Genomic DNA, 144179 nt, shown 5'->3' with positions numbered 1-144179 from the left:
ATATTAGTGTGGTGCTAAAAGCTTGATCCTTATGGTTGTTTTTCTTACTGTATGCCTCTGTGAGCACCAGTCTCTAAAGTAGTTCCTCAAGCACCATAGTCTCTTCTATGTTTTGTTTCATTATCAGTTATTACTTATTGTATATAGTCTAATTATTTTGTTTGTTCCATTTTCTTTTTCAGCATTCTGGTAATGGATGGGTGGATGTTCTGCAAACACAATAATACTGTACGTATTATTTTATTTAGTAGTTTGAGCTTGTGATTTATGTTGTTTTCCCAGACAGTTAACAGTTGCTTGACAGTTCTCCATTTTCAGTTCAGTTCAGTTTATTTTCATATGCACACGTGCACTGAAATGCTTATTTGCATGTATGCTCCAATACAACTACATTAAGGAAACACCAAAAACCTAAACACAGAACAGCAGCAGCAACAACAAGTTAAATAACACAACTTACAAAAACAACATCAGTGTGAGCCGGTGGTAGGAGTAAATTTTAGCAGGACACATTAGTTTGAAGAACAAATCTTTGACAGTAAATGTGATTCAAAGCATGCTTGATTTAAGGCTCAAAGCCTTTTTGTCAAGTGAAACGAAGGCTAAAGATGTCATCTCTGTGTAATCAAATTTTTTGCTTCTTTATTTAGAAGGACTCTACAAACTCTGTACTTCATGAAGTGTTTCCTTAAAGTGAAAAGATGAATTCTAATTAGATCCAGTCTACTGCATCCCTCCATGTGTTGAGTTTGAGATCTTTGTTTTAAATCCAGTCTGTGCTTTACCTCCCTCTAACAGTACCTTTTCCGTTTATCTCCTGCTTTGCCCTTGCTCCCACATCTCCATCAAGCAACGGATTCCAATACTGAAACTTCGGAATATGGAACTTCCTAGTTTTTGATCCTACTGAGCTCTCATTCATTTAATTAGACTGATCATTTACTTAATTAGACCTTTTTATAGACGTACAGTTTCTAAAAAGGTGGGGGTTTCAAATTAAGTAAAGGCTCTTTAATGCACTGTGAAATTTACAACCTTTTAGAAAATGAACAAGATTAAAAAGCTCTAATTATTAGTTATTAGTTCAATTAAGTAACTGAGATCTCAACTGTAACAAAAAGTCAGAAAGACTTGACATCCAAAGGACTGAGAGTGAGAACATTTGCCTTTTAGGAAACCTTACAAAGACATTATGTATCTGCATTAATGCAGGAACAGATGAGATAGGAGCCTGGCTATGTAAACTGCGATTTTTGAAAAAGAACAGAATTATATAAATCACATACCCCATGAATAATTAGCTTCAGGATAGGTTTAACCTGTTAAGTCGCAGCACTACTGATTTTTCATTTCTCATATTTTTATGTTCATAATGTTGTCAACATAAAATCCCTCCAATATAAATATAGAATAGATTTTTGTTAGTGATCGGGATAGAATCATCAGTTGGTTTAGGATAAGAGCACTCAAATGTCCAAATGTGCCTAGTAGGAACTTTGGTTTTACCTTTTATTTTATTTTTTGCATAGATCTTCTCCGGGAGCCCAAGTTTCCCTTATAAACATGCTGGCTAGGTGAATTGGTTTCTGCAAATACAGTAGTACTTGCATACGCACATACTCTGCTAAATTAGCACCCTGTACAAGGTGTACAGGTAGCCCTACTTTCCTTCTCATGCTTCTGGATTAATACCTGTATTGATAGTGAATCATTGGAAGTTCTGCAAATTATGCATTGTTTTATTAAGTAGTTCAGGTGGGTACCTGCATCAGCATGTGTACTGTAGGCTGCAAAGGAACAAGTAATAGGTTTATTCCATGCTGAAAAGAGAAGAAAGAAAACACAAAGTTTCAGCCGTGGAGCCTTCTACATGTGTGTATCTGAAGAAGACACAACTGAAGAAAGCTCCACATCCGAAACGTTGTGTTTTCTTTCTTCTCCTTTCAGCATGGAATAAACCTATTACTTGTTTTATTAAGTAATGTAAATAGCTGTTTGTGTCATGATGTTTTAACAGGCACGTAGCCTGAGAGATCTGCATTTTAGCAGAACATTTCTAGAAAGAGACAGCAAGAAGAAAGAAGTAGAGAACAGCAGAAAGGAGCTGCAGGTTGTTCTCATGTAGCGTACTGTACTTGTTAGTTTTTGCAGCTTAAATGGTAAAAAAATTTTTGATCCCCTTGTGCAAAATCTAAAATAAACTTAAAAAGCAATATTTATTATTGCTTTAAAGTCATCATTAGTATTTATTAGTTTTTGTCATACAGATTTATTGTTGATGTTGGCTTACACTTCAAAAGATGTGTGAAAAGATGCTTGTGAGAAATGTCTTTCATAAGCTGTTGCTTCACTGACTTCTGCTTTCAGTTTCTTGAAACACTGCCTTGTATCATGAGGTTTGGATGCGTTAGATAGCATGCAATGTGTACTGCAGGGTCATGTTTAACATTTATTATCAGAATTTTTTTTCAAAACTCTTGTGCCTCCAAGATTTTAAGGTAAACTATAAAAACATCAGATTTGCTTTTGATCAATACTAGTAATAGTCAGAAGTAAATTAATTAATGATTATCTAGCACACTTAATCACTCTAATGTTTTATACAATTGAGACAGAATATTTCACATATTCAAGGCCTATCAAGGCTAGGGTATAGGGCTATGCTAGGGCTACCACAGTCTCTACTCCCTTTAATTTTTCCCCATTTTGTGTTTATGATAGAGCTCATCAAAAAAGGCTGGAACCACATGGGAAAGTATTAATTAGGCCAGCTGTAGGGCTGTTCTGAGTTAATTGAGCCCAGGTGTTGTCATTCAAGTCATGTGTTCAGTGGATATAAGGGAAAGGCAGATGGTGGCACTTGTGTGTTAAGATCAGGTAGTTGTAAATTGGTTTATATATAAACACTATATATAAGGAAAGAAGAGGGATGTTTTAGATTTTTTCTGAAGAGCAAAAGACAGATAGCATTTTTCCTGTCTCTGAGTTTATTTATGTTTGTGGTAAAGTAAAGCTTTCAAAAGGAGCAGTTTTTTTCTAGAGACAATGAAGTGCTAGGATATCCATCTTGCACTAGCAAAGCACTATCTCTCACTTTGTTAGAGGGTGAACCAGTGTCCCAGAGGCATCACAACATGTTAAATCTAAAAGTATAGCCACCATGTTTTAAGACATAATACAAAACAAGCCTCAATATCCAAATAACTAAATATTTAAGAGAGCATATAAAACTCTGATTGTGTTTCAAAATTTCCTATTTTTATATTGTAGTTATAACGACTCATATTTATGTTATGAGGAAAATGTGGAAGTCTGGCATAGAATACAGGGAAGTAATTTATTGTAACTTCTGCACCTAGAAGCTATGACCATAATTATCCATTAGGTGTCACTGTCGGCCTTTGGCTTAACCTCATCAGGCATTTTGCTGCTCCTTTCTCTTTAGCATGCTGTGAGGGACTTCTGTAATTTTCAGAATGGTATATTACTCAACACTTTATTAGGTTATATAAAGCCCCCATGCAAATAAAACTTAAACCCGAAAATGTTAAATTTATCAAAAAATATGACCACTAACATAGATAAGGGCTGCAAATCCCATGTCAGAATTCTTTATGATCTGTAACATGGAAATTGGCCGTATTGATAGATACTTCTGTTTAAATAACTTGTTTCAGTTCCTCATCATCTTCTCTGTTCAAGAATAAGAGAGCTTACAAATGAGAGGAGGCCAGACAGCCTGTCTAGCTCATTTGGTAGTTAATAGATAAGATAAGATATTTGATCTAAGGATCTCAACCAGCTGTTCCTTGAAGGAAGCCAGGATATTGGTTGCAACAGCATTGCTGGGTAGCTTGTTTCACACTCAAACCCTTTGGGTAAATAAGTGCCTCCAGTTCTCAGTTTTAAATGTGCTTCTACATACTGTACAGTAGCAGTAGTTTACACTTGTGTCCTCTTATTCTTTTGTTTCTGTATTTATTCTGAAGTCCCCTGGGTTGACTTTGTCAAAGTCGTTGAGATGTTTGAATACTTGTACCAGGATGCATTCTTCTCTCCAAGGCTAAAAAGGTTCGGTTCCAGCAGACTGTCAGTGTAGGTGATCTCCACTGTAACATACAGTAGGTTCTTAACAGACATGGAGTGTGTTCTCTTTGAAAGGGAACATCAGCCCCTTGATTGTGTGAGAGAGATTGAAGAAGCTCCCTGGAAAGGTATTTCAAGTGCAGAGAACATCACTACAGACCTGAGTTTTGGACACTACTTCTAATTAATATTGCCGTGACTCATTACAGCCTGACAATAGAGCTGCCAGCTGTCTCCAGGGCACTTTTACTCCCTGGAACATAAATCACTCAATGGACTTCATCAAAACGTATGCTTAAATTGCATAGTTTGATTTTTATGGTGGGCCATAAGAAAGTTACCCTTCTTTAAAGAGCCATAAGAAAGTTAACTGAAAGTATCACTGAGGACAATTTAGATAGTAGATGTGAGGGCTGGAGAGTCTTTAGTCTGCGGGTAACAGTTCTGCTTAGCCTGCACTCCTTCTCACGTTCGGTTCTCAAATCTTTCTTTGCATCAGCAATACCCCACCAAATCACACTTACCACCCCCAGCAGCAGCATTTCACACAGCAGAGCTATTTAAAGCGAAGTCTGCGGCTGCTTGGTGAGCACACTGGTCTTCCTAAGATTCTTAACTGCAAAACGGTCCTCCTACATCTTAGATTATGGTTCCTGATCTTGTTAAAGTCAATGTTTTTGTCACAAACAATATATCAGGCTATTGTGTTTATTGGGAAATGTTGAAAAACATCTTTGGTCATTTTTCTATTTAAATATTATTACATCAGTATGATAAATGTAATGAAATGTAATAGAACAAAAAGTACTATTGTACTGTACAGTATGTCTAAGGGAAACCAATTTCTGTACCCTTATCATCTACTTGGTGGACAGTCAGAGACAATTTCATAGAGCAAATACTGGTTATTGCCCATGCGAGAGAGGTTTTTACAATGGTACTTTTGTAACACAAAGACAAGGGTGATATTAACCCAAATCAGCCAGTAAAGCTGTTTTTCTCCAAAGGCAGGTTGATCACAATAGTTTAGATTTTGCTGGATCAAGCCTGGTCTGAGCCAGTTATGATAGTACTTTCCCAAGCAGGGGCATGTGACTGGTTAAATGCAGTGAATCCTGGGTAGGCCACTCAACAGGACCTGAGATTGGCCAGAGTCTGCTCTCCTTAAAGTCATTGTTCCACTTTGGGGTCACAGGGCAGCCGGAGCCTATCTCAGCAAGCAACAGGCAGAAGGCTCGGTATACCCTGGACAGTCTATCAAGACAGACACAAAAACAATCACACCAGGGCCAATTAACCTACCAGTATATATTTAAACTGGGGGAGGAAACCCAAGCAAGAACATATAAACTCCACACAGCTAGCACTCTAGGTATAGAGCTGACTCCAGGGTGCCAGTGCTGGGAGGTAGCACTGCTAACCACTGCACCACCATGTCCACCTTAGAAAGTAACTGTCAATTCCAATTTAATGTATATATATAATAAATTGCTTTGTATTATTTTTATATTGCCTCATTATATAAATAAGATGAAGGCTAATATAGAAATTGTACAATATTAATTACATTTCTCACATTAAATATCCCTTATTGTGAACAGTTCATTCAGGAGATTCTATGCCTTTGTTTTAGACTGAAAACAGCCACTTCCTGACCTCTATGAATTCTTACCATTTTGATGATTAATACTTTTCCTATTTGGCTTCCAGTGAAAATGAATACCGTACATTTTGCCAAGTGAAGGCTTTTAAGCATTCACTCGACCAAAATATTGAGCTGAATTTCTAATTTCCTTTATCTATTCCTAGTATGTAAAATCAAGTAAGAAATTTCCTGGGGAGGAAGATCGCTTCTACGCCACAGGGCCTGTTTCACATATAGTGTAATTAACACTTATCTGGTGTTGTATGTACAATATCAGTGCTGTGATGCCTTGTCTCTGCTAGCACAACAGTAAACCAATCTCTACACTTCTTTCCATGGGATTATGCACACATTTTACAAAAGCACTAACATGTTGTGGACTAACTCAAGTGCCAACTGATATTTTCGAGACTGACCTAAAGCCAATATTACTCACTAATCTGACTTTCCGCATGAAATCCAGTTTTAAGTTAGCCAAGTATTTCAAGGGGGCATTTTTTACTTCTAAATGACAACAAAATAAAACAATACAAATAAGAGTTAGAAAGTGAGAAGCCAAGATTATTAGGTTCTGAGAACCCATGAAGGATCTGTGCATAATAATAATAATAATAATTGCTTACACTTATATAGCACTTTTCTGGACACTCCACTCAAAGCCCTTTACAGGTAATGGGGACTCCCCTCCACCACCACCAATGTGCAGCATCCACCTGGATGATGCGACGGCAGCCATAGTGCGCCAGAACACTCACCACACATCAGCAATCAGTGGGGAGGAGAGCAGAGTAATGAAGCCAATTCATAGATGGAGATTATTAGGAGGCCATGATTGGTAAGGGCCAATGGGAAATGTGGCCAGGATGCTGGGGTTACACCCCTACTCTTTTCAAGAAACGCCCTGGGATTTTTAATGACCACAGAGTGTCAGGACCTCAGTTTTACATCTCATCCGAAGGACGGCGCCTGTTTAAAGTATAGTGTCCCCGTCACTATACTGGGGCATTAGGACCCACATGGACCTCTCCTTTTTATTTTACAGCATGGAATTAACCTTTACTTTTTCCTTTGCAGCCAATGCACACTAACGCAGCTGCCCCTTGAACATATTTCAAATACACGTCATCACAGTGTCCTAATGGTTGTCTCATTTCTAAAAATCTATGTTTTGGAACTTGAGTGTAGATCCGAGCTAGTTGGCAATGTAACCCTTTCCACCTTTACTGACTGCCCTTGCCATCAAAATGTTTCCAGTGTTTCCAGTTGGCCTAGAAAGCCGAATCCTTCTTCAGCTCACCATGCCAAGATAGACTACTTCCTTTAAAAATATAAGATGACTAGCTCTCTGTCAGGCTTTCTGTGTTGGTGCTCTGGGGTTTGGAGTTCATACCTCCATGAATGTTGATTTGCCAATTTCTTCGTACCATGCACTAACTGCAACTCCATTTCCAGGATCTAGAAGAATTACATACAGTACAAGCTGGCCCAAGTATACGAAATAAAGCAATATAAAGGGTCTAGTATGGCCTCAGGTTTAGACAAAATGTGTAGTTTTTTGCTGCAACTAACAGCCTCAAACTACAAGTACTGCACCAGGAACCAATGGGGAAATTGAGGGTCAACTGGTAGTTTCACTGGAATAATTTACGCAGTGGAGGCAAGATTTTGGGAAAAGAAAAAGCAAATGAAAAGAATGGTGAACGTTAAGTTTAAGAAAGTTAAAGAAAGTTAAAGAAAGAAGAGAAAGTTAACGCTTGATTAAAGGGAAACTTTGCTTAAGTAAGTCAGTGATTCAGTAATACAGTGATTCAACCATCTTCGATCATTGTTATTTCTGCCTTTTTTGCTTGGTCTTGTAACATAGTTACTGTATGTTGTCTGTCAAGTGGCATTCAGATACAGCAGGGCCCTGTCTCACAAGAGGTATTATAAAAACACCACCTTTGAAAAATCATTGTTTTCTTGTGTTTGTATTAGGAAATCACAAAATAAAATAATCTTACAACTGTTATCAAAGCATTAGATGAGACAGACGTGAGGGTAGAAACTACAAAGCTGCAGCCAGGTCCTCCTTCACACCTCACACAGGATGCAGGTTAGTTCACACAGAGCTATTAAGAGATTGCAGCAACTGAGCTCATGAAATCTTGTCTGTTTTCCCTGAAATTATGTGGTTATGGATATTTTTGCATTAACATTTTTGTCATAAGCAGAAAAAAGTCACATTAACAAAGTACAGAGTTATACACTACAAGGTTTATTTTAAATATACAGAATTTGTTTTAGAGCACAATGTATGTATGTTTCTTAAAAAAGATGTCTGTACATTGTATGGTTAAGATCTTTTTACTAGGTTCTTGCAAAAATGTACATGACAGATGGTTGACAGAAAAAAAAAACTGAGCTACTTGCAACTACTTTCAATAAACATTCTCATATTACTGAAAGATAATGAGTTCCTTGTCTTTTGACACTGTCATTCTATATTCTGTACTACTTTAATCTTTTAATCAGAGGGCTTCCTGTGTGGTTCAACCAGTATGACAACTGTTTCAAGTGCAGGTTTTGAGTTCTGTGACAAGACATCTTGCATGGGTGGGTCAAACACAGTGTGGGTCACTTCACTAGCTGACTGGGACCACGATTCTCAGACTCACAGTCAAAGTAGTGGCATGAGGGATAGGGTTGTAATTAGTAAGCCAAGACACCCACAGCTTCTTGCCAAACCATGCCCCTTGTAGCTTATAGAATTTACAGGCTTCTAGTCTCTTATTCAGCTTGGTCAGCTGCCTTGAAATTTGGTTTCTTCTATAAAATCTTTTCCATGCACTTATACTGAAAATATGTTTTCATTACCTGTTCTAGTAACTGCTATTGATGTGTAACTCCACAAATAAGTGAATGGTAGTGAATAGTAGTGAAATAGTAGTAGAGCAAACAAAGTAACTAGAAGAACACACACACCCTCCTGTCTGCTGCCTGTTAAGTCTACATCATAGAACATATACGTAATATTGTTTTGTTTATTTTGTTTTAATTCATTGTAAAGTGCTTAATAAATTTAAATTGAACTCATCAGCTAGAAGAAAATAAGTATAAATGGAACTGGACTTCACTATCTTGCATGTTGCTGTAGACAGAACAGTGCACTATTTTGTTTCTTTCTCTTTTGAGTAGTACTGTACCTTGTAAGTCTTTCCTCTTTTTCCATAATGCAGTGGAGTATCACTATAGATGTAGCCAGATGTAGGTCTTCTAATACTAAGTTTTACAGATTTACACATTTGCAAACTGTTGGTAAAATGACATCCAGCAAAAGCATCCAGCACACTGGCAGTTGCCCAGTTTTGCCCAGCTACAGATTTAAAGAAAAAAACATTAAAGAACTTAATACTAACTAACTCACCTACTTTTGACCATTTTTGTATGCAAAGAAATTGGGTCAGGCAGCCGTTTACAGGATTCTGATATAAGACCAGAACTGAAACAATAATGGGTTTCTTATACTAATTTTATTGATATTGCATATTAATGAACACTTAATTGCACTGATAGCAACCTCATTACCAGCTTAATTTTCTCACTAACCGGTTTGCACTGCCAGAACAATCCTGAACATGGCAAGGAATAACTTCTCTCCAAAATGTCCCGCATTATTTAATTCTGATACATCTACAATCTTCTCAATTCTAATCCGATTTTGGGCTCCTGCTATTTTCTTTTTCCTTCGGTGGGACAATATTATTTCTCTCATATCCATTGCTACCAGCACCATATTTATGTTTTCTGTTTAATTACTGTATACTCTTAACAATATTATCTCACTATGTCCTATTACCTTGATTTTAATGTAAATCATATAAATATAAATATAAGTATAATTATTCTGTAGTTCTTACCTACAATACTGAAAATAATTAATCAAATTAACAAATAGTTAACAAATTCAGTCTTGCAGCCAGACAATGACTATACCCTCAGAGGTGTATCTGTGCTTTGAAATTCTGTGGCTGCATGGAAAATTGTACAACACTCAAAAACAATATACAGCAAAAGGAACAAAACATTCTGCTTTAATTCACCACATGTGGACAAACTACAATAAGCAACATGAGGCTACACGTGTAGCTGTAGAGAGGTTTCCTGTAACCTGTGACAAACTGAAGAACCACATAGGCTTAGATTCCATGACTAAGGTGGTCCCAAGTACTATAAATTGGTGGTCAGCAGAGAGTTGATGCATCTGAAGAGCACCCATAGCACCCATACCAGAAGGTGTCAAAATGACTCGCATCATTCTCATCTGCCTGCTTCTTGCTTCCTCAAGTAAGTTTTCATTTGTTCTTTGCTCATTGCCTAATCTTCTCTTCTGGACCCCTCAGGACAAATATTATTTATTATATATATATATAAAAAATTAAAATCCAAATAATACTAATGTATTTTCTTAGTTTTATTGTTTACATTCAGTTACACTGTTATTAATTAAACAATTGCCATCACCATTATCATTCTTATTGTTATTGTTTTGTTCCTCATTTTCAAATACAAATGTTTCATTTGTGTGTATTTTTGTGTGTATTACAATTAGGAAAATGTATTTTTGTTACCATGGCCTGCTATAACAGATTATTCCACATCTTTTGGTGGGGGTATATGCTGTGGGAGGACTTGGGGATCAAAATTATCCTCTTTGTTTATGAAGATGAAACATAGGTAAAATCCTACTGTGCAGATATACCCTATATCTTAAAGAAATCATCTATGAAAAAGTCTGTGTCTATGATGACACATTATTTTCCTCCTCTAGAACTTTTGCGAAAAAATATACAAATCATCAGAATGTTAAGATGCATAGTTAAAAGTGTAATAATTAAATGAAGGATTATTATGTTGTTTAGAAATGTGTACAATCTCAGTCACCACTTGACAAAAATAACATTGCTGTTATGGAATTAGTTAAAAATGAGAGAGATTTGTGAGAGACTGAAATATATTATTCAGTCACTTTTACAAAAGTGATACTCTCACCTCTTTGAAAAAAAGTATTTCTCCTTTGCACTATTCATTCTTCAGAATCAAGTTGTATGGTTTAACTCTTTCCACAGCCCTGGCTGACTCTGGTCATTCTGACGAAGAAGATATTGCAGATGCTTTTCTGGAGGTAAACAATGTTTAATGAAGAACACATTGGCCAGTACCCTCTGAGCAATTTAAGAAGTTCACAGATTTTGAGTTACCACATGCTTCTGAAAGGTGTTTAGCAAAACTGAAACAAGAGAAGACAGATCAGAGAAAAGAGATCCAGGAAATTAACAGTGCAAATTTCTTCTACAGTATAATGCAGAGGGACAGAAATACAGGGCTGGTGTCAAGGCTGGTTTATATGTGCATTAACACTATGTGTATTGGCTTTTCATTCCATGAGCAATTCTTGAAGGGTATAGAACCAACATTTTTATATGTTTATAGCAATAAACCTGAGGTCAGAACTATTACAGTGTATTTACTGGCATGACATGTATGATTTTACAATAACTTTATGCATTTGCATAACAATCTTACCTTTAATTTTCACCCATCACTGATCGACTTCATACATTTGGATATTCATATTAAACTTTTTCAGTGCCATTGAACCTTGAGCCAGAATCAGAGGGTTCCACTGTAGTTCTATTTGAGCAAGGAAACTACTGAGACCCCCTGCCAAGTTAAGGAAGTTCAAGTAAAATGCTGGGCAGAATTGCTGTACCCTTACATTTATAAATGTGACTTGTTTATACCTCTATGTAGAGTGAGGCAAAAGACAGTCTGGTCTCTCTATATGAAATTCAATATCTGAATTATATTAGGTACTGTACTTTCCACTTTTGTCATATCAATATATACTTACAACCTGACATTTGGCAGAAAGAGCCACAAAATCTCAGAAGAACTACCATTTCCATTCTTCTATTTTTTATAATAAATAACATTTTGGAGAAAAATTTCTGTTCTTCATTTTGAAGAAATAAAGGGATTCACATTCTGGGTGACATTTTTATTGAGGAAGGTCTTCATATATTCCATGACTTGAACAGTCAGCGCAAGCTGCCAGGCTCTTCTTTTACTGACATTTCCACTCTACAATATCATACTTATGGTGTCCTCCGGGAAGTAAAGTTGTTTGGACATCTCATTATTTTAATTGTCCTGTGGCAGTAGCTTAAGGGGGTGTACTGATGGTGTGGAGGAGGGGGATTGTTTGTTTTGCTAAGATAAATTGTTTTGCAAAAGCATTGGTATGGTGGCACACCAGCTAGTCCTTCCTCAGAATTCTCAATTCATTTGAGTTTTCTTGGCTGCTCCAGTTTCCTTTCAACCAATGCTGGCCACAGTATTGTTTCTAAATTATTCCTGTGTATGAGTCCCACCTTGGGCCTTTGTCGGCCAGGTGATTTTTTTCTTCCCACAGCCCTTCACGTGACGTGGCTATACACAATACATGGACGGTTCACAAAAAAGAGATGTTGTATTCTGTAGATGAGTTGTAAATCCGGATAATAAGAATCTGAATCTCTCTCATACAGGAGCATGGAGACTCCCAGCAGGGACTGAAATTTCGCTGTAAAGCCTGCCAGGCCATTATGAAGATAGTGAAAAAAAGTCTCCCAGATGATGCTACCAAGGTAAAGCAAGGCAAGATTCTGATGTTATGAATATGGCTATAGAGCAAGTGATGGATGGGTAATTCCAGTTGAAAGGTGTTCAAAATAATGTTCAAAAATACAATCTAAAATGAAGTGATGACATTCTCTGAAAGCCAGCTAACCAAGATTTATTTTACATGCTGTGATTAAAGCAGATTTGATAATGAGTGTAAACATGTATATGAATAATCAGTCTAAATAATTCCTTCCATCTGTATAGCATTTTGTATCCTAAAGGTTCTCAATGTATAATGTGTATAGTTTATACAAAGTTTATGTATATAGAGTGAACCCTATTCACCCACTGCTGAAGTGCAGCATCCATCTGAGTGAGGCATGGTAACGATTGTATATCAGCATACACACTGCACAGCAGATCGAGGAGTACTCAACAAATGTAATTTAACCTTATCCATAGGCCCATCTGACTAGAAGTGTCATTTCACTTCTAACTCTAGGCTTTTCATTACTGAAAACAACATTTTGTAATCCTTTCTCAAAATATCACAAATGCAAGTGATCTATATTTTCCTCTTAACACAACCATATTTTCTTTTACAACAGAGAAACTATTTTGTAATAAACAAAGAAATCAATAGCATAATTTCGACCTCAGACAGAAACTGCACAACAGGTATTATAAATAGTATGACCAGCAAAGTCAAAAAACACCACTACGAACCATACTGTATATCACAACAAAAAGGACAACCTAATCTTTTTAGCAGTGTTTCATATCCAGATACAAAAGCATAAAACAAATCATTTTTGAAGGTATATCTAGCGTTTCAATTTAGAGAAGGTCCGAAGAAAAAATTCACCAAACTACATGAAATCTATTATCTTTGAAAAAGTTACTTATATAGAGTAAAACTTTCCAGAGTAAATCCACATGGAAAATACAGTAAACAAAAGGAAATGGCTGCTAAAGGACCCCATATGTTTTCAGACCGACCAGGCTACTGAAAAAGCTGATGTTATAGGAAGTAACAGCTGTCATTCATCAAATTCTGACCATTTAGAGACATCTTAAGAAGGGTTTTAGCAAAGAGAGAGTTCTTAGCTGTCCTTGCATTGCCTGTCTTTTCTATATAATTGTTATTCTATCAAGAAATTGAAGATCACATAGCCTCTTGTCAATCTGTCATAAATACACATCAGAAGCGTTTAAAATATGCTAAAAAACACATTGTTTTTCTCTATAAACTTTATATGTGGGCTCTCTAGTACAACCAGAAGTCAAAACAATAGAAGATAAGATCACTTTATTGGCCATATACAATTCCTTGTATTGGGAATTTGTCCTTTCAAATGCCCCGACTTGCTCTCCATGAGAGACAGAGACAGGGAGAGAAGCTTGGGGACAGAGCGCAGGGTCAGCCAATTATACATCACCCCTGGAACAGATGTGGTTAAGGGCCTTGCTCAGGAGCCCAACAGAGTAGGATTCCTCTGCCAGCTGCAGCATATGAACCAGTAACCTAACAGCCACAGGCGCAGATCCTTAGACACAGAGCCAGCGCACTGTGGTGGAAAACCCAATGAAAAAATGATATATTATTTATTTCACATCTCTAGGAAGGACAAAATCATTCCATGACCAGCCTTCATAAAAATCCATGCCAATTTTTTTATGTTTGTTGAATAACTCAAATTTGTATCCAAGTTAAAAGGCACATTAGAGAAGACCTGGAAATTTTCATCCTAGGTGTTCCACAACTTTAGATATTGCCTTTTGAAGAAGGACAATAATGTGTGTTTATTATTTTTTCCTGTTTTGTTTTTTATATTTATTTCTAGTATGTGTACTGAGTAAGACATGTTCAAAATATGAAGGTTCAGAAAGGATCTCAAGGGTGTTCTCTTTAATTCAAGACCCTAACCAAGTCTGTACTGTTTATGCTTTCCAGGATAATTCAAAATATTAAAGAGTATATCCATTCCAGGAGGCCATTGACCTTAACTTCCATTTTAGGGTCAGGGGTGGATAGCTGTGGACATTTAGGAGGCAACCTTGTCCAAACCTGTATAGAACTAGCTAGGATGCTATTCTTATGACTCATTCCATAGGAATTTTACTGATTAAGAAGTTAGTGCATTGCTTAAATGTCTCATCCCAAAAGACAGTACCTCCTACAATACAGAGTCACCTTTAACTTTATATTACACTGGTTTGGAAATTCTAGTTAAGATCCACAACTGGTCTTTGCACTACACAAAGTTGAAAGCCACTGACTACAAAGAGATCATCTGCATTCACTACATTAAGCTAAAATATATTTGCCTCCTCAGCTTTCTTCACTGATTGACAAATATTATTAAATACATAAGAAAATGATCAGTAGAATACTAGTGTGAGAGCACAAATTTCAAAGAAGTGTGTCCTGGAAATCCAGCCATCATGTTCTATACTGTATGGACTCTTATTCTGTATATTCCACATGGCCTGCCCCTGTCTGTGTAATCATTAAACTGTGGTTACTGTCTTTGAGGTTTTATTTAGCACAAATATGCCCTATTCATTAGTCTTCAATTTAGTGTACTTAATGTGTTACACTTTACACATGTTACAGTGCCTCTGAGAAAGCATCAATTATAAATTTGTTATACTGCTTGCATTAGCTATCATGACATTAACTCTTCTGCAGAGTGTTGCTGATTTCTTGATTCTTATTCTGCAGGATGATATTATTCAAAGTCTCCATGATGTGTGTGCAAAAATGGGTCCATTAAAATCAGTCTGCAAGGGTATTGTCAAAAAATATCTTGAAAAACTGGTGCATGAACTTATGACTGATGATGGACCAAAGAGTGCTTGTGTTCACATTAAGCTTTGCAGGTAAGAGTTACTTTCAAAATGTTAGCTTTGAAGCAGCACAGTTGATATCCCAACAAACAGAAAGGAGCTTAAGCAACATCTTTTTAAACTACTATTGGAAGAATGACATTGAAAGAGACATTTCCCTGTTTTTCATGGATATGAACAATATGATTAGTCAATTGCGGTTTCACCTTTAACTCCTCTGCTCCTGGTTTGTATTTGTTTTAATATTACTTTTGCCTTTTATAGTGCAGCACCATTTCCCTGGAAGGAAATGTGAGCAGAAATGGACGAGTCAATCCACCAGCTTTGCACAAGACCACATTTGATGCCATTCTTGATGAGGCTGTGGCTAGTTCTTCTCTCAATAGTCCTCTGACCTGTACTCTGAAATTTGGTCCCCATGATAAAGTTACTTTCGAAACTACTCAATAAAGAATTAAAAAATCACTATTGTGCCTACTGTGTCATTTGCATTTACAGTAACTCTCGTGATCTGCTCATAAAAAATTGTAATTCCTTTAAATAAAAATAGAAAGGCAGTCTGTATCTATATCTGGATACAGCAAGTGTAACAGAAACAACAAAAAATAGGACAGAACAAAGATGCCATATAATGTAGTTTACTCATTGTCACCCTTGGATAGAGGCTTTATCTAAAGCCTTGATGCATTTGTAAATGACACAAAAATAGGAGCAACAGAATTAAAGTAGCAAAAGCAATACAACAAGAAATGAGTGTAAAGAATATTCGTGATAAATAAAAGATGAGTGACATCTTGAGGTTGCTTGGTAGGTAGGTACGAACTGTAAGTATTCATCCAGACAAGGTAAAAAATCAGTAAAATTAGGCAACAATATGTTAGGATATATAGTGAAAATCCATCTGTTCATCCATTTTCTAACCGCTTCTTTCAATTCAGGCTCACAGGGAAGCCAGACATGTTATAATGCACAGAGGTCTGGAGATTGTGATGGCCAAATGTATATCTACAGCATATATACATTTTCTCAACACTTTACCAAATACAGGGTCATGGAGGAGCAACAGGCACACCTAGGAATGGACACCAGTAGATCTCAGAGCACACACAGACACGGACACACTCACACCAGGGCCAGTTTCCCAGAAGCCAGTTACCCTACCAGTATGTCTTTGCACTGTAGGAGGAAACTGGAGCTCCCAGAGAAAAAAAATATTCTTCAGATGAGATGTTAAATCGAGATCCTGACTACTTCATCATTAAAGACATTAAAGACATTAATTAAACCTCGTCATCCTCTTCTAAGTGTTGTTATCCTACATGTTTTGGCCACCAAAGCTATAGAATTAATGTAATCTTACAGAATTCTAAGAAATAATCCTGGTTATTTCAGTTGGTGAAACAATTTCTCACTTCTCTTCTTAATTTCTTCAGTGGAGCTGCTGGTCCATAATGGCTGCTGAATATCAGCCACATGGGGGCTGCACTACAAAAGTGAATGTAGTGGGAACCCTTCCATTTGTAGAAAACACTGTAATCCTTCAGGTTAAAAAATGCTCTGTAAATTTAAAGAAAACATGTTCATCTCTCTCTTACTCAATTTGTTTGTTCTCTTAATGATAAGTTTGATTCTTTTCTGAACATGTCTGTTGTATCAGATCACGTTGTGCTTTTGTGGTTATTTCTTTTTCTAGCAAAGCTTTGTCGCAGAGTTCAGCACTTTGAAAATCAGATCACAGGATACAAGATTCATGAGACAACATCTCTAATTACATTTCACCATTTCGCCCTTCTTTGTTTTAATTTTTACCAAATATTGTTTAGAGAAAATTAATATTTGAACAAAACAGATTGGAGATTTCCAATGAGTAAAGTGTTGGCACTGCTGTTACAGTTATCGAACTCATAAGCGAATGGTTCTCTCTATCTGTGTAAGAAATTAACTAATAGGATGGAATTATAGAGCACAGGCATTCAAAAAGACAGTTATTCTCTTTTCTCAGTGTTAAAGGCAGTGACTTTGCCCTCAAATGTGCATCTGAGCTGTAACATTGTTTGACGTTAGTGATAATTGATTAATATTCCATTAATAAATATCAATTGTATTTACACAGCACTCTTCATCCTAGGGAATGTTAAAGTGCTTTCCATGTAGAAAGGTATAATTTCACAAATGAACACATCTGATAAAACAGAGTTCCTCTTTAAACCATTCCTGAGAATGAGGAACATGAACATCAATTTGTTGCCCATTCTGAAGACTTGGGCAACAGTAGTGCCCATGATATATGTTGCCTTTGAGTGGTTTTCCTATTGACCAAATCTACTATAATTTCACTCTCGTAGGCTTGATTAGGGTGGGCCCAAGCAGTATAAATTGATGGTCAGCAGAGACCTGAAGCATCTGAAGATTATCTGATATCAGAAAATATGAAAATGTCTCCGATTATTCTCATCTGCCTGCTTCTTGTTTTTTTCAGGTGAGGTTTCACGTGTCACTAATTCTCGGTTTTCACTCTTCTTATAAGACAAGATATTTTGTATCACAATGTACATACTGTACATATACAGTCATGACCAATTGCTCCCTAGTTATGCTGTGATCATTTTTATGTAATGTTTAACACAATAAATACTATTTTTATTTAACATGATTATTTTAAATGGCATGTTATTAATAAACAATGATCATCAGTGTTTTATTGTTGTTTATTGTGAAATCTACTTTTTTGTTTTAAATTTTCCTACCCAATGTGTAACAAGTCTCATTACAGAATTCTTCTTTATTGCATTTACCAGGGGCTACTGCTGTAGAGTTATAAAAGGGGACTTTACTGGGAGTATCTTTTCCACTGCAGTCTGGGAAACCATATGGAAGGAATTGAGATTCTAAGCATCTCAATTCATTGTTTAGTTTATACACTTGAACAATGTAGGTCTGCTTTGAGATAAACTGAGATCCCCCTGTTACACCAAATGTCTAGCGGTCTGTTTATTAAATTTTATTAAATGGAAATATAACAAAATTTGGAATTACAATTATCAGAATAGCATTAATCTATTCAACATTAATCATTGGTATCTCTTGTTTTTTCTACAGTTCTACAGTTCAGTCCCATGATAAGGACTTTGCGGAAGGCTATATGAAGGTAAGCAATGTTTGAGGACAAGCTCATATGCAATTAAGAAAGGTCACAAAATTCAAGTGAGTTATGGGTATCTGAACGAGTCACACAACTAACAGCCTGATCTCTGGACTCTTTTACAAAAGAGTGGATGAATGCTTTGATTTGGTTAGCAACTAAATAACCAAGTGAACCAGATGGGCTGAATAGTCTCCTCTCATCATGACTTGATGCATTTAAAAGTCCATAATATTCCAAATGCTTTTAGAAAGCTGAAATTGAGATGATACAGAGAAAGAGTAACAGGGGAGACAGTGCAGAATTGCCCTTCAAAGCATGTTGAATATGTCTAGAGCCTTGGTTGGTTATTAAGATGCGGTAGTATTCTAATCAGAATTTCTTTTTAAGATACTGAAATGACCTGTTCGAAGTTAAAACTTTGTACGTGAGTTCAAAATCAATCCTGGAGGCAACAATCTCAATCTCTGGTACAGGAACAGAATGAGTCCCAGCAGGAATTGTTAAAGTGTACAATTTGCAAGAAAATTGTGAAGATGGTGAGGAAAAAGCTCTAATCTAATGATGGCAAGGTAAACAATGTAGTGTTTCTGATCTACTGTAACTCACTGATAGAGCACGAGGTGCCAGTATGGTATGACATCAATTAGCAGTTTTTTTAAACAGTGTTCTACTCTCAATTAAAAAACACAGTGATAAAAAGCAACCAGTCTGTTGTCTTCATCTTACCAAAGACTAAAAATAATAACCCATAGACTTATTTTACTTGCTTTTGATGATGCAGTTTTGACCATACCTGATGGTCATGATGGGTTTTTGGAACAAACCTGTGTATTTATAATAATTCAAAAGATGCAGGCATGCTAAGAGTCACTGCTCTAAAAACACAGCTGAAGGTCGCTTACTGTAAGTAGACCTAAACACATTTAGAATAGTTAACAAGTGAGAGAGAATACAGTATATCAAAGCAGTGTTTCCTTTACAGTACAGTACAGTACTGCAGTACTGGGCACAAATACGCTCATTACACTAGGAGCTCACAAGATATAGATCTGTATCTGTAAATGTTAAATTTATCATACAGCTTGCTCAGGTTGTCACGAAATTAAGCTTATTGAAGCTTATTATTTAATAATAATAATGGTTTTTATGCTTTATTCTGCAGGAAGCTATTACTAAATGTGTCAAGGAAGCATGTGGAAAACTTTCTGTGTTTGCAGGTCCCTGCAGGGGTATTGTCAACAAAAATCTTAACAAACTTATTGATGAACTTCAAACTGAGGATGGAGCAGCTAAAGCTTGTACTAAAATAAAACTTTGCAATTAAGAGTTACTTTTAAGACTTTTATTTCTAAGTCCAGCACATGTGATATGTAAAGAAATAGCAATGGAGAAACAAATATTTTAAACATCCGTCAAGGATATGCACAATATAATTAGTAAACTGTGATTTCCCCATTAGGTTCTGTGGTCCTGGTGTGTTCATGTTGATTTTTTTTTTTTCAGAGCTCCACCATTCCCATGGAAGAAAATCTGAGCAGAAATTGATCAGTTGATCAACTGGCCTTGTGTTTTACTTGACTTGTGACCCAGTACTCCTCTCATTGGTCCTCTCTTTGATCTTCTAAAGTTTTGTCTGTAAATGATAAAGTGATAAAGTAACATTCAAAGCATTTAAAAATCACTAATGTGCCGTTTTGGTCATTTTGTTTTCACACTCTTGATGTGCTAAAGTAAACTCTTTATTGTAGTCTATGACTGTGACTTGGTAGATTATCATGTTTTCTGAAGAGAAGCAACAGCAAAAAGAAGAAAGGAAAACAATTACATACCATTAATTGTTTTTGACCTATTGTGACCTTTGGATATAAGCATCCGCCAAACAAAATTGTAAGTGACATAAATATTTGAGCAGTATCAAGTATTTTAGACGCACCAGAAGACCAAAAATATTTAGTCAGAATCAAGCACAGGGTATACTCCTGATAAATGACATTTGATAAATCAAGATTAAATAAAAGTGATCACCATAGCTTCAAAATGGGTGACTTTGATCTTGAGCTTTTTCTGAAAACAGTGTATTGTAACGCACCGGAAGGTTCAGCAAGGGGATTGGACCCTATGCGGTGCTTAGCTGTCACTCTCTGTCCTGTCCCTAGTTTTCTGTGCTTTGCTGTCCTTCTGGTGTCTCTCTCTATGGGGCTATTATTTCTGGGTCACTCATTCCCCTTCGCTCAGCATTGATGTTCGGATGTCCTGAGACCCGCCTAGCAGCAGGTCACCCCATGTCTGCTGCCTGAGGGCTTTGGTTTCTATTAGACTCCTGAACTGCTGAGCCCGGGCTAATCCCCCGTTCTGCCGCTACGCATATGGGTCTTTTTCCGCTCTCTTGCCATTCCGAGGCTTGTCACTTCCAACATCCTTGACATTAGCTAAAGATTTTAAGCAAGGAAATTATATAGAGAGCGGATGCCAGGTGTACTTAGCCAAGTCGCGTTTTAAAAAAGATGGGTCAGGAGGATGCGTAGGTCTAGAAGCCAGATTTTCACAATACAATAGTTCTCTCAGACGAGGGGGTTTAAAAGGGAGGTGAGCTCTATAGGAACTAACTTAATACTGAGCGAGGAGGTGCAGGTGAGAAGCCCTTAAGTAGTGGGTGGTCAGAAGGTGTGGTGTAGGACTAGGGACGTGGTTGGATAATTAGGATGTGCGTCAGCGTCTGTGGGAAGAAGCAGGGGCTTGTGTCTGATTAGTGGAGGCTGTGACATGTATGGGTTTATATAAGTTCATCAATGTCTTCAGACAATGCGGGAAGCAGTAAAATAAGGCAACATACATTAGGATATACAGTATAATGAAAAATATAAAATTTAAATAACAAATTATGCAATGTAAGGATATGAGCTCTGAATTTTGTGGATACAAAAAGGATATTCCTGCTCTTTAATCTGTTTAAGGAAGGGCAACCAGCTTAATACCTGATCTTAAAGAAGTGTCACACACAGACAAATTAAAGGAATTCAATCTCTTGAAGAGAGCTCATCAGAGATGATTTCAGGACCAAGAATTAGACAAGCCAAAATAGAATTTCATTCTTTAAAGTCATATATACTGTACAGTATCTCAGGAAGGAAACAAATAGTACATAGAACAAAACACAATTACACAACTTTACCACTACATACAGGAAGGAGCAATTTAAGCTCATTAAAAGCTTAATAAACAAAAGGAAATAAGGAAACATTTATTTAAATCATAACATGTATTTCACAAAGAAACTGCAGCATTAACTTGTCAGAGCTTAGATGTCTGAATGTGTAGGTATGTGAGACCTAGAAGAAAAATTAGGTTGCTGGTCTATAGTTGTGCTGGTGCCCCAGTAGGTGTTGCAGTAGGTGATTTTCCAAACCACTGCCCCAGTGACAGGGCACAACAGGGGACATAAAAAAGAAGTTAATAGCAGAATAGGCAAGGCGGTGGCAGTATTCCAGCGAATGCACTCGATACGTCCATCAACAGCATTAACACTAAAATCCGCCTGTATAAAGCCATAGTCCTACTTACTGTGATTTACCCCAGTGAAACATGGAAAAGCACAACTCGAATAGCACAGAAGCTAAATGTTTTCCGCCAGCGGTGCCCTTAAAAAATACTTAATGTCATCTACAGCGACTATATTGCAAATGAAAAAACTCTTACAAAGAGCCAACTTACAGAGGCTGCAAGATACAGTGACAGAATGCAGACGCCGGCTGGCAGGCCATATTCTGCGCCTACCACACCACCGGCATTCAAAGATTGCAATGAGATGGATTCCACTGGGTGGGAAAAGAAAAAGAGGAAGGCCAACGAAGACCTGGCGGAGCACGTTCTGAGAAGATCTACAACATGCCAGCATCACGTGGGAAGGGGTAGAAAATGCAGCAGCCACTCGTACACGCTGGCAACAAATCACTGCCCACTGTGGCTAGGAGAACCTAAGCTAAGCTACGTCTGACTGACAGGTGGGAAAGCCATGGCAGGCTGCTGTGGTAGACCTAGCCTACTCCACAGTGCTGCCATGAGGACAGGCATGCTAGAGATGTTATTCTGAGGTTTTGGCTATATGGTCATTAAAGATTTAATGACACTATTTTGGTGAAGAAAATTCTCACTTCACATTTCAGTGGTAGATGAAGTGGATGTCAGTCTGTACTGCATGTTAAGAGATTTTGGATAAAAAGTACAATGCAAGCACTTATTCATATTCAAGTTTGTCATTCCAGCCAAACACAAGTATACAGAGGAGCGAGTTGTTCTCCAGGTCTACGGTGTGAATACAGACAAGGCACTGACAAGACAATGCTATAGACACTGTAGACATAGACATTTCTGACAGGGTACAGAGTACATAAAGCGAAAGTGAAAAATAAGAATGTCGTCCAGATATACCAAAACAAAGTTTTCAATAATGTCCCTAAAAATGTCGTTCATGAAAGACTGGAAGACCGCCGGGGCATTAACGAGGTCAAAGGGCATGACTCGGTATTCATAATGCAGATGCGTGGTCATAAAGGCCGTCTTCCACTCATCCCCTTCGTGTATCCTGATTAGATTGTAAGCCCCCCATAGGTCTAGTTTCGAGAAGATGGAGGCTACCCGTAAGGACTCCAGAGCCGCTGGGATTTAAGGCAGGGGGTAGCGATGTTTTACCATAATGGAGTTCAGCCCTCTGTAGTCAATACATGGCCGCAAGGAGCCATCCTTCTTCCCAATGAAAAAAATAAACAGCACAGGCTGGGGATGAGGAGGGGCGAATCCAGGGCCTCCTTAATAAAGTCTCGCTGGGCTTGATTCTCTGTCTGAGTTAGAGGGTAGATGCGTCCCTTGGGTAGGAGGGTTCCCGGCAGCAATTCTATTGCGCAGTCGCAGGTTCAGTGAGAGGGAAGCGAAAGAGCCTTCATGAAGTCTCGGCCGGGAATAGAGAACCGAAAGAGGCTTGAGAAAAAACAACGCTACTGATCTTAGCGGTTGGCTGCTGAAGGGCTCGAGGTGGGTATGGGTGTCTTGAAGGACAAGCAGCGAGCAGGTGGTCTGAGGCAGAGCAGTACAGACATCATCCCACCCGACGGCGCCTTTCCTTTTCCTGCAAGGAAAGAGGGGCATGTGGCAGAGCAGGCACCGAAGGGAGAGAGCCTTCGGGACGCACAGGTCTGCTTCCTGGGTGTCTCTCTGCTCTCTGAAGCTTAATGCTGGTGTCCAATTCTACCAGCAGAACGATTGAGACCTCAAGAGACTGGGTGTGAATTGGCGTGAGCACCAGATGGTCCTTCAACTCCTCCGAGAGACCCTTACAGAAGAGACAGACCAGAGCCTCGGGGTTTCAGGCAGACTCCATGGCGAGGGTTTGGAATTCCACCACGTAATCTTGCAGTGGTCTGTCGCCCTGGTGAAGCGCCGACAGCCAAAGGTGAGTCAGTTCCGGGTTGTTTTGAGAGAAGCGCGCCTGGAGCCGGTCCGCAAAAAGACGAAAATCGGAAAACTGAGAGTCTCCCCTAGCCAGCAAGACCGCTGCCCAATCCAATGCCTTGCCTGTGAGCAAGGAGAATGCAAATCCAGTCTGCTTCCAAGGAGCATGAAAACGCTCTGGATGCAACTGGAATGCCAGGTGGCATTAAGTAATAAAGCCTTTGCAGCCCGTTGAATTACCGTCATATTTCTCGGTAATATTCTCAGTAAGGTTGGGGGAGTGGTTGGCGGGGCAGAGGCTTGAGCAAAAGACGTTGCAGGAGTCAGTGTGGGGTCCGGGAGATGGGGGGAGACTAAAGCCAGGCGACGTGGTTAGTGATATGCGGAACTGACGACTAAAGCTGGGAGAGGGCTTGGGAATGGTGATGGAGGAGGAAGCGAAAAGCTTGAGCGTCCGCAGGATCCATCTTGAGGTTCAGTATTCTGTAAGGAATCCCCAATGAAAGGTATGCAGATCCTATGCAGACGCAGGAGTGGGTAGATATCGAAACAGGCGTATAACCCGAAACATCAGGCGAGATTGTGGTCGAAAGGCGAAAGGTAGTTCGAAATTCAGGAGATACAGAGACAGGCGTACAATCCAAAGCAGTAGGCGAGGTTCAAGGTCGAGGGGCAAAAGGGAGAAGTATTGCAAGTTAGGTACAAACAAAGGCGAGGTAGAGCTCTCTAGGAGAAGACTCAATACCGAGCAGCGAGAAGTGGGTTTGGATGGTTTAAATAGCACTGCCTCCTGCACGGTAGGGCGTGTCGTGATGGGTTAACACGTGTGGCGGCGCTTGTTATTATCAACCCGCTGCTGGCACTGGTTAGCTCTTTTGTGGGTTGATCTGGGCTGGCTGGTAGTCATGACAAAAATCAACTGTGCTTGTAATTCTTTGAATAAAAATTTAGAATCTTATAAAGTAATTAAGCACTCAAAAACAAAAAGCATTATTTCTGCTGTGAAAGTCTAAGAAACCTGAATATCACTCTGAGATCACAGGTGGGAGTGTCAGTATTAAGTGCATCAACTAAACATATTGTCTTCAGCTGGCAGCTATAATGGCTATAGCACCAATAGTCTTGGAGTTTATCACAAGGTGGGTAACACATAATTTTGTGTTCTCTGTAAACAAAGTTCACTTTCGAAGAGTGTATCTGAAGGTGTGAAAATGTCACCAGTCATTCTCGCCTGCCTGTTTCTCATTTTCTCAGGTGAGGTTTTTGCATTTGTGCAAACTTTCAAACATCACTCCTCATCTCTTCTCATACTGCAAATTGCACTTTAATGCTAACTTCAAAAGTATGTTAAGCCTAAACATCATAACATGGTTTACTAATGCTACACTTAGAAGAAAAACAAGAGAAAAACTGTTATTTAAGATTATTTGACTGTATTATCTTCACTGACTGTTTTAGCATATTTAGTCTTGTGGAATATAATTGTCTGTATGTTATATACTGCAGTATATTGCTGAATTAAGGTTGAAAAGTGTTGATTGTTTCAAGATTTAATGTTATCTAGTGCTGTTTGGAAAGTTTAGTGGGAGAACTTGGTTGGAAAAGACTCTTAATGATATCATATCAATATCAAAATGTTGTTGAAAAAATAAGAGTTTGCTTCTTTAATATTTATAGTACACACAATGTGTTAATTATAGTAAGATATAAATACTACTATAATAGGGTATAGGATGAAAAACATCCAAAGCTTCTGTTTTGCTTTAAACTGTTCATTACCCAACTATGTTGTTATTCTCTGCCTGCAGCTCTGACTGACTCTGGGCATTCTCATGAGGAGGACTTTGCAGAAGATTATATCAAGGTAAACAATATTCTATTAAGAGCTCTGGTCCCCCTCCAGCAATTAATAATAATTAATAATTTATAATTGCTTACACTTATAGAGCACTTTTCTGGACACTCCACTCAATGTGCTTTACAGGTAATGGGAACTCCCCTCCACCACTACCACCAATGTGCAGCATCCACCTGGATGATGCGACGGCAGCCATAGTGCGCCAGAACGCTCACCACACATCAGCTATCAGTGGGGAGGAGAGCAGAGTAATGAAGCCAATTCATAGATGGGGATTATAAGGAGGCTATGATTGGTAAGGGCTAATGGGAGATTTGGCCAGGACGGCAGGGTTACACCCCTACTCTTTTCGAGAAACACCCTGGGATTTTTAATGACCACAGAGAGTCAGGACCTCGGTTTTACGTCTCATCCGAAGGACGGTGCATGTTTACAGTATAGTGTCCCCCATCACTATACTGGGGCATTAGGACCCACATGGACCGCAGGGTGAGCGCCCCCTGCTGGCCCCACTAACACCTCTTACAGCAGCAACTTTAGTTTTTCCCAGGAGGCCTCACATCTAGGTACTGTCCAGGCTCACACTTGCTTAGCTTCAGTGAGTTGCAGAGTGATATGGCTGCTGTTAACATGCAGAATGACCAAGTGTTTCAGAAGGCATAAAAATCTAGGGCAGTTTCTAAGGAATGTATAGAACAAGAGAAGATGGATGACTGAAAAGAGGGACAGAGAATGTAAAATCACTACCTGGAAGCAGTCAGAGAATTAAAGCAGCTGGAAAACATATAGGTGGCAGATCTGGTGCTCATTGATGTTATTTTTACTTTGACCTTTAATATCAGCTCAGACCCAGTCTGCAAATTTCCTGATTAATCCTTTAATCTTTCTTTTCTTATGGCTGACATTTTTAAATGTTTTTAAATGTTCAAATGTTAAAATTTATTTTAAGCAAGCACTGTAGTATAATGGATAATGGATAAGTCTCTGGTCACAAAAATGGGTGGCTGTGGTTTCCAATCCATGCAACAGACCGTCTGGGGTATGATACCCCCATTGATATTGCCGGGGGATAACCATGTGATCAACCAGCATCCCAGCCAGGAAGGGAGTCATGTGCTTTCTTTCCCATGGAAACCAGGATGCTCTGGCCATCTCACTCTCTCTCTAATGCCCACAATAAAGAGAGCATCAATGTGTCAAGATTATAGTCCCTCCCCCTTAAGGGCGCTCCGGCTCATTCACTTCTGACCTGATTTTGTGCACCTGCCCCTTGTTCTAGCCTCCTGCCAGCCCCCCTTAAAAGCCAGACGCTGATGTTAATCCTGGCTCTGCTCTCCGTACCAGGCGAGTCCAGGACCTGGAAGCACCTGGTCCCATGAAGGTTTTATTTTCTGTTCCTTTTCCCCACAGATTCCGATCCGGTTCCTGTTTTTAATCATCTGTCTAGGATGGACCACCCGGCTTTGGACTTTTGCCTTCTTTTGGATTCTCCTTTGGACTTCTTCCTGGATTGTTTGTCTTAGCCACACCTCCCTCGAACACCAGTGCACTAAGGACACACCCCCCGTTTTCATCCCCGTATCCTGCATGACTTTTTTCCCCCATTTTCTACACTTTTCCCTGGATCGTGTCGTCCGCATAGAGTCCGGAAAGAACGCTTTCGTTACACACTGTGTATGGGCACCATCTTTTACAGGCCAGACTTACAGTACTTTAGACTTTCTCTTTGAAAGACAAAAAACCTACCAGGTACTTAAGAGTTGAAGAGGTTGACCAAACTTAAGAAAAAGATTTGTATTTTTATAAACTTAAAACTATTTTTGTCTCTCATTACTTTACAGAAAAAAATGGTTTATACAGTACATTACAGATTGCAATGTTTAGGAAACGGAACATACATCTATAGATAAAAATATAGTATAGATGTTTATGTGTATCTACTCTAGACCAACAAAAGCAGTATCTAAATGGCATTATAAATAATCAGCCTTTCTACTACCTGGGCTAATTTTGGCATTTTATTTACTGTAACTCTGCTTGGTAGGGTGGGATTCAGTACTGGTGTCAGAAGCTCATTCATTCATGCATTGTATTCTAGTATCCAGCATGAAGTTAAGATCTGTCATCAAATAAACATATAATATACTCCATCAATAAACACGTGCAGTTGATGTTTTCAGAAAAATATTGAAGTTCTGGAGAAAATAAAAATATTCTACAATTGTCATGAATTGCACACAAGCATGTAAGCACTCCCACATTCCCACAAGCTCTTCACTCCCTAAATGTCCACGCACCAATCTACTCAGCACTATTTTAACCCTCACTAGTCTTCCCTTCCTTCCTCACGATTGAGGTCTCCTCCCTGAACTGCGTATTTGTACGTTTCCTACTCTGCTTTACTTGTTGTTAGGCCACCGGAATTCTGACTCAACGCCTCCCTTCGACTACGTCTTCGCCTCCAGATTTGGTACTTACGAACTCTCGACTCCTTCCCCGATTTTGGACCCCTGCTCTTGTACGTCTTCGCCTACCGCCTCAACTCCTAACCTTCGCCATAAGAAGTGCCTCACATAGGATCCCTATCTACCGAAGTCCGGCTATACCTGACAGAATCGTGAGCCGAAAGATGGATCCCGCGGGCACTATTAACCCCTTGGTACTGCTGACCCAGCACTCCCAGGCACTGGATCAGCTGAATTCTACCATCCAACAACTCATGAACCTGGTCTCCGAATCTTCTCCCCAGCCTCTCGTTTCCCACCCTCTGCCTAACCCCATGCTGCCACCAGTTTCAGCTGCCTCCTCTAGTCCCCTGCCTCCCCCCACCCCGGACCGATTCGACGACAACCCGAATATGTGCCAAGCTTACCTGACGCAGTGCTGGATGGCATACAACCTCCGTCCAGACTGTTTTCCGACGGATCGTGAATGCATTGCTTTTATGGTTGCCTACCTCTCTGGCTGGGCACTGGAATAGGCTGCGGGCCTTCTAGCCAAGAATGCTCCAGAAGCTTCAGACCTTGCTCGATTCCAGGCTTCGCTGACCGCCACCTTCGGACAGGTCCAGTCTCCTTCTTTTGCCGCCTCTCGTCTTTCGGCTTTATCGCAAGGTGCACGGACTCTCCAGGAATATGATGGACTTTCGGGTTCTGGCCTCCCAGATTGCGTGGAACCAGGAATCCCTCATCCACTAGTTTTGTAGGGGGGCTCTCTGAGGAACTAAAGGATCACCTAACCAACCTCCCCTTCCAACCTGGAGAGCTTCGTTTCCTTGGTCACGGAAATTGATGTCCACCTACAGCAACGTAGGACCGAACGCCTCCTGCTCCGCTCTGCCTCCAGCCAAACTGCTCCCGTTTCCTCTCTGGCCACTCCATCCACTCCCTCCCCCTCTAGTCTCTCTCCAGAGGAACGGAGCCACTGACTCTGAGGGGCGCTGCCTCTATTGTGGGGCTTCCGATCACCTCAGAGCCTCCTGTTCAGTGCGACCCCCTCACTCCACCCATCTCCCTGCTAAGGTCAGTGTCCTCTCACTCAACCCTTCTGCCTCCGGGCTGTCCCTCCCTGCTACTCTCCTGGGGTGGGTCTCAGGAATCTCTTCTGGCTTTCATTGACTCAGGTGCAGCAAGCAACTTTTTAGATTCCGGATTCGCCAACTCTCTGAAGATTCCCTTGCTGCCTGTCTCCCCTCCCATCCGCATCCAGTCCATCGATGGCTCCTCTCTCTCTCCAAGATTGGTTGAATGGCAGACGATCCCTCTCTCCCTGTGTATTGGAGCCACCCACCTGAAAGTTATTCAGTTCCTTCTACTTCACTCTCCGTCACTCCCACTTATTCTCGGTTTCCCTTGGTTACAGCTACACAATCCCCACATTTCCTGGTCTGAGAAGGAACTCAGGGCTGGGGACCCCGCTGCCTAACTCATTGCTGTCCGCTCCCCACGAAACCTCCCGTTGCTCTGATGTCTCGTCACCGCCTCAGTTATTCCCCCCCACTTACGCCGACCTCCACATTGCTTTTAGTAAGCGTAGGGCTCTCTCTCTTCCCCCTCATCAGCCCTATGATTGTGCTATTGATTTAGTCCTTGGAGCTTTACCACCTAGAGGGCGTGTTTATCCCCTCTTGTTGCAGGAATCCAAGGCTTTAGAAACTTACATCCAGGAAACCCTTCAGTCTGGCTTCATCTGTCCGTCCGTTCTCCTCTCCTGCCTGTGCTAGTTTTTTGATTACCAAGAAGGATGGATCGTTATGACCGTGTGTTGATTACCGTGGTCTTAACGACTGCACCGTTAAGAATCGCTACCCTCTGCCGCTCATTCCTGCGGCGCTGGAGTCCCTTTGGGGGTGCAAAGATTTTTTCCCCAAGCTCAACCTTCGTGGCACATACAATCTTATCCCTATCCGCGAGGGGTATGAATGGAAGACTGCTTTTATCACCACTCACAGCCATTACGAATACCAGGTCATGCCCTATGGTTTTGCCAACGCTCCGGCCGTCTTTCGGAACTATATGAATGACATTTCAGGGATATCATTCATCAGGATGCTCTCGTCTACTTGGACGATATTTTAAGTTTATTCCAGTACCCCTCAGGAACATGTCATTCATGTCAGGGGGGTCCTAACCCATTTCATTAAAAACGGTCTTTATGCCAAGCTGGAAAAATGCACTTCCCACATCTTGACCATTCCATTCCTGGGTTATGTCACTTCCCCTCTTGGTATTGTGATAGACCCCTCCATGACAGCTGCCATAAGGGATTGGCCAACTCCCCGGAACTTGAAGCAGGTCCAATGTTTTCTTGGGGTTTCCACAATTTTTACTGCCATTTCATTCGGGACTTCAGCTCGGTCGCTGTTCCAATCTCCGCCCTCACGTGTAAGGTTCCTACTCTGGGAAAATGGAGTGACGAGGCTGATTGTGCCTTTCTGCACCTGAAACCGCAGCCCCTCACCACGGCTCCTCTCCTTCATCATCCAGACCCCTCGCTGCCCTTTGTCCTAGAAGGAGTTGGGGCTGTTCTTTCCCAGTGCCATGGGGATCGCAGTACTTTTCATCCCTGTGCCTTCTTCTCCAGGCGTCTTTCCCTGGCAGAGGTCAACTATGATGTGGGAGATAGAGAGCTTCGTGCCATCAAGCTTGCCCTGGAATAATGGATACATTAGCTGGAGGGAACCCAACATTCGTTCACCATCCTCACGGACCACAAGAGCCTGTCATATATCCAGTGTGCTCGGCCCCTAAATTCATGCCAGGCCAGATGTTCTCTAGTTTTTGCCCGTTTTAATTTCCCCCCCCCCATCACCTACACCCCTGGTTCAAAGGATGTCAAGGCTGACGCCCTCTCCCGTCTCTATGACCCTCTGGAGCTCGAACTCCCCCCCCCAAACCCATCATCCCCTCTCACCGGATCATCGTTACCGTCCGCTCTAACATTGAGCTCCTCGTCCAAGATGCACTCAAGGACCACCCCATACCTCCCATGTGCCCTTCGGACAAACTCTCTGTGACGGATCAGGTCTGCTCCGACGTCCTCCTATGGGGACATGACTCTTGCTTTGCGGGTCATCCTGCCATCAGACGAACTCTGGAACTAATTTCGGGGAACTTCTGGTGGCCCTCCCTCAGGGCGGACGTCTCAGATTACGTTAGAGCTTGCCCCACCTGCGCCCGAATCTAAACACCCTGTCACCAAAAGGCTGGTCCTCTTCAACCCTTCCCGGTACCTGGACAGCCGTGGTCTCCTATTTCTGTGGGATTCCTCACAGACCTTCCCAGGAGCCAGGGCAACACCGTTATCGTGGTCATCAAATCGACAGGTTCTTGAAAGCGGCTCATTTTGTTCCCTGCCCCTCCTTGCCTTCCGCCCAGGAAATGGCTAATCGGTTTGTACAGCAGGTCTTTCGGCACCACAGGATTCCAGAGGACATCGTTTCCGACAGAGATCCGCAACTTGTGTCCCATTTCTTGAAGGCCTTCTCCCAAGCTCCGGGGACTAACGTCTCCCTCACCCTGGGCTACCACCCGGAAGCTAATGGCCAGACTGAAAGGCTGAACCAGCACCTACTCACTTACCTGCGGGCTTATGTCACAGCCACCCAGGACAACTGGACCTCGTTACTCCCATGGGCCAAATATGCTCACAACTCCCTAAACTCCTCCGCCACTGGCACGTCTCCCTTCCTCTGCTCCCTGGGTTACCAGCCTTCACTCCTCCGGAAGCCTGTTTCTGACTCTGACCTCTGTTCGGCTATATATCTCTTCCCTAAAGAAGCTCTGGAAGATGGCTCGGCTCGCCCTTTTGAAAGCCTCTCACCACTATAAGACCTTCGTTGATCGGCACCGAAGGTCTTTTCCCAGATGGCAATTTGTCTGGCTCTCCACTCGGAACATTCCTCTTCGCCAACCCTCTCATAAGCTGGGTCCTAGATTTATTGGTCCCTTCCGGGTCATTTCCGGTCACTTACCGCCTGGCTCTCCCCCCCACCCTTCGGATCCACCCTACCTTTTACATCTCCCTTCTCAAGCCCTACCACAGGTCACCCCTCTCAAGGCTGCAATCTCACCCGCCCCCACCCCATCACTGGCTCCTCTACCTTTACAGTCAGGTCTGGGGCCAAGTTGAAGGCCGGGCATAGGTAACATGAAACATGAAAACACAGCCTTCCAAGATGAAGGCCCAACTCCGTGAGCGGTTCTGTCTGATCCTGGGAGAAATGCAGTCACACGGCAGCCTGGGATATGTTTTGTTTTTATAAAATGGAACACTGGGGGATTGGGACAATGAGACGAGGACACGAGACATAAGGGTTGGGTTGGACGGAACATGAATAGGACAGAGGCACAAGACGCAGGACAACTGCTGACTGGGCCGGAGAAAGGATAGCAGGCAGACACACTGCCGAGGAGGTGGCCACAGTAGCAGTGGAGGGGGGAACCCGGGGCTAAATTGAACACTGTGTACTAGGACACAAGACACAAGACAACTGCTGGGTGGGCCGGAGGTAGGATGCCAGACAGACCCGGGGCTGGGGAGATGGCCACAGCAGCAGCTGAGACAGAAGGAATGAGCTCGGGGCTAGATTGAACGCCGGGTATGGGGACACAAGACGATTGCTGACTGGGCCGGAGGTAGGACGCTGGACAGACCCAGGGACGAGGAAGTGGCCGCAGTAGCGGCAGAAACGGGAACCCGGGGCTGAATTGAATGCCAGGGATTTGCAAATGTGGCAGTGAGTATGCATTTGTTGAGAGCAGCCCATTTTGTTTTAACAGGAGAAGTATCTGGTTGTTCGGATGCTAGGCGTCTCAAATGGATGGGTTGGGAATGGCGGATCCTGGTCTTGGGAAAGGCGTGGCCATTTATGCAGGGCCTGCAAGGGACGGCAGAGATGAGGTGAGGCAGCGCCAGAGTTTAGAGAGGAGGCTGGGTATAGGGTGGGGTGCGGGCCCCGATCAGCACTCTCCCAGTGTTCACCCTGGGGAAGGATGCAGTGGTGGCTGTCGTGAGTGACAAGGAGGGCTCCCTGGAGAAGCTGTGCAAGATGGAGGCCAAGGGCGACAGCCAGGTGGGAGACAGTGAGCTGGAACACCTCCCTGCATTCATATACTGCAGACAACTGATCCGATGAGAATGGCTACCCAAGGGGTGCTTGGACTTGGACGCCGTTGACAGCAGGTTTGCAGGATCAGACTTCCATTGAAGGCGAGACGCAGATGAATCTGTAGCGGGACGAGATGACAAGACTAGGGGTAGAGGCATAGGCAGCTTAGCTTCTTTTCCGTTTCTGTTCTTGCATGTTCATGTTTTGTTATTTCTTCTTTCGTTTTTGCAAAAGCAGTCATTTTTTAAATGGCTGCGAACTCTCTCGTTGAGGAACCCGTGTAAGACTGGGTTAATGAGGCTGTTTAGTGTCCCGGAAGTGATGAGAAACCGACTGACTGGGGAACGGCTGCGCGGGTGACGTCAGCGGAGGGCGCCGGAAAATTTGGAAGCGTTTCTTTTAACTGGACTGTCGCAAGCCTTCAGATCGCGGCTTCAGGTCTGTAATTTTGGGAGAAACCGGAGAAAAAAAAAGGAGCGGATATGCGCGACTGCGGTGGTAACGTTTACGTATGAGGCAGGGACTGCTTGGAGAATTTGCCGCGGAGGAAGGAGAGCTGGATTCGTGGTGAGGCGGGCGATAATTGCAGAATGTGGACTTCAGCGAGGAGTTGAATCTTGAGAGGGCTGTCCGGAGATGAGCGCTGCTGGTAGGAAGGCAGGGGATGGAATGAGAAGCAGGAGGAACGGGCTGGTCGAAGAGTGCAGGGGAATCCTCTGTGCTGCCGAAGGTACTTCCTCGGAGCAGAAAAGTTACAGGTCCGAAGGTGATCGAAACGCGAAAGAAAAGGCACGGGCTTGTGCAACGCGAAAAGACGTACCCGAGTATGCAAAAGTCACACGCAAGGGAGAGAGATATCGCATTTGGTATTTATAGTGTTCGGTGGAGGAAGGACGAAGGGAGTGATTGCTAATCACTGACGGCTGGGAATGATTGAGCGTGGTTGTTGTCATCCCTCCCGAACTTAAGTTAAATAAACTCCATTGCAATACATTGATGCATTTGACATCTGAAATGCTCATGCATGACAAGTGCGTGCACTTCAGAATCAAATATGAAATTGTTCATGTGCTCTGCCACCCTTCTTCGCTGCATATCTTAAACAACGCTGTCCAGGGTGTGTGTAATAAATTGAATTTTGCTTTTAAATTCGTTTGCAAGAAACTTGTCAAAAAATATCAGGATAAACTTGTGGATGAACTTATGACTGATGATGGCCCTTTGGCAGCCTGTCAACGCCTTAAGCTTTGCAGGTGAACAAGGCAAAACATGTCCATGTCCAACAGCCACAGATAATTGTTACATTGTTAATACAATCTATTGCATAACATTGTGTCAGACCTTTTCCCGTAGTTGTTTTAAATGGTTTCTTGAATAAAAAGCTAGTAAAAAGGCTTGTTTCTGAGTTGTATGAGTATTGAATATCCTGTGTTATTTAATTTTACACTGCTGTACCTTGCCTGCAGGAGTCCAATGTGAGGAGAGGTAGCTCAGTTGGGCTCACTGAACCTGCTCAAGCAATGTCTTTCAGGAGATTCTTGGATCCTGGAAGTTCTCTTACTCATTTGCAATATCTGAGACATGCTGAAAAATCTAATGTCTTTGAAAAGGTTCTAGTGGTAATGTGTAACAGTCACAAATATGAAATAAAGGATTTGCAAACTAATGTTTTTGAAGATATTTTTGGTACACATATTTGCACTTTGCCTGTTGTAACAAATTGCCTTGGTTTGGTTTGTCAACAAAAACCCCCCCAATATATAATAAGATAATTACATTAGCTATGCTTTATTTGCATATGTATATAGATACAGGACATTAGAACTTACTAGGTGTAGATGCATGCAATAATTACCTGGATATGCACCTGTATCTAACTCCTCCTTAAAATGCCACATACTTCAATTATCTCACTACTACACAAGTCCAGTTGGTTTCCAGAGACTTACAGATTAGTTCTCTAATCTAATTAGTTCTCTAGTTCTTTCAAATGATGATTTGAAATTTTCTGTACCAATTACCCTGTATGTGTCAATTAAATGAAAATTTCAGCAATGAAAAGTGATATTTCAGCTTTTTTTAATAGATTTTTTCATCCATCATGTCTAAATGCACTTTGCTCACAATAAGCAGAAACACACTGCAAACCACATTAGTTGTGAAATTCTGTTGATAGACTGTTGTGAAAGGCTGATATGTTTGTGAGTACTAGTTTTGAGTGGTTTTCACATCTTACTGGAAATAATGACAGGCCCAGATTGGAATTAAGCAGAAATGTAGTTTACAGCAATGCTGCTTGTTATGGGGATAGAATGTCATTATCTATATTGAAACCTCTGTCACCCATCAATGAGAGCAACACAGTTTGAAGCTGCATGAAATGATGATTCAATTGCTTTACTATCACAACTGTAAGTCTTGTCTTTTTTGAGTTGAAAGTCAGCTTTTTAGTTTGAATGGTGCCCCCCCAGTGGTACAATCTAATTCATTGAAATGCAGTCCTATTTTTCTGCTGATACAAATTTTCAGAAATAAACTTTATCATAAACTAAATGGATTCTGATTTGGATTAAAATGGATTCTGTTAAATATGAAACATCAGAAGCATGACGGATTCCCCTCCCCCGCCAAAATAAATCAAAGAACAGAAGAAAATACAAAAGCAAAACAGTTACCTGGATGCTCAAAAGACTGCTGTGGTTAAATTACTCTGTAATTCACACCTAGCAACCCATTGAAACTAGGTGTGAGCCTGACCTAGGTGGGGAGACATAGAAAAACTAAGGTTTCTGCTGGAAGAGGTGTAAGTGAGGTCATTACAGAGTACTCACCTTACAGTCTTGTGGGTCCTAATTCCCCAGTGTAGTACACGGTGACACTATACTGTAAAAAGGTGCTGTCCTTTGGATAAGTTGTAAGACTGAGTTCCTAATTCTCCATGATCATTAAAAATTTCTTGAAAAGAGTTGGGGTGTTAAGCCCAGTGTCCTGGCTAAATTTCCCCTGGCCTTTACCAATCATGGTGTAGAAATCAGGCTCTGACCAGGCTTGAGAGAATTTTGAACAGACACCTTCTGTTGTATGCAACACCTAAAAAACAGTTGAAAGGCATCAAGAATAGCCATTGCACAATTAGTAGAATGCAGAGTCTTAAACCCCCATTCATGGTAATAACATGGCTGGACTCAACTATAAATCCCTCTGTAATACTGTTGCAACTCTGGGTACTGTGGAAAATAAACCTATGGTGTGTCTACCTCAGTGTTCTCCGGAAGTGGACATTTAACTCACAATTGAACTCATCTCAAACCTTCACTGGAGTGCGCTGCGACTCCTTGCATCCCTACAATGGCCTTATAATCCCCACCTACCAATTAGCTACCTCACTGTTTTCCTCCCCACTGATAGCTGATGTGTGGTGAGCATACTGGTCTAGCTGTCACATCATCCAGATGGGTGCTGCACATTGGTGGTGGTGGAGGGGAGTCCCTATTACCTGTAAAGTGCTTTGAATGCGTGTCCAGAAGTGTAAGGAATTATTCTTCTTTGTTTTGCTCAAGGTGAGAATGCAGGTGCAGTCACACCCTTAACCAAGTGGAAGGAAGTGCCCCGATTGCTTACTGTTCTTTGGAATGTAGGTCCTGGAAGGCAGGTTTTCATAACTACACAGTTAAACCAGTTGCTTCTCCCAGCTCATCAGGTGCAGTTGTTTCAAAGAGACTAACCCTTCAGGACTGGACACGATCGGATACCTCTAAATTACTAAGAGGCTACATTTCATGCATGTTCAGCAAGGAACTCTACTGACACAGCCCTTTAAAAAAATAAACCTAAATGCTAACTGCTGTCTGAAAAAAAACAAAGGACAATCTTTAATTTGGGGACAACACAGATTAAAACAAGGACACATTGCTGTTTTATGATGGCAGCTGAATTTTAACCTTACACAGTGGAGGTTTAGCTACTCTCAGCAACTGTGGTAGGTCATTAAGTGGATCTGAGCACAAGTCAGCAAAGTGCTGTAAAAATCAGTTCCATCTTGAGTTTCTGTGCATCTAGGCTGAATTTCTGCATTGGTACATTTTTACACTGAGAAGTATGAATGCATGAATAAACTGCAAAGTAAGGTAATGAAGAACGATAGCCAGGAACTTTCAAAACTGAGCTCAATCCTGTTATATGATCATGTTGGCTTCTGGTTTTCCACCACATCACGTAGAAAGAATACTAATCATATCAGACGACCTACCCGCTCCTTCTATTGGACAAATTTAAGTCTGCCTCTGCCAGCTGTGATGAAAGACTTCATATTCAGTACATGATTAATACAAAAAATAAAGCATTTCCTGATACGTTTACAATGGCCTACAAAATGTTCTGCAACCACAGGCTATTTTCAGTTTTCTGACACATCCAATTGTGAGCTCTTTGTAGGTCGGTTTACCACTTTAGAGCATGCATGCTGTCTGCAATCTTCTACTCTGACCTCTCCGACCACCTTCAAGATCTACTGGTGTGATGGGAGCAGCACAGCCATTTTTATTTCAAGCCAAAACCATTTAAGACTGAAACACTACAGTGGTTACTGTGGTTTTGTAATAAACCACATTGTGAAAACAATGACGCACACAGCCAATGCCTATCTTTGATGGTTATAGAGGATGACTTGATCTTCTCCTTGAGCTTCTAAAATAGTTTTGCCCTTTTATCCAGAATGCGTAGCCAGCCTTCCGGCAACTACATGTGGAAACACTCTGCATCAAAATTATTAGCAGAAATCGCATCACTGTTTCCTGCACTTTAAAATGCATGGCCAAATATTTCCCCTGCAAAACAAGCATGAAGTATATTTGCTTTAAAGAAAAGGACCTGTTGAGAAGTTGTTGGAAATTCACAAAATGACAAAAGGCAAATGTTATTTTAATACAGAATTTTTTACAAGCAAATGATTTTTCATCTATAAAATGGCTCCACACCAACACAGACCCATAGGTGAGACGTGCATACAGAAACGGCCTGAGAACAGTTTGATGGCTGTGGTTTCAGGGAGGCACATTGACACTGAGGCTGTGACAAAGTGCTTTTGTCTGTGCAATTTGTCTAGACAGATGAAGATTAAACACATACTGCCCCAGCAGTATACAGCTATCAAAAAGAAAGTCAGCTGGTAAAACTGAAACTCTTCTTCTTGGGTGTGGTCAAGGCCCAGGCAGTGTCATTGGCTCTCCCAGGGGTGCGGCAGCTCTGATGAAACACTTGCTGAGCCGGGACACCAGGCTACGTTCGGCCCCTTCGCCCCATCTGCGCACCAGTTCCTCCCGGTCCAGCTTGTTGAGGCGCTGGGAGCACAGACGCAGCTCCCAGACACAAGTGGACAAGTTGTCGATGCTCGTGCTGTCCCACGGGCCGGACACGAGACAGCCTGGGAGAGTGAGAAAGGCGCAGAGTAAGAGTTGGGAGATGAAAACACACAGAGAGAGAAGGATACACAGCTGGTACCAAGAGACACAGGGCACAAGGTCAGTACTAAGAGAGAGACCAAGCACGAGCCAAGAGACCAGCATAGTGCCTGCTGACTTTTCTTTTACGTTTTATTATCCTCTGGGAATTTTTGTTTTACCACAGAGCCTAGGACTATAGTATAGCAAAACTAAACATCACCTAACACAGAGTTTAGGATAACAGTGTTTCTTGAGGTAAGAGGGTTATTTTACATTGTTTGAGAATGAGATTGCAAAGGAGATTAAAGATCTCCTAAATTTATTACCGTTAAAACTAGGGGCACGGAGGCATCTTCCAGATTAGTGTAATTTCTCAGGGGAGAGGGTGAGCCTCACACTACAGAATGATCTCAGCCTTCTTTACAACACTATTTTTACAACCCTATTTTGTATTCAGCTTAGTCAACCTATACAGGAAGGACTTTTGGAGACCTAGCGCAGACTAGAAATCAGGCATCAATCTGCATAAAACAACTGAAACTATTCCAAAACAGTGTAAAAAATTAAATCTACTTCAATTAATTAAAAACAGGCATTCACATAGCCACTGAGGCATGTGGAGGCTATAAATCATCTTCATAATATTGGCAGAACTTAGTCAGTCCTACTCTGTTGAAGTCTAATTGCAGAGTATTCATGGAGACCACCTCCAGATATTTCCTATGCTTCTGAGAGGTATACACAGGAATTCCCCCCAACAACAGCAGCAGACAAGCGAGAGGCATTCTGCTGATCAAATAGATAACGATGAAGTAACATACAGTATAGCAACTTCTGGTTGCACTTGAAAGGAAAGCTATCTGAGCAGGGCACCTCTGGAAACTCTACAGTCCTACACAGCACCCTCCTTCTGCAAGACTGCAGCTATGTTTAAGAGACCACTAAATCTAACTGAGGAACCAGAGCTCCTCTACACTCTCTCTATGAGAAAAATGACTTTTTATAGGTGAGGGGTTGCAAATGCTGTCTATAAACATTTTATAAACTAAATGCTATACAAAGTATTGAATAAACAACATATAATAACCGTGTTTATAAGCAGTGTCTACTGTAAATCAATTGCATGTTAGTAACAAAACCCTAATCTTGACAACAGCCTGAAAAATGCGGTGTTGGACTTCTTTGCACGATGGCTTTTGCTACAGCTGTAATACTTTAGCGTTCTTAACACTTTGACATTTATGTTATTTAATCCTGCAACTTCAAAAGTGTGAAGAAATAAGAAAATAAGAGACCACAAAGTAGCTACTAACACAGGCAACTTATGTCACTGTGACCCTCGGCACTGTACTCAATGTGAGGCATCATCCTTTACAATGTGAAACAGAGAGCTGAATGGGAGTTAAAACAGCAAGATTCCTGTTGTGGGTCCATGTGAAAAACAAACTGCAACCCTTTCTAGGAAAAAAGAGAACAGAAGCAGTAACAGACAAAGAAAAGGGACAATAATATTGGTTAAAGGGTGTAATAATCCCTATACAGGTCTAGAGACACAATGAATTGTAGCTGTGCTTATGATCAAATGCTCTCTGCTTGTGAAATGCCTGTGTTTGAGCATTAATGTTCCATTACAAGATAACATCCGGTCCTGTTGATAAAGCAAACGAGTTTGAAAGAGGACTCAGGAGAAAACAGAAACAGCAACCCCGGCACTGCTGAAGAGCTGCCAAAAAGATCCAAACTATCAAACAGAATTAGACCAAGACCCTGGTCTGCCAAATAAAAAAAGCGAAAAACTATGAGAAAAAAAATGATATAGTTGCCGGGAGGACACAAAGAGAGATGAACTAAAACCAAAGAACACAGAACAGAAAGTGGAAGAATGCCACAGTGGCAGTAAGAGAGCACTAAACAGAAAAAAAGAATCACGTCAGTTTGGATGAGCAGTACCTGCCAAGTTGAGGAAGTGCAAAGGGCGCTGGGATTCGCGGAGGGCAGACAGCAGCGTCTCCAGTCCGGCTGCCGTAACTCCAGGATTTCCTGAGAGGTCCAGAGATACCAGGGTGGGACACACAGTAAGACACCTGGAGAGAAGCAGGCAGACAGTGAGACACTTGCATTGATCAAAGACAGATCTTTCAAATAGCATCCACTGACAAGGATGTTGTTAGTTCATGGAGGTTTGCACTTTCAATTGCAGTTAGGATGTGATATAAAAAATATCCTTCCACCTTTTTATAATTCAGAGTTAAGCGACATTCTTTTTACAATGCCCTTTCACCTTGATCTGGTTTCATGTAAAACTGGAAATCCCAACTGAAATAGAAATATCTTAATAGTCATCATTGAATCCCAACTGAAATAGAAATATCTTAATAGTCATCATTGAACATTGAGGAGCACTTTACTGCTTAAAAATGTTTTGTATCAACATTACAGAACAGTATTCTGAATATCTGTTACATTTTCTCACATGAAAAAAACTCTTTAATACAGTGTCACTCTGCCAATGCCACTAAAACAAAGGCATTATATAATGACTGTGTTCTCCTAAGCATCACTGTAATGCCATACTGTCAATCTCAAAACTCGTCTGTAAGTCTTCTTAGTGCAGCTTCCTGCACACATGTCACGCACGTGTGGAAAGTACTTGTATTGATGTAATGACTTGTGTCCAATGTAGTATCTGTTTTTGCAAACTTAAAAGTCTGTGTGGAAACAACACATGACAAGACAGGCCTGAATAAATAAATCACCTGGCAGCAATAAATTTCAGTTTAACCTTTGATTCAAAACACTACCTTCTTCACTTGGTTACAAAGGTTTTCCCATCAGTAATTAGCAAAGAGGCAGACCAGCACACATACAGACGGAAAGACACACAGTAAGATGTTTTTACAGACGGACAGTCAAAAGTCCTGCTTGCACAGAAAAAGAAACTGGGATACTATCAGACACGGACAGGCTGAAGATCAGACATCGGGACAAAGAAAGATATGCAATAACTCACAACTGGCAACCCACTGAAGGTAAGAAAGATATGCAACTCACAACTGGCAACCCACTGAAGCTAAGCAGGTGTGAGCCTGGTCAGTACCTGGATGGGAGACCTCCTGGGAAAAACTAAGGTTGCTGCTGGAAGAGGTGTAAGTGGGGCCAGCAGGGGACACTCGCCCTGTGGGTCCTAATGCTCCAGTATAGTGCTCCAGTATGCTGGTCCTAATGCTCCAGTATAGTGACGGGGACACTATACTGTAAACAGGCGCCATCCTTCGGATGAGATGTAAAACTGAGATCCTGACTCTCTGTGGTCATTAAAAATCCCAGGGCATTTCTCAAAAAGAGTAGGGGTGTAACCCCGGCGTCCTGGACAAATTTTCCGTTGGCCCTTACCAATCATGGCCTCCTAATAATCCTCCTCTATGAATTGGCTTCATTACTCTGCTCTCCTCCCCACTGATAGCTGGTGTGTGGTGAGTGTTCTGGCGCACTGTGGCTGCTGTTGCATCATCCAGGTGGATGCTGCACATTGGTGGTGGTGGAGGGGATCCCCATTACCTGTAAAGCGCTTTGAGTGGAGTGTCCAGAAAAGCGCTATATAAGTGTAAGCAATTATTATTAATTATTAATAATGCGTAACGCAAGGGGTGGGTCCCAGTCTACGCAATGTGGAGAACACACCTGGCCAGGGCAGCGAGGTCAGAGTCCTTGAGTCCATTCCCAGCCAAGCTGAGGTGCATCAAAGAGCAGCCCTCCTGCAAAATATATTAAATGATGAGTCTCATGTCCACAGTCAGGCAGCTGTCTCTATCGTCTCTTCCGCTGCATTCTGCCGCCCCCTGCAGGATTTAATCACCGGAGGGCTTTTATAAATTCATATGGCAAGAAAGGAAGGGGAATCTTGTTATTTGTACTATTTGTTAGAGTAATCCACAACAAATCCATTCTCATTTTCAACAGTAACATTACTGTAACTGCATAAATGAAATAAGATTACAAATACAAGCTCATTGCATAAACATCTTCTCAGCCAACCATTTTAATGCTTTCTACCAAATCTAATCTTAATAAAAAGCATTTCCTACAGCTTCAATTAAGGAACGTCCCTCCTACTGGCACCACTGCTGCTGTTAGAACACATCTTCCCATAGCAATGCTAGCAGACGACACCTCTCACCAGGGGTGGCATTGTGTTACATATTAGCCCTGGTGTGACACAGGCCCATGTGTACCTGAGACAAGTGGGCTGCCAGGTGCTCTGTACCGGGAGAGTCTGCAGGCCCTCTGCGGATTGCAGACAGGTCAAGGTGTGTGAGCGAATGGAGAGGTAGTGTCTTCAGAACCAGCTCCATTCCTATGGAGCCCAGGGAATTGTGGGAGAGACACACAGACTTCAGATGTCCTGTGCCTACGGAGAGAGCATGTGTGTCTTTCAATAAGTCACGATGGCTCAGTTGCATCACAGCAAACACAAATGTCAGAGGGCGAGACTCACTGTAGATGATTTCCACTTGCTCTTTTTTCCCTCTCAAAGAGACTAAAGTACCCAGAGCTTTATCTATATTTAGATCATCTGAAAATCCTGGGTTGGACACCAATGACCCACAGGATATGGACAGATCAAAGACAGAATGACACACTAACACATACACACTAAGAAAGAAGAAAGCAAGAAAAAAGCAAGGCCAAGCAACTTATTATTAAAATCCGTAACTACAAAGCCACAAAGTGCTAAATCTAGGAATTTCGTGTCCCAATCCTGGGTAGCATGAGGGCACCATCTTTCTAAGTGATATGAACGATGAATGTTTACACTGCCTGTTAAGCAGGGTTGCCCAGTAGTGTTCATCGAGACTTGCAGTTTTTGGTTAAATGCAGCTATGTACTCCTTAAATGAACTCTTACTGGAATACATGGCTTGCTACATTAATTCTTTTTGTTTCTTGCTGCCCTGAAGTCACATGTTTCATTTTCAGAACAATTCTTCAAATAATTAATACCTTATATATTTTCACTGGAATGTTTTCCAAGAATTGAAATGCCAGTGTTTTATGAATGTGAATGTCATAATTTACCTGACAGAGAGCTGGCCAGCAGGAGGCGGTGTTGCTGCAGAAAGCGGGTACTCAGCCCACAGCCTTGTAGTTTGAGAGTGGCCAGCAGGGGGCAGGCTGACAGCAGACAAGACAAGGCCTGAGAGACCCCATCTCCTAGAGGGTTGACACTGAGGTCCAGCTCCTCCAGACACTGTGGGGACAAGATATGGTAAAACTCTATCCACAGAAAGAAGCAGCTACAATCCAATACATAGAGACAGCACATAGTAAATATAAACACAGATTACAAATGACAGAAGGCTTTTTGACCCTGCTGGTTATCTGCAGTTTATCCAGAGTGATTTCCAGGTGTTGTCTAAAAGCCCCAGAGAACCATCATTAACTCCAGACATCCGGAGTGATCCAAACACAGAGGGACACACTTACAAAATACCCATCAAGAAAGAGCAAAATAAGAGCAGGGGCAGGCAAACTTGACACTTCCCTTTTAGAATATCAACAATTTCTTTCAATTGTTGAACTTTTCTTCAAAGCAATTAAAGATTAAGAAGTGAAAAAACATCAGGTCAAACTGGAGACTTTCAGTGGAAGTGAATGAAAGTACAGGATGGTTCCTGATAGACATTGGGGTTGGGGAACAGAAAGTCAAGACTTACAGCAGATTGCCCTTCATGGAGATATTTCTTCCTAAGAACAATGTAAATATTGTTTATTTAGGATTAGGGACCATAAGAGTATGAACACTGCCCTTTCAATATAAAGGGAGAAGCTTTTCCCATAAGAATCAGTGGAACAGAATGGGGTTCCATGTATATTACTGCACACTAATCATTTTTAAACCATTTTCTCTCTAACATACCACTCTCTTATCGTGACATACAAATCATTTTAATGTAAAAAAATTTGAAGCAACATTTTAACAAACTTCTCTTAACCATTTGTTTATATGATCTTTGAGAAGTGAATGAGTTGTGCTTGATTGTCAATGCTGTTCTGATTTTCTTATGTTCAGCACCTGCACTATCACCTGTAGTATGCTTCAAACTAACAGAACTCATCCTTTGACTGATGGAAAGATGAACCATGATAAAAACTGACGTCAGTTATGTTCACCATCAGCTAAACAAAATGCAAGAAGCTGAGCAAACGTCATTAATTCAAAACAGCGACAAAAAATTAAGCAGTGAATGTGTGATCTAGGCGCTAAAAGCAACTTAAGTACCGGGAATGCAGGTTGGCTCCGCCCATCCAGTGTAGCAGAGGCCTTCTTAAGCCCCTCCCCTGTAATGTGATTGGCAGAAAGATCTAAAATGTGAAGACTGGGCAAGGTGGTTGCCGTGGCGACAAGCTCAGCCATGAGGTCATCATGGAGGCGGTTGCCCGAGAGACGGAGCTCCTTGAGGCACGACTGCAGTTTCAAGCAGCGCAACAAGGGAGTAAGAGCGAGAGGAGAAAGACTGAGCCCGGACACTGAGAGAGTGGGGCTGCCATCCTGGACTTCACAGAGCCGACACACCCGCTTGTTCTCATCTGCAAAGAGATGCAGATTGTAACACACAGAATGAGGGACAGACACATTCAGCAAGTATATACTGTGTCCCTGCACACGATGTGCATTTAATCATCCATATCACTCAACACTGATGTCTGACCCTGTCCATGACTACACCTGACCAACTGCACACGCCTTCTTTGAGGCGAGACACAGATTTTCCGTGTTACTGATATTCCCTGTGTTACAAACTAAACACTGCATCTATTTTACTAATAGCACCGGGATGCACCTGTAATCAAAAAACATACATGTACAGTAGATGCATTCAGTTATGAGGCAAGTCTGGATTTCTTCCACCTGATGGACTGATTCGGGATTGAATGCACATTCATGCACATAAATAATATATAAGGGAAAATACTGCAGAGCAAAGAGCAGAATATTTTGAAGCTAGGAAAGTTTCAATTTTTAATTTTTTTGTAACTTTTTATAACTGTATTCTTTTTAGCCTTTTTAATCAATGTTTTTGAAGAATCACGCTACAAACATTCATCACTTTTGCTATGAGATGATTACGAATGTGTTTAGGAAATGAGAAATAGAAATATTGGAGACAACAAAGTAGGCTTCTTTTTATCTTCTCTCTTTACAGTCCATTGTGTCTGTTAAGGATATTGCCATTCCTTAAATTTAACCATCTCTCAGAATAACATTCAATTTCAGCTTTTGGTTTAATGCCACCTTTCTCCTGTGCACAGTTGGACTTTTTAAAATATCCTCCTTCCACCCACAATCCATTCCAATTAAAATCCATGAATTTAGAATGTGAAGACAGCCCCAAACGCATTTCATTTCATGTTTCTGATCTTCGGGTATACTCTCTGGTTTTTCTGGGTACACCGCCAGTATGAATGAAACCTGCCCCCATCACGCCACTCACCTACAGCCAGACTCTGGCAGGCTTTCCTGTAGCGCTCCTGAAGGGGAGGCAGGTCCCAGGACGTCACCTCTGCCAGCACCTGACGTGAGGAAAAGAGATGGAGACACTTACTGGAAGCTCTCCATGCAAGCACCTTTACGCCAACTAGCTACATTACTTAACTAAATCTTAACTGACATTACAGCTGAAGATCATTCATATTATGAAGAGATCAGAACCATGTGCCTCTCTCTGAAACAGCACAGTTTTGGCATTGTAGTTTTGCAACTCTGAATCTCTGCATGCTACATCCCCATTAAGGGACATAACAGATTCACCTTCTCTCACAATATCACGATCTTCCTCTCCACCTACAGTAAAAGCCTTTCATGCACATAAACAATCCCCGTCCCTCTCTCCTCTGATCGCTTCTCACCTCTTCGTTGCTGTGCAGTACAGTCAGCAGCAGGTCCTGGGGGGCAAGTAGGGCTCCCTCCTTCTGCAGAGAGAGCCGAGGCTGCAGGCCACAGGCCTGATAATACCGCTGGGCTGCCTGCTCACACAGCCAGGACACTGTGCAGGACTCCGCCTCGCTGAAACACACAGGCACCGCATACAAACTAAAACACAGCAGCTCACACACTCACGGCCTGCTCTGCAACCAACAAGCCAGAACCAGAGGAAACTACTTGGGTTGCAGCAATACGGAACCAACTATCCAGCCATGTTGTTAAAGGAGGTACCCTAGCTTCTCTTATGATGGTTCAGGTAACTGCTAAGCACTATATGAGCTCAATGGCCTCCTCTTGTTTGTAAGCTTTCCTATGTTCCTGTGAACAAATAAATTAATGTCTGAACAAGTGACACTAAATGAAAAAAGATTATAACTTAAATAACTCAAACAACCTTGAAATGTGACACAAGCAGTGCACAAAGAATTAAAAAAATATGTGCATAGTAGGATTGAACCTCCTAGTGAAGGAAAACAAATAAATCATCCAACTTCTTCTTTAAAAGATTTAAAGGTGAGGCATGAGGCATAAAAAAATGACCAGTTCAATTAAAATTTGAATATCATATCACCTAATTCTGTGTGGCTAAAGAGAAAAGACTAAACTCACTTTTAAAGACTTGTTAGGTATAATTTAAGCCTAACAGAAAATGGACAGATGTTAAGTTTGACTTGTGACCAAGATCAAATTTTTAAACCCCTGGGTGAATTATGAAATCATGGGCACAGCCATACAATGTTCTCACCAAAGGTATGGTGGCAAGACAGTTGAGGCACTGACCTGTGAGGAATAGGTATGAGGAAGACATTGTCCTGAACTCTGACCCTCACTCTGATTGGTAAAGGAAGAGGAGCAGCTACAGGCTGTAGAAGACTTCCAGACTGAGAAAGAAAAAGTGAGAGGCATTCAAAAATCTGAGACATACAGTGCGACAGCTGAGCAAATAACATTTTTTGTTAAAAAGCCCCAGTTTGTCAAAGAGGAAATGGCAGTTCTTTTTAACACCAGTAACACTGGCCGGGCGCTTCTCCACCCTGAGACTTCCCTGTGTGGCAACTGAGATGGGCACCATCTCAGTTGTCTGAGGTATCTCTGGAAGACGACCAACAGGATACGTTTACAGTAACACTGTTCTTGTGTCTGTTCCCTTGTCAACACACTCACCTGCGTGTTGGGGGACTGTGTGGTCAGACTGGGCTGGCTGGGCCAAGTGGGAGGTTCGTGCACGGGGCTCTGGGGTCGGCTGGTGTCCCGCCTGCCCAGCACCACCATGCCCGACAGCTGAGTCATCTTCACCTGCCGCACGCGAGAGCCGCCACGCCTCAGAGAGAGACCCCTGCTGGCCCCGCTGGGAACTGCAGAGAGAAAGAGATGAGATATTTTATATGGTGCAAGTCTCCCTTTTTTTCTTCAACAGCCTCCTCACTGCTATGAACTGGTCATAAAGTTTGTTTCTTCATGTTGAAGAAACTCCTAATTTCTAAATGTCCTTTTACTGATTTACTTTTACAACAGATGTAAAAGGGATCAATTTTGTTATCACAATATTAACTGTGTGAAGAGTACCTGTTATTTTGAAAATACAAACATTTAAGGCCATTAACTATTATCAAGTCAAAGTAAATATAAATATTACTCAGGTACTTTAATGACAGGAGGGTACATACTGTATGCTATGAGCACCAACAATATAACCAAAGGTTCTTAAAGTGTATATTTGCTTTATAACAATTTCATTATTAGTATAGCTTAGTTTGTATCAGGACACAAGGTACACTATACATGGCCATCCAACATGAAGTATTTTAGATGCTAATATATTACATTTACCATTTGTCTAAGCATATCCAGGGAAAATAGTAGAGTGAAATAGTCAAATGCATATGACTTTTTTTAACTAACTCTGGTGCAACTTAAGAGCTGTGCACTGTGCATGTTCAATAAACTAAACAAAGATTATAGCCTTTTACAAATAAAGTGACCTTCCTTTAACAGTGCACCACAGTCTCTACATATATCTACCTTTGGGGACCACTTCTGGTGCTGCAGAAGAGTTGTTCTGCGCCCTAGTCTCTGAGCGGGCACTTGGAGTTTCCCTTCTCATTTCTTGTCCAGAACCAACTCGTCTCCTCTTCCTAGGTTGAGCCGCACCAATATCATCTTCCAGCCAATCATCATCCACGTACTCCTCTTCCCGCACAAGCGCAGACCTGCCATTGGCTGACACCGCTACACTGGTCCTAAGTTCCTGTTCTGATAGGCCCTGACTTAATAGACGGGACTTGGCACTGCCCAGGCCCCTCATGGCTCTCTGGTACTCTTGCCTCCCACTGAAAGCAGGAGCTTCTGCCTCCCTCCCTGTTGCTGGCAGGACCTCTTCAGTGGGCACGGGGGAGGCTGGGAGGCGGAGGCGGGGGCAGACAGGGCGGAGGGGGCTCACGGAGGAGTCCGAGTCGATCTCGCTGCGTGAGGGGCTGCTCTGCGGTGAGACACGCTAGATGAGAGGATCGACAGGATGACAAGTTCAATGTGCTGCAGAAGCCAGTTCTCTCAACCAGCTTGCATTGTGCTTGTTGCTGCACAGCAAAACACATTTTAGATAGATATGACTTTATTGATCACAAAGGGAAATTGAGGTGTTACAGCAGCCCAGCCCAAGACAAGCAAAAACAGAAATCAGAACAGACTAAAAATTAAAATAAGTACAGCAATACAAAATAAAATAGAGTTAGGTGTGTGCAAAATATGCTAATAGTCAAATGTAAAACAATAAAATATGTGCAAAATGTGCATAGGTATATACAGATTGAAAGTACAACAGTATAAATTATACTGTTAATTATAATAATAATTATACTATTACACAGTATATTAATCCAGTGTCCAAAAAGTACAATAGTGCAACATGCTGTCCATAGATGAGCAGATGAAGGGCTAACAGTCCCAAAGCAGAGCCAGCCTTCTTGATGAGTTTATTGAGTCTGTTTACATCTCTTGCCATGATGCTGCTGCCTCATTTTGAAAAAGCTCAGTAATAAATACAGGAGGAGGGAAATCTCATAAGTGTATTTGAAATGTACTTATTTTTGTGAAATAACACTCTAGAAAATGCAACATTTTCAAATGGAAAATTACAAAATTACTAACCAATTTACCTATTTCACTTTGTTATGCTCCAGTTACCTGTTTTTCATTTTCCTGCATAAACTCCATTCACACATTTGGGTTTATTGGAGCAAGCTGGGAAATATGCCTTGTTTAATGATACAACATTCTTTAAATGTGAAGAAAGGCATGGGGCTCTTATTTCTTAGCTCCAGTGAATGACAAGGTCATTCAACACTATAAGGTAGTACACTTGAAAGATTGATAAAAAGTAAATGCCCTGTGGTTGTTAAATGCCTCATTTTTCTCATGGTATCCAGCTCGCCATGCTCATTTTAGGTAGAGGAGGCACCAGTATTTGTTGAAAGAGGAGTTTCTTAAAGATGCAATGACAGTGTGGCTCAGACCAAGGCTACCTACCTGAGACGGTACAGTGTCGCTTTCCCACTCATCCTCTCCGCCTCTCGGCCACACACTGCTGCTGGAATATCGCCTGCTACCCCTGTGGTGGGCTGCTCCCAGGTCACTGAAGTCACCTGCTCTGCCAGGGCTGCGCCCGCTGTCCCTTGTGGGCTGAGCAGTCTGAGAACAGCGCCCCCCGGAGGACACCAGCGGCTCCGAGTTCTCTGCGTCAAACAGCTCAGAGTCCTGCAGCACTGCAGCTTTGGGGACCAACACTGGAAGGGGAAAACGAGAAGGGTAGGGTGGGGTTGAAAAAATGATAAGGCCTGGAAACTCAAGTAAACTATTTCAATTAAATAAAATCCCTCAGCCCCAATATATATGAATATGAATCATTCACACCTCCCCTAGCAGACGCGCTCTTCAACAATCTCTCCATGTCGACACAGTCCTGCCGTGTCTCCTGGTCCAGGTGTTTGCTGTACATCTTTAGCCAGTGCCGCAGGCCGTCCTGGGGGGTCTCGCCCTGCAGGGGGGCGCAAGTAAAAAGCCCTGAATTAGACCGATGGGTTCACTCAACACACACGAAGGTGCCCTGCCATTCCCAATCAGAAACCAGACCTCCCAAAAAAAACATTTCATCCCTTTTAACTTTTCAGGAAATGAGCTCAAGCAAGTCAAAGAAAGCTGTGTTTGGAAGAGAAAACTAAGAAATAGTTTCTTGTCTGAGGACTCTGGCTGCTCATCAGGCAAATGAAAAGAGCACTACAAGACAACGTCCTCTAACAGGTCGTCAAAATGTGGTCCTATAGATGAGTTCTCTATACTCTCTATATATCTATGACTGATATATAAGGAGGCCTGATACTGATACTGGGTTATCAGTAAAGCCTCTAATATTGATACTCTACACATGATAACCATTATAAAGCTGAAAGAAAAGAATAACTGCAACCAGCACTGACAAGACACTCACTGGCCTCCAGACTGCTTATAATCTACATAATGTATATATCAATTCTTTGCCTTTACAATTCTGCCAGTTTTGCAGATTTTGCTCTTTCATGGTATTATGGGTCAATAACACTTACATCAGGCAAAAGCAAAGCACTAAAGCAAACATTATTGAACATAATTAGCTCAGTGACATTACATTCCCTCCCCTCACTCTCATCAGGTGGGGCCAGTGCTAACCCTGGTGCATTGTTCTCCAAGACATCTCAACCAGCTTCTTGGTTGTCTTTTTTAGGTTTCTGATTTCTTCTTAAAAAAGCATGCTTAAGAACTTGTGCTCTCAGAGGTATGCCTGCATTCAGCACAAATGGTGAAGGACAGAACGTCACTGAAGTGTAAACTAGGTTCATCAAGCAGAACCAGACTGTGAGCAAAACGCCAAGAACAGTTTTTTTTTTTATTGGAAAATGAAAAACACACAATCTTGTTTGTTTTTTTTGCCAGTGAAAATCTAGCTTCTTGGAGGACAAAAAAAACAGTATAGATTTTTTTCTTTTTCCAAATAAGAGAGAATTGAGTTTATTGTCATATGCACAAATGCAATGAAATGCTTATTTGCATGTATGCTCCTATACAAAGACATCTTGGAAACACCAAAAACACAGAACAGCAACATCAACAAGTTAAATAACATACATCTTAGAGAAAAAAAACACCAGTGTGAGCCAGTGGTAGGTGTAGAGTTAAGTAATCTGACAGCTTGAGGGAAGAAGCTGTCTCCGAGTCTAGACATACATGACTTTATGCTCCTATAACGCTTACCAGAGGGAAGGGGGAAAAAGGTGAGGAACCAGGATGACTGGTGTCCTTAATGATACTTCCAGCCTTCCTGAGGAAGCGAGTTGTAAAAAGTTCCACAAAAGAGGGGAGCTGTATTCAAATGATGGACTGGGCTGACCTGACCACCCTCTGAAATGCCTTCCGGTCAGACAATGAGCTGCTGCCAAACCACTGTAATTACACCCGTGAGCACACTCTCAATAGCGCACCTGTAAAATGTGGTAAGGACAGTTGAAGGCAGTCCAAATTTTTTCAATTGTCCGAGGAAGTAAAAGGGCTGTTGTGCCTTCTTTGTAACTTCGGTTACATGCTGGGACCACGTTAAGTTGCTAGCGATGAAGGTACCCAGGAAGCTGCTAACCAGCTCAACAGCCACCCCATTGATGTGAATAGGGATGTGGTCCCCCCCCTGCTTGCTAAAATCAATGACCAGCTCTTTGGTTTTACTGACACTGAGGGAGAGGTTATTGTCAAGGCACCACTCCACCAGGTTCCTGACCTCATCCCTTTAGGCTGTCTCATCAGTGATTCGGACAATGATGGTAGTGTCATCAGCGTATTTGAAGATGGAATTGGAGCTGTGTCTGGCCACACAATCGTGGGTAGACAAGGAGTACAGCAGGGGGCTAAGCACACAGCCCTGGAGGGCACCTGTATTGATGGTCAGCGTGGAAGAAAGTTTTCCATCTAGCCTTACAATCTGTGGTCTGCCAGTCAGGAAATCCATAATCCAACTGCGCAGAGAGGTGTTTATGCCCAGGTCATTCAGCTTCCTGACCAGTCTGGAAGGAACTACCATGAGTAAATCATTGAAAATTCATTTGACATTGGGCAAAGTGTATATTTCTGAAAGTGATCAAGATAGCATGCAGGCCTCCTCCTGCTTATAACCACTCGTGCCTTCTTACTTTCCAGGAAAACTACATGCTCTGATGGGTTGAAGTGCTTGTTCTAGTTAAAAACAATATACGTTTTCACTACCTTAGCATTCCTGGCATTCACTGACGCCCCCTTCTCCACCAGCAGCCTGGCCACGAGAAAGTGCCCACAGCCGAGCGCATCGTGCAGTGGAGTGATGCCCTCGCACATCGGACCACCGGGGTCATTCACATTGGCACCCCTCTCCAGGAGGAGGCGCACAATCTCTGAGAGAAAGCAACAGAGAGAAGCCCACCCCAATCATCATCATCACATAGAGGAAACATGCATGAACACTGCTGATCATGCAAAGTTTATATCTGTTATTGTTCTTCCTAAAAATGAGACGTGGGGAGACGACGATCTGGCACGAGCTTAGTGAGGTAAAGTGCTTTGAGATGAATATAGCCCACAGTGGGTGATGAAAGAAACAGGTGATAAAACGACAGGTCAACAGATGGAGACAGGCTCACCTAGATGTCCATGGTTACAGGCCTCATGAAGGGGAGTCCACCCACAATAATCCCTGGGGTTCACAGGGTGACCCTGAAACACACAGCATGACCAATCCACACATGCTAACAGACGCAGTGGCTCTCTAGGTGCATTAGTCCTAGTCTCCCTCTATGTTGTCTTGGTCCATATTCAGTTGTAGTCTCCCTGGATCGTGGGTTCTTGGTCAGTTTTCAGTCTCGGCCCGTGTTCTATTGGTTACCAGTGATTCTTTCCAATTTCAAGTTCTGCCCAAGTTAGTCCCAGTGAGTTAGTTAGTCTGCCTTTGGCTGTGCGGTGCATCTCTGTGGTACTGACCCAGCCAGTCTCTGGTACAGTGGTTGTGTGCTCTTCTGTTCTGGCGTGACCTTACCTGCTCCACCAGATACTGGACCTGCTTCAGGTTGCCATCGATACAGGCCCGGTGCAGTGGGGTTTCACCCTTCTCATTGCGGCGGTTCCACTGCAGGCAGAAGTGTACATCAGCTCATTCCAGCAACCCGCACTTGCATAGCCTTACATTATGGCACCTGTAACCCGCTCTTCACAGCACACAATGATGTATCCCAGCTAGAGCTGGGCGATAATTCGATAACGATAATTATCGTGATATAATTTTCCTCTATATAATTTTAACAAAAGTTCTATAAATGTTCGACATATATGTTTATGCTTTGTGCATGATATACGCATGTGCACAAAATACTGCGCGAGTGCGCATGCGTGTTGCAGACCGGGCAGCTAACAGATTTGTTTAATGTTTCTGCTGTTTGGCAAGTGTTTGTTGTGTTCTTAAAATAAAAAGTTGTTTCATTTACCAATTAACTGTCTGGTTTCTTCAACTTTCACTCAGGAGAAAAAAATCTGCCTTTAAACTTGAAAGAAATAATGATTTGACATTTATAGTGATAATTATTGATATCGACTGATATGAAATTTTTTATCATGATAATGTTTTTGGCCATATCGCCCAGCCCTAATCCCAGCTGATCACAAAGTCGTACTTTATAGTTCCCTCTGGCATAAAAGATGTTTCCACATTCTTACTGTGATACCACATGACAAACACCCAACCCCCCTGTAAAAATGGCCACAGAGAGTAATATGGATGGACATCCACTACGACACACACCTCAGAAGTCACACAAATACATCAATATGAAAATATTTCAGTCCAGGCTGCCATTGTGCAGGCAGGATTTGTGCAAAAGAAGGCTGGATAAGCCAGATATTCATTTCTTATTTGTCATGTGTTACTTGGACACTGATGTGACTGACGGTGATAATCTGTTTGGCAGCCATCTGTATGTCTCAAAGAGACATGTCCTGAAGAAACAAGGAGGCTCTGGAACATGCATCTCTGCCACAAAACCAGATGCCATAAAATCAAACCTCAAGCCTAATTCTGTGCTCCAGACCAGCCCACCCCAGTGCCAGCCAGTACTGACCCGACTAGTCTTTCTCCTGCCAGTGACCATCTTGTCATATCCCTCAAGATCCTCGTCGTCTGCAGGACAGTGAAAGAGAAAGAGATCTGTGAACATGCACACTGACTTGGCACTATTCTTCAACAGACTGGAGGAACAAACATGATCTTCCCTCGACACAAGAGATTGAAGATTCTCCTGCTTACCAACTTTAAGATCATCCATTTTCAGGGTTCATCCAATTCGGGTTTGCAGGGGAGCCTGAGCCTATCCTGGCACGCAATGGGCACAAGGCTGGATACACCCTGGACAGGAAGCCAGTCCATAGCAGGGCACACACTTGCACGCTCACACGAGGGCCAATCTACCCAGAAACCAGAATTGTACCCAGGACCCCCACACTGCAAAGCAGCAATGCTAACCACTGCACCACTGTGCTGCCCCACTTTAAGAGTTTCTGTTTCGAAATTCAGATTTCAGTTTCATCCTGGTCTGAGAGATCCAGGCTACTGACACTGGCCTACTATTCTTTCCTGTTCTTTTAGATCTTGCTAAAATCTCAGTCTTGTTACTCCCCACCTGCTTCAGTGTCCCAGTGCTTTTACGGAAAATAATAAGTCTGAGTTTGTATTATAATAAGGCATTTCCCTTTATATAAAATGACAGCTTTTAATGTTTTGTTTTCCCTTTTACAATGATGATACCTAAACGGTCTTTCCAGTCTAAGCAAGTGTGGAAGTACTTGCTCTAAGAGGGCCTTACTGAAATTTATTTCTAGATGTTTTTAAAGATTACTTTTTATAAAAAGTAGTTGAACATACATGCCGATAAAACAAGCATTTTACAAATTAGCTATAAAACATGGACTTAACAATTCTCTCCCCTTAAGGATAGGGAATCCTTTACTTTTTAGGCTACATGCGCATTTTCCTTCTGTGCTAATTATACTGTAATATGCCCGCATGCTGCACGAACACTCACCTGAGTCAGACAGCTCCAGGTCGCTTTCCTCCAGGGGTTCGCTGTTCTCCTCCCCCTCCAGCTCTTCCTCGCTCTCGCCATCGCTCCACTCCCCTGCGCCACGCAGCTCCTGCAGCCGAGAGGCTGTGCCGTCTGCGCGGGAGGAGCCTGCCCGCTGCTGGGCACACAGCAGCTGCTTCAGCACTCGATACTGCCAAGAGGGACAGGAGGGGTGCCCGTGAGCGGCAGCGAAAAGGTTTCTTTGCACGTGCATTTCTGTGCCCTCACCTCGCTGCAGGGGTAAAATGACAGAAGGCGAAGAAGAGAGACCTGTAGTCGGGGCAGCTCGGCTCTCTGCGCACACTGCAGGGCGGCGCTGTAGCAGGGCTCCAGCTCCTCCAGCCCGTGGGCGCTCTCCTCCAGAGACGCAGCGATGTTCAACCAGGTCTCGCATTCCTGCAAAACACACGCCGGGGTGTCAGAAACCCCCCTGAAATAAACCTGCAGCATGGGCGAGCACGCACTTAGTCAACGGCCCTACCTCCCGGGGATTGCCCTCTCTGAGTGCCAGCTCCTGTCTGTAATGCTGTATTGCCTTGTCGTGCTTCCGGAGGTCAGTGTAAGTTGCAGCCAGAGACACGTGGATCACAGCCAACTCCCTAGCAGGCTTCCCCAGAGATATTGCGCTGGAGAGCTGCCAGACAGAAACACACTGTTTGTATACTGCGTTGAAATCGATATGTGGTACCCACATTACCCATTTAACTGCAAACCCGAATTTGACACTCCAGGATGCTGAGTGTGCTAGGGTGGCCACATGCCCAGTAATGTATTAAGCCAGAAAGAACCTTCAGTCCTGGGAAGTGGGGTTATTCTTGTGCATTGAACACCTAGAGCAATCCAGGAGTGTCCAAACCTGCTCCTGGAGGGCCAGTGTGGACACATCACCCCTCCAAGACCAGGAACACATAACCTCTGTCCTAGACTGTATTACTGCACTAATTGTAGTAAGATCATTCTTTGCATTTATGCAGTAATTTTCATCCAAAAGGTTCCAAAAACCACATTACATATAGGAAGGCACCCTCTTCATCACTGAGGTACAGCACCCATCGCGATGACACGCAGCAGTCATTCCGTACCAACAGCTCCTCTACACAACAGATCCGGTAGAGAAGTGAACTTTGACTGAATTAAGGGTAAGTAAGGGTAAGTTTGTATACAAGCCAAATCATGCAGGAAATATAGAGGACTTTAAAAAGGGGTTAATACCCCTCCTCTGAGAAATGGTGGCATGGGATCTCTAATGACCTCAGTTTAATGTCTCATATGAAGGACGGCACCTCCTGCGGCACAGTTTCTTATGTCACCATCCATCCATTATCTAATCACTTTACCCAATACAGGGCTGTGGGGGAGCAAGAGCCTACCCTGGCAAGCAACGGGCGCAGGGCAGGGTACATCCTGGACGGGACACTGGTCAATCACGGGGCAGACACGAGGGCCAATTTTACAAAAGCCAATGAACCTACCAGTACATCTTCGAACTGTGGCAGAAAATCAAAACACTCTTGAGGAAACACACATGATATTGGGGAGAACATTCATCTGTACGGAGGTCCTGGGTATTGAACCTGGGGCCCTAGCACTCTAACCACTGCACCACCATGCCACCCTGTCACCGTACAGGATTGGAAAATTCTGGTCCAGAGGAAAAAGGGACACCTACCGGTCCAGCAACACCACATACAGAAGCAACCTGTGCCAGTGAGCATGTATTTCACCATGCAGAACATTTATAATGCATACATTATATACCCAAGAGATGCCCTGGAGGAGGAGATTTAATCATTTAATCATTTGCCACAAACATATCATTGAACAAGTGTATTTTCTGGAAGCCCTCTGACATTTTGTTCTATTTTAATTTTTATAATACAATAATAAAGGCAAGATATGCATATAGAAGCACAGTGACTATGAACATTCATGTTGCAAAAACATGCAACTGCAGTTTATAAATGAAAGTTCCATGTAATGGTATATAAAACACCAATTACAGGAACCTGGCCATATTAAACACTATTCAAAATAATTGCATTTCTTTATGTTTTCTCATAACATGCACATTTGCGATACAAATAGAATTCTACAACACATTCTGTGACGAGGGACCAGAAAGATTTTGCACAAGCCGCTCAGTTTAACATGTCTTGGCCACGTCTAAGCTCACCTGTGTGCTGTAGGCCTCCAGGGCCTTGCTGTAGCAGCCCACTTTACAGCACAGGTCTCCCAGCTGCTCAGCCAGCCCCACAGCCTCCTGCGGCCGACCCTCCGACACCTCCGACAGGCCCTCCTCCAGCGCGCAGCCGCGGATCGCTGGAGAGACACAGAGCACAGCACTGCACACACCTGCACTGCTCGAGACAGGACTCAGAGACCCGGTAGTTTCTGGGTAACAGCACTGAGAAAGACTGCAGTCTTTAATATCGATAGGCTGACATGATAACATTAATTTCTGCTCAGAAAAATGACTAAAACTCATTTTTTTGCACTGGTTTTCAACAGTTTTAAGTTTATTTTATTCTCCCGAGAATTTACTGATGCTTGATATAAGAAAAAACAGAAATGAGTAGCCCTGAAGATTAAGAAACCTAGTCCACGATTTGCCAAGGGAAGGGAAAAGAAAAACTGAAACAATACTAGCACTAATGACTGTCCTACAACAGGTACAACAGGTACAGTTAGTCCACTTCCAGAGAACATAGCTACCAACAATGAAGTACAAATCCCTGCAAGACTTCAAGGAATTACTGGATGAAAAACTTCAATAATGCCCCCCTTCTGTTTGTAACATTTGTTATGCTCTTATGAATCTGCCCTAGCTCAGGTAGCCATAAACGACTAAGACAAACATCAGTTCCACTACTATACAGCACCTGCTGTAAACCAAACATTTACAGTGGTTTAAATCAGACAGAACATACTGCAGCTGAGCAGTTGCTTACCACGTAATCACTGCTATTGCAACTCAATTATCACAGTACGTCTTTGTGCCATTATATTAACCTATGCCCTCCTGGTGCAATAGACTCAGTTTCTCCCCTACAACCTCCCTACTTGAAAGTGTGAAAAGCCCTTTCCTCACCATGTTTGAGATTCTTTTTCACAGTCTCCTTCTCAGCTGCCTGCTGGGAGCCCAGTTTGAAGGCCTTTTTCAGGGATCGTCGAGCAGCAACAAAGTCTCCCAGCGACAGCAGCACCTGTACAGACATAGAGATGCACAGTGACACTAGTCCACTTTGAAGCAGTACAGCTTTACTTGTCTAACAACACAGTGCTGCAGTGTGCAGAGCACGTTATAACACAGAGAAGCAGGGTTACCTGTCCTATGCTGTGATAACACTCGCCCTCACAGTATTTGTCCTTCAGCTTGCGAGCACACTCCTTGGCCTGCTCCAGGCAACGCACAGCACGGGAATGCTGCCCATTGCGGAAATGGATGCTGCCCAGGTTGAAGTTGGCACGGTATAGATCCTCCAGTAGCTGATTCTTCCTGCAAAGCAAAAAACCGAGTGAGTGGAAAAGAGACAATGGCAGAATCCCTGATACTATGGGAGAATCAGAGAGATTACAAGAAGTGAGCCTGCTCTAGACCACGCTTGAGAAAACGAAAAGTGTACACAGGAGCTTGGCCGTTTATACTGGCATAAGAAGGACAGCAAAGTATTGTCTTCTGTAGCTTATGAACATTTTGTCTGATTGCTTATAAAATTGCACAAGTGTTTTTATTTGTACCACATGCTCCCTTCTTGCTGAAATGTATTTTGCTGGTCTGCTCTATCCCTGAGAGTAACTCAACACCGGTAGTGCTAAATACATCTTATGCACTCTAGAGTATGTGCTAGTATGCATTCTAGCACAACGTGAGCAGGTGTGTTTTACAAGGCACAAGCCCCTCCTTACTAATGTTCACCCTTAAACAGATAAATCATGTTCTTTTATTATTGATGTGGGTTTCAAAAATGAAACGAAGAGTGCACGATCACTTTAAAGTTAGAGTTGTTTAAGAGTTACAGCATTCTTTTTTTTGTTTAAAAAATAACATATAAGTGTGACGGCTGTGTTGTGCACTAAATGGCAAACATGTGACTCAAGGGTCAGATGGCCTGAGACATACACCCCCAGGATACAGCAGTTGTGCTCTGGCAATGGCTGAACTGCAGAAAGCAGTCAAGGAGATACTGGGAGAGCAGAACATAAAAACAGGAAAGTTTAAAAAAAGAGATTAGCCCTTCTAGACACAGTTTGGTAGCTCACTGATCCAAGGATTGCATCCAGCTGTTTCATGATGGAATCTACAGTATCGGCTACTAAAGCTTGGCTGGGTCACAGCAGCTTGTTCCATACTCCCACAAACCTTTGGGTAAAGAAGTGCCTACTGTTCTCGGTTGCAAATGCACTTCCACATAGTTTCGAATTTTGTCCTCTGGTTCGTGTTTTGCAATTCATTCAGAAGAACGTGGCCCGATACATATTAGTTTAACACAAGAACGCTGAGGGGAGGACAAAGGGACACTTCACAGTGGGGTCTGAGACGGCAAGAGGCTCACTCTGCGATGAAGACGCTCCGGCGGATAAAGTCATTACAGCGCTGGGGGTCCCTCAGCCCATCGTAGACGAAGCCTAAGTTCAGGTACAGCCGAGCTCGCATCTCACTGAGCTCTCGAGGAGGCACTGCACCTGGGACAGCACAGGACATGCCAAGCACATTAGTCTACATCCGCATTTTACACTTCACACACTCAGCAAACTTTTCTCTAGCAAAAGCCTTTATTTGGATGTCTACCACTCAAATAAGTTCGTAAACCGACGTACAGTTTTGTTTCTCATTAGTTCTGAAAACGTGATGAGACAAAACTCTGTTCCCCATAATCAGACAAGACGTTGGAGGCAATCCAAAATAAGCTTAGAGATCTGCCAAACCTAATCTACTTTTTGCCAAAAGCTCTATATCACTGAACTTGCACTTTATTGCCATATGTAACCGGTACATGTACAGTACTGGTACAATGGAATTCTTACTGACAGAAAGTCTCTTGATTGTTAAAAAAAAGTGTAAAACACAAAGTGCTGACAGTGCATCAAGACAATATACAAACAAACAGTAGACAATGTACAAGTAAACAGCTCGAATGTAAACAATGCAGACATGTAAATGATGTGATGTGCAATAAATAAAATTACAATGAGGTAGACAGTATAGGTGTGGTCCGAGGGCATGGCAAAATATGTTCACCAATCGCACTGCTTGTGGGTAGAAGCTATTGAGGACCACTCACCCTCCAGCCGCTCATCCACGATCGCCAAGCTCTTCTTAAAGGCTTCCTCTGCCTGCAGTAAGCTATCCTGCAATTGGTCAGACTCATAGCGGTACAGGAAGGTCCGCCCTATGGTGGCCAGGGCCCTCTGCTCCTCTGCTGCATCGTTGACTGAGCAAGCCAGAGACAGGTGGCGCCTCTGGTGCTGAGGGAGAGGTAGAGGGATATGAATAACGGGGAATAAGAGCAAGAGAGATTCAGACCAGTGACAAAGAGTGAAAGTGGAAGTTGGGAGTTATTACTCTATAGAGCAAGAGACTGAGATGCTCATTTGTGGTCCTACTTTGCATCTTACCTTAAGCACCACCAAACAAGGCTATGTTCTTCATTATGATTTAGGTTCTTTTAAAAATCCAGATTAACTAAATAAAAGTGCATCGATTTCAGATTAATTTCACAAGAATTAAATTCATCAAGATTTGATTTTGCTTGAAGAACTGCAGAATTGCATTAAGATAATGCACCACAACACTACTTTACTAACACGAGAAATAAATTCAGGCCATATCGTAGGGTGTTATACACCTGGATCTTTTAATTGCCGGATCTTTAAACCTATGGACAGTGTCACAAGGCTGAATAGCCTATTGGATTGTGAGAATATTCTCCAGGCTGTATGCTTAGTACACCAGCCTCTGTATTTTCAGTTTTCCCCAACTAGGCCATATCTTACCTTCAGTGCTGCCTCTATGTTGCCCAGCTCTGCAAAGCACTCTCCAATCTTTCTGTTAGCAACAGCACAGCCAATCACATCATGTAGAACCTCTGACAGCACCAGCTCCTGCCGGTGCTCCTCAATGGCAGCCTGGAAATCTCCTAAGAAGAGAGTGACATTAATTTTACTGTCGCAGTCACTTCACCGATCCACTCGCTGACCATACATTTTGAAAATGGCAGTATACAGTAGGTGGGGCCGACACTTCAATGGGGAACTAGTGGATTTCCTACTCAATAAGCACTATATCAGTGCACACACTCACCATTCTTAGCTAGCAACTCTCCTAGCTGGTTGCACAGATTGGCCTCTTCTCTCAGATTGTTGGCGCTCTGTGCTTTAGTCTTTGCTTTCTGCAGCTCTGAGGATAAAAAAATGTACAGGTTTATTGTCAGTATCTTTGTATTACATTTGGAAAGCTAACAATTTCTATACACGCCTACTAATAGCCAACAGATCAGTGGAGAGTCACAAGATGTGCAGCAACAGGGATCAAAGACGTACAATCAGAAGAGTTTGAAGGTGAAAGTAGCAAAGGCAACGGGTTACAGGAAAGCTAGGGAGAACATGCGCGTTACCAGGCTAGACGTGAACGAGAAGGAGAGTCAAAGGCACGGGCAGCTTAAACCGAAGGTACAATCATTTGTATCTTTCCCAGCCCTTTGGCAGCTTTTAAAATCACCAAGCAAAACTCTGCCTTATCACATACTTGGATTGCATTGTCTTCAAAGGACAGATCGATTACATAAACCCTGCGAGTCCCAATTCAAACCCGCCGCCTAACTCACGCTTTATCTCCCGAGAGAAGCTCATCTCGCTCAGGCAACCCGATGTCCAGGCGCTCCGATCTCCAACAGCTAAAGGCCTACTTGGTTATCTCCCTTGGTTCCTGTGTATCTCCGTTTAATATATTCAGTGTGTCAGTCCTCACAGATGACAACACAGGTCATCTTTAAAGAATTAAAAACAATTCTTCACCCGACTGTATCTGTTGTCCATTTTCTCTTCACAATAAACCGCGCACCCCACCAATTCCGCCTCCTCCTGTCTCCCATTGGCTACTCAAAACTGCTTAGCCTATAGCTACTTCGCAATTCTTTCAAAGGTGTGACGTTCTTTCCGGAAGGCATTTCTTTATTTTGATTAGATGAGAGGAATATCAATCATATTTAACTACGTCATCTATTAAAAACACATGCAGAGTGTAGTTGTACTGTAGTACAAGCATCGACAATAAACATGGAGTAGAATTACAGTCTTACAAATACCTGTTTATATTTTGAAGGGAGATATTATGGACTGTTTTGATAACTACATATTTGCATTTTTCTAACTAAAAGTCCCGGGTCCCGACATTGGTTATTGTATAATGAAATTTATTATTATTGTAAGGGTTGAGTTTAATGCATTCATAAATTCATGTAGAAACTATGTATTAATGTTCAAATGGTAGGTTTATTAATACACAGTTTAAATAAGTGTAGGAATTGTCTGTCAAAAACTCTAGTTTGTCTTTTTAAAAATTATACAATCAGGCATGAGAAGACTTGTAGCACGAACAAGCCCCTTTAGAAATCAAACTTTTAAGTAGTTAGGGACATTGCATTTTAGAGGTAATTACTTCACACCGTAGCAATAAGAACGTTATATACAATAGATTGCTGTTCCCGAATGTTTTTTTGTATTTGACAACAAGTTGTGCATTTAAAAAAATAATAGTGGTTTGAGCTACTTGTAAATGTAATACAGCAATGCTATATGTTTAGTGACATTTTCACCAGCGGGGTAAAACAAAACAGAAATCGAGAAAATGTAAACTATAAGAGATTCAGTAGTTTTATTTCGACGGAATTTCGGCGTAAAGGTACGGTAAGATGAGAAAGTTGAAACATTTTAAGCATATATACATATATTGTAATGCTCTCGGGTTCACGTGGGTATGCGCCCCCCCGCCGTTGGGGACTCAAACCCGGGCCTATGGCGTCACTCAACAGGGACCCAACCAGTAGAGCTAAAGGGAAATCTGCGGGCCCTGCGACTCACAGGGAAGGGCGGTGACGTCACCGCGCCAGTAAGCCGGCTCACACAACCTCTAATGTCGTCCGTATGCGTTACAATATACAGTTGTATATGTATACATGTAAAACGATTTCTTTTTTTTAGTAGAACAATTGCTGATATTCACGTATTAACAGATATCCAGTAACAACAAGATTGACCTTATATAGAAATATCCCGGTTGTGGTGTTCTTTAATTCCTTCATAGCCATTTATACTACAATTTGGAAGTAAACAGTAGCTTTATGCGACACAATATATAAATAGGAACATTCCCAACCTGGTCTAAATTGTAATTTATTTCACCGCTGCTCCAGTTATTCCTGTTTTTACTTCTTGGTTTTATTTCAAAATAAATGCTAGAAAGAATTATTTTTAAGACCTCCCGATTTAGGAATTGTCCTTGTGTAACAATGTCACAGACCCGAGCCAGTTGCACAGCCGGACTCCCGGTGCCATTTTTATCTTCTAGACAGTTACTGCACACAGGAAAATCCATATTAATTACGTTCTGAACATCAGGGTTTGTTGATTGTGCTGTAGAGTTTAATTACAGTGCAGAGTACAGAGGTACACAGTAAAAACTACAGGGTATTCACTTATGCAACTGCAGTGCACTGCTCAAAGTTAAAATTCAGAATACCAAAACGCGGTGTAGTTGTTACCACGGTGACGCCTGGTAATGACGTCCTATTTCTCCTCTATTTGTTTCAGACTTTCTCCAGTCACCTTTACAGGCGCTGCTCTTTATTCACCCGCAAGAAGTCGTAAAGAGAAGAATAAGTACGTAAGAGGCCTCTGTCTTTTTAAATATCCCTGTCACCTGACTACACAACGCCACATTAACAACCAATCCTGGATGGCACACAGGACTGGTAAGTGAAGCCACCGATAAGTACTGGCAAATATTGACAGCCTTTCCCCAACAACGATTATGATTGGTTCCACTTGTGACCCTTGTAGAGTAATCCTAAAACAGATTGGGAGACGTTCAGGAGTCTTTTTGAGAGGAGGAGACGAATAGAAGAAAAACAAAGATGGCTGCCCAGTCCAGGAGTCGATGTCAAGCTGAGTCGCGATAGAGACGGAAAGTCGGAGCGGATCTGGTCCAGAGGAGCTCAGCGCTGGTTGGGTAGGAAGAAAGCGGAGGATCGATGTACTGAGCCCGGGGTGCCGGTGATCTGCAGGCTGGGTGGTGACACCGAGCAGTAAAGACAATTCAACGTGGGTTGTTTTGTTTTCCAGCTGAAGCAAAATAGATCTATATTTTGAGTGTTGGGAAAATGTAAAATTACTTTCATAATAGACATCAGCATCAATATAATTCAACGGTTTCTCATTAGATGCAGACGTCATTTCTTGGGCATTACAAAATTGCACCGCTATTATTACATCTAGTATTACGAAATATAGTGTAACCACTTTTCATTGCACAGCTGTACATTCAGTTTGGGGCGCACTGCGCGTCTGAACTCGGGCTGACAGGCAGGCAGACAGACAAAGAGACAACCCGCTGCATCCCCGATGTCTTCTCTAGAGGAGAGGGGAGATGTGGGGGTCGCGGCTGTCGCTACTCCGGGCTCCTCTTCCTCGGCCGGGCTTGGGGTTGGGGCGGTGGGAGCCGGCCTCGAAGCGGGGCCAGGGGGCGCCGGGCTAGTCGGAGGACAGGACGAGGCTGGGTTGCGGAGAGAGGGACCGGGGCCTGAGGCCGACCCGGACGCGCCGCCCAAGAAGCGGGTGAGACTGCAGGAAGGCGAGGCAGGGAAATTGGAGGAGAGACTGTACTCTGTCCTGTGCTGTACCGTGTGCCTAGACCTGCCCAAAGCGTCCGTCTACCAGGTAAAACAAAATATTACATTACCGAGTGTCTGTTGTGTTTTGGTAAAATGACTGACAAAGAGAAATGAGTAAGAATTGTGAATCGAATGTAGAACCGAAATTGCAAGTGTGCTGCAGCTTTGTCATGTAAGTGCATTGTGAGTTCATAACATGAAATACTGTATTGAATCGGCTGTCTGCAGTGTGTGCCTGTTCGGGCTTGCCAAAATGTCGTGCCGACTTAAAAAAAAATACAATAAACTGAAGCCTTTCGTAATATTGAGTGTGTGCTGGTGTGTAACACAATGCGTCCCTACGCCGCCTGGCTGTGTGTAGACATCACTTTCCATCAGGGCCCGTCCACCATGTCACCTTTCTCCAGGTAAGCGATGATTCCACCAACGCCATTACACAATGACACGTCATAAAATCCTCGAGTCTCTCCCTTCTGCTTCAGATAACTGTAAGAGATGCTGCATTCCTGCAGGGCGAAGCTGCAGATCATCTCTTTACAGCCTGTGATATTTTAGTGCAAAGGTTTCCATCAGAGCAGCTGGAAAATTGAAACCAAGCAAAAAAAAAAACAGTACCAGCGAGAATAAAGTTCTAATTTAAGCAAAGACTAGTTTAAGGAAAGGCAAGTCTATGGCGTGAGGCAGGGGTGTCCAGCTCTAGTACAGGAGGGCTTTCAAGGTTCTGTTTTTTTAACTGAAATGATGCATCTTAATTTGCATTCTTAATTGTTGCTATCTTAATTTCTCAACACTGTTGTGATTTTTAACTGCTGAAGGAAAAGATCAGAAAAAACTGAAGGATTCATGGTTTTCAGGATCAGGTCTGGGGACCAGCAGTATAAATATTAAGAAGCGTGAATTTTTGTTCTAATTTGGTGGTGATCATCATAAAATGGAAGATAGATGTATATACTGAAGTACAGGTAGCCTGTAACAATGCTTAGCACTGTGACTTAATGTAGTCTTTCTAGCCTCTTTAATTTGTATTTTCATTTTTTACGTGAGAGCTGTGGCAGAGTCTTCTTTTAAATCACAAGGTTACTTCTCAAGATGTACATATCTTTCTCCAAAGCTTACACTTTGTTTCAGAGATAGCACTCAGCTGAATCGTGAAAAAATAGCTCATTGTTAAAAATCTGATCGTCTTATCCTCAGGAAGTACTGATCAGTGTTTGATTAAAACTAAAGTGATTACTTAGGATAGTAGGCAGTAGTTTAGTTTTACACTGGTGCAAAAAGCTCTTGTGTCTAATATACTACCTAATATGATCTTGTTTAACATAGCACTATTATGTGAAAGTTTTAGTGAAATTTCAAGTTCATCTAGTGTTGCACTTGAGCTTAAACCAGTTTATTTTTCTTAGGCCATACACTTAAGCCTAGACCAATGTATTTTGTTTACCAAATGACAATTCCGTTAGCTTTCAGTGCAGCTAATGCCAGTGGGTTAACCGATTTGTTACTCGTGTTTCCTTTTTATAACTGAATTTAGAATTATTACCAAAAGGTCTCCATTGTATTGTGCAGGCTGGGACACAGGCTTCAGAGAGCTGTGTAAGAAAATATAAGTTTTACAGGGTAGTTAATGAACATGACCTTCTAATCTATTTGAATGTGTGGGTGTTAAAGAGAAAATGCATTGTTAATGTCTGTATGTTCCAAGAATTCAAGCAGCTCTGAACAGTGTGAGTTCTGACAAAGTCATGTTTCTGAAGTACAGACTGTGCTCTACCTATACATGGACAGTACACATAGTTTTGTGATGGTAGAGACTGTAAATGAGGGAGAACATTCCCTGGTTTTGTTGGTAACACATTACTGGAAACTGGATTAATCAGTCTAATCAAGCTTTTTCATGGTGAGCACCACCTTAGCAGTTCTGGAAAACAGATCATGTTGCACATGGTGTATTAAAATGAAGTAAATGCACTTGAGGTTTAAGTAAATCAAGTTTCAAGCACTACCATACTTGATCTAATGAACCTTGAATTCTTTGACATTTAAAAAATGTGTGGGAGTGTTTCAGTGATTTCTGGCTGTGCCAAAGCTCAGTGTACATCTAATTCTTGCTACCATTTAGGTGAAATAAGTTAGGTTGCATTTGGATTTTTGTACAAAATAGCTATCAGAATTCAACAAAAGAGACCAAGAACTGTGTTTACTTGGGTAATTAACTGTCTGGCTGCACTCAAGGCGACCAAGAGGCAAAGTTGCAATACAATAGTAATTTATTAGAGTGTTATAGAATGAAATTCATGAGCACTCAGCACAGAGAGCTGCATTTCACATAAAAAATTAACAGTGTAGTTTTTGCAAGGAAATCCTCACATCTGCAATGTTAGTGCAGTAATGTGAGTCACCTGAGTCAGAAAGTTATTGGCTGGAGCCTTAGGCAGGAATATGAAAGGTCACAGCTATAATGATGGAATCAATTCAATGAAAACCGATTTAAAGCAGCAGAGACACTCTGATCTTTTGGCTACATGTGGTTGCTGACCTTAATACCCCCCAGGTTTTTTGATTGCTGTCCTGTTTCCAGTATGCTGCAGGTACTGGAGATTCACTGATGGATTCACCAAATGTTGTTGCATTGTATCCCCTCTCCAAAACACTGAACTCTGATTTACATTGCCTTAGCAATCTTTCATCACAAGTACCCGGTACTTCTTATCCTGCTGAATAAAAATTTCTGGGGACACCCAAAGAAGACACGTTTTATGCAAACTCATAAAGAAATGTATTGGTGTGCTGTTGGTGGTTTTAGGTATTAGTTGCTCTGCAATCCTGGTCATTGGGGATCTTTGCTGTAACTTGTTGCTGCAAATGAAGGTGATACAGTATAACATAAGTAACTACACTGATTTAGGTGTTAATGAAAATCCTCCCAAAGAAGAGTGATGGACAGAGGAATTTCCAGCGCTGCTCCTGTGCATCACTGTGCACAGAAGGAAGGACAAATTTGCACCCAATGACGGGATGGCTGTGTGATCAGTGTTTCCCAGTAACACTCCGGATTTTTTTTATCCATCTGGTAGCAACAGAAAAAACAAACCAATTTTTTCAGGTTTCTCTATTTTGCAATGCATTTAAAATACCTGCATTTTCTAGGACCTCTGTTGGCTGTGGGACGAATTCATTGTGCGCTGCCAGTTGAAAAAAGAGAGAAGGGGCAGCAGAACCTGAAGAGAGGCTGATGGACAGCAGCAGTCAGCTGACTGAGAGAGACCCTTCCCCCATAGTAATGAACCTCGTCATGAGATTTTACACATTCCTCAACTGGTGTTTACTACAGATGACTGCCAGCCCCCAGTCTTTGCTGAATGCCCCACTTATAACTGGGAAGAAAAAAAATTGCCACAGGAGCGTGTGCTTGTTTGGAGTCGGCAAGCAGTGGTTTTATTTCCTGCTGACATACAGATTTTACAAAAGCTGCTTTGAAGAGTCTTTTCTGCCAGTGTGGTTCCAGTTCTTGAAACGTGTTGAGAATGCAAGCATAAGCAAGGTGTTACTTCATCCAGAAAGCCTGGTCATTTTCTAGGTTGGTTTCCACAGCTTTCTCTACCACAAAACAGATTAAAAATACAGATTTGTTTTTTAAGTTTTTGAAAGCATTTTACCACCTTTGATCCTATTCTATCTTTTTTTTACCTAACATGGAAAATGTCTTCTGTTGCTGTAACTTTCTGTCTTCAGGATATTCAGCAAGGCGAGTTGCTGTGTCCTTCCTGTGCCCACTGGCTGGTTTATTTGAGTGAAAAATGAGGTTTCGGAGTTTGCCATTGCACAGCTTTGGTTCTGTGAATCCTTACGAATGCCTTCTACAGTTCATCTAAGCTTGTCACGTTCACTGGCAAAGGACTCATACTAGGCAGAAAGCAGTGGTTTCAGACAATACGGTACACTTATGCGATCTGCATGATTAAAATGTGACAAACTCGGTGAGATACAATTTTTTTATGGTTAGAAGTTTATGAAACTGCCATTTTGTTTCTGAATTTGTTAACACCGTTTCCTTGTCTCACTACCTCGACAGGAAGGGGAGGTTACCCTGACTGCAGGTGTTTGTATGCGTCCCACCCCCCCACCCCCCCCCCCCCAGCCCCCCTGATGGCTTGTTGTTAACCCTTTGTGCGTGCCCTGTTAACCCCACAGTGTACGAATGGGCACCTGATGTGTGCCGGCTGCTTCATCCACCTGCTGGCGGATGCACGGCTGAAGGAGGAGCAGGCCACCTGCCCCAACTGCCGCTGCGAGATCAGTAAGAGCCTGTGCTGCCGCAACCTGGCAGTAGAGAAGGCAGTGAGCGAGCTGCCCTGCGAGTGCGGCTTCTGCCTCAAGCAGTTCCCCCGCAGTGTGCTCGAGAGGCACCAGAAGGAGGAGTGCCAGGACAGGTATGGACTGATCATCAGATGCTCCTGTGTCTGGTGTGTTTCATCTTTGCTGCACGCTCTCCTATTCTAGTAATCAATGAACTTCCAAGGATTAGAACTGTTCCCCCAGCTCTACTGGACTGACACCATGGCATGCAGATGCTGGGTAGAAGCCTGACATTTCTGTCTCCATCTTTCTTTAACTTCATTTATGCAGTAGTGTACAGATAGGTTAGTTTTATTCTTGTGCTTACAGCTTCTCTGTTCTCCTGCAGGGCTGTATTGTTATTTGCTTTTTGTTGCACTAGGAAGTATGTGATGTAATTGATAAAAAAATGGCATAATGCACCAAGATAGTGACTTGGGCCAGGATTGAACTGTCCAGGTTCAGTCCTGGACTGGGATAGAGACAGCCACTTCATAGCTGGAGACTGGATGAACAAACATCTATCCTCTTTCTCATCAGCTGCTGTTTCTTCTTCTTTCTTTGCAGAGTGACCCAGTGCAAGTACAAGCGGATTGGCTGTCCCTGGCAGGGTCCCTTCCATGAGCTGACAGTACACGAGGCAGAGTGCTGCCATCCCACCAAAACGGGGAATGAGCTGATGGGTATCCTGGATGAGATGGACCAGTCCCACCGTAAAGAGATGCAGCTCTACAACAGCATCTTCAGTCTGCTGTGCTTCGAGAAGATCGGCTTCACAGGTCTTTCTCTGCCCTTTAGTGTGTCCCTTTGTTGAGTATGCAAACTATTAAAGAACTTTGACAGTAACACAGCTGTACAAAGGACTTCTTAGGCATAAAATCTGAAAAACCCTGTTCCCACCACTACTGTATTTTTCACTAGCTTTGCATATGGATCAGGCCTTATCAGCTGTAAGGGTGATGACACATGGTGCTAGAGGCAGTTTTGCACATGAATTCTGTACCTGTGACTTTGAACACATGATGAAAAGCTGTGACAATGTCAGCAGAATGCACACTAGAAACAAGATCCTTGAGATGTGACTTGGTATGAATTTATTAGAGTAGGTTTTTTTTACAGAAGCATTATCCACATAGTATTTCCCAGTCTTTTTCTGTTGAAGCAAACTGGGAAGGAGCTGTAAAAATCATGGATAGGCAGTTCCTGCTTTTCATTTCCAACAAAACTGATATAAGGCACTAACAGAGTTGCAGTTGTCACTGAGAGTGTTTGAAAAGATGCTTCATGGAGTTTTACAGATCATTGAATTTTGAGCAACTTGGTGAGCAAGATTGACTCAAATGGGTTCCCCTCGTTTGTAACCATTCGTCTATTGCTATGTAAATGTCTTTACCTTGGCTTCTCAGAGGCTGTTAAGCCTTTCTCCGCTGTCGTCAACAAGAAGCCCAACCTTAACAAGGTAGGAAAATGAATTTGTCCTGACTTCTGCCAGGCAGTGTGCAGCTGTATTGTTTTTCGCTTTGGTCTGTTTTCTTCTGTACTGTAGCAATGTCATAGCAGAGAACTTGCCTTGTTTGCGCCTGTAGCCTAAGCTCTGTTCTTTCTGCCTCTTGCTCTCTAGAAGTACAGTTCCGACCATATCGGACAGATGACTTCATCACCCGGCTGTACTACGAGACCCCACGCTTCACAGTCTTGAACCAGACCTGGGTGCTGAAGGCGCGCGTGAACGACTCCGAGCGCAACCCCAACCTGTCCTGCAAGCGCACGCTGTCCTTCCAGCTGATCCTGAAGAGCAAGGTGAACTCTGCGCTTGAGTGTTCCTACCTGCTGCTCAAGGGGCCCTATGATGATGTCAAGATCAAGCCGGTCATCTACCACTACGTCTTCAGCAACGACACCAATGAGACTGACTACATGCCCCTGCCCATCATTGACTCGGTGGAGTGCAACAAACTGCTGGCAGCCAAGAACATTAACCTGAGGCTCTTTATTTTCCAGATACAGAAATAACACAGGAGGAGAATGGTGAGCCCTGAGAGGCACTTCTGAACCAGGCTGTTGTGAGCCTCTTCATTTCCACCTAAAGAGATAAAGACAAGTCAGGCACACAGCTTCAGAAAGCACCACTGAACCACAGTTACCTCTTAATAGGAAGCAAACAGCTGTTGCAACAGAAAACCAAGTCACTAGGGCTCATGGTGGCAGGGGGGACGAAGGGGGGATTGGAATAGCCAAGGTTTCATCACCATAGATCTTTCAGTCAGCACCATGTTTCAAACACATTCTCTGACACTTTACGAATTCCCTGGTTTTGCATGATAAAATATGAGATATGCGATTATACTGCATTGACTTGACAGCAGTTCCAGCAAGTTATCATTTATATAATTTCACTTTCTTGTCTTTATCCCCTTGAGCAAAGTATTATAGCTATAAAAGTGAAATTTTCTTCCTTTCCTGAGGCCTCTTTAGCATTTTTATTTGACCAGCACCTTTTGAACTTTACAACTGTTTTCTGAGTGTACCTGGTCAGTATTATAGATCACTTTAGCTTGTACAGCTAAAAAATTGCCATAGGCAGCTTTTGCAATTCAGGAACAACACTTCTTCCAGTAAAATCCCACCAGCTGTGACTTTTACTGCTGAGCAGAACAGTGAGGAATATTAGATTTTAATTTTGCTTTCCTCATCAGATTTTTGTCGGTCTTTCAGTCGATAAATGTTATGGATGGAATATGCTAGTTTCTATATAAAAAAGTTGAAGCACTAAGCCCTAGCCTATTATTTCTCTGTAATTTGACATTGGAGCGTCACAATACTGTCTGCACTTAACCGGTGAAATTAATTTAAGAGTCTGGAATGAACAAAATTGTCACAGCAGGTGGGATTTCTGAGGAGGATATTGCAGTGGTCTGTACATCATACAAAATACCTGCAGAAAGGCTTGCATTGATTACAAACTCTTCAGATTTCTAAATTAGTTTCTTGTATGTGAAACATGAGTAGGATTCCTGAAACCATGTGCTTTGCATGAAGTTTCATACAGGGAAATCCTGTTATCCTGGTTGAGCATTTTGACAATCTCTGAGAATGAGGTCTTGGGTGACAGCAGAGAGTAGTATATCATTTACATACAGGGATAAAGACAGGGTGAGGTTTTATTACAAATCCTAGAGAAGGTTTTATTTTAGTCCATATCTAGATTTTTTTTACCCAGCTTTCTTTGCCTTTCTTAGAGCAGGCACAGTTTGATGAGGGGCTGCTTATGATAACTATCACTTCACGTGTCAGTAAGCATTTCTGTAAATCACATGGTGTCGGTCATGGGCTGGAAAGGCTGTGCATGGGGATGGAGTTAAATTATAATATTCGAGAAAAACTGAAATCCAGTCTGTGCCAATTTTTTTTTTCCTTTATATCTTTGCATAATGCACCACCATGGTATGTGGATAATAGGAAACAAAGCTTTCTCTTCTCTATTTTAAATTAAATCTACAATCTTTAATTTTCTCTGATAAAATGTGCAAAAATATATTTTTCATGATTCCAGGATTAGGACTATAGACTTTTTATCCAATTCCAATATGTGTTATCTTCATTTGTGGTAGATTTAACCCTAGTCAGGATTGAAATTAGAAGGTCCTAAGACCTGTTCGAAATGAGGCTTTTATTATATTACATTAAAGGAGTATCATTAGCAGAATGTAGAATTGCCTTTGCATTTTTGTATAGTCCTTTCTGAAAGGTCTAATGCTTGGGAAATGGTCAGAATCTACCAAGACTGAAAGTCAAATTTTTTACTTGATTTTGAGGTTTTACTTTTAAATTATTCTAATTATTTTGGGCATTCTATAGACATTTCTGCATCTTTTTTATATCATATATACAATATAGTAGAAACTGTTCATCTGTGTTGCTAGATATTTCAAAGTGAACATGACATTTATGTTATGATATGAAGAACAACTCAATGAATGACTAAACTATACATAAATACGCAGGTTGAATAAATGGAGGATAGCAACAGATCAGTTTTAGTTGCATAGGTGGCATCAAAAATACTGTAGATCATTCACTATACTGCTGTATTTTGATCGAATACAGTGCAATACTCATGCTCCTGTATCTCTCAAATGTGTAATTCTGCTCAGCTTCCTCATTCAGGGGTTCTTCCATAGGTGGCACTGTTTAGTTCCTAAAGCTTTTTTCTGGTTGGTTTTAGTTTGGTAATTTAGCTCCATGCCACATGGAATTGAAAGTATGTAGATTCAGATGGTTCAGGGGCAGCTCTTTTGAGTATTGTAGAACTGTGACATACGGCTCTATATGGGAAGAATATCTCCATATATATCCAGATGTCAGTGATGGATGCAGAACTGTATGATACTTTGCTTGTGTGTTTATTTGTTTAGCAAGGTCCCAGTTTTTTTCTTTTTTTTAAAACCGAACTGGTGGAATTGCTACTATTATTTAGGTATTGGCACTAGAATAAAAAAAATGAATTCCTTGTGGACTGGGTTTTAAGGAACATTTCGTAATCGGGACAAATACTTAAATTCGCACAAAATGAGTTTTATAGTTTTAAATCTGAGAAGAAGTGGCTAGATCTTTGCATGCATATACATATATTTTTGCAAATTGCATTCAAGATCTATATTTTGAACCATATAAGTTATTAAAACATCTTTTTTTGCTATACTGTACCGTACCATTTAAATTTAAGATGATTTTGGCTAAAGGTTTTAACTTGTTTTTAAATTGTGGTCAGTGCTTAGGTGAATTCTGAAGGATGGCCTCTTACCATTCATTTCAGAAAGGAGTTATTGATGTTGAAACAAATTGCAACATACTGTGAATGGAGAGCTTGTTCACAGTTTTTATTTCTTAAGTTAGTGTTCCTGTTAAAACCATTTTATGTGAACAGCCATTTATTGTAATCTTCAAATTGCCTTTCATGTGGAAGTTATTATTGGGCTGGATTAAAAAACATTACCTCTTTATCCATGTGGCCGCTCTCTGAGCAGCTACTTGTCCAGTTCTGCATTGCAGATGCATTTTTTTTTCCAATGTTACTGAAATCCCTGCCGCTAAGTAGTACGTTTTGTGGGTAATTGTGCAGCACGGTAGTTGGAAATTATACTGAACAAAGCTTTCTGTATTCGCCATGCTTTGCTCCACAGTGCTTGCTCTCTGCCACAGAGATGTGCTCATTTGAGTTGGTGATAGGATAGAGTGGGTAGTTTGTGTGTTCAACATTTTAAGGAGCTGAATGACACTTTAATAGGCAGTGCAGTGTTATCATGGGTATTATTCTTATCAACCTATACACTGCGGTTCCTTCCTGCTTTGTGGTGATATAGCTTTAGTATGCCTTTGCCAGCTTCAGTTGATCTTTTACACTATTGCTGGAAATGTGCCTTTTCGGAAAGTACGGTAATGGGCAGTTTTAAGTTAATTTGTATAATACAACTTAGAAGGACTGTGTCTGTGCAGTGATTTGCTTTCTGTTATACTCATCTGCTACACTGTATCTTCTCACTATCTCTTAGGGTCTGCTACAGCTCCCTCTAAGAGCACATGACCTTTGCTGGAAATCCATCATGCTTTTGTGATGGGTTTCCATGCAGACCAAGGGTGTCTTAAGCTCCATTTTCTCTAGCTCACTTTAAAGTACACCTCAGCTGTTTTAGTAACTGTTTTTTTTTTCTGATGCTGTGGTGTACCTGCTTGTATCCCAGACAAGTCTCAGGCAGTACAGTCACATGTTGGACCTGATGAGTCCCAGACAGGCCCAAGCAGAAGTATCCTGGTGTGCTGTGTAGAGGCAGCATCTCTGTTTTGGATTACATTGTAATGGTGGCAATAAGCAAAGCGAGATGTGAAGAGGGAAAAAAATCTGATATTTCTTTCTGGCAACAAGGAGAATAAATCATTTCTTAACTTATGGACACAAAATTGCCATACAAGGGAATTACTATACCCAGTTAGAAATCGAGTTCTAATCAAAAGAATTGAGGTATTCCCTCATCAGAATCAAGGGGTCAAAAATAAAAAAAACATGCCAAATAAGTAATATGATTGTTGAAGCACAATTTATCTGCCCCCTGCTATGTTATCTTTCCCTGTGCTCTCTCAATTGTAATAAAGCTGGCAAAAGTGTTCTCTCCAGGTTAAGGGAATTGTACTCCAGTCCAACCCAAAGCAACATTTTAGTAAAAGACAAAGCCAAAAATATAATCCTGAGGGCACCAGACTACAGTTATGTAGAACGCGGAACAGAATATCTAAGTAGGATGGGTCAAAAATTGATCTTTAACAGTAGAACAAACTGACATTGCAATGCATGAGAGAGGTTTTTCTTTTTGCTTTTTTGTTGTGGTTTTTTTTTTGTGTATAAGGGTTTCATGGTCGTTAACACCACTGCCTTCTAGCTCTAGGGTCCCGAGTTCAGTTCTGGCCTTTTAACACTTGTCTGTATGGAGTTTGCATGTTTTTCTTATATTCGCATGGGTGTTCACCAGATGTTGCAGTTTTCATTCACCAAATCCAGTGTTCCAGCACTCTTAATTTTTCCCCTGGGGGTTTATCCCCATCATAGATAGCAACACGCACATAGATACTTGAATAACTAATTATCTAATAGATTGAGTAAATAACAGTGCAGAAAAAACAGTTTTGAAGACAAACTAGAATAATGGAAAACCATGTAATGTATTTGCTTTACATTGGTATGAATGTGCTTATACACTTAACTGTTATTTTAAATTGTGGAGCGATGCAGAATCTGCATCGGCTCCATCTCTCGCAAAAATTCCCTAAAAACCCATTTCCCTTGATCGCATGTGCTATGAGTAGCATATTCTCGTTGATGAATTTCACCAGGACCTTGGTAGACTGTTTTGTTGACTAGTAGTGTAGGACCAGAAACTCACTAAAGCTTTAAAATAACCTGGTACCATGCTGGTAAAACATTGTCATCCGTGACTGTTCAGAAACTGAAGGCTTAGCTGGTTTTGCATTCTTACAGCTTATTTCACTGTGCTCGAGGGGATGATTTTCCTCCTAATAACTTCACGTTGGTGATATTTGAATTGTAGGGAATCTTGTTTGCTTAGTTTACAAATGCATATTTCATATTGCCAATCTGTTGACCAGACATCCACAATTGTGCCAGCGTGCACTTCTCATTCCAGCTGATGTAGAAAATTTCCATTCAGCAGTAGCATTAGTCAGGCAGCTTTATTTTTCCAATAAAAATCAACTGGACGGTGATTTCCTATAGTCAAACATAACTGGATATATCCTTATTAAGTCTATTTTCTCCAGCGAAAACAGATAGTCATAAAAATGAAAAACCCCAATCAACGACCCATGTTTATAACGCAGTGCCTATCTCCTCTAAAATCACTACAGGGTATGAGACTGCACCATGTGTATCAAAAGTGACAAATCTAGTGATTTTCATGATCTAAATGCGATCAGGCTGTGTTTTTGTTACTTTTTGATTGGTTGCATTTCTGCTGTGATGCCCTGATGCTTCATTTTTCTTCCCAGTGCTGTCAGTGCAGTTGAACATTAAATCCCACTTTTTTATCCCTCGTGAAAATTGGAAATGGACTCCTGTGGATTAAAATCTGAAAGCAGGCAGAATCGGCACACAAGTAAAAATGCATAGGGATGCAGACTAGCAGGGCTCTTGATTCTGGTACACTGTAACCATCCCTGACAGGTAGTATGTTTCAGGTATTGCTAATGTATCTGCTCTGGCAACACTGCCATTCATCAGTCATGCCAATAAAGCTATTGACACGTTTGTGAGTAGCTACAGAGTTTATTAATGTAAGAGGGTTCTTTAGGAGCCATCAGCACTGAACCAGATGTGAGGGACCATAAATGGTTTTCCAGTTATTTCTTCATGCTCCTGCTGGGTGGAAGAAACATATGCTGAGTTTTGCAAAACGTTGTGGATCTCAGACTATATTATGATTTAAGAAATGTTGTGGACGAAATACATTTTAAATTTGAAAGTCCACTTTGACTTTTTAAAAAAGTTTTAAGGAATGAATCTCTCTACTAAATGATTTTGTGAAATTATGCAATTAATGAATCGAGAACATTCTCCACACTCTACTCATGTCCTATGCTCCTTTGATAAATACAAGAGGCCCCTCTAATTCTGGGGTGGAGGAGGTTTCAGCTAGGGGTTCATGGAGTACTGGGGGGTTCTTACAGGCTGTCCGGTTTGCCCCCAAAAACAAACTTGTTGGTTATGAATACCGTCACACAGCAGATATACTATGACTGACTAGCAGATCTGTTGACCTGTGGTTGGGCTTTTAATAGTTAATGAAGAGTATATTAAATAATGACTTTAGTTAGATTTTATGACTAACTTGAGGGTCTCGTTGAGAGAGAGCTTTTGAAAAGGGGGGTGTTTGCCTGAAGAGGTTGAAAGGCCCTTGGTCTAGAGCCTGACGTGTTAGAATTCAGAAACCATGCAGCTTTATTATCAGTATAACCAGTTGATTTAATTGGATTTCCTTCTTCTGAAGGAGAGTTATAGAAGGGTACTCTATCCTAGATTTCCTGGTGTGTAGCTGTAGGTTGGGTTCTTCCAAGAACCTAAAGCAGGGTGCTTGATCATCCCTGAGCACATACTCACAGGGTAATTTGGTTGTTCAGCAGATGCACTGTAGATAATATGCAGAACCTGCTCTGGAGATCACGTGTCCCCTCCTCTCCCCTTAGCTGAATGAGTGTTCATAACAAAAACGACTACAGATACATAGTGTATCTCCTGTAGTATTAGGAACAGGCTGTGTGAACATCAGCTGAAGACTGACTCTAGTAGTGAGACTTGATTTTGAAGGCCAGATCTAAACTCTGTTAACGTCTCATTAACAATGTGAATCAATATATTTGCCCTATGAACTTGGGTATTGCATTATAATAGTTGTAAGTTAATCGTGAACAGTTATATTAGTCCAAAGACTGTTGTTAGAGCTGAGGTGTATGCTGGGGATTTGAAGTCTTTTTGATTCTGGGGTATGCATTTCTCCTGGCAGCCGTTCTGATGCTGGGCTGCATTGTAAATCTGAGCCTTAATTTCTCCAGCCGTAGTATGGTAGCTCTGCAGTGAAGGAGCCCTGGTGTGGCTGATCCTCTTAATGTAGCATGTCTCATATGAACTGACCTGTGTCAGTTTTGCCTCACAGGGGAACAAATAGTTCAGGCTTCTGAAGTCTGTTTATTTATAGTATCTGTAGGTTTCAACATACATGACTAATAAAACTCATTTATTTACTGTTCTTATTTTTCATTTCAATGTGCTTGCTTTTTATTTTTAACACAAGTTGATTTGGTTGTGTTTTAATGATGTTTAAGAATGTAATGTAGTGTATTTTCTCTTTTTACCTGCACTGTTACCATAGGGTATTATTTAACTGTTTCCTAGTAAAGTTTTAAGTTTGCCTTGCAATTATGTGGAAAAAAAACAAAAGAAAAACTTGGCTCTCGTGCTTCATTTCAACACAACACAAAAAGTTTATTAACAAGACATAAGTCAATGTGCCTTCTGGTTGATTTCTTTGCAGCTGTCAGATTCTCATATAAAAAAAATAAAACACCATTGTTTCATATCATTGTTGTGAAAAACCAAACAGCTGTAAAAATGCTGAAGTAATGCGATGGCTTTTTAAAATATGAATTGCATTGCAGTGTAAGACCAGTAGAATTCCTACTCTGTTCCAGGGAAGACTGCGAATGGGAGAACTTGATGTCATTTTATGTTGTTTGACTGATTACAGCAGGACATCTGTCTTTGTTCCTATCTGTGTCTAGTTCCTGAGGTGGAGAGGAAGACAGATAAACAACAGTAACTCTCACTGTTAGAATATGAGAACAGTTACTAATGAGAGGAGAACATTTGACCCCTCTGACTATTTTGGTAGTTAGTGGCTTATTGAACAAAAGATGTCACCCTGCCATTTCTTGAAGGGAGCCATGATCTCGGCTTCGACAACATGACTGGGTAACTTGTTCCATATTCCTAAAATATCTGGGTAAAGAAGTACCTCCTACTCCTGGCTTTAAATGTACTTTCACATTATTTCCTCTTGTTTCTCTGGTCAGTGCTGTGTTGGTGTTGCTGTCAGAGTCCATCTATATCTGGACTCTTGTTTGATAGAAAAATAGAATACTATCTCCTTCAGGGAGTGTTTACAGTGTGGAAACCCTGCTCTCATGTTGAGAGCTGCTGTTTTTGTCTTATGACGGCACACTGCTGAATACAGTGGTAAAATATCTTAAGAGACGATAATGAATTAGAGTGGGTGTAAGGAAATGATAAATGTATCAAACCACTATTTCACACAGGTGCTCAAGGAAGGAGAAGTATAATGTTTTAAGCTGAAGACAAGCAGAAGAATTTCAGGTACAAAGAGTGATCAAATAAATCACCAGGGCCTGATGCCTGATCCTGATTTTCCACTTGTGGGCTTATAAAAAGTGCTATTTTAAGTGTTCTTTTTCAATAATTCATTAGAGTATTTCATACACAAATTATTTTCTCACAGAAATAGCCATGTAGTAGTGCCCCAGTCTTTATATTTAAATATTAATTAGGATTACCAGAAGATTTTCTGAGCCTTAACTGTGTTCTAGGAAATTCGAAAGGTGTAGAAAAGGCAGATCATGTTTTAGGCATTTTCAGCCTGGAACCAGGAAAATGACCTAAGAATGGTAAGTGAGTAATGTGTACATGATCATATAAGGGCAGAACCTCCAACTGAAGTTGCATAATTCGGGGAATATTTAATGTAGTACTACAGGAATAATTTTGGCTCAGCTTTTCCTGTTCATCAGCCATCTTAATGTCTACAGTTACCTTGTTAATTTGAATAAGATGGAAAATAGGAGACACTTAAAACAATAGGTCAAATAAATCCAAAGACAGTATGCAGATCTGAAAAACTTTCACTATTAGTTTTAGATAATACTGTAAACCTTATCATGAGTATCTTTCTGATAATGGGCAGAAGGAAAAAGTGCCATACACATTTAACAGGAAAAGGCATTGGAAATATCACATGGGTGATACTGATATTTTGAATTTAAAAATTATTTGCTTTTTTATACTGAAGAGAAAAGTGTGGATGTGTTTTGAAAACAGTTTATGCCAAAGAAAGTAGTTAAAATTCTGCAATGCACTAGTAAGTAGAGTGTGCAGTTTGGAAGAAAGCAGATGGTCTAATTCCTGGTATTGCAGGAAGCAAGAACTTGACCTTGTTCTGAGAAGATAAAATTGCAAGGGAGTTTGATTTATGCATTTCAATTCCTCAAGTCAAACTGAGTCTTGTTCATCATATCAAGATTAACAATGACACATGGAAAGAACTGGAAATGAAATATTGTTTTGGACTGTGTACTGTATATGGTCGTTGTTATGTCTTACACAAGGAATCTTGAATTCTGGAGCAGGCTCACAAGTTTTGTTGTTCAAATTGACTTTTTTAGGATGCTGGAAAAAAGTTGAGATTCTGCGATTGATTAATCAAATGAAAATGATGGATAAAATATCTTCCTTTTTTTTAAACCTTTTATATATTATTCTGTAACATAAGAGTGACAGTCCAAACACAGGAGGATAATTTGCCCGTGTTTCAGAATTCTGAACAGGCAAGAAGTACAATGTAAACTTTGAATGACTAACAGATTGGTAGCTTTTAAACTAGCAAAATATGTATCAATATGTCCTCTCTGCTAATATACTAATACTAATATGTGTTGGAAATGTCACACAAGTGGCTCCAAACCAGAAAAGTCAGCTTATGAAAAAAGTAATATTGACTTGCTAACGTCTTCATCAAGTTGTGCTTTATGCAGTTTCACCAGTGCCCCAAATCTAGAAAAGTATTTTCTTCCACTGGTATTTTAATGTCCTAAAATGTTCATAGGAAAAAGGTTGAAAGTAATGATTTTTAGAAGCTCGAGTGCAAAACAGTCATTACCTTTTGAGGTTTGAACACGTGGTCCCTTGTTTCCAAACTAGGGGCTCCTAATCCTGTTCCCAGAGGCCCACACACCTGCTGCTGGGTTACATTCCAGCCCAGCTCTCAGTTACACAGCTGAGCCCTTCATCACAGGATTCACTTGGATTGTTTTTGACTGCTTTTGGCTCCTGAACACTTTGGAGGTCACCTTTCGTCTGTTGCATTTCTTAAGTAAAAAAAATCAATAAAATATTGAAATTATTGGAACTTTTGTATTTCCAATAAATACAAATATCCAATAAAGCAGCCTGTTACATCAATGTATTAAACTCAGTTGAAATGGCATTTGGCAGGTGTGTGGGCCTCCAGGACTGGGAACCTTTGCTCTAAAGCACAGTTCTGGCGACACTCCCACTTTCTTTGACTGCCTTTCAAGAGCACTGGTTTATATACCTCTGGAAAACCATGCTATGCTAATGTAGCTGTGTCACAAAACTGGTGACAGTCAGCAAGGACCTTTACCTCAGTAACATATAAGGGAAATGAATAATGTTGTGAACTGCAGTAGCCAGCTTGCTGGTGGTCACATATTAAAGCAAAATGTAGACTATATTTCAGACCCATTATATATTTCTTCAAGTGTCTGATTTGGTGGAATCTGGTACTCGGGTTGATTTTCCTCTTATCCAATGGGAGTAGAAAATGAAGTTATAAATGCTGGGCAAGATGATAGCATTTTTATTTTCTGTTTCTGTTATGAATTCTTCCAAATAAGTTTGATTTCTAGGTAAGTGATTTTCATGTTGATATCTAGATGAGCACCACCCACAAAAGGAAGGGCCAACAAGCAGGATGTCACTGCGGAGTGAGTCATAGTTAAGTATGCCACAGCATGACAACACTGTTCCTCCACTTTGGTCTTCATGATCCCCAACATTTCGATTACGTGACTGATTTTCTAATACGGCATGTAAAGATGTTCGGTACCTCATTGCACAAGAGCCAATTGATTTAGGGGTCAGGGCTTTGGACACCCAAGAGCTTCTGCCTGTGTTCCTTGTTGATGTTTTAGCTACCATTTTCTGTGGACTTCTTTTTTTAAATTCCAATGCACACGTCTCTAGTTTGTTTGGGGCTGTGAGTAGTTACCTCTTGTCCCTAGTACTCTGTCAGACACCAAGAAAAAAAATCACTATTTGCCATACAGATCTGAGTTTACATAAATCGGTGGGCATTAAAAGTTTTTGCATTGGACTCTGTTCATAAGAAATCTTCATATTGATGTTCATAAACCATAAAACAGAACATTGAATTCATCTCTTCTAAATGTGTAGTCTAAGCTACATGTTTTTGAGAGTTTTTGGGTTGAAATACTGTATCTGAGATGCTAAGTAGTTAATGTGCTGTTAAAAACAATACACACACCTAATTTGCAACCAGTAATCATTTATCAGCGGAGATTCCTAACAACTCCTTTACCAAATTCCCAACACTCTCCTCTGCCTTACCTGACTGCTGTCATGTGTTGATTAACACGGTGTGAGCACTACAGCGCCTTCCAGGATGACATTGCATCTTCTGCTGATCTGCTGAATCATGGAGATATTGGGTAAATTCTAGGAATCTGTACAGAAAATGTTGAAAGACTGGTCAGCTAAAGTACCATTGGCCATGGTAGTGCTCAGCCAATTGTGTGCCATTATTTGGGGACTCCTGGTCACAGTCAGCTACTGACATTGTAGAAGTTTAAACTGGTAAGGTGCAGTGTACAGTACAGACCTTAAGGCACTGTCTCAGAAAGTTGATTAATAGGCAGTTATTCTTTCTGGAAACTGAATGAATGTCTGTTAGGGCTAGGATATTTAATCTGCACCTGCTCACTAATATCACCTTTATTGAGTTTGAGAAGGGCGAAGAAACTTTGTTACTGTAACAGATTACACACTGCACCACAGTAAAGCATTTATTTGAATCAATTTAAAACATTTCCTTGTGGTTGGACACAGAATATTTGTCTTGAAAAATATTCAGCAGGACTGGAACCCTGGGCTTAATTCCTGGATTTGTATGTACTTCCTGTGTCGTGTGGGTTTCCTTCCACAGTACAAAGACATATTGGTAGGTCCATTGGCTTCTAGGGAAACTGACACTGATCTGAGTGTGCCCTTTGATGGACTCGTGTCCTATCTAGGATGCATCCTGCTTTGTGCCCCTTGCTTGCAAGAATAGGCTCCGGTTCTACTGCTACACTGTATTGAATAAAATGGATGAATGGATCGAATGTTTCCTCAAAAGAGATCCTGTGGTAAAGGACGCCTGCACAATGACCAAAGACTGCCAGGACACCCCATGACGTTCAGACCGAAGATCACAGCACTGACTTGAGGTCTGTTTGTTGATTAGCACAGCTCTGCTTTGTTCTGGACTTCAGGTATTCTCTTGCTTGGCCAATACCTTGCAAAGCTCTATGTAAAGATGAGGTAATCACTGAACATGCATAGCAAGTCAAGAAGGAGCTCCCCTAAAGTAAATTGTTATCTTTTTAAAACCCTCTCTCATCCACTGACTTCATGGAAAGAGCTGGAGAAAAAGATTCAGTGGAGTGTGAAAAGAAACTGACATTGTCACTGTCACAGGAAAATTAAATGTCATTTTCATGTAAAGGGTAACAGACTAATATCTTGAAAAATATTTATGATGAATTTATAGTATGATAGGCCATTGTATTGTAACTAAGCCCCGTGCAAATGTGAGAAACTGCTTTTCCATCAATAAAATCATTATATGTGATGTATTAATATATTAATAATAATCATTATATTACCTGTATTAAAATCTGGGTATCTGTATGTGAGAAATCAGGGTTTTATTTCACATTTACAATCATATTTACATTGAAGGTTATTCTCATTTAACACATTGTATACCTCACAATAAAGACAACATACACATGTACATATATAGTTAGACCTATATATATATAGTTAGATATATAGTTTCTGTGATAATTTATCCATTCAAATGACTGTGGTGTATTGTGAATATTTTCAGGACTACAGACAGCCTGGTGCATGAGATGAATGTGCACTAACTCTCCCACAAAGGGGAGAGCAAGACCTTTGTGCACAGAACTAAAACTACCTTAATTTTGTATTCTTTTAGGATCTTTGTTGAAGTAACCTTACAGTCCTGGTTTGTTAGACATGAATGTTTGCTGTTTTCTAACTAGGGTTTTTAAAGTAAATACCCTACAAACAGGAAATATTTTAAGGAAATACCCACATATATAGTCACACACTTATATTCTTTGTAAGACTTACATCCTCCAAAAATGTAGATACCATAATTCTGTGTATCGAGCACCATTACAAAGTGTAGTACATTAATCAATTGTTATAAGTCGTCTTCAGAATTTCTACAGTATGTTCTTAAAGCTGTGCGATAAAGAATAGATTGTGACACATTGTAAGTTTGCTACAAAGACCATATGATCTATGTTTGTTGTTCTTTGTCTTACGTTGCTAGAGGTGTCACTAATGACTGAATCATTGGAAACACCCTCTCCCATTAACAGGGTGTTACGGGTGGAAAACACTTAATGTGTGTGTTGTGACGCAGCAGTGGAGTGGCAGGTCTGTGAGGTCAGCAGCGTGCCCAGAGGCACTAATTGTTGACTGAAATGAAAACGTAAACACACAGTGAGAGAAAAACAGGAAGTAACAGAAAACTGGAGTTGTAACAGAGAGTTGTTTAATGACAAAGAATGATAGTGACACTCTTCTCTAACCCCCCAGCTAGTCCAGTGTGGAGCCTCAGGGTAGTCAGGTAATTCAGCTCACAACACTGCCTGGCCAGCTGATCAATCAGTCAGATTCCTGACCAATCAGTCCTTCAAAAGATCGGCCCATCAAAATCTAGGTTGTTGTCGTCTCATGATATAGAGTTGGGGGTGCTTCAAAGCAGCTGACTAAATGTTTTGTTCATCTTGAATTATGGAATTGCAGACAATCCAAAAGTTCCTGCCCTTGTGCAGAATCCAGGAGACAATGGAAGCATTTAGAGCAGTACATTCCATTGTTGTCCTGGTTTCAATGGCTTGGCAGGAACTGTCTTGTTTTATTCACTGTGATCCTGTCTCAAGACATCATTCTGGGACGCCTATGAAGACGTAAGTTTTGCATGAGTCGACACCTGATGTGTCTGTCCAAGGGAGATAAGGGGGCTGAGACAGGGCTGGAGGCTTCTCAAAATGCCAAACAGCATGTGTCAATAAAGACATAATTACTTCCTCAGTGGAGAATATAATACACTGTAAGGGCAAGACAGCGTCTTACACAAGGAAGAGCTACACGCAGGTTATACATGCTTTGGGTGAGTCTAAGAAATGTGTTAAGAAATGTGTTTTTTGTAAATCTTCCACAACTAAATAGTACCGAGTTCCATATTATTGTCTCTTAGCTCATTAATGTTTTTATTATGAAGCTGCGGTTTTAGAATTTTTGTGTTTTATTTTCCTTCTCCTTATTTTTGTCTGCCTGAGTTGCAATGCTCATATTTCTAAAAGTGATGTCCCAATTCTTTAAAAGTAAACATTTAGAGGTGAAACAAAGCATCTGGTTTTTTAAATTTACTTATGTCTTTCCACCCACAGTTTATTGTTGGAGCCGTGATTGTCATAATGGCCATTTCAAAGGGTATAGCAAGGGTGAGTGATTAAATTATCTTTCTTACTATGTCCTTCAGGGCTGTGTTTATGTATTAGGAGGAATGTTAAATGTTTTTTTTTCTCTCTCTCAATAACTTCTTTCTTCTGCCATTGTGTGTACAGAGCTTTATCTTGCAGGGAATTATGAATAAACGGGGAGAGAATATTTTAAAAACAAGTGAAATTGCTGTCAGAAAGAAAAGGGGAGCAATATATTCTGGAAATACACTGCAAAATACATCTTAAACTAGTCATCATTCTTCATGTGCTAGTTTTTATTGAGGATTTTAATGCGTAGTGTTTGATGTTTGGCATGATTGAATACTACTTTTGTCTTGGACATCTTTTTTTCATTAAGGTTCAGAAAGTTGTAAATTGCAAAAACATTTTACTCTACCATGTCTTATTTTTCTTCAGTAAAACAAGCACGTGATCTTACAAAACACAATTAAAGTATCTCACAGCACTGGGATCCTGGGTTAAATTTGTGGGGTGCCATTTGTGAGGAGTGTGTATGTTCTCCCCATTTTCACCTGGTGCTGGAGTGCGTGCATGATTTGTGTCTGTGTGTGTCCTGCAATGGGCTGGTGTCTCATCCAGGCTGTACCCTGCCTTGTGCCTGTTGCTTGCCAGGACAGGCTCCAGCTCCTTTGCGAACCTGAGCTGGATAGAGTGGTGAGTGGTGAGAAAATGGATGGAAGTTATGGAGAAAAACTGTATTAGTATATTTAGAAACTTTAGAGGTTAATTGTTTTTTGGGAAAATTGACCCCGGTATGAGTGTGTGTGTTTTTCTACAACTTACTATTTGTGTTTTCTTCAGAACTTTTCTAAGTTTTCATAACTACAGGATTAGTGTAGACTCATTAGATAGGTTTCAAAATCTCTACTCTGTTTGAATAGTGAATGGAACTTGAGCTCTTAAAATACTGAGCTCTTTTCATAACTTTTTATATCATACATACAGTAGATAGCTCTTGTCACATACAGTAAGCAGCCACAAGGCTTTCTTCACCACAAGGCGGTTTTCACTACAGAGACTAATTATTGATTTTGCATTTTCCATTCTTTGTAAAAATCTATAAAATCATGTTTATTTATAGTACTGTATTTAGGAATGAGACTGAATTAATTTTTGCCATGGCATGAGAATATTTTATGGTTAAAATCAGCAGTATAAATTTAAACTAGTGGAAAATACAGTATGTTACACTTTTCCAAACTCCAACTTAACGTTTCTCAACTCTGTTTGATAAGTACTGTATGTAACAGAGCACATGTGTATATGTATACATGTAGATATGTACAATAAACCTAAAAGAAAACCCGTGTCTTAGAGATGTGGCAGTGACATTTTGTAGTTTTTTTGCTTTGTAGATTTCAGTAAAAAATTAACCTATACTTTGTTCCTTTGTAGAAAACATTAACAGTAGGATATTTTCTGTTTTTTGCTCCTTTACACTTTCACCATTTTAGAAAATAGGGACCTCAAAGGAAGTAAGTGCTTGTGTTGTTGTATTACAGAGGAAGAAGGACAAAGTGAAAGGTGGAGCACAGACCCAAAACGAAGACCGTGAGCGTTCACCAAAACACAGGATGAAGAAGGTGCGACAGTGTTCGTCTTCCCCATTTTACACTTACTGTAACACTGATCCGTAGACTCGCCAGTATCAGAATTGAGAAGTGTTTTAGCAGCATGTTCCCTGAGTCCTGCATGAGACTGAAACTCTACTGATCAGGTTTTCTGGTTATTTGACCACCTGCAATGTAATACAACAAGCATTTTGCACAAACATTTTTCAATTTCTTTTGAAGTATGTTTATGGTAGAGACAGCCACATGAAGATTAGAATTTATCATCCGTGTTGCAGGCTGGATCAAAATCCCAAACTGACCGAATTGGTGTAGGGGGAGAGATTTGCATTAATTTGATTAATTTGATAGTATTGTAGATTTGAATGAGAAGTACTGTCGTCAGTATTTTCAAAAATATTCTAACCTGCTGGAGGTCATAGAACATATGGTTTGCAAGAGTCTTTTTTTTAATTTATTGTGTTTTAGCCTCCTAAATCAAGAGAATCTCAGAAAGAGTGTTGGGTATCAGGCTTTTAAAATTATGTTGCAGCATAATAATTAGTAACCTTTAATTGTGAATGAAGCTTTTTTATACAGGAGGACTCTGAAATGCACATCCATTAGTGCAGCTGTTTAGTTTTTCTCTGTCTCCAAGTGTCTCAAAGGTTGTCAGTGCTTTTACAGAGGTGAGCAAACGTGTTGGACAACATTCCACCCTGAAGTACTCTTTGCCATGTGACTGTGTTGCTGTGTGTCCTCCTGGATCAAAACATTCCAACACTGTATGTTGGGAAAACCCCACAGAAACATCTTAACACAGGCGTAGCTGATTTCTTCGGAAATTAAGAAAAGAAAGATTTCCTTTCTTTGGTTGTGTCCAACATTTCCTTTACACCTTTTAGTTTTAGTCTTAACAGTTACAAATTGACGAAAATAAATTGTTTGTCCTTCATGCATGAATTGTTCTTTTCTTTGTCCTCTTCTCAGCCAGTCAGTGATAAACATCGCACCAATCCTCCCTTTATGTTAAACCTAAAAATACCTTTCTGAAAACCGTCACACTTTATAAGTATGAATCAGATTTCAGGTGACTCACAAGGCTGTCTGCATGCAGAGCCAGTATGGTCAGTTTTTTTTTATTGTGAAACACTGGTGTAATTTCTGTATACTGTAAACTTTACGAGCAGCTGTCTGAGGGGCTGTTGGGATTGGAGTACTGCAGAAATAAGAGGGTGTTTACACACATTTTTTTTGAAGCGTTAACAGAAAAATAAGACCTTCATGAAAAAAGCTGCTTGATATTTTCAGAAATGAACACCACCATCACCCAGATACCATTTCTACAGTATGTAACAGACAATAGTGTATTTTAAAAAAACAGTGCACACCTGGCTGCTGAGATACATAATGAGCTCAGTGTCTGAGTTCTTACAAAGAAAGCTATTGGACTACTGAGTGCTGTGTATAGCATCAAGCCCACAAGGTGAAAGATACTTTCTATCTCAATGTAAGCAGCTGTAACCAAGCACTGTGACTGTCAAGGTGATTTTCTGGCCAGGTTACTGTCTGTATTAGAGATCTTCTTAGAATTTGCTAAGAGTCAGAAAGTCAAAAAAAAAACTTAACACTTCTAATGGTTCTAAAACAATTGTCTTTCTGTTGCTTTATTAGTGCAGTGAACCAGAGGACACAAGTGGAAACTACATGAAACTATATTTAAAACCTAGAATAGGAGGAGCTTCTGTACACAAAGGGCAGTGAGAGGAGGGAACAAGATACAGCCATAAGCTTTAGTTTAAGTAGTTAAAGCCAATACCCTGGCTTCCACCAAGAAAAAGCTGGGTAAGATCCTTCGATCAATTAGTTACTATCTACTTAACAAGCTGAACTGCTTCTTCTCATTTGTAACCAATTTTACAGTATGTTCAATGGCATTTATTTATAAACTAAGAACCCTTTGCCATAACATCAATGTGCTCTTTTATAAATGGATGTACAGCTTTAGTGGGGCTGGTGACCTGCCCCGCAACAAATCCATCCCTGAATTCTCTTGCTTTTTCCAGAAGCTGTGGTTTTTGAGTCTCCTGACCGGAACAATCCCAGCCCTCACAGTGTTTTAATGTACTGGTCTCTCTGGTTTTCTTGTCTTGCAGAAGAAAGAGGAAGGAAGTGAAAATGACATGGGCATCATGACTGTGCTTCTGTCGGCCGGCTTGGTAGATATAGATCCCACGCTATCCTCCATGACCCTGGGGATCCTCAGGAAGTACCGTGACCTGCGGTCAGGTTCCACATGAGTTCATCGGCCTTGTTTCTCAGAGCCCTGCCACAGTACAATGAGCGTTCTTAACATTTAGGAATAACACAACCGGCCATAACAAACCACCAAACACTAAATGGATCAGGCACAAACACGTCTCCTAGCTTGATCTTGGCATCACGCAGGTCTTGATGCAGATACTTATGAAAAAGACTTGGTGTTAATTATATGGCTGCGAAAGTGCACAGGGATTTGACAATTCCACTTTTTTTAAATGAGTGCTTTGTCTGTGCTGTGGAAAGGTTCTGATGGAAAGGCTGGATTCCTTACATCATTGAACCCAGCTGTCTTCAGATACAACAGTATTTTAGCTACACATTGATGCTAATTGTTAGCATTTCAATTTGAGCTATTTGTGTTGTACCAGCTTTAAATGCTTAGACCTTTTTTGTTATTTTAAAATTATTTTATTGATTATATGCGCATTTGTTTTTAACAGGTATTATTTTTGTATCTTTATTTTCTTTATCTACTAAAGTATGGTTTTTCATTAATTCAGATCAGTTTCATATGCCATTTCGCCAGGGGAATTAGCATTATGCATTTCCTTACATTTTTAGTTGTTTTTTGCTATTATAGTGTTATTGTTTACTATTTGGTGTGTGAAACAGTGAGACTGTGAAAGAAAAAACAAATCTGTGTAGTGAATCTGGCCAGAGATCATGGTATTTCAGTCACATATGACTGAAAAAAAAAATAAAAACAAACTCTTAAGCTTGATTATTCTTAAGGGATCAAAGTGAAACAATTGATTGTGATGAGGTGTGAAGTATGTATTTGTGTACATGCTTGTGTAGGTGGGGTAGCACAAATGTGCACTTAAGAAAGTTAATGTTAAGACCATTTTTCCTAACGCTTTTCAAAATTTAGTGTGTAAACCAAGTCTCCACCAGGGGGAGCCTCCGCCTACACTCAAGCCAGCGTGTTCCACCACAGCAATAATCCAGACTAAATTTAGAATGCAGGAAAAGTCACCTTAGCAAAGTTTCATTTTAAACATATTCACAGGACTCTCCTGGATGTGCCTTGCATACTACCATGTTGAGCTGATGGTGGTGCCATGTAACAAAACAATGCTGTCACAGTCAGAAAAGGACATCTTTAACATGTTTCTAGTACCCTGTCATCAATGTATAATTGTAAATAAAAGAAAATGGTTCTGGCTGCTGCAATCATTAGTTACATCATTAATAAAGACAAGGGATTTACTTCTACATGTGATGGACTCGCATCCTGTCCAGGTATCCTGGCTTGTGCCCATTCCTTCCCAGGACAGGCTCCAGTATCCCAGTAACCCTGTATTGAATAAAGTGGTTAAATGGATGTACAGACTAGAGATGGTCGTGTATGTCTGGGCCATGACATTACCTCCACCATGCTTCAGAATTGCCTGAGAAGGTCAAAGGACACTACGATTGGTGTATAGATCCAAGTAGGAATAAGCACTGAGGCATGTTCTGAGGGATCAAAGTAAAATTATTCACTGCCTCTAGCTTGAAAACTATGATTTAATTGATTGAAGCACTGGAACTTTTCAAAATGCAGCTGGAGCTGCCGAGTGAGGACTGGAGGTTGGGACACAGTTTCCGGCTTGGATCTCAACAGGTGACTCCCTCTGCCAGGTCTAGGGTGCATCTCCCTAATTCACCCTGACGATGCTTGCTGGCCTGGTCTCTGGAGAAGACCCCCGATGAGTGCATGCCCCATTCAGCCCCATTACAATAGACATGCCTTGAGGTTGGCATATATTCCAGCAGCCATATCACCCTGCAACTCACAACTGGCCACGCACACTGAAGCTCAGCAGGTGTGAGCCTGGTCAGTACCTGGATGGGAGACCTCCTGTGAAAAACTATGGTTGCTGCTGGAAGAGGCATTAGAGGGACCAGTAGGGGGTGCTCTCCCTGTGGTCTGTGTGGGTCCTAATGCCCCAGTATAGTGACTGTGACACTATGTTGTAAAAAGGTGCTGTCCTTTGGATAGGACATAAAACCAAGGTGCTGACTTTCTGTGGTCATTAAAAATCCCAGGGTGTTTTTTGAAAAGAGTACGGGTGTTACTCTGGTGTCTTGGCCAAATTTCCCATTGACCTTTACCAATCATGGGCTCCTAAAAATTGCCCATCTGTGAACTGGCTTCATCACTCTGTTCTCCTCCCCACAGATAGCTGGTGTGTGGTGAGTGTACTGGTGCACTATGGCTGCCGTCGCAACATCCAGGTGGTGCTGCACACTGGTGGTGCTAGAGGGGAGTCCCCATGACCTCTAAAGCTCATTGAGTGACACTGGATTGTGCTCGTTAAACAAATACAGGTTTATTAATATTATTTTAAAAAAGTTTAAAGCGTCGATGAATAAGAGTCTTGTGAAGAGACCTTCACAAGACAAAATTGAGTTTTCACTTAGAATTGCTTATTAGTGAAGCATTGCTATACAAAAAAATGCATCAGTCCACTACACAGTGCATTAGGTTCATAGACAAAATCCTGATATATAAGGCAAAAAATAATAACACCAACTATTGCCTACACACCTTAAATTACGACACAGTTTCATTGCACTGGATAATCCCACACTGCTGAACTCTGTGTGCTCAAACTGCAGACAGTATTCTTTTAGTTTTTCACCAAATATCATTGTAACAACAGTTTTGTCTAAATAAAAGAACACAAAAACCTTCACACACTGAGGCACTAAACTACCAGTTTTGAAGGGCTGAGATTACCATCACTAATACACAGTGGCACACCAGAGTTAGTCCTCCACTCTACATCAACAATACATTCAAATGTAAAAGTAACATTTAATTAAATTTAACATAATATTTTATATTATGAAAGCAAAAGCCTATGTTTCTACATACATCTGACACACAACATTTTTAGGTAAAAGACAAACGCAATATATCACTGCACAATTTTATTTCTGGTGAGATGACAAAAATACATTTCAATTATAAAAGGAACAAAACAATACAATCGTTTTGATAGTGATGTACTGTATGAAAGCCTGAATTAGCGCCACAGAGAAAAAAAAAACATTGTATTTAAACATGATAATATTGAGTTTAAATATAATATTATCTTGCTTAACTGCAATAAATTATTCTTCCTCTGGCGCTAATATGTTTCTGTAGTACTGACCATATGTGGTTTTATTTACTTATAGTCTATGCATGATGTGTTTAATAAGGTCATAAAACAATTCTAATGAATACCCAATGAAAAAAGCACCAATATTCTATTTTGTGTGTTTGTGGGGTTTTTTTATATTTAGGTTTTATGCAAGTGTAACTGTAAACATGATATAGGCTACCTCCTGACTGGTAATGCAGAATGCCTGTAATGCTGCTGCATTTTGAGTTACTCTTTGCTTCAGGGACAGTAATTTGGTACAATAAATCTCCATAATTTCAAAGTAAAAGTTTTTTACAGAAATATATTCATGTTTATAAATGAATAGCTAATTCTCCTAACAATGGTTATCACTGCTCAGAATTTTTGTATGAAGGGCAGTTTCTATATCATCCCCATCCCTGCTACTGTATGTAGCCTGAAACATCTCTACTAATTTATACTGTCAAGAAGTCCAGTCTAATGGATTGGGTCTCATTAGATGACAAATCAGTAGCTGTGGCTTGTACTTCTGTCAAACCAAACTTCACATCTACTCTAACTCTGCGATTTCTCCCCAGTTTCACTTTTGGCATTGGAACTGAAAATGAACCAATGTTCTGGATCCCATCCTCATCTACATATGTGGCATCCAGCCTTTCTGTGCTGTAAAAGCAAAAAAACATGAATTCCTGGTCGTCATCTATTGGCCCAAAGATATATTCTGATACTTCATTGCAGGCTACAGACTGACCTTTCTCCACCAGTTTTTTAAAGAGGTCTATACAGTACACATAGTCTCCAGTTTTATTTACTCTACACTTGTCTTGCCTGTGAAATAAGGGGTTAAATTCTGCACAACAAGCAATGGCATAAGTCAGACCACTGACTCGTGATGCTATTATTTTTGGGTCATTTCCAAAGAGAATCGCTCCCTTTACAATGGCCATCTGGGAGTCAATGGGACAGAGAACTCTGCATGAGCTGCTAAACTCCTGATGGATTTTGTCTCGCAGGAACTTACTTGAAGCATAGCCTCCTACCAATAGTATGTAATCAATGTTGATTTCTGGGGTTGAGAAGATAGCCTTAATTTGTTCAACAATTTTATTAAGACTGTCATCAAAAAAGGTCTGAAGTTTCCTATGCCCAATTTTGATAGTTCCATCTGACCAACATGCATCTTCTGCATGTTTAAAAAATAACTCTATTTCTTGCCTTTCTTCTGCAGATCTTGTTAAGTTGTAAGGACGTGCAATGTATATGTCTTGCTCTTCTGAGACACATTTTTGAGCACAGAAATCATACATAATCTTTTGTAATTCTCCAGGGAATTCTTTCTCATACTTGCTCCACAGATCAGATTGAAATATATCTCTGAGGAAAGATTTGAATTTCTTGTCTACAGACACTCCTCCCATATCTCCTCCTGAAACTTTATGAAGCTCTTGCAGATATCCACCCTCCAAGACCTTATGTACTGTGATGTCAATGGTCCCCCCTGCAGAAATAACACATAAGCAGAGGTAAAGGTGAATGTACATACAAAAGCAAATAAAAATAATATTTATGTTTTTGCCATACACGCAGAGAGCAGTAGATTAACAAAGAGCATGCACATAAATGTCGTTCAGAATTTATTTAGTAGTAAATCTAGGTAAGGTATGTAGCTACCACTTTCTGCTACTTGAAAAGTCTTAAAGTGTTTATCACAGGCATTTCTGATAGATATTACACAAATCAACAGATAAACTGTTAAGTTAACCTGTGCCTTGTAATGCTGATTAATATATTGTTACCTATCCCAATTGTTCTGTACTTTCTGTACAGATTTTCACTGAAACCAATCAAATACTTATAAAATAAACAGTATATTTGATCTTTACTAATATATTTATAAAACAAATATGTATCACTAAGTGTGAACATGTAAAGTTTAGGCCTCCAGTGAAAATGTGAAAAATGAAAAAAGCAATGTGATTAAATTATTTCTCAATTCACTGGCTCATGTATGCTTTTTTAAATGCACAAAATAATTCAGTGGGAATGTATCAGAAGGGTTTATTAATTAACTTTAATTCACACCAAATGATTGTTCAACATCAATATTAAAACCTCCATGTTTCAGCCTGCAGTTCATTGACAATCTTTACCTGACAGTCATCATTGTTAATTTTAAATAGACTAAATATTCTTATTTAAAGGTTGATATTTTTAATGAATCTTTAAGATTATTTACATTTTAATGTCACCTTTCACAAAATTATTACATAATATTCTTATTTTATTATTGTTATTAATAATAATAGCAATAATAATAATACTTTTATTTTAGATAGTGCCTTAAAAAGTAGCTTTTCAATGCACTTTACTCTAAAAAGATGAAAAGTTAACAAAGACACTGTAGGAGATAAGAAAATTAGTAGAGTTAAAGACAAGGGTTTACAATGAAGTACAAGATGCAAGGAGAGAGCACTGACAACAATTACATAGTTCTGAGTGTGGAATTGAATGCTCTCAGGGAAGGTGACTCTCTTGGGATAGAACTCTAGAGCTTAGGGGCGCAGCAAGAGAAGATCCAGTCACCCAAAGATTATAAGTAACAGGAGACAGATGAACGAAGGTTGCAAGTTAGATAGGTATTGAGGTGCCAACGCACACAGAGCCTTATAAGTGAGCATGAGGAAGTTTTGAAGTCAACACAAAACCTGATAGGAAGCTAATCCAAGGACTCTAGGACAGGATTAATGTGATTACTTGAACAGGACCTGTTCAGTGTGGATTTAGATACCCCAGCGAGGTGAGAATTGCAGTATTTTTCCTATTCTTGTACAGAATTCAAATACAACGAATATTACAAAGAAATGTCTGTATTTTATAGATGAAAATTTACTGACCTCCACAGTCCACAACGATGTACTGTGTTCAGAACACTGTTCCAGTTTTTCTTGACTTCCTTCCTCTGCCAAGAATCCATTACCAGGCAGCTGTTTACACCACACTGACGCTGCTTCAGGCTCCAGGGCAATGATTAGATTCTCAGAATTTAACTCTAACACCAGCTCTGCCTTAAAGAGAAGCATTAATAAAAATTGTTTTTATTTAAATAAAGGAAAGCAGCACACGTTCACACTGCAGATACAGTATATAGCTACATGGACAAAGCATATGCTGACACATTTAGATTTTTTTATTTTTAAATAAGAAAGCAACATAATAAAGTTGTAAAATGTTACAAGTGTTACTTACTGTAAGTGTAAGTAGTCTGTACTTGAAGTTTGTACAGTTTTTAAATCTGACATTGTTGAAAACATTTCTTGTGCAACCAACAAATTTAAAGGTTCAAAACAATTGCTTAATACATTAAGAATAGTCTTAAAAAAGGTGCAATATTATTTTTAACCAAAGGAATCAGGATCCACAGAAGGTAATCAAACAATAAAAGGCGAGTAACAAAAATCAGAAGAGAGATTACAAAAAACTAAAAAGGTGAAGAAAGGAACATTGTTCAAAGGCTCAGCGGTCAGTCAATCCATGTCAATCTTGTGCACACAAACACAGGGACAATTTTACAGACACCAATTTATCTAACAAGTATATCTTTTGGAGGTGTTCATCAGATCAAGTACAGAGGCTTCTTATCATTTGTTTAGATGTATTCCAGAACAGTTTTTCAAAAAGCAAAAACATGTACAACCTGGAACATGGAAAACCTACCAGAAATACTCATAATTTGAAGTAACTGACTAACACCACTCAGATTCCAAGTGTAAGGGACAGGAGAGATATGAAAATGCCTGAAGAGACCCGACTGTGAAGGAAGAGCACTCTGGAACAGCAGAGAGATAGTGATGTGGGAACTGGTGGATAATTGAATAAGTAAAAACTGGCAGGCAGTGCTTAGCTAGCCCCAGCCAGACAGTATGGAGATCAGGGAGTTTGGCCCTGGAACCAGTGGACCAGGTGCTCAATGATCTAATCGAAGCATGTGCTTAGCTCCAGGGCACAATGGAAGGCGGAGAGGTCCAGCAAGAAGGCTGAGTAGGATACTGGTCTGCCGGAACGATCTACAGGAAGGCCAATGCCAGTCTGTATGGAAAACATGCTTTTTGGGGGGTCTCCTCCCAAAACCAGGCTTAAGACTGAGCCAGGAGGGTCAACTGTCTAAGTCAGATCACATCAGAGGAGGAAAGTTAATGTGGCAGTAAGGCCAGCAGATGATTAACGAAGCAATAGAGGCGCTTCTGTATTAAATAGAGAGAGAACTAATTGAGTAATTGGAGTCCTGATTAGAAAGAAGGAGGACAGGCCAAAAAAAAGGAGATACAGTCATGGCTGTGAGCTGTGGAAAACCATGAGCCCTTGTGAGAATGCTCCTGGTTTCCAAGGGCAGCTGTGGTGAGTGACACCACAGGATGGTTGTTGTAATACCTACTAGAAACAGTTCAAAACTTGTGTAATAATATTGCAAGAAGGAGTGAAGCTGTTCTGAAGGCATATATTCATATATTGCTTGGTATATAGAATATATTCATACTGTATATTGTATCATTTTCTCCACCCCTTGTATTTTCTATAAGATTTAATTTAATTAAGGTAACATTCTGACAAGTTAAGTCACACTACACTATCAATGCTTTTTTCAGTTATGGCTGCATAAATACACAGAACATGGAGTTCATTTTTCAGGGACACAACAACTCTTTTGACCTACCTTGGTAGCAGCCAGTCTCATGAACTGTTTGGCTGCAGAGTTCCAGATGGCAGGCACTGTCAAGACCCAGGTGACATCGGAGGCAATGAACTCTCTTCCACTTGTATGCATTTTGATAGTTCTTAACACATGATCTTTCAAATATCGCAGGCTCTCTGAGAACACTTTCAGTGCAGACAAAGGCTCGCCGTTCTTTGCTGGGATCATTAGGTTACTGCTAATTGTCTGAAAAGTACAGAAATTGTACAGTTATAGTTATCATGTAAAAAGCAATATCTTCTTGAGCCTTGTTTTCAATAACAGGGAAATATATATTATTGAAGAAGTTAAATTCCACAAGTACTTTTACACCAATAAATATATTACAACAACAATACAAGTTATGGATTTGATATTGCCAAAAGCTAAAGTGTACAGCTGCTGTAGGCAGATGATCAAGTTACCTCTCATTTTACCAAAATTTAAGATAAAAGATAAAAGCTGTTCTTAAAGTACCAAATTAGGTAATAAGACAAAACTTGAGTCCCCATTTTGGAACTGTGTGAAGCAATCTATTGATGAAATAAAATTAAGAATGCACAAACTGATAATAGTGTATGACGTTTACTGTGGAGTGTCAACGGATGCAGACAATTAAGTTTTAGACAATTTATTGAGCTCACACACAACAACGCATGTTGAAACTGCCTGTTTTAACAACAACAACAACTACCTGTTGAAACAGGTGTTGAATTAAGAGGTTTCCTGCCTTTTATAAATTTCTTTAATCTTGTATAATACCTAACGTAACAACATGTTGGTTTACAAAGGAACAGATCATTGGTTACTATACAAGCAGATATCTTAACTTAATGCAAGTTCCTGGTTCCAGTTCATGGTTTTTAATTTTGCTTATGCTAAGCAGCGCTTGCAATCTTGTATTTCCCTTAACAGTTAACCTGGAGAACAGTCAGTTGCTAGTTTAAAAACATTTTGTAATTTGTCATAGTTTAAAACATTTTTGTCATTTGGAAATATTTTTGTTTCACAACTGTAAAAAATCTGAAAACATTTTACAATCTATAGGTATTTGCAACATTTTAATTGATTTTTCAAGACACTTTCATCTGTTTGAAACATATAGTTCAGGTGGGTACCTGAACCGAAGTCCACTTCGGTTTATTACAAACCCACGGATTCACACCGCTATCTCTTGTATAGCTCATTTTACCCCAAACACACTAAAAACTCTCTCCCTTTTTCACAGTTCCTTCGGCTACGACGATTATGCAGCGACAACATCGACTTCGAGAACCAAGCCCTCAAAATGTACTCCTTTTTCATCAACAGAGGATACCCCAGCAGTGTTATTGACAGGGCCCTTGCCCGAGCCAAAAACACCCCTTGGACCATCAACCCAATCAGGAACTCTCGCCGTAACAACCGCATTCCTTTGGTGCTTCCCTACCACCCTAACACACATCCTATCCCAAGGACTATTAACGAAAACTTTTCCATCCTACAGGATGATCCCTCCATCGGGGCCTTCTTTTCTGACCGCCCCATCATCTCATATCGCCGAGCACCTAATCTGCGCAACCTTCTTGTGCACAGCTCCCTTGACCGCCCTCAGCAACCATCCACACCAGGCACTTTCCCTTGCAACAGAGCTCGCTGTTTCACCTGCAAGTATACATCCAACACCACACTCATACAAGGCCCCTCAGGACAATTCCGCATCACCCAGAGGGCATCCTGTACCTCCAGCAACCTTATTTACTGTATCTCTAGCAGTAAATGCCCAGCCATCTACATTGGAGAAACAGGAAGGAGACTCAGAGACCGCTTCAGAGAACATGTCAGGGCTGTGAAGATTAAAGATCTCTCCAAGCCCATTGTTTCACATTTCACCTCTGACGGTCACGACCACTCTAATCTCTCCGTCTGTGTTCTCAAAGACGGTTTTCCAAACTCATACATCAGAAAGACCACCGAAAACAAACTTATCCTGCAGCTAGTATCACACATTCCCCCTTCTCTTAACGACAGACTACTCTTCTTTTAAATTTTCTCCATTCATTGGAAGTTTCATTTCACACCTCTCTACACCTATTCTGACTTCACACCTCTTGATTGGCCTCTCTTTCTGTCCCCTGCTCCCACCTCTCACTCCTCCTCCCTCCCAGCCTTTGTTCTCCCACTACATTACCTTTGCCTACTGCCTTGTCTCTCTCACACCTGAAGAAGGCTCCACGGCCGAAACGTTGTGTTTTCTCTTTTCTTTTTTTCAGCATGGAATAAACCTATTACTTGTTCCTGTTTGAAACATATGTTTGGTTCATCACATTTACTTGAAAATTGATACAGGAGAAGTGTATAATTGAAGAAAATCATCAGCTGATAACCATCCACTTGATTTATTTAAATTTATATCAAAAGGTTTCAAGCTGGTAGTTTATTATTGAAATCTGATAAAAAATACTGTATGATAAAAGTGATTTCACTTAATTATTTTATCTCCTACCATCTTGACTTTGTGGGGTAGGCTATCCCTTCTAGTGTCTACTGTATGTGTCTAAACAGAACTTGGTTTTGTGTTTTTGAGTTCAAATATTTTCATTGATGTTTTACAAGGAGAGCAAAACATCAAGATAAACAACTGAACAAAGATTCTAAGTTATAAATCCCCTAAGTTACTGACCCTAAATCCCTATCTCCCACATCCTAAACCATAGGGCCTAAGAAATATGTTGAATAGTAACAAAAGTGCAGTTAATCAATTTATAAAAATAAAAGTAAAACAAAAATGAAGCACTAAGAAAGATAAAAATCAAAGAAAAGTCACAAATTAAAAATTAAATAAAGTATAAGAAATAGAGGTAACAAAACTGAATTAACTGATGCTCAGTTATTTATGACTGTACTTTTATGACAGTACTTACTTGCCAAAGACAGTAAAATTTCTCAGTGAGTTGTCGAGTCTCCTTTAGCTTTAGGTTTAGACATTGTGTTAAATACTCTAAATACTGTCATTGAAATTCTTAGTCTTCTAAGACAGTAAGTTGACAGGTGACATAATATCACAAACTGTCATGAATTCCACTAGTTGTATTTAAATTCATCTTACCATTGCTTAGAATGTTTTTTAATCAAAAACTCCAAGCCCTAGTTGTGCCACAGAGTGCCTTTATATGTATCGAACATCAAATTAAGAAACTTACACTGTGCTTTGCAAAACTATTCAGATCCTTCCAATGGTGGTCACATTTGATAAAATTTCAAAATGATATGCATTTTGAAACTCAAAATTTTATTCAAATACGGAATGCTCAAATTGAGGACTACTAAGGGCAAAATGAGGTACAGTATATGTTAGCAAAACCTAAAGATAAGAAACTGAAATATATTAATTACAAAAGTATGTAGAGCCATGAATTCAATATTTGTTGGAAGGATCTCTAGCTGCAGCTATGGTCATGTGGTCTTGGGTAAGTCTCTACCATCAGCTTGATGGAATTTTAGGCCTGTGTTGGAATCTGCATTTTTCTTGGCAGATTTGCTCAGGTTCTCTCAAGTTGCTTGGGGCTCACTTACGGACAGCAATTTTCAAGTCTCTCTAGAGAGTCTCAATAGGATTCAAGTCAGGACTTTGACTGGGCCACATAAGGACATCCATTTGCTTAAGCCAGTGGTTCTCAAACTGTGGTACGCGTACCGGCAGTGGTACGTGGAGTGCTGCCAAGTGGTACGCCAAATGACCCTGGAACTGTGTCGTGTGCGCTGAAAAATCGGGACGGGTTTTCATATTTTGTATTTTAATATGTGTCGAATACGCAGCCTACGTACTACGATACAGTGCGCGCTAATACTTCAGTGGACACAAGAGATACTCTGTAATTCTATACCACTCTATAGGAATGCGTGCTACGGACGCAAGTGACCAATTGTATTTAAAAAAAGCTACTGTATCTCCAGCAAATAGGGAGAAAGGAGAATGTGCGTGTTTTTGGAACAATGCCAACGTTCTAAACACAGGAATGCATAGAAATACGTGCTATGAACGCAGGTAATCTTGTGAGCACACGAAAGCGTGATAACAGAAAAATATTTAAGAACTGTTCTAATTTGAGAAAAATACACCGAGCGTCACTGTGTTTCGCTCCCATGCGCATGAAATAAAAACTTTAAATAAATACGGAAATAAAAACGGAAACGCGGAAAAATGCAAACTTGCGTATTGCTAAAGCAGGTAAGCTACACTATTTTTGAAGAACCTTATTTACCTTGGCAAAAGAGCTGAGACGTATTATGTGTAGAGAAAAAGCTGCTAAACAGCTCGACCTGCTGCCCCCCTCCCCCTGAAAGACACAGTCATTCATAGAATTATTGAAATGAAGGATTATATCAAAAGTACACTGATAGAGCGCGTTAAGATGAGCAGATGTTTTTCACTGCAATTAGATGAGTCTGTAGTCGATTTGGCCAATTTGCTCGTTTACGTTAGATACGAGTTTGAGGGCATGTCCCATGAAGACTTTCTGTTCTGTAAACCGCTACCAACAGGAACTACAGGAGAGCACATATTTCAGCTTCTGAATGAATTTATCGAAGAGAATGGCCTCGACTGGATAAAATGGGTCTGGGTTTGTACAGACAGACAGGTGTACAGACAGGTGCTAGAGCAATGACAAGCCGACATAACGGTGTAGTTGCACGAATTAGAGAGGTTGCTCCAGAAATTAATGTACGCATTACAACATCCACCGCGAGACCTTTGCCGTCAAGAAAATGCCTGACGATTTAATATCTGTTAGACTCTGTTGTGAATTGTATCAAGGCTCGAAAAATTAATTCACATCTGCTTTGCTCAACTAAACAGGCTCACCCCTCTCACTGAAATGGTGCTTTTTTATTAGTTGTTGTTAATGTTTTTTTTTTCTGTAAAACACTTTGAGAAGCCACCTTTAAAGGCGCTATATCAAATAAAGCTTATTATTATAATATTTATTATATGTATGTGTGAGTGTGTGTGCACGCGCACTCATGTTGGTCATTGAGAATTTCTGGGGTTCCTATGAGATCATGACTTGTAGGTGGTACTTGGATGCTTTGGTTGGATTAGGGGTGGTACTTGGTCCAAAAAGTTTGAGAACCACTGGCTTAAGCCACTCCATTGTAGCTTAGGCCTTATGCTTGGGATCACTGTCCTTCTGAAAGGTGAATTTTCTTCCTAGATTTATGTCTTTAGCAGAGCAGAGCTGGTTTTCCTCATATTTTGCCAGTACTTTTGTCAATTTTCCTCTCAATCTTGACCAATGTCACCCATTTTTCTCTGTATATCTTTCAGTTGTTGTTAGCACCTTCCAGTTCTTGATTAAATATACTGTGTGCTCACAGTGATATTCAAAGACATATTTTTCACAGATATCTTTATACCCTTCTGCCGATCTTTGCTTTTTAATTATTTCATTCCTTTTAAAGATACTTAGTCTTTATTAATGAGTCACAGCTTGAAATTCACAACCTGAATAAGGAACTTAATTGACACAGGTGCTTTTTTTATCTGAAATCATGAGATACTTTATTATTGCACACTAACAGAGGTGACTCATCATGTGGCTTATTATGGTATATTTGTTACCCTATATTAATTTTGGTTTGCTACAGTTGGTTTTCCCCTATGTTTAGCCAGTACTTTGCTCCATCCAGAGCTAATGTGTAGTCTTTAATGTGCAGAGAAAGCTATGTATATAACAAATATAAATTGCTACTTCAAAATGTCACAATTGCAACTTTTAAAATGTGGAAACTATTTAGACTAAGGGTCTGCATACATTTACAAGGTATTGTAACTACAACACAACTACAAAGACAATTAAAATTAAAATTAATGGCATTTCTTCTAGTGGTACACTGGCATTTAGTTGAACAGATTTGCCATACTTAAATTATTTATGATGATAAAGGTGTATGTAAAAGAGGCTGTACTCTGATAGTCATAACCTAGTAGTATATGACCACTGCTGGAAACAATACAGGCTGTATGTCTGCAATATATGCTTTTGCCCACTCCAGGGGCAGCATCTCTCATCCAGGACCCAAGATCTCTCTGCACGTTGCCTTTGCCTTTATTCCACAGAAAAAGCAGCCCCTATCCCTGCTTAAGCCTTGTCCTGAACATTGGTCCCTTTCTCCAACTGTCCTCATTCCTGCCATTTACCTGGTTTTTCTTTGGGGCAGCCCTCATTCTCCAGTATTTCAGAGCTCTTTCCTTCATTTTGCACTCTCTTTTCTGGACTGCTTTGGTCACTTTTTCTTTTCCTTTCTTAGCCACCTTCCAGCACCCCAGCAGAGCCTACCCTTTCCTTCCTAGGGAGAGGGGCAGTAGGAATCTGCTCTGAAGCCAAGTGAGCAACACCCCATTAGCCTGAGCACCCAGAGGATTCCTGTGTTCTTGGGCTTTAAACATCCCCAGCAGCTGTGCTGACTTGGGGCTCCAGAGGATGAGAAGGGAATAGAGGACACGTCACTTTGTCACCCACTTTTTGCAGATGTCTCCCCCTGTTTGGTCCAAAGGGCGTCTGAGAATCTGGTGCCAACCGCCCCCGGGCGCTTCCATCAGAGTAAGGAACTTGGGAAACTGAGTTGAAAGTGCACACCTGGACTGGTCTTGGATGAGACCCCCTTTCAAGGGCATTGTCCCTTGAATCATCAGCTCCTTGGCCCTCCGACTGTACCACCAAGTAGGGTTTCCTGTCTCACAAGAATTCAGTGACACCACTCTTCTTAGTGAAGACTTGGGTCAAAGCACAGCTGTGATCTCTGTTGGCTCTTTTCTGTCCAGTACATCAGTCTGCTAGTCTGCTAGTCTGCCATTCTGCATCTCTGGCTAGTCAACAGGGCTGTCTCCTAGAGGCATGCGGCCCCCTTCTCCTGGGAGCTTGGCATTAGGAAACCTCTCTGAAGCCTAGAGAACGACACCCCAAAAGCCAAGCTCCCAGATTCCGGTTGAAAGGATGAGGTGGGCACTTTGAACAAAGGCTGGCACTCAACAATGCCTGCTTTTTTTTCACCAAGGATGTAGAGAGCTTGCCTCTCCTATTCTCTTTCTTTGCTGACCATATGGGGCTCTATGCTCTATGCTCCACTGGCCAGTATTTCTTTCTTTATTTTTTCCCTTTAATTTTTCTCTGTGTCACTCTGCCAGTCCGCCTCCCTGCACTCCAGATTTTTTGAGAGGGGTAGCCACCAGACCCGTGTGGTCCCTCTTTTTCTGGGATGTTGGCAGTAGGCATCCACTCCAAAGCCAACAGAGTGACACCCCAAGACATGAGGCTCCCTCATTTCAATTGATGGGCACCTAAATTATTGTCACAAATTTAATAGTTTACTGGTCCCGATATATGTGCATTGTGCTAGACTGCCGGGCAGAAAACTCTTGAGAGAATAGTGAAGCAACACATCACAAAGAGGACACAAGCCCTCATCGACCCCCTGCAGTTTGCATACAGGGAAAGGAGAGGAGTAGGCAATGCAATACACACATTGTTAAATCGGGTCTATCAACATCTTGACCAACCAGGGTCCTTTGTAAGGATTTTATTTGTTGACTTCTCCTCCGCTTTCAATACAATACAACCACTGTTGCTTGCGCAGAAACTCTCAAAGTACTTCAATCTGAATGGTAACTTGATGTGGGTGCTAGACTTCCTAACTAACAGGTCTCTACAGGCCAAATTGGGGAAGTGCTTACCTGACATTCGCTACACATCAATTGGAAACCACAGGGCTGTGTCTTGTCCCCTCTAATGTACATTTTATACACTAATGGTTGCATAAGCAAACACACAGATAGACATCTCATTAGGTTTGCTGATGACACAGCCCTGGTCACACAGATAGACATCTCATTAGGTTTGCTGATGACACAGCCCTGGTCAGTTTATTAAAGGACACAGAATACCATCATGGGCCCATTCTAAATGATTTTACTAACTGGTGCAATGCGTCCTCTCTAAAGTTAAATGTTTCAAAAACAAAGGAACTGGTTATTGATTTCAGGAAAAATACAACACCCCATCAACCCACTATAATTGATGGTCAGCCTGTTGAAATTGTCAATGACTACAAGTACTTGGGACTGGTCATTGACAAAAACCTAAAATGGGACAAATGTTGTGACACTATCTATAAAAAAAGGCCAACAGAGACTCTTCTTTCTTAGGAAACTCAGCTACTTTAAGGTAGATAAAACTATTCTTACACTTTTCCACAAATCATTCATTGAAAGTGTCTTAACATACGGCTTCACTTACTGGTTTGGCAACATAAGTACCGGTAATTATAATAGGCTGGGTAAATTAGTGAATATAAGTGGCAAAGTAATCAGGAATAATCAAATCAACTTAAGTATCCTTTACAAACAGAGGGTGACTAAGAAAGCCAAAAGCATCAGGGAGTGTGTGTCTCACCCCTTCCATTGAGAATTCACACTTCTCCCATCTGGGAGATGCCTCTGTGCCCCCAGGTGTAAAACCAACAGACTCAGGAAATCTTTCATTTCCACTGCAATTACACTCTTAAACAATGCAAACTACTAACTAACTACCTTGTCTCTTGTCTCTTTGTTTCTTATCTCCTATAACACTACTGTATTCTCTTCCCTTTAGGTGATGTATATTTGTCATTGTGTTGTGTTTGACTGTGCCGTAAAATAAATTTCCCACAGGGGACAATAAAGCTTGAATTGAATTGAATTCAAAAGTTGAAATAAAAATATCATCAGACTATTTAGAAGCCTAAAACAATGAAAATAAATACTGTTTCCCTCTTACCATTTCTATCTTAATTGCTTCTTTTCTGTTTTATGGTTTGTATTTATTTAGCTTTTAGTGACTTATTTAATTATTTATATTGCCTTTTTTATCTTACTGGATTATGTATTTTTTTGTAGAAAGATTTTTCAATATGTTCTCTACATGTTGCGATGGTCAGTGTATTGTGAATTTTCTTTAATAATATTTTAATACTTCTCAAGCCAATTAAGCAACTAACATCTGAGCAAACACTACATTCACTATATACTGCACATGTTAACCAATGCTTTATCAGAATGTGTTCTCTGCACAACGTACTGTATGCAATCATCATCTTTTATCTGCACCATTACAATTTATATGTTTGGTAGTTAAAATCTCTCTGTATAACAATATGTAGGTATTCTGTATCTGTAAATAAGCACTGAATAATTAAACACACATGTGTTGTAGAAACCTTACCTTGTTGTATAATTCCATTTTAAAATTTTCGAAGAAGTATGCCTTTTTAGCATCTCGTTTGCTCATTCGGTGGTATGTCAAGATAGCATCATACCCAAACTTCTGGAAATCTCCTTCTTGATTAAACAGAATGCAAGTGGGTGTTTTGGGAGTTCTCAGACCATGCTCCATTCCCCAAAACACACTCCTGATCTGCTCTGTACATGACTTCAAACAAAAACAGTAGCCACTGTATGCGGTGCCGAAATCGATAGCTACCATAAGAAAAGTGTCTGACATCTTCGTTGTTAAAGAAAAAAAAAGCTTCTTGTTTCTTCTCAACAAGATTTGTACCTTCTGACTACGTAAACAACAGCAATAATAAACAGTAATAATGTATTAACATATAAATATAAAGAAATTGTTACTCTGGGTACTAGTGATGGTTTGATATCAGCTGTATGTGGTACTAAAGCAAATATTCTTAAACCCTAGCCTTTCACAATAATGCATCAAAATCCCCTTTAAGTTGTTTTTCCCCTCAATGGTTTTATTTTCACTTCTGTATTACTGGAAACTCAGTTGTTTTGCAAACGGAATTTAAAATGTAAAAATAAAACTAAGTAGCGTATTTTAGATACCGTAATTAATATTCGATGATATGATTGTTATAAATAAAATACAAACAAGAGCCTGTTCAAAAGGTTTGTGGAATATTTTAGAAAACAGTTACAATGCATAATAGTTCAATTTTTTTTATCAATTTAACGTTTGTGTAATTTAGTAAATAAACCAAAGCTTCCCAATCCCAGTCGTGGTTCTGGGAACCCACAACACTGCAAGTTATCAGTCAAGATCTTTAAATTAATTATTAACTAAACCAACAAGTTGCTTGGCTGTAAGTTTGTTTCTTTTTTTCTTCTTTTGGAGATTTTAAACTACCTATGAAAGACAATACTTAAAAGGCAACCTCTTACAATTGTTTAAAAACAATTTAAAGCAGTTGAAATTATGCTTATTTTGATATAATTGGGTGTTCACGGGGGATAAAAACCAGTGGTTTCCCTGGAGCAGGATTGGAAACTCCAGAACTAACCAGCGTCTTGTACTGATGTACTACATATGACTGGAAAGTTACAGCAAGTGAACAGCAGGGCGGGACAGTGGTTGAGCGCCTTATATTAACGCACACCCACTACCTAGCCTACAGTTGTGCCGTAGAAATACAATAAAAGTTATATTACAAACACACAGAGCCATGGCTAATCCTTGTAACTATTTATCAGACATTATGTGGCTTAAGCATGAATTGGAGGTATTGAAGCAAGAGGTGAAGTAAGTAGATTTTGTAAGAAAGATCTCGCTTTTTCCCCAAGTATTCTTCTTTCCTAATACGTCTTATTTTTTTGCACAGGTTTTACAGACAGAATCATTGCGAAATTTGTAAAACGACCCACAATGGACTTCAAATCATAAAACAGGATGTGGAGAGGTACAGTAGCTCGGCAAAATAATTATCCAGTGTGCACTCTTTCTTTTATGTACAGTATCATCATTTTTTTGTTAAGGTGTTTAGGACTTAAACAAATGAAAACCTGTTTCTTTTATGGGGTCTTCTTTCACTCCCTTGGTCTTTGTCTTGGTTAGGGTTACCATACATCTGTATTTTCCTGGACATGTCCTCTTTTTTGGCATTTAAATCTCAGTGCTGGAGGAAATTTTTTCAGCATCTTAAAACTTGCAGGATTTTTCCCATATTCTTTTCCCCCAAAAGGTTTTTGATGTGAAATGGTTCTTGGGATTAAGAGAGTGTTGAAAATTCAAAGAAAAATTGTGTGTTGATTAATTTTAGTCATAGTCTTGTGTTGCTCTCTGTCCTGTTCCATTTTCCTTTTGAACAGGTACTCTTTTTCCAAAGCGTCCACTCCTGGCTCAGGCAAGGCGCTAATTTCTGTGTCTTGTCTGATCCCTTAGTGTCCATACTAGCGTTTCTTCAAGAGATCTTTATTTGATTTTTTTTATCTTGCTATCCCTAAACACATGACCAAAATGATAGTGAAAAATTCGCAGCAGAAATACCTGTGTTTTTGAAGTGGTAGAGAAGAATGGGAAGCTGAATGCTTAAACTCGGTACTTGCAGTATGTATCTGTGGCAAATAAGATGTATTGTTTTATATATATGATATAAAAACAAGTTATTTACAGGTATATATTGTATGCTATCAATACCACACAATTTAATACATACTGGTACAAATACACATTTCTCCCTCTCAACAAAGTGTCTCCTTTATTGAATGTTCAAAGATGTTAACCCTAAAGGGGTACCAGATACATCCATGGCAGTACAATAACAGAGTTTCAGTAGATAATTTGCTGAGTTGATTATAGTGTGATTGCTCAAACCTGTGAGTGAGTACGAATCTGAAATGTATACAGTAATATGTTAAATATTTGTTGCAACAGAGCAGGTCTCACACTTACATAAGTATGATATTTTGATGTTTTAGAGTAGAGCACACCAAACAAATGATCTCTAACTAAAAAAAACAGAAACATAATGTCACCCTTTATATGTGATGTTCAGCCATTTAGATAACTAAGGAATCTGAATCTCCCATCATGTTTTTGGTTTATTAGTTCATTATCCAGCACTAATAATCCTTGCTTATTATATCTGTATCCTTTCTTTGCCTCACATCCATGATTGATATATCCAGATTTTTTGTTACAAGGAATTGAGAAATTTCTCTACATTTCCAAATTCATTTTTGGATTTCACCAATAATGTCTCTGGAGATGTTAATGAAAGTAGAACAGAATCCATACTCAGTGAAGTGGGAGATGTCATAGATTATGAAAAGTGGTTTATTACACATTATTGACAGTTTTGATTTTGAATTACACACAATGGAGAGTAGTGACACTCTCTTTGTATTGTTACTCTTTGGAGTTGTTACACCACTCAACAAAATAATCCAACAATGCAGGCCCATGATCAGAGGTCAAATGACCTAAAGAGGTCAATGCCACTGTTCTAAAATAAATTAATGTCTTGTACAATTTGTGTTTTGCAATTGGTATACAGTAATTTTTGTCTGTTTCCAAATGTTGGGTACTTTCTGCTGATTCAGAGATATTGAAGAGATAATGAAATATACTGCAATACTGAGCTACTCAGCACATGACCTCAGTATCTGCCCAATGATGTTATGAGGTCCGAAAACATTTGTTTTCTTGAAAATGTTGGAAACACAACGTGTATTGATTTCTCCATTAAAGTCATTCTTCTCAGACCTATGATAAAAACCATTTAGTTCATTAGCCAGCAATTTATTTAGACCATCAATATTCATTGTGTTTTTGGAGAGATTACTTTTGTCCTTCAGTCCCACCATGGTTTTCATTCTGCTTCAAGCAGTTCACAAATTATTAGAACTAAGTTATCCTTAGATTTTTTCTTTATACTTTAATTTGGCCTTTCTAATTTCTGCTGTAAGTTCAGATCTGATTTCTCTCTTAACAGATTCATTACCCTGTTTGAAGTAATGTAAGTGCAGCACAGTAGGCTTCAGCAATTTGTTTACCCAAGGTTTATTATTTGAATAAACTTAGGGATAGGGATCACTGTTTCTTCACAGACAGATACTGTACATAACTAGACAAACTCACAGATGTGGTCTGTAAATTGCTGAACCATTCCTGGCTCTCTGACAATGCATGGATGTTTGTGGTTGAACTCTGGCTGGCCAGGCATGACAAAGAAGGCAGCTGTGAGGATGTTGTGTGTTGTTTGGCAGCTGTGAAGCGTGAGTTGTTACTTTTAAGGATAAGTGAAAATAACAGTGCCAAGTGATAGTGTATCATTATCACAAGATTGGATGTCTGGGCTTTGACTGGACCACTCCAGGACATTAACCTTTTAGGTTTAAAGCCACTCCACTGTGGCTTTTGCTGTATGTTTCGGGTCATTGTCCTGTTGAAAGACGAATCGTCCCAGTGCTCTTGCGGATTACAGCATGTTTTCCTCCAGGATTTTTCTGTACTTAGCTCCATCCATTTTTCCTTCTATCTTTATGAGTTTTCCAGTCCCTGCTGCAGAGAAGCATCCCCAAAGCATGATGCTGCCACCACCATACTTCACTGTAGAGGTGTGTGATGTGCTGTGTTAGGTTTGTGCCAAACAAAGTTCAATTTTGGACACATCAGACCAAAAAATCTTCCTCCAAAGATCCTCTCACATGCCTTTGGGCAAACTACAGCCGAGATGAGATATGAGTTTTTTTCATATCACAGAGGCTTTCTTCTTGCCACCCTTCCGTACAAGCCAGATTTATAAAGTCTCATGTACAGTTTCTCCCATCTCTGTCGTGAAGGACTGTAACTCCTTTAGAGTTGCTGTAGGCCTCTTGGTGGCCTAGCTTACTATGGCTCATCTTTCCCAGACACTCAGTTATGGAGGACAGACAGTTCTGGGCAGATTCACAGTTGTTCCATATTTTCTAACCTTTGTAATGATGGACTTCACTGTGCATCAAGGTATATTCAATAAGGATATAAATTTCTTATATCCTTGCCCTGACTGGTATTTTTCAAGAACCTTGTCTCAGATCTACTTGGAATGTTCCTTGGTCTTTATGGCGTAGTGTTTCCCTGGAAATGCACAAAGTGGGGAAGCTCCCAGACACAGGTGTATTTATTCTGAAATCATGTGACACACCTCAACTGCACACAGGTGGACTCCAGTCACGTAATTATGTGACTTGGAGAAGATAGTTGGTTACTTCAGAGGTATGTCAAAGCACAAAGGGTGTGTCAAAGCACAAAGGGTTGAATACTTATTCATTCAATTATTTTCTGTTTTTTTATTTTTAATTAATTTAGTAAAATGTCTGAATTTTTTTTACTTTGACATTATAGATTACTTTGTGTTGATGAGTGGCAAAAATTCTCAGTTAAATACATCATGGTTGTAACACAATAAAATGTGAAAAAGTCCAAGGGGGGTGTAGACTTTCTATAGGCACTGTAAGTCAATGCCAAACTATGAAGCACACTATACATTCAAATACGTAGGCTTGTTTGGGTGTTGTTACTAATTTGATTGAACATAGATATTTTTAATCGTTTAATTATTTTAATTTACAAATTTAAAGATCATCAGGTTATTTCTACTGTTATATTTTCATCTAATAATAAGAAATGTGAAAGTCATAAAAAGATCTTTCTGGAGATGAAACTTAATTTTTATTACAATATGAAACAAATCAGAAATCAGAAAGAATCTGAAGAGCAGATACAAAGGTAAGGATCACTTTTGTATTGGCCTTCAGCATTTACCTTTAATTACTATTCCTGTTTTATTTTTAATGAATGGTTTTATAGTACATGAGATATTTCAGATTAATATTTAATCATTTTGTAAGCTCATCATCAGTGACATGTTAGGTAAATTACTGAAAATGCCTGACTGCCTTGTCTTTAATGCACCTGCAAAAAAATCCACACCAGAGAGAGTCTCTACAATCAATCCATTTTATGCATTCTGGAGCAGTTCCTCTCTATTCGCAATGACCCTCAAGCATCTGGAGTTCCAGTAATGTGGTTCTCCTACACCTACAATGCTAAAGTACCACTATTCTTACATTTTAAATCAGATTTGAAGGATCAATTTGATGCAAATGAAAAATGATGGAATAGACACTTAAGAGAGACCTGCCATTGTTATTTTAGAAGTTAGTTGGTAATAAATGTAAAATAGATAGCTGCTAAATAGATGGCAGGACCGCAGGATGTCAGTACCACACAATCTTTATAATATTTGATGTTGGAGTGTATGTCTTGTAATTAAAATTTTAGAGATTCTTCTATAACAATAAAATTGGGCCATTGAACATTGTAACAAAAAGTGCTGCTCGTATTCAATGATCACAATCAGACACAGAAGTGGCTGGAAAGTAATGAAGATATTCTGTTACGGTGGGGCAAGCCTGGAGAACCACATGGGTAAATTTATGGGTCACCTTTTAATCATAATTTCTTAAACAACTTGAACAAGTTTGTTTTGACCACTGAAGCAGATGAGTGGTTCAATCAAGTAATTTAGCAAAGAAATAAGTGCAAATCCTGTATTTCTTGATGACCACAGTTTGTTTTTCTTGATTTAATAATTTGATGTAAAATTCATGTGTTCTAAGTGATAGTTTTGTAAGGGGGCCCAGAATTTTTCTGCACTGATTGTCTAACTGTATTTAGGTCCCTTTCTAAAGTCACTTGTTAAACAATAAGCCCACAGTGGTACATAAACGTCTCAACCAGTTATTTAATTAATATAATGTTTTGTACATTCATGTAGATTAATGACAAGTGTGCTTTATTCATCAGCATCAAACAATAAAGCAGTATATTATTCAGAGAAATGTCTATTTCCATTTCCCAAACTAATATATATATGGAATCTTTTTCTTCAGTAGAATGCAAAGTGTCCTAACATGCTTCATTTAGCCTTTTTCCTAGTTTACTGCTTGGACAATGTTTCAGATGTGTAAAAACGTTTTCATGGTTGCATAGTTGTTCCTTTAGAACATCAGTGACTTGCAATGGCAGTGAGAGGTGTGAAACAACAGAGCGGGAGAGAGCTAAACACAAGATAGAATATGAAGATTTCAAAAAGAAGTATTGTTAAATTGCTTTATTTAATCCACAGTAATTTCAAGGAATACATGTATGGAGCATAAAGAGGATGACGCATTATTGGATTAACCTAAGGATTCTAAATTCACAGATTTGTTTCAACAGATCTATAAAAATGATAAAAAATAAGGTAGTTAAAACCAGTTGGAAAAGTAACAATGTACATATGCAGCCACCCAGAATGCACATCAAAACCTGTGTCCTTGTTAAGCAAACTGTGGTATACCACAGCATGATACAGCTTGCCAAATTTAGCTTCCTTTACCTGCCCAAAGAAGATCAATAGGTGGCATTTGTGGTGAGTTATAATAATAATTAATAATTGCTTACACTTATATAGCGCTTTTCTGGACACTCCACTCAAAGCGCTTTACAGGTTATTGGGACTCCCCTCCACCACCACCAGTGTGCAGCCTCCACCTGGTTTAGATGTTAGATAAACTGTAGCTGAATTTAATCTGTTGAACTATTTTTTTAAGTCCACTTAATTTGGAATAATGTAAATAAAGAGACGTTTCTGTAACTGAAAATTAAAAATAAGGTACACAACAATATTCCACCTTCTTCATAAACATTTTCTGTATCAAATTCTTTAACTCAATCACTTGCTGTAGTTATTTTGGAAAAGTTTTGATGTGATAGTTTAAACTTAATTTCCCATGAACAATTGCAGGATAAAATTAATAACAATAAACATATACTTGAACAAATTTATGTTAGTAATATAAGCACTTATAAACTTAGAAAATGTTTTAGATTTATAATGTGCTGTTTTTTAGTGTGTGTCTCAGTAATTCCATGTAAGTTTTCATTCAGCGTTTTTTATTCATATTAATTTAATTCAAAACACTTCTGGTTCATTTGGTTTTAGTTCCTCTGCAAGTAATTGTAACATTAGTAATTTTAATTGGTGTCTATATATAATATAGAGTGGTGTGGTGGCTCTGTGGCTAAGAATCTGCGCCTGTGGCTGGAAGGTTGCTGGTTTGTATCCCACGGCTGGCAGAGGAATCCTACTCCGTTGGGCCCCTAAGCAAGGCTCTTAACCCCAACTGCTCCAGGGGTGCCATATAAATGGCTGACCCTGCGCTCTGACCCCAAGCTTCTCTCCCTGTCTGTGTGTCTCATAGAGAGCAAGTTGGGGTATGTGAAAAGACAATTTCCTAATACAAGAAATTGTATATGGCCAATAAAATAATCTTATCTTAATACTTATACATTATGTAAGGTTTCTTTGAATTGTAATTGAAAATTGATGTTTTTATTAATTTTATATATCACAGTATATGAAATGTTAAATAAATATCAATAATAAAAGTAGCAATAACACTTGAAGTAGCAATACACACTGCATAGTGTAAAGATACTGTAGAAAATGTGACACCCTAGGGCATCACCACACTACCAATTCTATAATCCAAGCAAACTGCTGAAAGCCTCTTTAATGTATCAAAGAGTAGCAATATTCCTACAATAACTTTAGATGGGTGTGTGTCACATTTGTTTCATACATCAAAATTGTAGGAAAAATCACTATGATTAAATTGAATAATAGTCTCTTGCAGTAGTTGTTTTGGCTGTGAAAAGTTTCTTGAATACATCTGTAGACAACCAGTTGCTTTGTAAACTGATCACAGACCTTCAATACCTGTGTTCAGGAAGAATTTGGATGATACTGAAAAAAAAACCTCAGACAGTTGAGAACATCACCTGTCTGTGAGAAAGAGAGAAAAAGCAGTCAAAAAGAGAAATTCTAAAATCTTTGGCTATATTTAATTTCCCTGTCTGGACAGAATTGGATAGCAAGACTAAATATTGATCAAGTTCACCTTGACAGGTGAACTCCATCCTGCTATTCAAACAGTCACAATCTACTACATGAAATAAAGACAAACTCCACATTTGTCCATTACTGTGTTTGCTGTGCAAATCTTCTGTATGTGTAGCTACACCAACTAAGGACTCTTCCATTTGATTCCATTTGAACCTAGAGCCAGGTATGCAACCTAAATAATGAAAATGATATTCCTACAAGAAGGTATTACGCTACCACAAACACTACAATTCAGTTTCTAGGGCGAAATGTTCAATTAGCAATTAAATATTTTACCCCAGGACTTCAGAGCCCTCACCATCTCTGGTGACCACACTCTGGGCACAGCCTTGAATGCTGCAGTGATTGGACCCCCTTTAACTTCTTCGGCTGGTGTCCAATTGGTACAGCACCTACAGTACCTTCGACTCCTTCCACTTCTGAAGCTTCCATACAAATGTACCTAATATTTCTTCTTCTTTTCCACTCGGAATATGTCCATATCAATTTATTTCTAGCAAACTAGAAACTACTAGCAATAACTCTCACCCTATTCCTTTCAAATACCATATCAACCTTGCCCTCCATTGCATACATGAACATAACTCATACTGTATTTCTTTCTTCAAGTGGAGTTTAGAATACAACCTCAGGGTTCTAGAAAATGTCAGCCAACAATAACTCTCACAACATTCAATCCTACTTCTGCATCATACTACTCTTTTGGCTTGCCATGGTGTCTTCAGCTGCCCTTCAAAGAGTTCCCATCTGAAGTGAACTAGGGTAGCTGTACTGCCACTTGTTCATTGACTTGCATTCTGTCACCTGCATCATTCTCATTCTTTTTCACTTCCTTCAGCATTAGTATTTCTCTGAAACATTTCCTTAATCTATTCAATCAACTAAAGCTTAAGCCTGAATGAAATGAACTTTTTATTTATTCCATGATACACACACATTGCTCTCAGTTCTTTCAAAACTTTGCACCCTAACCGACTCGATCGTAGCTTCATGTTGGAAATTTTTGTCAGTGTCTTGTGCTTCCTTTTGGGGGATAGTGACAACATTGATCTTTGGCTAGCACTTTCATTTCCTCAGCCAGGTAAGTCAGTGCCAAACTATGAAGTAAGCTTTACCTTTATATTCATCGGCTTGTTTTGTCTTCATTAGAACTTGGTCATGTTTACATATTTTGAATTGTTAAATTATTTGAAGCTACATATTTAAAGATCATCAGGTTAATTTTACTCTAACATTTTTATCCATTAATAAAAATGTGAAAGATGAAAGTCATGACGGATTTGTTTCTGGGGGTGCAACTTAATTTTCACTTTCTTTTATTATAGTATGCAACAAATTATTCAGAGTGAAAAATCAAAGAATGGATTGTTGCTAGAAAACCAGAAAGGATGTGAACAGCAGATACAGAGGTAAGAAAGGCTATTGGCCATTTACCCTAATTTCTATTACCCTCTTTATTGCATCAAAGAGTAGCAATATTACTATAATATCTTTAGATGGGTGTGCGTCACATTTGTTTCGTACACCAAAACTGTAGGAAAAAGCACTATGATGAAATTGAAACATAGACTCTTGCAGTAGTTGTTTTGGCTGTGAAAAGTTTCTTGAATATATCTGTAGACAACCAGTAGCTTTGTAAAATGATCACAGACCTTCAATACCTATGTTCAGGAAAAATCTGGATGATAATGAAGAAAAAAAACCTAAGACAGTTAAGAGCCATCACCTGTCTGTGGGCAAGAGAGAAATGAAATTTGAAATGAAATGAGAAAAAATTAGCCATTATTAAATCGTTGGCTATATTTATTTTCCCAGTCTGGACAGAATTGAATAGCAAGACTAAATATTGACCAAATTCACTTTGACAGGTAAACTACTTCCTGCTATTCAAACAGTCACAATCTGCTATTTGAAATAGAGACAAACTCCACATTTGTCTATTACTGTGTAATAGACCTTCTCTATGTGAGTCTAGCTACACCAACTAATGAAGCTTACATTTGAACCTTCCATTTTTTTAAACTAAAATCTGACAGCTCCTAGCCAGGTTTGTAACCCATATTAATTTTTTAAAACAAATTAAAAAAAGAAAAAATTAGGTTTTAGGCTCATCCAGGTGGATGCTGCACATTGGTGGTGGTGGAGGGGAGCCCCATTACTTGTAAAGTGCTTTGAGTGGAGTGTCCAGAAAAGCGCTATATAAGTGTAAGCAATTATTATAATAATTATTATTATTAGGCTACCACAAAGACTACACTTCTATTTATAGGGTGAAATGTTCAATTAACAATTAACTATTTTTTAGTACCCCAGGACTTCACAACCCTCACTATCCCTGTTGACCGCACTCTGAGCACAGCCCTGGCAGCTGTAGCGATTGGACTCCTTTCAACCTCTTTGGTTGGCGTCCAACTGGTGCGGTGCCTACCTTTGACTCCCTCATCTCCTAAAGCTTTCACGCACATATGTAACTCATATTTATTCTTCTTTTGGGGTTTCCACTTAGAATATGACCTCATCAATTAATTTCTAGCAAATTGGAAACAGCTAGCAATAGCCCTCACTCTATTCCTTCCTATTTCTACATCAGCCTTTCCCTCCCTTCCATACACAAACATAACTCATATTTCTTCTTCTATTAGGGTCTCCACTTGGAATACAACCTCATTCATTCTGTCTTAGAAAGGACTCTTAATGCCACTTGTTCATTGACTTGTGTTCCATTACCTGCATCATTCTCATTCTTGTTCATTTCCATCACCATTAGTATTTCTCTGAAACATTTCCTTTCTTAATCTACAGTACATGATCAAACAAAGCTTAAACCTGAATCAAATTATCTTTTCATCCATTCCATGCTACACACACATTGTTCTAAGTTGTTGCAAAACGTCAACCGAACCCACTCGGTCTCAGCTTCATGTTGGAAATTTTTATTGGTGTCTTGGGGATCCTTATGGGGAGTGGTGACAGCACTGATCTTTGGGTAGCACTGTTATTTCCTCAGTTAGGAAATAACAGCTAGCTTAGCTGTTATAGTTTATATAGTAAAGTATAGGCTTTACTATATAAAGCCTACCTTTATATAGTAGGCTTGTTTGGATGTTGTTAAAATGTTTATTGAATATTCAGATTTTGAATTGTTAAATTATTTTATTTATTTATGGATGTGATACTTAATTTTTACTTTCGTTTATTACAGTATGCAACAAATTATTCAAAGTGAGAAAGAAAAGGTTGAATTTTTGCTGACAAATCAGAAACAATCTGAAGAGCAGATACAGAGGTAAGGATCACTTTTATATTGGCCTACAGCACCTACTATTGCCATTTTGTTTTTAATTCATGGTTTTATAGTAAACTAAATATTTTAAATGATCACTATTTTGTAAGCCAATCTTGACTGACATGTTAAATAAATGACCAAAAACAAATTTCATTTTTATGTTAATTTATTAAAACACTATATATGAAAGGTTGTTTGACTCTCTTTTCCACTTTTTTTCAGGTACCTTAAGGGTACCTGAAAAAAATTCCAGAGAGAAAGTCTTTACTGTCAATACATTGTACTGCAATGAGTACATTATGGACATCACGAGCAAATCTATATAACTTCAACACAATAATTTTGCTTTGAAGGAATGATAAATGATCAAAAATTGAGTGCAATAATACAACTAAGCAGCATTAGTCTATAGAAAAACTGGTACACATAAATGTCACCCTACAATTCAGTGAAAAAACTGTGTGCTATGTTTTGCTATAAAATGTTACCTTTGTCTGTTGGTTTATCTGTTCTTTTTTAATGGATTATCACTCTGGTATGAAACCTTTCCTATAGCAGTAAAAACTTCTTTTAGCATCCCCTGAATTTAAAAAGACTGAAAAATGTAGTTTTATTATTTTTTGCTTAAATAATAATAATAATAATAATAATTCAGAAATACCTTAAACATACTTAAACACTTTTCACTACCATTTTCTTTAATGCAATTCTTTTGGTTTATCTTCTTTTGATTTCATCATCAAATGGCAGAATATTCACATCCAATCTGTACACTTGTTTTGATTACAATACTGACTGTCTTCAGAAATTAATTTGTGAACTGTTTGAATTAAATGTTTTTTTCTCTTTTGAGTATGCAGTCAGTTTTTTGGAACCTTGCTAATAGTTTTAATACAATGCTTGTATATAGTATATGGGGAATGGTTAGATAGTTTGAATACCAATTGTACATTTTCTGACCCTGTCAAAGGTCAATTTGGATGATAATGACACTTTAATTCTAGAAAAGGATTGATGGTGTCATGAAAAAAAGTTTAATCACTACCTTTTAGTTTAAGCAACCTCCAAACTTCAAAGAGCTCCAAGTACTTGCAAAAATCAAGTAGACTGGAACTTTTTCTAGATAAAGTTGAATTAGCTGCGGATTTATCAATCTCAGGATTCATAACAGAATTAAAATCACCTCCTATGAGCATTAATGGAAGTGGAACAGACAGGTTGGTTCCTGTAAAAAAGCTAGCAGGGAGTTCTCTTTTTTCATACAAGATAGGATCTTTTGGGGTTTAATAACATTATTAAAACCTTTAATGTGAAGGGAGACAACGTTGAGATCACAAGTTACCTTTCCGTCAGAAACATGGTGGATCGGCAGATGACAGAATACAAATATAAATAATTTTTTATAGCATAAATGCATAGTGAAGGATTTTAGATTGCAAAATAAAAGGGGCAGGCAGTAAAGACAGAGTATACTTAAGCTGAGCTACACTGGCATCGGTATTGATAGAAAGAATAGGTGGTGTGTGGAAAAAACATAACAAAAAAAAATCAAATTTTGAACACCAGAAACCCTATCTGTCACCGATGTCGGAAGGGCATGCCGTGGAATGACCAGGAGAGCAGTAGTGACCCTATGCATAGCGGCAAAAGGGGCAACACGGAGGTTAGCCCAGGCTCAGGGGGTCGGACGATGTCGGTATAGAAACCTATGCCCTCAGGCCACGGACGTGGGGCGACCTGGTGCTAGGCGGGTCTGAGGACATCCGTGCCCTCAATGCTGAGCCAGGAGCAGAGCAGACACAGGAAGTAAATAGGCTTCACAACAAGACACACCAGAAAGACATGAATAATCACAGGGAACTAGGAACAGGACAGAATTAGAGCACCCTCTAGGTGTACAGGGCGTGACACTATCAAGCTCTTAAACAATCCTCCCCCTCCTTGAACTAATCCAAACTTACCACCTGACTGGTCTTTGGGGAGAGTGAGGCAAGGCAAGGACATTCCACCAAAAGAGAGAAAAAGAATCAAACCTCAGAACAAGAACTGAATCGTAATGTAAAATTGTGACTCTCATAAACCCTCTCGTTCCCAACCATATTCCAGTTTTGTTGCAACCCAAACATTTCTATACTAATATCACAACAAATGATATTAACTCATATATATATATACGTACAAATGCCCCACTTGTACCCAATTAAATGACAGCATATAATAAAAACCAATATTAGAACCAACATACTGTAAGACCCTCCTCACATTACCAACTTTCTATAATTTGATTTTGCACATATTTGCATTATTTTAAACTGTAATGCATGAAGAAACAAGATAGATAAGACTTTATTAATCCCATAGGGAAATTGATGAACAAGACAGCATACCTTACCTGAAGAGAAATAAACCATCATTAAGTCCATATACTATGGTTTGCACAATTTTGCATTGTTACATCCCAGTGTGTGGTCTGTGTGTTTTTATGTTGGCACACTGCTGACCTTTGATTGTTGTCCCTTTCTCATTGGCCCACCATTACACCACTGTTCCGCATGACATCATCATCAATCAGCCTCTCAGCCAATCAGACTGCATCTTATTCAGTACATAACATGGAGGTTTTCGGGAAGGAGAGGCCTTTTGTTTGACTTCGGTCCTGCTTGGCTTTGGTTTTCGCTTCATGTGTGTGTGTGTGTGTGTGTGTGTGTGTGTGTGTGTGTGTGTGTGTGTGTGTGTGTGTGTATTTTCGTATAGCTTCGGCTTTGTTTTATTGTTGGTTTCTGTTCGTCTCTTTGTACTTTCGTTTATTTGTGTTTATCCTTGTTTCGCCATTACCTTGCCCCAACGTGTTATATGTTCAACCTTTGTGTTCTTTTGTACCCTGTTCCTGTTGATTACTCTCGTTTTCCCTTATTTGTATTCCTAGTTCACTTGTGTTTTTGTGTGAACTTTTGTGTATAAGGTTAGTTTAGGTTGTTGCGTACATTATCCACACTTAGTTGATTTTGTATTAGTAACACTAGTTTAGTACGGGTGAGTGCCATTTGTCTTGTATGGTTTTGGGTAGTCAGTGGAGGTTAGCTAGGGTGTTGAAGACGCTGAAGACCGTGTGTTTCGGGTTTTCTTTTGTAGTCAGGTAAGCTTTCCCTAACTTTCCTAGCCAGCTCCATTTTGTTTGTTATTTTCTTTTCTTTGGCACCACTCACACACTATACACACTATAATTCTACGTATATTAATATGATAATGAGACATTTTTACCAAAACGTATACACATTCGAACACACCGCCACCTCTGAGAGAAGGAAGATGTCCTGGATCAGAAAAAAAACATTCCTCTCTGAAGAACGGAAAAACTATCTATGTAGACCAATAACATAAAAATAACCATAAACAGCCTAAAGAATGATAAGGCCCCAGGACCTGATGGATATGGCAATGAATTTTATTTTTTTTAAAAAGGCAAAATTATTGTGATCCCTTTTACCAGTATGTATTATGACAAAGGATGTTTACCTCGAACCTTAAATTTAGTTATTATCACTCTTAAGGAAAAACAAATCCCCTGATTTATGCAGCTCATACAGACCGATTAGTCTCATTGGAGGTGATAGCAAAAAGCCTTGAAGAACTCTTGCCGTTTTTTATTATCCTGATCACACTGGTTTTATATAAATTTGCTTCTCGACTATAAATGTAAGGAGACTTTTAAATGTTATTCAGTTTAGTAACCAGTCTATATCCATAGCACTTGCTGTTTCTCTAGATGCTAAAACGGCATTTGATATAGTCCAGAAGATTTACCTGTTTGATGTCTTAGAGACATTTGCCTCAGAGGAGACTTTCTTAAGTTGATCAAAACTATCATTTGCCAGTAGCCCATGTTCTAATTAATGGCCTAATGCCCTATGCTCCAAACCATTTGCTCTGACCAGAGGTAGGTCTGCTGATTATTCTCACTTGCTCTGGAGACATTAGCAGAAACTATTAGACAATGTGGGCATATGATATTTGTAAACCTTGGTGACATATCACATAAGATCTTCCTATATTTGGATGCTTTACTGTTCTTGTCTTTACCTGAAATATCTGTCTCAGCTGTCCTGGCGGCCATTAATGAATTTAGCTCCCTTTCAGGCTAGAAAATTAATTTACAGTAAATCTAAGGCCATGCTTCTACGTGGCTTCAATGACACAGAGTCCCTTCCACATTCCTTTTTAAATGGGTTAAATCTACCTTTACTTATCTTGGAGTAAATGTCTCACTGAATCTTAGAGAATTATGGAAACTAAACATTATACCAATAATTCTAAATGTCAAAAGGTACTTGGAAAGGTTTATCTGGTGTGGTAAGATGCCCAGAAAGAAACTGAAATCCTTGCCACTGCCTGTAGAGAGGGATGGTCTTGGCCTACCAATCACTCTTTTACAACTGGGCTTGTCACTCCCGGTTATTGTGGGATTGGTTTCATTCTTATATTAAAGGTAACTTATGTGCAGATGCCTGGGCCTGCTCACCTATATCTTTATGGAGCTTAGTCATAGGGGACAAAGCAATGCTAGGCACAGGGATAAAAAGTATTGTTTACAACAGTCAGGGTATGATGGGAGATTATGAAAAACTCAGGCAGGAAAAATTTTACACTAATGCAAATTCCCATTATTATGAGTCAAGTATAAGCTTGGGAATCTTTAAGACATAAAAATGATACACACGTGACTGGGGATTTATTTAAGGACAGCACCTATATGTCCTTTCAGCAATTACAATTACAGTTTAATCTTCTTCTAGAACATTTTTTTTGTTTTCTACAAGTACTTCATCAGTATGAAGATGCCTACGTCCCTTGATATTTCTCCTTGTTGTGATGTAGAACAGTTCATTAAGGATAGTAAAAGTCTGATGCATTTTGTTTCTTCCTTCTACTCTGTGTTATACTCACTTACCACAAGTAACTTGGCTAAATGTATTCATAAATGGGAAATTTGGTGGCAAAATGGTAATGAATATATTGAGGATGACTGTCTTGAGGTTGTGAATTCTGTAAGATCAATTTTCACATGCAATATAAGATACTACATACTGTAGATTACATAGAACACCTTGTCTTTTAAATAGAACGAAGGGCACCACTTTACCTTTTTTGTATTAAATGCTGCTGTATATGGGGCCTAACATTAATTATTTTTGGGACTGAAAATTGATCTCATGGTTCTAGTGCTTTATTTCCCAGGAAATTAGTGGTATTTTTCATGTTAAAATAAGAAAGGTCCCTGGGCTCTTCATTCTAGTTTTACCTTAAAAAAAACACTTCCACCTGGATAAATTATGATGTATTGTATTTTAATGTATTTTAATCAACTGGATTAAGAAAAAAAAACACCTTCTATTACACTTTGTTATAGAATTTTTTTTAGTGTACTACCCCATGAAAGGCTTAGTGTGGTTCTGAAGGGGAACCAAAAATCTTTCCTTAAATCATGGTCACCTCTTATGGAGTATTTTCCAGTGGAGTTACAGTAATAGAATTGTATTAAAGTGAATCCATCTATGTGTTCCACAAACTGAGGGAGGAGGGGGGTTATGCTGGATGAGGAGGATAACTGGATGTAGAGAGGAGACAGGACTGATATCGCTTGAAAGCGAGAAGGGAATTGAAGACTGGAGATTTCTTTGCATCTGTATCTTTATGATATTGTATATTATTTCCTTTCATGGTAGTTTTCTCTGCTCTCTTACTCTTATTGCTCTTTAATATTTGAACAGAAGTCATTAATTTCTAAATGTTATTGTTGGTTTCAAGGACTCTAACTTTATGAACCTCAAAAAACTGTCTTAGATCAAACAGACTCTTGCACAAGAGTGTCAGACAGAGATGAGTTGTCAAACTTTTACATCTTTCAGCTACTTTAATACTGTATTCAGAGAATTGTCTATTTCCATTTCCACAATGGTTGAGATAAACTAATATATTTGGAAACGTTTTCTTCAATAGAATACCTAGTTCCCCATCATGTTGCATTTACCCTTTTTCCTGTTTTCATGCTTGGACAATGTTTAAAGTGTTGAAAAACTTTTTCATGGCTGCACGTTGTTCTTTCAGATCATCAGTGACTTCCAATAGCTGTATGAATTGTGTAAAAGCAGAGCAGCAGGCAGCAAAATGCATGAAAGAAAATGAATACTTCAGAAAAAGGTACAGTATTGTTTTATTGCTATATTTACTCCATAGTAATGTCAAGGAATGTATGTTTTAAGCAGAAAAAGGATTATTGCATTAAATTGAAGGATTCTACATTTTTCAACAGATCCATGAAAAGATTAAGATAATTTGACTACTGTGATGTACAGTATGTAAGCACCTATAAAATTGAGAACCCAATTATACAAGCAGCATGAGGACTTGTATTATCTAGCTAGAATGTAGTCACATCTGGATGATACTACAGGAAGAACAGCAAGTGACGTCACAAGACTAGATAAAGCATTGTGCAGTCAGGTTGCCATTAATCATCACTAGTGGAGCTCTGTAGTGACACAAAATGCCCACGTAGTTAGAAGACAGCTGGACATTCCCGATGATCTTTGAAAGCAGAAATATAACATCATACTGCCATCATCATGCTTTACAGTAGGGATGATGCTGACCGTGATGAGTTTATGTCAGATTTACCACTTTGTATTTAGACCAAAAATTTCAAATTTTCATTTGTCTGACCACAAAACTGTTTGGTACTGATTGCAATGTAAATCAAATATTTCTGTTGCAAATTCCTTGTGAAATCCCATATAGGTCAGCTTAGTGGAGCAACTGGGATAATGCTGAATCATACCATATACGTTTTATCCCACCTGTGCCATTGCACTCACTGTGGGCCTCAATGTTGCTTCTATTCTCCTTAACCACCTTTCTTCATTCCTGGCAGCTCCATTAGATGGGACAACAAGATCTAGGCAATGTCAGGGTGGTTTGGTACACCTTCCTTTTTTTAGTGATCAGTTTCACAGTGCTCCAAGTGATATATAGTGTTTTAGAGTTTCTATAGATTTCTCCTAATTTGTGCTTTTCTACAGCTTTATCTTTCTGGTTGTTTTGAAGGCTCCTTCATTTGTATGGTTGAATCTTTGCTTGAAATTCACTACCTGACTGAGGGACCTTACAGACACAAGTGTATCTATTGTGAAATCATGTCAATCACTATTACTGCACACAGACAGAGGTCACTCAACTGATTGTATGCTTTGTTAATGTAATTTTATGCACCTAAATTTATTTAGGTTTGCAAAGGATTTCAATACTTAAACCATTGTGACTTTTCAATTTTGGACATTTTACCTTTGTTAGTATAAGGCACTTTTTAGAAGAAGGGTTATGGGTCTGGAATAAACTAACAAATACAAAGGTATTTTGTTGAAGCTGGTATCCTAGTTTCATTCAAGAACCATCTGGATGAGACTCTTAAATCAATTTTCTACTTTAAAACCAAGGATGCTAGATAGACTGAATGTCATCCTTTCAATTGCAAATATTTTTATTATATGGTACCATCTAAAATATTCAAATTATTTACTTATATGCACAGTTAGACTGAACACAAGAAACTGCATGTAAGTAACTGTTCAAAAGTTCAAGGCAATGAATGGGCCACCAGATGAACTACTCACTCCTACCATGCTGGTCATCTGACTGAAGAAAAGCCTGAACCATGCTGATGAAAGCCATGAAGAGGATTACTAGGTTATTAGAATCCTCCTGTACTATCTGCCTGATTGTGGAGTGTCATGTGAAGTAGGAGGTAGGATACCTTATATAATGGGCAAGTTGTATGTACTGTAGGTTTAAATGTGTAGTCATCCACTTATTATGGAGAAGACAGAGTTCAGCTTTCTTTCTTTCTTGTTTCTGCACTTCTGTCGGCAGACACAAACTGTAGATGGAGTTGTGTGGAATTGTGAAGTCTGCTTTATTTCCAGGGTTTGGCTGGTTGTCACAATTGATTATTAGGTTGGGTCAGGTTGTTGCTTTTCCATGCACACCTTCAGTGTAATTACAGAATGTACAAATTCTTTCAGCAGGTGTGTATAGCTTTCATAACCCTTTCTTGAGACTTACTGTACATATACACAAAGAACCAGTGGGTGTGAAGGATTGGCATGTCCTACGTATACAGTATGCAAGTTCTGTGCCTGAGGCTTTTGGGAGGTCAGTGGTGTAGATGTTAAAGAGTGCAGTGTCTGCTATCGATTTTTGAGGGATACTGATTTTGAGTATCCTGATCTGGTTGGTCTGTCCATTAACTGTAACATAGGCATAACAATTGGTGATAATTTCTTGGATTAATCTTGTCATTTGACATTCTTGGAGGCACTGATGCAACTTTAAGAGAAGCTCTTCTTTACAGAAGATGTCATAGGCCGTGGCAAGGTCCATGAACACAGCACCACACATTTAGTTGGACTCAAAAGCTCTTTTGATGTAGTCCCTGGCAACCAGGATCTGGTCCTTTTCATACTTAAACATAAAACCAAACTGCTCGTTGAGTAATTGCTCTTTGGGTAATCTAAGTGAAACAACAGGAGGGAATATGGGACTGTGTAGTTCTTTAGTAGTGTGGTTTATAGGGTTTCAGTATAGTAACAGCATTAGCTCTGTTCTATGGGCAGGGACATGTTGTTTTGGCTAGGTAGCATGACATTAGTTTCCTCTGTCAGTACGTAGAGTAAACGACCTGCATAGTTACTCCAAAACAAATTATGTATTTCAAGTATTGAAAAGAAATTGTAGTTTTGCATGCAATAATTCTTCTTTCTGGTAGACACATTTTCTACAGTTAGATCTCCAAAAAAGCAGGGTAATTGTAGAAATGCCAGCTCCAAAACAGACTTGGATAGAGGTATAGGTTTAATGAATGTTTTAAGTAAATTAATTCCTAACTTGTTAGTGTGAATATAAACAACAATGAGAGGCCTATTAGAGCACAGAATGGTGATAAAACCCTGAGTATGCAAAAGCATATCAAGAACTAAAACTAAGTATCACCACACAATCAATTCTATGATCCAAGCAAGCTGACAAAAGATGGGTTGGTGTCACATTTGTTTTGTGTACCATAATTGTAGGATAAAATACTTTGATTAAATTGAAAATTACTCTTGCAGTAGTTGTTTTTGGCTGTGAAAAGTTCCTTGAATACATCTGTAGACAACCAGTAGCTCAGGAAACTGATCACAGACCTCAAATACCTGTGTTCATGAAGAATGTGGATGATACTGCCCAAAGAACACAGGGACTTTTACTCAGACTGAAAAAGTGTGATGTGAAATTTAAATACAAACATTGAAAATATTTGACTGTTACTAGTGGTCCCTCAACAGTACACTTGCACAATTCTGTATTAAGCTCTAACAAAAACAACATTTCACAAAATTGCAGCAGAAAACTCTACAAATGACACCCCGAGTAAAAACCTTGAAGACATTCACCACACAGGTAGAGGAAAGGACCAAAATCATCATACTCTACTGTAATGGAGTACAGTGATCTGAAGTATTCATATTATGTCATACTGCTCTGACCAGCTTATAACCACTCTAACTATCCATCTTCAACTTTATACATTACAGGATCATGAGGGAACAAGAGGCTATCCCAACAAGCAATGGGTGCAAGGCAGGATACACCCTGGATGGGAAGCCAAACCATCATAGGGCACACTCAGACACACACATTCAGGACTAATTTTCCCAGAAACAATTTAACCTGCCAGTATTTGTTTGGATTATGGGAGAAAACCAGAGCATGTAGAGGAAACTAATGCAAACACAGAGAGAACATAAAGCCTCCACACAGATACCTGTAGCACCCCAGCAATTGAACCCAAGGCTCAAGAGGGGTGAAGCAGCAATACTATCCAGATCACCACTGTGCCGCCCTGTATAAACACTCCAGGGACTGAAACAAATTAGTGCACATTCTGAGCACAACAGTTAGAAAAATCGATGTCACCTGTGGTTGAACTGATTTCTCTCTTTTAAAGAGAACGGATGATTGCAAAAGGTGTAACCTACTGGTTAGAATGGTATTGTCTGGGGTGAGACAAATGCAGAGGTTATGCAATAAGACTGAAAGGTAATATTAGTTATTACTAGGGAATAAAATACTAAATGTTGTCAGGCTATTGAAAGATTTCTTGTTTGATATTCAATCTTTGGCACAAAATTTGAAATAAACAAAGGATCTTGAATGGGAAAGTGGAACTGCTAAGGTTAAAGATCAGCCTAGGGCAGAAAGATTTAAAACACTGAGTTGGTCCATCCTCATCTGACTTAACTTCTTTCCCTTAAATTTGGTTTTATGTCTGTGGATCCTGCTGACCATGTTAACTTTAACTTTTACTTTAACACTGTATTCAGAGAAATGTTTATTTCCATTTCCACAACACTTGGGAAAAACTAATATATTTGGAATCTTTTTCTTCAGTTAAATATACCTAGTGCCCAATTATTTTGTATTTAGCCTTTTTCCTAATTTCATGCTTGGACAATGTTTAAAATGCTTAAAAACTTTTTCACGGTTGCATGTTGTTCCTTTAGCGCATCAGAATATGCTGAGAAGTGTGAAAAAGCAGAGCAGCAGGCAGCAAAATACAAGAAAGAATATGAAGACTTCAGAAAGAGGTATCTATTGTTTAATTGCTATATTTACTCCATAGTAATTTCACGGAATGTATGTTTGAAGCAGAAAGAGGATTACTGGATTAAATTAAAGGATTGTACTGTAAATGTATTTTTCTTCAACAGACCCATGAAAAGATGAAGATAAGGTAATTAAATTAATTGAAAATACCACAATGAATATCACATCAAGCTTTGTATATTAACAAAATTTTTAAAAAGCTTTGTAGAAAACACAAAAAATGGACTTTTGTGATATATATAAGCACCTATAATACTGAGAACACAATTATACAAGTATCTTGATGATTTGCATTATCTAGTTGGAATTTTGACATATCTGGATGATCCTACAAGAAGGACAGCAAGTGAAGTCACAAGACTCAATGTTATGTGATTTTATGTACTGTACCTAAATTAATTTAGGTTTGCAAAGGGTTTCAATATTTAAACAATTATAACTTTTCAATTTTTCCTACATATTGTTTATTTACTCATTTGACATTTTTGACATTTTGCCTTTGCTATTGTAAGGTATTCTACACCTTTTTTCCATTCAGTCCTACATTGATATGCCCAGTATGGCAAGATTGCTGCAGAAACTTTGGTTACTGTAACCTTTTCATGGTTGTCCAGAGACATATCAATACCCTTTATCAAAGTCAAAGTCATTTGAAATCATATCGAGGAGAATGGGTCTGATTTGGTTAACAGCATTGTATGATTATTTAGAAATGTAACAATGTAAATACTGTTCCTCTTTTGTCAAAGAACTGACTATGGGTAATCACGTAGTTATCACACAGGGTTAGAATGCAGATGTGTTTTCCTATTGGAATTGCAGACTAAAATCTATCACTGTAAGCAGTTCAGTGGAGATGATGGATCCAATTTTTCATGTCCAGGTCTGTATTAGAGAACCGGCCCTCCTAATTCTAAGTCAAATATCTCCCCAGTATTCCCTGGAAGCTGATGCAAAGGCGTTAAACAGTGCCAGGGTGATTTTATTATTACATTTCTGAGATAGTTTGGTTATTTAAGAAAGATAACTACTGGCAGGTTTGAAGGTTTTTCCTATGCAAATCCCTACCAATTTACCCATGGGTGGAGCGGTGGCACTGTGGATAAGGATCTGCGCCTGTGGCTGGAAGGTTGCCAGTTCAAGTCCTGCGGCTGGCAAAGGAATCCTACTCTGTTGGGCCCCTAACTAATTAATAAAAACTAATAAAAAGTGGAAGCATACCAATCAAGTTAGGAGTTAATTGGCTAAGCAGAAGAAAAAGTGACATAACAGCAGCCCTTTATGAAGTAGGCAGTTCTCAGATAAATAATTATGGTGATTATTTTAAGTAGAAATTGTGCTTTTTGTTTACTGTTCTTCATGCAATCAAAACAGAACATGCCTAGTGCAGTTCAGTTTAATACAACATCAAATGCAACAAGGACACAATAGCCATTACAGTTCCATGTGTTAAAAGATATTTTATATTATTATTGAGTACTTAAATAAAATCAGATTAATTATAATGACTTGATTGACATTTCAATGTTTTGGACTGAAGTTCATGAAAATGGATTTCAGTCAACTGGGTATTTTAAGAAATGGTTGCTGGCAACTACATAAGTGATATTAATTCTACATGGCCTCTGATTCTGGTCTTGCTTGTTTTATTAAATGAAAAGGCCTCAGACATCTATTATTATCATTATTTTAGGATGAAAGGTGATGTTTTGCAAGAAATGAGAAACAGCGGTGATCTTTCTGAAAACATCAATGATCCCTGCCGAGAATCTGAGCTTTTGAAAATGTATGACTTGCTGAAAACCCAGCACTGGGGACGAGCAAAAGAAGTGCTGAAAAGTACATGTAAGAATACTAAACAAATCCACGAGACTGGGGCTTCCATAATAAAGGTAACTGTTTTTAAGTTGTTGGCATTTTAGCCTATGAAAACCATTTTGAAATTAAAAATCTTAAACAGTGCTTCACAAGGGTCTGAAAAATATAACATTGTTTATGCTCAACTTACTTCTCCAAACCATGATGTGAAACAAAAATCTACTATTATTGATTCTATTAATTAGACATTTCCTATCACTAGATTACTATACTTATGGGTTGGCCTGTTTACTAAATGCTGAGAAAATGAAAGATATAATTCTTTTATGTTGTTTAACCTATACTCTTCTTCAACTCAAACATTATCATTGGTGTCGCACAACAGTAGACTACTGTATTTTTCAAGTGTGATATTTAGTCATTATTATTAATTTGAAAACTACCATTTCCAACATTACAATATGACTCTAAGAAATGACTATTTTCATTTCTACTCGTGAGCCTTAGTGTATTATTTGTATTTGTGGAGTATGGATATGTTTTAATATATGAAAAGATATTCATTTTGAAAGGGGAAAGACACCATTAGTTCAAAACACCTTGTACTGTGGCTTACCTTTTAGAGGAAAATAAATTGAAAAATGTATTGGATTTATTAGAAATCCAAGCTATAGTCTGCAATGTTTTAACACACATGCAATATTTCACCTGTAGGAAATATTTACATTTGCACAAACTGAAATGAATAGCAGAAAAAAGAAAATAAAGGAGCTTTTCAAGATTACGGATTTGGAAATCAACGAAAAGGCACATGTTTCCCAAAAGGTAAGCAAAGATTTAAAAAAGTGGGCTCATAATAAGTTTAGATTTTTTTAAATTTGGGAGCAATATATCTTTAAAGCAAAAGTAATTAATTAAGCAGCTGTCCAACACAGCTGCTTAATTAATTGAATAAGTCTATTTCACAAATTTGCAAATCAAATATGTTTTACATTTAATGAATGTGTTTGTTTAAAGATTTCAGACCATGTAGACGCATCTGTTGACAACCTTCAAAAAGTATTCTTCCATTCAAGTGAAATACAATATCAGGACTTGGCTAAGGTAGGCAGAAATCATCCAAATCATCCATAAATGGAGTACATTTTTATATTGTGAAATGGAAATCTAATAAGTAAATTGATTCTTAAAATGTAAATAGCCTTAGGAAAATATATAACAAAAATGTAACTGCTTTGCTATATGTAGATTGTCAGAAGACAGTTTGTCTAGATTACCAAATTAGCCGAATGCAATTGCTGACCTTTGCAAAAATATGTACTGGCGCTTCCTTTTTGTCTCTATGATTGTTCTGTGTTGTAAGCTTTCTTGTCCTAAGTAAAGGGGAAATATTAGAAAGGGGCTAAGTGCTGTATTTTTCCACTGCATTACAACATCTTTATAAAAAGCCTGTGCTGCCTTTAGCAAGTTGAGTCTCTGACACACTCAGCAGAGTGACAGCAGGGCTCCCAATATTGCAATATTGAAATAAAGACCTTACTCAGGTGAGAACTCTCTCTTCTGGCTTCTGGTATATTTCCATGACAATAGACTGTCAAAAAAGAGGTCATAAGCTTTGTTTATTTAAGCACCTTACAGTGTATGAAGTAGATGTATTGTTATGATACAAATCTTCCATAAATATTAAAGAGTTCCACTCTTTAGGGTATTTATCATACATACAGTATACTTTAATATTTGTGTTGTAGAAAAAAATGATCTATCTATAGTTCACTAGAAATAACAACACAAGATTTAAGTATATGGAATGTTTTAGTCATGGTAAGACTGGTTTAACCCTCTTGGCTGATCTCCAACCTCCAAGCCATTCGACGAGGAGGCTAAGAACCCCCAAAAGAACAAAATGGGAATGCACAGCACCGATGGAAAAATTAAATGAAAGTATAGAGAAGTTGATAGAAGTGTTCTGTGATGTACAGTATGGCTTGGATTTGTGGGCTATTTCGGCAGTCAGCTAGAAAACTAAAGGAGTGCTTGTTTAAAGGTTTGATTTTATGTAAGCAAGATAGGTCTCTGATGACCAGCGGCTGACTTGCTTAATGAAATAGTCAATAGTGCCTTGACAACCTGCTGAGAAGGCAGATCATATCCAGAAGGAGTGGACAGAAAATGTATCAAATTCAGTAAATCCAGACTTCATGCAGGTGAAAGAGAAACCAGTCACTATATTAAGAACAAACCTCATGAGGATGCTCTTCCTTCATTGATTATAAACTGTAGTGTAATTTGAGTTTATAAGGACTTATTTTTGTTTCCAATTGTGGCCCAAAGTGAAGCAGCTATGACAATTGATAAACCGTTTAAATAAAGAGGATGAATAGTCAGAGGAAAAGTAAAACTTAGAAGGTAAAAGTGCTACAAACCACCTCAACAGCAGCCTCTGAAGCCAATGAAAGGGGCTGTGTCTTTAAAAAGCTAATGGTCTTTGGAGAGAAGAAAACTAATCATAAGAAAAAAGACAACTCTTTCTAGTCTGTTATACAGTGCCACTACCAAAGTTCTGCTTTGCAATTTGAATTTGAGTTGTAAGTGAGCTAATTGAGTTATGTGGTGGTGTAAGGATGAAACAGATGATGCAAGCTCAAGAAGATATTAAATAAAAGACTGACCTTAGGTTATAATTCTCATGTCATAGTTGTGGTAACCTAACATGGACGGACGTTCCTTTTGTGCAAAACATAGCTGACCGGAAGATGGAAAGATGCAATTGAATGTGATCAAGCTTGTCACAAGGGAGAGAGAATCTTGTAACGGAATGATTCTGAAGATGTGGGAGAGCTGGCACAATCATAGGGACTGTTGTTGTGAGCAGAGTGTTTCGTCCTGGTGTTTAAACAGGTGTAGTGAGTGCAATGATTGTGTTGTGAAAGAAAATAGCTGAAGTGAGGAAACACAGGGGCTGATCGAAGGCTGGCTCACAGGCAGATTTATCTCTTGGCTATTTGTGAACTACTTGTGTAAATGGAACAGTTGAGCATTGGGAACTGACAGCTGGGTGATGCAGTTTCCTCTGAACTTTGAAAAATGACAGAACAACATTATGAAATGTATTGTGAGTAAACATACAGTAAGCACAGTAGATTGACAGTGTAGTAATATGACCATTGATTTGCAGGTAGGCACCTGGTTGATAGGAGGGATTAACAAGCCATCTGGGCCTGTAATGAAGTGACACGTGGGTGGGTATGAGAAAGGAACAGATGAAGTAGAGGGGGGCCTGAGGAAATCCTCAGGAACTCCCACCAAGCTATATTTGACACCAGAACATGTAAGAGAGAGAAGACTCATTGGATGCCTACTGGCTGAGTCAGATTTGGGATGTGAGATGGACCTAGGGCCAAGAACCTGGCATTATGACCAACAGGGGCAGAAAGATTGAAATCCAAATCTTAATAATGAAGTCCAAATCTTAATCCAAATCCAAATAGGGCTAAAGACTTAGACTGTTTTAGACTGTTTTAGGATGGAGCTGGGTGAGATGCCAGAAACAGAGGTACTGTAGAATAGCTGTAAAAGAGAGCAAAATGCTAGTATCAAATTAAGAGATTTATATGTTATAGATCTAGGGCCTGCAGCTTGGTGAATTGTTAATTTAAAGGAAATTTGGGATTTTAGCAGAAATATTAATTTGTTTGTGTGGAGGAGAGAAAGAAATGGCCACTGAATTCATTTGAACATCAGAGGGCATAGCAGATTGAAGGAAACCTGTTGACTGATATTAAATTAACAGATTAAGGTTAGGTAGACCTGGGGTCTGAAGCTCAGTGGGTTAGGAATTTGAAGGAAATTGGGTATTTTGATTGTAAAAATGAATATACTATTATGGAGGAAAGAAGGAAGAGGTCATTGAGTTGTTTTTGACACCAGGGAGCAGAGAAGATCAAAGGCTACCTGCTGGCAAAAAATGAAAAATGACTGACCGACATGGCAAAAACGCATACAAAAATATAGGGTATATGGTAATACTTGAGCATAACTCCTGTAAATCAAATTGGTAAAGTACCTACCTCTATGGTATGTTTTTATTTAACTGCTCCTCCTATTTTGTAACAGTGTTAGATGTGTAAAAAGTTGGTGTAGAAGTTAATTCTCTGGTTAAATATTTTTGTGAGAAGAGTATTAATTTTCCAGTGGCAGATTTTTTTTTGTCTAACATTTTCTTTAATTTTACAAATGGCAGACATCTGTGTAGGTAAGGAGATCACAGAGGTAGATGTTATAATTAAGAACTGACATTCCAAAAATATAGACAACGAAATAACAATGATTGTCTAACATTCATGTGTCCTTTCATTAGAATCAAAGCAGGTAATAAGAAAGAATTTTATTCTTTCAAATAGGAGGTTACAAAAATAGTGAATATCAGAAATAACTGAGGATTAATTAATAATCAAAATAAATAATCATAACCCTCAACTTATAAAGATTTTGCCAAAAATATACCTGAGCATCTGGTGCAGCTGTAGTAAAAAATGAATAATAAGTCAAGCACACTGGGTTTAACAAATATTTATTAATACGACATGACAATAGCATACTAAGCAACACGACTTAAATGTACAATAGACAAACTACACTACATAAAATGTACAAACTAGGCATCCCAGAGACCTACAGTATGTCCTGACTACCCAGATAAACCCTGGACTGCTACCAAGTATTAAACTCTTATATACTGTAACACATGCACAAGCCCATAAGAGAGATAAAGCTGACCAATAGAATACAACTTACGATTGTTCTGGACTTATATTTTTTATTTCTGCCTATAGTCGTAGATTTTGTTATATTATCTAGTTGTCCAGAACTCAGTTCACCTGTGTTAGTTCACAGGAAGGAATGAAAAATTGTAACAGGAAGGTTTGTTTAACATGAGGTTAGAGTACAAATGTGGCAATCCTTATACTGTACATCTGTGTTCTGTAGATGTACAGTATTCTGTTGTTCTAAAGATTTCTAAATCTCTCTCTATCTATAAATCTGGGTGCAACAAAGTGAATGCAACACCCTATTCCCTGTTCTAAAAATGCATTCACTAACCAGTAGAGGTGGCTTTAACTGAGGGATTCTCTAAACAGGAAATCCACTTAATAAAAACAATAGAATGGAAAGCTCTCTTGAAAAGGTACAAACATTTAATTCCAATCTGGTTTCTATGGATATTCTAAACAAGGAATTTTTCCCGTCCTGTCCTCTCTCTTGTCTCTCCCCTGTCTTCCTCTCTTCCCTTGTCAATTCAATTCAAACAGCTTTATTGGGGTGACCAATGAATTACGATGTTGCCAAAGCATATACATACAATTAACACAACATCTACAGACATTTACAATACAAACACAACATAAGATGCTATTCCTCAGGCTCTGACAGGAGATCACATACTGGGCTGGCAGTTCAACTGAGTTTGCTACCCCCTCTCCTAGTAGGTTTGGAACCTGTTCTGATTCTGGCAGGTGTGGGGATTCTGGGATTAGATTTGTTAATTTGGGAAAGAATTCTTGTTTAACCCTAGAATATTTGTCACAGTGCAGTAGAGAATGTACCTCTGTCTCCGTTTCTTCTTGCTGGCAATGGGAGCACAGCCTCTGCTCAGCCAAGTCTGCCTGTGTCCTCCAATTTCTATGGTCAGATTGTGGTCACTGAGTCTCTACTTCATCAAGGTCTTTTTCTTGGTGAAATATCCAGCAAGTGTGTATTGTCAGTTTAGGGTGCTGCAGCATTCCCATTTATGTTGTGTTTGTGCGTGTGTCCCAATGTGTGAGATATTGTTGTTTGATCTGTGCTGTGGTTGATTCCGATTTGGGATGCTCTAGCAGTACTGTCATGAGGCTGGCTGGTGTTGGTGTGGCTCGGGCCAGTGAGCTTCAGTACAAGCTAGATAGAGGGCTCTTCTTTGGGCTCAGCAGGGCCTTGTAGTGGTAGGAGTACAATGGCTATTTACCTAATTTGGCCCTGCACACATTGTTAGAGTTTTTCTCAGCACATGAAGGATGTTTTTACAGAACTCTGTATGCAGAGTTTCTATGGGCTGTTTGTCACATTTAGTGTAATCCTGTGTAATATATTGCTGTTACATATGGATCTCGTCATCTTTATCAATAATCACGCTTACAGAATATACATGAAACTGCAACCAAAGTACTACCATTCATCTTTACAAACATTGCCTCTAAAGGCTTCTATAAAATATCCATAGAAACCTATTACAGGAGGCATCTACAGGTAGTTTAAGTAAAGGCAGCAATATTTTATAATCAGAATGTAATATTTTATTATCAGAATGTAATGTTCCAACCTTTTGATCATGCTATATATACAGTAGCACAAGATGATTGTGATCTATAAATGTGATCTATAACTTTGGAGATTTAGCAATTAATCACTATTCTCAGATGAAGCGGTTGTTTTGAAATTTTTATAGTCAATTAATGTCACTTTTTGTAAGGGTGGGGACAGTTGTCTCCTGTGTTTTTTGATGTTAGTTTAATTACTGTTATTATATTATAGTTTTTACAATTTATTTACAATTGAATCATTTTACAAAAAAATTAAAGCACCTGTCTCATTTATTCTGATTATTTGGTATGTTTAGCATAATGTTCACTACTATCAAATTTAATTTCAGTATATGATGATTTTGACATCTATTTTGTTTTGAGAGTCCATACTGTATATCTATGAATATGAGAATGCAAATGAAAGTGTAAAACAGTGACAGTTATTGTTCTTTATTTATATACTTAGCCAAAGCTCTTATCCAGGGCAAATGTCTTTATTTGGGTGTGTCGTACGTATCTTTATAAGTTGTACTGACCGAAACACAAAATATTTCTTTTTTTAAGACTCTGTGTTCCAGACATCCACATCTAAAAATGACTGGCATTGACTTTATTGCTCAGTGCTACAAGGTGAGCTGCTTGATGGCCCTGCATAATCCACCCCTGAAACCTTCCTGGGACACCATGGAGGCTCAAAGGACATGGGCCTTTGGGTTTGGGTCAAGAAACAAAGAACAAGAGGAAATATTATTTCCAGCTATTTTAAATAATGATGGAGTGATACATCCACCAGAGCTTTTCTAAAACTGTAAAAGGAGAAAGAAGAAATAAATCAAGAACAATAAGATGTTTCCAGACATGAATGATTTAAGAAAATATTTTTGTTGCGGGGGGATGATTCTTGTAATACTTGCTCTAGATTTGTTTTATTCGTTTAAAATGTTTTAGGGGGTGTGCAGTTTACAGTGTATACTTACATCAGTAAATAATGGAAGGTAATTAATGATATGTAGAAAACCTGAAATGCAATGTATGGTTTTTAAGTAGGATGTGCTTGATAATATTTACATAGCAACCTTGTGAAATAAATATGGGATTTATTCCTTTCCTGTCTGTTAACAAGATTTCTTTTTAAAATGATTGTGATGTACAGTCATTGTTTGACTTGGGTCTTTGGTTATGCTTGTGATAGCATTTATGGATGCCACCAAATGGAAAAAGTTATTTTCAATATATTAGGTATTGATTTGCTTATAGATTGATCTGTAACTTAATTTTAGTGTACTTTGTTTTATGAATGTTGATTGCTACATACAACTCAACAGGCAGGAACAGTTTAATATGAATGGGTGCCTTTTGTCTAACGCTCAAAGACTTAATGTGAAAGTCTTCATGATTAATTCTAATGAATATTGTAGTGCCTGCTCAAGTTATAAATTAACGAGGTAAGGCACTGTTTGCTTGAACAGTTTTTTTTATTTTATTGTTAAGGAATGTTAAATTTAAGGTACTTTCTATGGCTTAACATTTTTCAACTATAATACTTATTCTTATGTGTGTATTATGTCAGGTATATAAAAGTGTTTTCATAAAATGATCTCTTTGAATAATTAAAGTAACCTTGATTAAATTTACTTCTGTTTTGTTGTTTTTACTTTTAAATTTCTTCAACAACCCTATGGTAGTTACAAAGTATATTACTGTATATAGTAGGTAAAAGAATGAGCTTTTCTCTGGTAAATTAATAAAAAATGCATGTAGATCCATTCGGTCCTTAGGTGATCTACTTGAGCACTGGTTTAGGGAAGAAAGCAATGGACTCTATAAAAGATTACCAAAGCATAGTGGAATTCTAAATTAAACCACATATGTTTTACACCAAACATATTTAGTGGTCTTTTGGGGGCACGCCAAGGTTATTATGCCATGAGGTAAAAATAAATTGAAAGACAACATAGCCAAGGCACTCATTAACAAAAAACAGTACGAAATTGTGACATAAAAAAGCAATTTACTTGTTTCTACTTTTGTCATTACTGATTATCTCACCAGATAGTAACACAAAACCCATCCCTCTCACTACCTAACCTCAGAGGTCCCCAAGAATCCCCATCATTGATCAGGCTTTATTGGCTCCAATGGCAACTCCCATTGCCCCCTCTTCAGACAATCCTCTCACCAGCCCTTTGGACACAAGCAAAGGCAACAAGCAATGGACATTCAACAAAAGTAAAACAACAAATCATAGGATGTTTTCCCTCAAAATAGTAGATAACATCGAGGAGTTTAGTGAACATGGTCACCCTCAAGACACCGTAATATGGAAAATCTTTACTTTATTCCCTGTGACAGACTTTCACTCTAAGCTTCACTACCCAGCAAGCTACCTCCAAACTGAATGTTTTACAATGTGTCAGAGCTTGATAGCTACAGAATTTACTGTATAGTATAAGACCACAGGCGGTAGCTGTGGTTTCAGTCACATGTCTCAGCAGACTGTGTAGTCAAGCTCAGTGCCGATAGGTGGAGTTCTAGGGGAGAAGTGGGGGGTGCTCCACCCCTTCCTCTACCATTCAACCCTAACCCTGCTAACACACACATCCAGAGTTTTTTAATTCAATTTACTTGAATTCTGAACGCTAGACCTATAATGGCTCGCAGGCCTGATTCTCCATCATCTCCAGATCGCCATTCTCTCCTCCAGCACCTTGAAGATTCTCCACGCTGTTTGTTTTCCGCTGTTTTGCCATCTCGACCTTCTAATTATGAATCCAATCCTCCTCTCCCCCGTCGCCGATGCTTCTGCTTCTCCCATCCAGCCTCCTGCATTACGCTGTTCAAAATGCCGCTGCACCACTTTGGATACGCCAATTCGTCTCTTTTACAAGGACTGGCCTCTTCCAAGGCTCCTCAAAACTCTGTTCGACAGATGTATTCCTATCCCTCCTCACTCTGACCGTTTAGCCCCCCTTTTCTACTTTTACGCGATTCCATTTCAGCTCAACCAGTCCTCCATCCTCCTTTCTAGAGCAGTACCTACAGCTCCACCTTCTGCAAATCGGACAGCCCCTCCTCCTTCTCTCAACTCTCCACTTTTGCCTTCTCCTCCGCAGCTACCCAGCTTTCTAGCAGATTCTTTCTCTGCAGATTTCCCAGCAGCTTTCTCAAGCTCTCGAACCACTTTCTCGCTCTGTAGCCGATATTATCTCCCTTCTGCTCAAGCTTGAAAATTCCCTTCATTCAGTTCCACCTCTTTCAGCCTAGCCCATCTCCAGTCTCTTTTTTTTTCCACCCTCAGTACAGCTAAAGCCTCAGACTCTATGCTGCTCTCACACCACCCTCATTTTTACCGGCATATCCTTGAAGGTAAAGATGTCAATTCTGTTTCTCTCATATTAGATGGCTCTGATCGCAATTACGGAGCAGTGGAATCTGGAGATCTCCAGTCGCTCTAAATCGTGGGATCCACGTCTTCTTAAGTTTCACTTTCGGCAAATTTATTCTGAATTTCTCAGTTTTCAGGGATGCCATCAGTTCTTTCCATCCTCCACAGTGCCAGGAGTGGACTACTACTGCTTATCTTTGTTTGTTAAGGTTGTTCTTTATTTTGCCTAATTAAATTTTCATTTTGAGCCGATTTATCCACTCTTCCTGTTCTAGATGTTCTTCTAAATGTTTCAGAGAACCTGAAGTTCATCTATCTAAAATGTTTACGTTGTTTCCCTGCCACCTAACATCACCTAACTTTTGTAACAATTTGACCAAGGGCTCAAAATCACATTTAACGCCTCCTGCATGAGTGTGATAAGCTGTCAGCTCTCTTGGTTATCCGAGAGGATACTTACAGCTTGCTTACAGTAGTCCCAGAGAGGAAATTTACTTTGCAGTCCGAAAAAAGATAAAACATAATACACAATACATTTAACACAACATTAACCCATTAATGAGTAAGAAACATGTAGGATGATAAAGAACAAATGCTGCTGCTGTCTACCTGATATATAAAGTGGTGCCCTGTTCAGGCAGATCTATTGGGAAGCCAGGAAAGGACGCCCAACACCAGGCAGAGCAAAAGAGGGACAGAGATAGAAACTTTCAACCCGTAAATAAGCCTTACTGCAGCAGCTGGTAGAGCTAACAGCAGAGATGGAGACAGATGGGAAGATTTATTTTCTTTAGGATTTTCTTCTCATGTAGTATATAAAGAGTGCTCCTGTGCAAATGTTTTCTAATGGACATATGGGGTCATTGTTTTTCAACCAGCCTGTAATAATGAGATATTTTAGGTGCCAAAGATTATGGAATTTATTCCAACATTAGTGGATGTCAGAAGAGTATAACCTTGCCATCCCCCCGGTATCTTTTGATGACATAAAGATTTCCTCCTTTTTTCTCTCTTCTTTTTTCTCTCCCTTGTCTCTGTATGTGTTGTGCTCTTTTGCTGTTGAATGTTCAATCTTCATTATGGTGGTCGTAAATGATTTACCATGAAGTTTATTAGCGTGTGTAAATCATCAGAAATACCCGTTGTACATGTGTTTGCTTGCCTCTTAGCTTACATACTGCTATAAAAACTATAAAATGATATTATCAAAGTCAAAGGTGCAACAAAATATTGATTGTTGTGGTATAAATTATTTTGAACATTTTCTGAAAGGAAAAACTACAATTATTTGATTAGATTTATTGTTACTCCACAGATACCTGCAGTCAGTGCCAGGGGTGGAATAACAAGTCCAAATCCAAGCGCAGGACTTTGCGTATCTCCTAGGTTGTTCAGGTAGGATCAAGTGCAGCAGGCACAGGAGTAGATAGGGCTGTCTGGAGTGTTACAGTTGGATTGTCTGCCAGAATAAAGCCTTCCTGGGGTTTCAAGCAGACAGGGGTGACAGCAGCAGATGTGCCTGGGTCTTCCTCACAGCCAGAGATAGACTGTCATTGCAGCCCAGGATTTCTAGCTGGCAAGCTAGGTTACCGGGGTTCCAAGCAAAGGAGACTTTTGGTTTAAGTGGTGCCTGACAGTGGTCCATTCTTGCTTTGGACAGGCATGGAGCTGAACACTTTTGGCTGTAAGTAACTTAATGTCAGAGCCCCAAATAAACCATGAATCTAGCCTTTATGTGGCTGTTTATCAGAGGCTTGATTAGTAGATTGGCTGCTTGATTGAAAGGCAGCCAGACAAAGAGAGAAGTGGCTTGGTCTCGTTCTCACACACTTGACTGGAGGGCAAGCGACACTTATTTTTTTATATCCATCACCATTGGTATTACATTTTCTCACGTTTCATACATTTGTGCAATACTGAATCTTCACTGACATTTTTTCTTTCCTTAAATCAAGCGTATGAATACCGCCAGCAGGAATTTGTGTTTGGTATTGGCATTCACATGAACAAATTACATGTTAATTATTCGAATGTGGAATGTCTTTCAGGATCTTTTTCATGGAACAGAATGCCTGCCATGATGTGCAACACATATTACTAGCATATAGTGAAGGGGTGTCTAAATATCATAATGATACATTATTCGGTTAGGAAATTCATCATGATTGTTTGCATCTCATTGGATGACAGGTCAGTTGCTGTGGCTTGTATTTCCATTGAACCAAACTTGATACCCAGCTTGACTCATCTCTTCCTGTCCAGTCTAAGACCTGGCATCGGTACAATGAAGGAGCCAGTCCTCTCCATTCCTACCTCATCCAAATAAGTGGCATTTAGTTTCTCTGTGTGATAAAATCTAAAATACAGTCCATGGACTTCTGGTTAT

The 144179-nt window shown here is 39.7% G+C and overlaps 5 protein-coding genes and 1 long non-coding RNA gene across 8 annotated transcripts; 4 read left to right on the top strand and 2 right to left on the bottom strand.

Annotated features, from left to right (window-relative positions):
* Positions 1–9988: 9988 nt before the first annotated feature.
* nkl.4 (NK-lysin tandem duplicate 4) lies at positions 9989–15651 on the top strand. The gene is made up of 5 exons (XM_088929636.1): positions 9989–10057; positions 10840–10895; positions 12301–12399; positions 15102–15259; positions 15491–15651. The coding sequence occupies exons 1-5, from the start codon at positions 10015–10017 to the stop codon at positions 15519–15521; spliced, it is 387 nt and encodes a 128-aa protein (XP_088785762.1). The 5' UTR covers positions 9989–10014; the 3' UTR covers positions 15522–15651.
* A 22515-nt stretch (positions 15652–38166) lies between these two features.
* Positions 38167–62913, bottom strand: tonsl (tonsoku-like, DNA repair protein). Its single transcript, XM_088929249.1, has 28 exons — positions 62690–62913; positions 62167–62262; positions 61860–62002; positions 61148–61331; positions 60419–60548; positions 59190–59361; positions 58954–59068; positions 58039–58184; positions 56347–56499; positions 56136–56261; positions 55827–56016; positions 54867–54925; positions 53792–53881; positions 53400–53472; positions 52990–53153; positions 50617–50740; positions 50233–50489; positions 48730–49201; positions 47872–48062; positions 47488–47588; positions 46632–46788; positions 46217–46295; positions 45004–45311; positions 43800–43971; positions 42957–43132; positions 42406–42479; positions 40675–40808; positions 38167–38705 (listed from the first exon to the last, which is right to left on the bottom strand). The coding sequence occupies exons 1-28, from the start codon at positions 62712–62714 to the stop codon at positions 38482–38484; spliced, it is 4335 nt and encodes a 1444-aa protein (XP_088785375.1). The 5' UTR covers positions 62715–62913; the 3' UTR covers positions 38167–38481.
* A 2067-nt stretch (positions 62914–64980) lies between these two features.
* On the top strand, positions 64981–79595 carry zftraf1 (zinc finger TRAF-type and ring finger containing 1). Of its 2 annotated transcripts, XM_088929198.1 has the most exons (5): positions 64981–65798; positions 69944–70182; positions 70655–70866; positions 71709–71887; positions 72089–79595. In XM_088929198.1, exons 1-5 carry the CDS (start codon positions 65484–65486, stop codon positions 72098–72100), a joined length of 957 nt encoding a protein of 318 aa, XP_088785324.1. In that variant the 5' UTR covers positions 64981–65483; the 3' UTR covers positions 72101–79595. The 2 variants fall into 2 exon arrangements, with proteins under 2 accessions (XP_088785324.1, XP_088785323.1); XM_088929197.1 differs by having other exon boundaries at positions 71709–79595.
* A 6607-nt stretch (positions 79596–86202) lies between these two features.
* On the top strand, positions 86203–91851 carry LOC148822817 (uncharacterized). Of its 2 annotated transcripts, none has more exons than XR_016093855.1 (4): positions 86203–86248; positions 86732–86785; positions 88309–88389; positions 90513–91851. It is a non-coding gene; the product is annotated as an uncharacterized LOC148822817 (long non-coding RNA). The 2 variants fall into 2 exon arrangements; XR_016093854.1 differs by lacking the exon at positions 86203–86248 and adding an exon at positions 86294–86451.
* A 1120-nt stretch (positions 91852–92971) lies between these two features.
* Positions 92972–108206, bottom strand: hspa12a.3 (heat shock protein family A (Hsp70) member 12A.3). Its single transcript, XM_088929385.1, has 4 exons — positions 107763–108206; positions 98506–98730; positions 96689–96859; positions 92972–95292 (listed from the first exon to the last, which is right to left on the bottom strand). The coding sequence occupies exons 1-4, from the start codon at positions 108039–108041 to the stop codon at positions 95194–95196; spliced, it is 774 nt and encodes a 257-aa protein (XP_088785511.1). The 5' UTR covers positions 108042–108206; the 3' UTR covers positions 92972–95193.
* Positions 108207–109032: 826 nt separating this feature from the next.
* On the top strand, positions 109033–139991 carry LOC148822815 (uncharacterized). The gene is made up of 10 exons (XM_088929654.1): positions 109033–109076; positions 109156–109233; positions 117594–117677; positions 119471–119554; positions 125660–125752; positions 130150–130233; positions 131946–132144; positions 132785–132895; positions 133088–133174; positions 138973–139991. Exons 1-10 carry the CDS (start codon positions 109033–109035, stop codon positions 139210–139212), a joined length of 1104 nt encoding a protein of 367 aa, XP_088785780.1. The 3' UTR covers positions 139213–139991.
* The last annotated feature ends 4188 nt before the right edge of the window (positions 139992–144179 follow it).

Source organism: Atractosteus spatula, chromosome 12 (genome assembly GCF_055471065.1).
Source record: "Atractosteus spatula isolate fAtrSpa1 chromosome 12, fAtrSpa1.hap1, whole genome shotgun sequence".
Classification (NCBI taxonomy): domain Eukaryota; kingdom Metazoa; phylum Chordata; class Actinopteri; order Semionotiformes; family Lepisosteidae; genus Atractosteus; species Atractosteus spatula.
The sequence above is the reverse complement of the archived record's forward strand: the minus strand, read 5'-3'. Positions and strand labels throughout refer to the sequence as shown.

Excerpts from the sequence above, each read along its gene's own strand:
- LOC148822815 (XM_088929654.1), top strand. The coding sequence starts at position 109,033 with ATGTGGCTTAAGCATGAATTGGAGGTATTGAAGCAAGAGGTGAA. Across the intron at positions 109,234-117,593 it reads ATAAAACAGGATGTGGAGAG|TATGCAACAAATTATTCAGA; the intron begins GTACAGTAGCTC and ends CTTTTATTATAG. Across the intron at positions 130,234-131,945 it reads TATGAAGACTTCAGAAAGAG|GATGAAAGGTGATGTTTTGC; the intron begins GTATCTATTGTT and ends TCATTATTTTAG.
- hspa12a.3 (XM_088929385.1), bottom strand. The coding sequence starts at position 108,041 with ATGTCAGACACTTTTCTTATGGTAGCTATCGATTTCGGCACCGCATAC. Across the intron at positions 98,731-107,762 it reads AAATGGAATTATACAACAAG|ACAATTAGCAGTAACCTAAT; the intron begins GTAAGGTTTCTA and ends TGTACTTTTCAG. Across the intron at positions 95,293-96,688 it reads CATCGTTGTGGACTGTGGAG|GGGGGACCATTGACATCACA; the intron begins GTCAGTAAATTT and ends TTATTTCTGCAG.
- zftraf1 (XM_088929197.1), top strand. The coding sequence starts at position 65,484 with ATGTCTTCTCTAGAGGAGAGGGGAGATGTGGGGGTCGCGGCTGTCGCT. Across the intron at positions 70,183-70,654 it reads AAGGAGGAGTGCCAGGACAG|AGTGACCCAGTGCAAGTACA; the intron begins GTATGGACTGAT and ends CTTTCTTTGCAG. Across the intron at positions 70,867-71,708 it reads CGAGAAGATCGGCTTCACAG|AAGTACAGTTCCGACCATAT; the intron begins GTCTTTCTCTGC and ends CTTGCTCTCTAG.
- nkl.4 (XM_088929636.1), top strand. The coding sequence starts at position 10,015 with ATGACTCGCATCATTCTCATCTGCCTGCTTCTTGCTTCCTCAA. Across the intron at positions 10,058-10,839 it reads CCTGCTTCTTGCTTCCTCAA|CCCTGGCTGACTCTGGTCAT; the intron begins GTAAGTTTTCAT and ends CTCTTTCCACAG. Across the intron at positions 15,260-15,490 it reads GTTCACATTAAGCTTTGCAG|TGCAGCACCATTTCCCTGGA; the intron begins GTAAGAGTTACT and ends TGCCTTTTATAG.
- tonsl (XM_088929249.1), bottom strand. The coding sequence starts at position 62,714 with ATGAGCTTCTCTCGGGAGATAAAGC. Across the intron at positions 59,069-59,189 it reads GTTATCACAGCATAGGACAG|GTGCTGCTGTCGCTGGGAGA; the intron begins GTAACCCTGCTT and ends ATGTCTGTACAG. Across the intron at positions 43,972-45,003 it reads GGAGCCAACCTGCATTCCCG|TGTCTGGAGGAGCTGGACCT; the intron begins GTACTTAAGTTG and ends TTGTCCCCACAG.